The following is a 144,179-nucleotide window of genomic DNA, read 5'->3' as shown; positions in this document are numbered from 1 at the left end:
AGGCCAAATGGAAGGAATTTAGTGTTCAATTGCTGTAAATTAATGGCCATTTAAATCAGCTTTCGAGTGGGATCCTGTGGAACGCGCTGGTTTAGAACGTTCACATTGCGGTAGATTTGTGCCCCAAATGCCCAGAAAAATACTGCGAGATTTAATGGGGCCCCAAATTAGCTACTCGCAACATTAAACTTTGTATAAAGGGATCTTAAGAAGCCCTTTTTAATGTAAAAATAAACAACCTACCTTCCGTTGTGCCCTGTATGAGATCCTGCCCGTTGTCGGCGGTCGCGAGTTTAGAGGTTCATTTTTAACTTACTATAATAATTAAATAAACCCGTAAAATGTAAAAATAGCCCCAGGTTCATACAGAGCTATAGCCCTCTTAAATACTGATCAGAAAATATTAACTAAGATTCTATCTAATAGATTGAGCTTAGTGATCAGCAAATTAATACATCCCGACCAAACAGGGTTTATCCCCAAACGGTATTCATTTTATAATCTGAGAAGATTATTTAATATTATATACTCCAAAGAATACCTAACGCAGAGCTAGCAATTATCTCGTTAGATGCTGAAAAAGCATTTGACCAGGTAGAATGGCCATATTTATTTTCGGTGATGGAAAAATTTCAACTAGGAGAGAAGTACTGTACATGGGTTAAATTGTTATATTCTAATCCAACAGGTAGAATATTAACAAACAAAATGTTATCAACTAAATTTAATCTCTCTAGAGGCTGTAGACAAGGATGCTCACTATCCCCACTATTATTTGCTCTTGCAATCGAACCCCTAGCAGAAAGCGTTAGAAACCATCCAGGAATATTTGGATACAATACTAGAGACACAAGGAATAAAATCTCCTTATATGCAGATGATATACTAATATATATTACAAAATTAGAAACTAGTATTCCAAACTTATTAAATCTAATAACTCAATTTGGTCAGTTTTCGGGATATAGAATTAATTGGAATAAAAGCGAAATTATGCCAATAACAAAATTCAATTTACATACAATACAACAATCCCCTTTTAAAATAGTTAAAGATAAATTTAAATACTTAGGAATCTATGTAACTAAGACATATACCTCTTTATTTAAACTAAATTTCCCACCCTTACTGAATAAACTACATAAGAATATTCAATACTGGAAAACACTCCCCATTTCTATGCTTGGGAGAATTAATGCTATAAAAATGATTTTTTTTACCGCAACTGCTGTACCTACTTCAATTAATTCCGATATATATCCCAAAAACATTTTTCAAAAAAGTCGATTCCATTGTTACAAGTTTTGTCTGGGATTATAAGAATCATAGAATAAGTAAAAAACATTTATGTAAATCAAAGATAAATGGAGGTCTGGCTTTGCCAAATTTCTTATTTTATTTTTGGGCAGTCCATATTAAAAACATGAATTTCTGGCTGGAAGAAATGGATCAACAACCAGATTGGCTAATGATGGAAAAGGAAGACTGTCTACATTTTGAAATTGGACCGATCATATTTGCCCCCACAAAACTGCACAAAAAAACCTATAAAGAAAACCCCATAATACATAGTGGAATACGAATTTGGAAACAAATAAAAAAAGATTTAAAATTGAATAATATACCACTCTGCCTTCCCATTGTAAATAATCCTTTATTCAAATCATCCTTTATGGACAAAGGTTTCACACAATGGAAAAATTATGGAATCAAAAATATAGGACATCTTTATGGGAAAGGTACTTTTCTTTCATTTCAAGAGTTACAACAGAATTATGGACTGCACTCAAATAATTTCTTCAGATATCTACAAATTAGAGATTATGTTAAATCTAATACACAAGTCTACAGGAATAGGGAATCAGAAATTCTTGATGAATGTCTGAACAAGCATCCTAATACTGAAAAACTAATAGCTTATATTTATAACACCCTACTAAACAACGAGGTACCACCGACCGAACCATATAGATACAAATGGGGAAATGAAATAGGTCATCCTATCACGAAAGATATGTGGGACGAAAGTTTACAACAAATACATCAATGTTCATTAAATGCCAGACATACTTTAATACAATTCAAGGTCTTACATAGACTACACTTCTCTAAAATAAAACTAAATAGAATCTTCCCACAAATCTCTCCTATTTGTGATAAATGTCTACATTTAGAGGCTAATTTAACACATACGTTTGCAAACTGTATAAAACTTAAACATTTCTGGACTGATATTTTTGAAATAACTTCAGAAGTTATTAATACAAAACTGGACCCAGACACAAAATTAATAATACTTGGAATATCAGAACAAAGCTTAACACTCACAACAAACCAAAGAAATTTCTTCAACTACAGTATAATAACCGGAAAAAAATTAATATTAAAATTTTGGAAAGGCCCTACAACCCCCACAATTAAAATGTGTATTACGGAAATGTCGGAGACCCTATACTTAGAAAGAATTAGACTTGTCTTAATGGACAAACAAGATATTTTCCATAAAATTTGGGCTCCATTCATTAACTATCTGAAGGGATAGATTGGCACAGCACGAGGACCCAACTGAAACTTGAACTCAGGAATAGATGAAAAGCTATACTTTATAACCTACGAACCTATCTCCATTGATGTATTACAGGTAACCCATTCCACCTCCCTTGTTTTTCTGTTGTGTTTTTTTTTTTTTTTTTTTTTCTTTCTTTTTTATTTGTAACTTTCTACCCTCTCTTTTTCCCTCTTTCTATAAAAAATAAAAACACTAGAAGCAGAAGTAATTGATAATGGAAAATTTTAATAATGTATGACTGATGTATATGAAAAGTTTTTTTACTATAATATGTAACTACATTTTATAATATGTCTACTTCTAATAAATAATTTTTTTTTAAAATTTGGACTCGAAGCGATTTTTCGTCAGCAACTTAGTAGGCTGAACAAGCTCGATTTGAACAGCCTAGGGAAAATCGCGTTTTAAACCCGCCCCCCTCAAACGGCGCCATAATCGCACACACGGGCTTGGACAGATCTTCAGCGACGCTTAAGGTAGGTTTTGCAACATACCTACCTTAAATCTAGGCACTCTGGTTCTTGATTCCCCAACCCTGGGTAACATACTCTGCATTCACCCTTTCTAAAATCTGCTAAATATGTTGGACAACTATAATACATTGCAACATACTCAAAATTCGCATGGTTTTTCCAGCTGATTAAAAGGACAGATGAATGTCGAAATGATGTGTCCCAGATTATAGTGACAGTCCAGATGGCCTACAGCAGGAGCACTGTGTCAATACAATACCACTGTGTCAATTTCTCGAACTCTCGTTCATGTGGAACCCTGTCCAGGAAACCTGTCAATATTGACCGAGCAATGTGGTTCAATTGTCAGGCCAAACTCCTATTCGGAAGAGAAAGGCGATACGATCAAATCTCTGGCCATTGTAATTTCTCAATCCGATATAGATGAGCGCAGAACAGAGCTCCCCAATTGGAAGATTCTGCAAGGGAGACTGGACGGGCACCCTGAGCCGGTCAGAGGCCTTCTGCTTTTTCACCACTTAACACGCAGCGGCCGACCGTGCCACTATTGTGCAGCCAAACATAGCAATGGTTGAATCCGGATAGATGGTCGATCGCCAGATGAGATTTGCAGGCAAAGCTCGGCGGCAACCTGTTCATTCCAAAATTACCTCTGCACAACCGACAGCCAAACTCCTTGTTACTTCGTGCACCTCCTACTGCATCCGCGCATGCGTGTTAGTGCGCTCCAGTTATCACCCGGATAGGACAAAGACCATCTAAGGTCAACTCTGTGATGCAATCTTTTCCCTGGACCTTATCTCTGTGTTATCTTATCCCATGTACCTCACTCAATACTTGGGATTTTCGGAGTCTTCTAATTAAAAAAAACTAAACTTTTCGAAATAGTTTAAATTAAAAAACAGATTAAAATGCTATTCTCAGATCAATCCCTGCTTTGTATTTTATTGGTATTGGTTTACTATTGTCATCAGTACTGAGAAACAGTGAAAATATTTGTTTGATTGCTATCCAGTCAAATCAAATCATATTATTGTACACGAGTACAATCATGTCATACACAAATACAACAGGTAGTGCGAAAATAAAAGAAGGTCATAGTACAGAATATAGGATATAACATTATAGTTACAGAGAAAAAAAGTCCAATGTCTACAAAAGGGTAGGTTGGAAGATTGCTACCACACCCTAGCTATGGGAGACCCATTCAGTACTCTGGTAATAGCAGAGACCTGTACTCTGGTAATATTCTGGTAATCTGGTAACAGGTCGGTGGGGGCGCTGTGAGATGGCTACCCTGCCAGCAGCATGTTCGTCATTTCTACTTTTTTTGTTTTTTTCGTGTGTCTAGTGTCAGTTTGGGTGTCTCTTGGCATGTCTTATGTGGGGGGTGGAGGGGAGGGGAAAGGAAACTGCTTTTGACCACCTCCTCCACAGAGAGGCGACTTTTTCCATGTCACCTCCCTCGCGGCCCAACAGCATGGATTGGAGGGGCCTTTCCCGGAGTTGGGCCCGGAGCATCGGCAGCAGGTGCAGTGTGGATTTTGCATCGTGGAGCGGGCGAACTCTTGCTGGGGGTTGCCAGAGAGGAGTGCTCCGATCGCTGGCCTGGTGTCGTTGACATCATGGGACAGTGGTCTGCGGAGATTCTAGCCGTGGACGAGGCATGGACTTACCATCCGGAACCTGGGATCCCTCGCTAGGGATTGCCGGAGAAGAGCTCCAATCGCCGGCCCACGGCCTATTACATCCTGAAGGCGCGGAGTCCGGTAGGAAAGTACCGATTCGGGACCTCCAAGCCGCGGAGTGTGTTTCACCGTCCCGACGTCGGAGTTAAGATCATCCTGACGAGAGGGCCTGTACATTGAGTGCCGACTGTAGTGGCAACCACGGGGGATCTATGGCCCTGACCACGGGTGAAAAAGGGAGGAGGACTGGCTGAACTTTGTTGCCTTCCACCACAGTTAAGAATGCTGTGGTGGATGTTTGTGTTAAATTTTACTTCGGAGTCACGTGAGTGACTACGTGAAGAACCCCGCCAGGACGCATGCGTGTCATATCGCTACACGCATTGCAACAAGTCACAGCAAGGGGGAACGACGTTCCCCTAGCGGCAAAATTTGAAAACCAGGAACAGCAGGGAAGAAGACTCTGCGTTCCAGAATTGGAAAGTCGGGAACAGCAGGTAAGAAGACTCTGCGTTCCTTCCACTCACCTTTAGGTGGAAACATGGACCGGATCCATGAAGTAGGTATGTTGCAAAGCCTACCTGAAGCGTCTTTGAAAATCTGCCGGTGCGGGTGTGCGCGATTTTGGCGCCGTTTAGAGGGGGCGGGTTTAAAACGCGATTTTCTCTAGGCTGTTCAAATCGAAGATGTTCAGCCTAGTTAATTATTAACGAAAAATCGCTGGAAGACCCCGTCGCAAAAGCTATTATTAGGTTTAAAGGCCTCGTATAATAGTTATAGTAGTTTAAAAATCAGTCTCTAAACCCGCGACCGCCAGCAACCGCAGGGTCTCATAAAGCAGGCAGCTGAAGGTAGGTTGTATATTTTTACATTAAAAAGAGCTTCTAAAGATCCCTTTATACAAAGTTTAATATTGCGAGTAGCTCATTTTGGGCCCATTATATCGCGCAGTATTTTTCTGGGCATTTGGGGCACAAATCTACCGCAATGTGAACGTTCTAAACCAGCACGTTCCACAGGGACCCACTGGAAAGCTGATTTAAATGGGCATTTATTTACAGCAATTGAACACTGAATTCCTTCCATTTGGTCTATAAATTAATGTAAATGAGATTTAAAAATCATGTTTTATTGTGAATTATTTGTGAATATTATTTGGACATTTAGGCTATTTAAAAATGTTAATCATTTATTAAGAAATGGATATATGTTTAGATCTAGTAATTGAAGTCTGAAATTAGCTACAATTAGGTAACTAACTAATTATATGCTTTAATTTCAGGTCATCCAAGTAAGATTATTTTATATTTGTTTCAGAATGCTTCAATCTATGATAACTGAACATTTCATTCAGTTCTCTTAATTTTTAAGAAAGTTATGGGCTTTTGACTGTTCACGATCACAACTTTTTTGTTATGTCCATAGAAAATCAATAGGGAACAAGATGCTCATTTCCGAGTATGAAAATGGCCATAACTTTTTAAATACTTGAGATATGAAAGTGAATTAGGTGTCAAATTAAACTTATTTTTATGCTTTATCTGATGGGATAAATTACAGACTTGATTTTTAAAATCTCAAAATTTTGTAACATTGCTACATGAAGGCTGCGGGAAAGCTGGCGGGGGAGAACCACGGAGTCGCGGGCAACGGCAGCAGCAGCCTAAAGGCACGCTAAACTCCCGTAATGGGAACAGCTGTGCCCGACTTTCGCTCCCGACTCGCTCCCGCACCGGGCCCGGCCGGGCGGGAGAGGGAAGCAAAAAAATAATGTTTCCCCACGCTGGGTTTTTTCCACAGGAGGGGAAGCTGGACAAAGTGGTGTCCACAAATGCTGCTAGTGAAGCTGGCTGGGGAGGACCGCGGCGTCGCGGGCAGCCGGCAGCAGCAACCAAAGGCACGCTAATCTCCCGTAATGGGAACAGCTGTGCCCGACTTTCACTCCCGACTCGCTCCCGCACCGGTCCGGGCGGGAGAGGGAGCAAAACTAATGTTTCCCCGTGCTGGGGTTTTTCCACAGGAGAGAAAGCTGGACAAAGGAGTGTCCACAAGTGCTGCTAGTGAAGCTGGCTGGGGAAGACAGCAGAGTCGCAGGCAGCCGGCAGCAGCTGAAGGCACGTTTATCTCCCGTAATAGGAAGAGCAGTGCCGACTTTTGGTCCCGCGCCGGCCAGAACACCACGGCCGGGCGGGAGACCATTCAAATGGGGCCGTTGACTTTTGACCAGTCAATAACGGCAGCAGACGGGGTGGAACGACGCTCACCCGTAGCAACGATTTTAACTTGGACCTGCAGGGAAGAGCTGCGGTCTTTTTTGTATTTCCATGCTGATTGCAGATGCAGAAACAACGGGCTGCGACAAAGCTGGTGGGCTAGATGGAATCAGCTGTGCCAGATGTCCTCCACACCGGCCATATCCACTCCACGGAAGGACAGTAAGGACAAAGCTGGAGAAGGAGGACCGTGGAGCAGCGGGCAGCCAGCGGCACTTGGATCACCCGTAGTGGGATCAGCTGTGCCCGATGTCGCCTCCTCACCGGCCAGATCCACGCGGCCGGGCGGAAAGGCTAGACACAAAACAAACAAGGTCGTGGACTCAGAGGAGTCCGACTTTGAATAACCGCCGGCGGCCAGCGCCGGAGAGCGCTGGAGCGGGAAGAAGCGGTGTATGGAGCTTTGCTCCAACGTGACAGACTCCGGGAGATGGAGTCGGGTCACTGTGGGCCCTATGATAAACCCACAGCAGTACCTCTTTGAGGGCTGCACAGTGCTTCTACCCCATCAGAGGGGAGCACTGCGGGTCAGTTCTGGGCTGACCTGGAAGAGGGGTCCGCAGAAGAAAAGACAAGTATGCAGGAGGCCATGGCCCAGGCCGGCCTTCTTGGAAGATGCGGGACCTCCAACCCAACCAAACCGAAAATCCAGACCCCAGTGCTACAACAACAGCGAAGAACCTACAAAAAGTAAACCTGCCACTGCTAACTATGGAGGTAGGTGGGTCTGGTTCCCTACAATATACAATGGGCACGGAGATTGGGTGGAGATTACACTCTTTTCTGAATGCATGGAGCATGATAACAAACGATATCTACATCTTAAGCAGTATCCAGGGATATACAACAGAGTTTATACACAAGTACAGCCCTCCAGTTCAACATATACTGAACCGAATGTTCGTGCTTTCTGATAAAGGGAAATCAAAAGCGCAAGCTGAACTGAAGCGGCTTCACATAAAAGGTGTAATTGAGAAAACTCAACACGAACCATTAGAATTCGTGTCCAATATATTTATCAAAAACAAAAAGATGATGGTCATCGCATCATCATAGATCTGACAAAATAGATACCTTTGTTACTGCTTAACAATTAATTCCCAAAGGTTACTTCAATGGCCAGCATCAATTTAAAAGATGCCTACTATTCAGTGCCTATACGAGGTGACCACAGATGTGACTTAAAATTCAACTGGATGGGACAACTCTGACAGTATCATCAGCCCAGGCTGTTCACAAAAAATTTGAAACCAGCCCTAGCGTTTCTACGGAAACGTATACACATGGTCATGGCATATTTAGATGACATACTCATTATGGGCAAAACTTTGGAATTGGCCAAACAAACTGTAACAGCCACAAAAAAGTTATTTGGAAAACTGGGATTCATTTTTCATCCAGTTAAATCTAAATTAACGTCTTCCACTACTATGGACTACCTGGGGTTTCACCATTGACTCAGTTCACATGTCGATGACTCTGCCTAAGGGAAAGGCTAGAGATTTAATAGAGGCTTGCAATAACCTCACTGACATCAGCAAACCATCCATCAGATTGGTAGCTAAAGTAATTGGCATAATGATGGCTGCCTTCCAGCCACACAATTTGGACCTCTACATTACCAAAACATACAGAGAGCAAAATACAAGCACTCTAAATTATGCAGGTCACTTTGACAGATCTGTGAAACTACCAACCAAGCTAAAATGGAACTAAAATGGTGGATAGATAACATCTGGCCTTGTTCCTATCCAAGCATTGTCAGTAACCTTTCCATGGTACTACAAACTGATGCCAGTGCACTTGGGTGCGGAGCCACCAATACCATACCACCGTGGTAGCATACATTAACCACAGGGTGGAAACAAATCGACATCATGTGACAATCTGGCTATACAAATTGGCAATGGTGTATCCAGAGAGATATTTGGATATCAACCACTTACCTACCAGGAAGACTAAATTCAGTGGCAGACACCAGGTCACGCAAATTTAATGAAAACACCAAATGGATGTAGAATAAAATAGTATTTGCTGATATCACAGCAAAATATGGAACACCAGATATCGATTTATTCGCATCCAGACTTAACCACCAGTTATCAAGTTATGTTACACAGGAACCAGACCCTGGGGCAGCGGCGACAGATGCATTTTCGCTGCATTGGGGGGGGGGGGGGGAATTGTTTATTTACGCATTCCCTCCTTTCCTGCCTCATCAGTCGGGTATTAAGGAAATACAACAAGACTCTGCATCTGGTATTGGTAGCACCCGATTGGCCTACACAACCATGGTTCCCAGTGGTATCAAACATGGAATCAGAGACATGAACATCCCATCTGTTCTGGAATATCTGGCAGGCCTCCACTATGATGAGGGGCTCAGTTACAGAGCCATCAACTGCGCCAGAAGTGCCCTATCGACTTGCCTATGGCAGGGGACAGACCATTACACTGTTGGGACTCACCCACTGGTACAAAACCTATGAGGGGAACCAGATACTCCCAAATATGGGATGTGAGAATAACCCTGAAGATGCTCAGGAATTGGTCTCCAGCAACAGTTCTGTCCCTACACAGACTGACATTAAAACAGCCATGCTAATGGTATTGGTCACGGCACAGAGGATACAGTCACTGCAAAAATTAGACTGGACAACATGACTTTCTCAACAGAAAATATTACGTTTCATATTTATGAGATAGTAAGCAGAACAGAAAAGGGATCAGCAGGCCTCAATATACAATTAGGTCATACCCAACAGATGACCGTCTGTGTATAATAAGACATCTGTTGTTATACATGGAGAAAACGAATATCCTAAGAGGCAATGAAAAGGCACATTTTGGTCAACCACTAGCAACCACACCAAGAGTGACGGTCCAGACCATCTCAAGATGGCTGAAACAGTTGCTAACACAGGCTGGGGTGGATACTAAACTTTAAAAATCTCTTTCCACCAGGGCTGCAGCTACATCGGCAGCGATACAGTTGGATGTACCAATGGACCAAATCCTCAAGGCAGCAGGATGGTCTGGAGGGGAAAACATTCCAATTATTTTGTAATAAACCAGTAATGAAACCTGGAACGTTTGCAGAAACAATTTAAGTTCTGTAAATTAATTTAAACCCATAAAAGGGGTTATAAACTTGTGTTAAAAATTTTTATGATTACAATGCCGAATCATGTCCAAATTATGTTAACACAATTCCTCCCACAGTCAAGGCAGACGTGATGCATGGACTCGTTTCCACGGCATGAAATCACAGAGCTTTAAAATCTTCACGTAGTCACTCACATGACTCCGAAGTAAAATAGTAAGATTAAACGAGAACTTACCAGTTTGAAGTTTGATCTGTATTTTATGAGGAGTTACGATGAGGGATTACGTGCCTCCGCTCCCACCCTGATCATATACTTAACTGGTACCTCTTCTCTAATCTTACTATGTTTAGTCATTACAGTTATCTGTGATTTCATACCGCTGCTTTGAAGAATGACACGCATGCGTCCTGGCGGGGTTCTTCACGTAATCCCTCATCGTAACTCCTCATAAAATACAGATCAAACTTCAAACTAGTAAGTTCTCGTTTAATCTTACTATTTTATTGTGTACTAGACCAAGGGAGACCCGTTGGGTCCCGTCCCCTCAACGTGAGGTTGTGTCGGCATCGCACACACACACACACTAACCACCCCCCACACACTAACCCCCCCCCACCTGATATTATATTAATATTATTCATTCGCTGCTTTTACCCCCATCCCCCGCCCCATCCACTCATGCATTACCCCCAACTGCACAGGCACGGCTACAGAGGTGGGGGAGGGTATAGTGGGAGGTAGAGAGGGAGAGGGAGGGGGGTAGAGATTGAGGTTTGGGGGGGGGGGGGGTGGGCGTGGCATCACAGGGGAGGGCTGGTTCCCGAATGCAATACTTCACTACTCACTCATAGGTCCCAATATTCACCACTCCCCAGAGAGGGAGGGGGGGCAGAGAGGGGGGGGGGGAGTGAGGGAGGGGCAGAGAGGAAAAGGGTGGCAGAGAGGAAGGGGGGCAGAGGAGGGGGGGCAGAGAGGGGGGGGCAGTGAGGGAAGGCTCCCCTCTCTCCCCCCCTCTCGCTCTTTCTCTGCCCCAGGGAGTGGGTAGAGAGGGAGGGAGAGGGGGTAGAGGCAGCACCTACCCAGGTCGTAGAGCAGAAGCCTCCCCACCAGGCACCGGGCCCGAGCTAGGCTGCGGCCAATGTGGACCAGACCGAGGCCCGGAGCGATCTGAGGACGGTCAAAAGCAGCGGAGGGCCTGCCGATCGTGGCTTCCGCGAGGGTAAGCCCACCCAACAACATGATAGACGATCGGGCGGGGGAGACGGAGAGGTCATCCCCTGTGACGGCCACCACGGCCACTTTTCCACTGCGCGTGACCGCACCCGCGCTGCGATAACGACCGCTGCCTCCATGTTGGTCTGGTGGTATATGATTTTATATACCTCATTAAGATTATCCCTAACCCTCCTTTCCCATTGCGGACATTGGACAGTTCCTATGGAACTGAAACACTACAATGCTGAGAACGATATTCTGCACTCTGTATCTTGTAGTTTGCTCTTTTTCTTATACTTGAGTTTGACTATTGTATTTATGTACAGTATTATATGATGTTCAGCAGCTGACAGAGCAGCTCTCCAGAGGGTGATAAAAACTGCCCAGGGTATCATTGGACTCCCCCTGCCCCCTCTGGAGGACATTTACCACTCCAGATGCCACAGCAGGACCTGTAATATCGTGAAAGACATTACACATCCTTGTCACAACGTTTTCACACTGCTGCCCTCAGGAAAAAGGTACAGGTCGCTAAAGTCACACACTGCCAGACTCAAGAACAGCTTTTACCCATCAGCAATTTTGGAACTGAACTCTGTCTCGGGAGCGGGTTATGGGGAAGGAGGGGGGGGGTGGGAGAGAGTGTTAATTTATGTAAATGTGAATCCATGGGTGGGTTTGGGGAGGGAGGGAGTGTAAAAAGTATATGTGAATGTTTGAAGTTCTTTTAAATGGAGAGACACAGTAATCTCGTTGTATGTGACACATGCAATGACAATAAAGCATTCTGATTCTGATTCTGATATGATTGTATAGCATGCAAAACAAACGTTTCACTGGTAGTTTATCACATGTACCTTGGTGCACGTGATAATAATAAACCCAAACTGACACCTAAAGAAGCGATGGCATTAAATTAAATGTAACCAAGTTAAAATAGAGAGAAAGAATAACTTCTTAAGACAGTTGTCAGGTGGATAAACTTACTTTTAGAATAATCCCATTCCTTCTCTCCAGAGATGCTGCCTGTCCCGTTGAGTTACTCCAGCATTTTGTGTCTACCTTCGATTTAAACCAGCATCTGCAGTTCTTTCCTACACATTACTTTTAGAATAAACCAGATCAAGTGGGAGCCATTGGGCCCCGTTCCCCCAATGCAATATTCCACCACTCATCCATAGCCCCCAACAGCGCAGGAGCGGCTGACGGGTTCCTTTTGTGACGCCAGAGCTCCCCATTGTGACGCGAGTCACGGCAACCCTCCCCCAACTGCGCCTCCCCATCCCTCTTCCTACCCCTATCCTCCTCCATTCCCCCTCACCTCCAGCACACCCTCCCCCTCCTCTTCACCCTCCCTCTTCTTTTCCCTCCTCCCCTCCCCTACACCCTCGCTCACCTATCCCTCCCTCTCCTTTCTTCTACCCGTCACTCCCTCCCTCCCTCCATAACCCCTCTCCCCTCCCTACCCCCCTCCTCTCCCTCTATCCCCCTCCCCCCCCACTCCTCACCTCCCCCTATCCCACCCCCACTCTCCTGACCTCCCCAACTGTCCTCCTCCCTCTATCCCCCACTCACTACCTCCCCCACTCCCCCCTCCTCCACTACTATCCCCCTTCCTCCCCATTCTCCCATCTCACCTCCCCCACTTTCTCCTCCCTCTTCCTCCCTGCCCCCTCCTCTCCCTCTATCCCCTGCTCCCCCACTCTTCACCTCCACCCAATCCCACCCACCCCCCCCCCCCACAATGAAAATTGCCATGTTTTTGTTTAATGAAACCTCTCCCCTGCCACCCCCCCACAATGAAAATTTCAATGTTTTATTTTAAATGAGTCACGGCAACCCTCCCCCAACTGCGCCTCGCCATCCCTCTTCCCACCCCTATCCTCCTCCATTCGCCCTCATCCCCCAGCACTCCCCTCCTCTTCACCCTCCTTCTTTCCACTCTCCTCCTCCCGTCCCCCTCTCTCACCTCTCCCTCCCTCTCCTTTCCCCTACTCTCATTCACTCCCTCCAAAACCCCTCTCCCCTCCATACCCCAACCTCTCCTTCTATCCCCCTCCACCCCCACTCTTCACCTCCCCCATATCCCATCCCCCCAATCCCTCCTCACCTCCCCCTCTGCCCTCCTCTCCCTCTATACCCCACTCCCTATATCCCCCACTCCCCCCTCCTCTCCCTCTATTCCCCTCCTCCCCCACTCTCCATTATCACCTCCCCCACTTTCCCCTCCCTACCCCCTCCTCTCCCTCTATCCCCCTGCTCCCCCACTCCTCACCTCCCCCTATCTCACACACCCCCCCCCCCCCCCCACCACAATGAAAACCACATTTTTTTTTTAATGAAACCTCCCCCAATTCCACCCTCCCACAATGAAAATCGCACTGCTTTATTTTAATTGAAACCTCCCCCTATCACATCCTAGTGATGTTACAATACCTACCTTCAGCGGCGCTGCAGTTCTGTCTCTGGCCGTGTGCGCGACTTTGGCGCCTTTGAGGGGCAGGGGGGGGCGGGATTAAAATCCAGGTTTGTACTGCTTGTCGGAGGCGGATTTCTTTGGGCTGCTAGCCGATGAAGAAAAATTGATCGGACTTCTGTTCCCAGTTTGTTTGTTATTTTAATTCGCTGGACAATTTAATAATTGGATTAAAATAAAAGGCGACTACTAACGCCCTCAACGCCTACAACATGACGGATCGCAAGAATGGGACAAAACAAAGGGTAAGTCATCTATTTTACATATAATCTTGCGTCTGGGGATGGCTTTAATCTAATTTTACGTTGCGAAAATGTGATTTGAGCCCCATATGAACCGGCAGTGTTTTTCCTGCCAATATGGGGTTCAAATTCACCGCAAATGCAACATTCCAATCGATCGCGTTCAAGAAACATCCATTCGCAAGATGATTAAAATGCTCATTTTTTTTGGACAATCATGTCATAAGCCGTCTAAATTGTCTATATTTTGTGTTATTCTCTCTCCATGATCATTATTTTTAAACTAAATATTCACAACAGTTTGAGCAAAATATGTATTGTGCAAAAAAAAATAATTTAAATTATATTTTGAGTGGATGCTTCTGGATTAATTTATGGGAATAAAACATTAAATTCCTTCCATCTGGCAAATAAATTAATGACAGCGAGATTTAAAAATCATGTTATATTGTGAATTCTTGTGTGAATGGGATTAATTTGTTATTTGGATATGTAGGCGATTTAAGAAAAATATCCTTTTCTTAAGAAATGGAATCTATAGGACATTCTTAATGGGAAAGTAGTGGGCAGAAAAGCATGTCATGCGAGAGCAAAAACTTGTAGTTTACAATGCCAAAATTGAAAAGTTGAGGAAAAACAAGGTGTACAGTGTTGCCTATTGGTTCCAATCTGAGGAGTAGAATGATGCTACTGATTATATGCCAATGTACCAGCTAGCAACTGATGTTCTTCATAAAGACTTTGTCTATTGCTAGAAATTGTAATTTATTTACCTATCTGTTACGGACTTACAGCATATAATACAATAATATTAAAGTTCTGATCTTGAGAATATCACATTTTTGAATTTTCAAGGCAGTCTGGGTGTTTATTACTATTTCCGTCACAACGGTCAATTTTGTAATTAACTACAATTAAGTAATTAACTAATTATATGCTTTAAGTTCAGGTCATCCAAGTAAGATGTTTTATATTTGTTTCAGAATGCTTCAAACTATAATAACTGAAAATTTCATTCAGTTCTTTTAATTTTTAAGAAAGTTATGGGCTTTTGACTGTCCTCGATCACAGCTTTTGTGTAAAGTCAATGGAAAAGCAATAGGGAACAAGATGCTAATTTCCGAGTATGAAAATGGCCATAACTGTTTTATACTGAAGATATGAAAGTGAATTAGGTGTCAAATTAAACTTCTTTTTATGCTTTATCTGATGGGATAAATTGCAGACTTGATTTTTAAAATTTTCTAACATTGCTACACATCCCCCCAAAATGTAAATCACGATGGGTTTTTTTTAAACTGAGTATATTTTTTATGAAAATGAAATTCGGGATCCCATTGTGACGACATTGTGAGGTGGAACGCTGCTGACGGGCAGGATAAGTGGAATTTTTTTTTTTTTAAGTGTTTTTTGTAAAGTTTAAAATGTCAATAACTTATAAAATAAATCATCAATGTGAACAAAACTTGTTTCATTTACATCACAGGACAATGGTGTGATAAACATCATCCCGTCACATTTCCACCTATATTTCCGAAGTTATTAATCGCTGAAATTTAAAAACAGCCCGATTTCTTCAAGCTCACACATTTTGGGAAAAAGAAAATCAGAGTGACATCACAATGCACTCGCAAGGCAGGATGGGCCACTCCGGGATGGAGGGGCACTCCAGCACTCTAACGGTAGATCACAAGGCAGGACGGGCCACTCCGGGCGGGAGGGACACACCAGCGCTCCAACGGCAGATTCCAGATATTAAAACATTTGCATTTTTAAAATAACTTCACCATTGGTCACTCTTTCACTCTGTAACTTCGCCATTGGTCACTCTTCCAAACGTTCTTCCAGAACGTTCTTTAAATCCTCTCCCAAGACAGTCGGGTGAAGATCCAGTTCAGAGCTGACTGTTTCATTCTGACTTCGCTGACTTCGCTCTCTTTAACAATAACCTTTTATATATTTTAACATTGAGACTTGTATTTCTTTATTTATTTCATTTTTAATATTGCGCGATTCTTTCAACAATTCTTGCATTTAAAAAAATAATTCGCCCGCCCGTGTCCTCCCTCCCTCCCACAGCGTGGTGCTCCCTCCTCACCGCCCCTCCCTCCCACAGCGCCGTGCTCCCTCCTCACCCCCCATCCCTCCCTCCCACAGTGCAGTGCATCCACCTCACTGCCCCTCCCTCCCTCCCACAGCGCATTGTGTCCTCCTCATCGCCCCTCCCTCCCACACAATTCCCATCATGGACCAAATATAATTTGAACGTAATACGGCCAACTCTCAACACCGTGGTAAAGGAATTCAATCCCACTTACAGACCAACTTCTAACGTTATTCAAGGTAATTCTCCAACTTCACATTCCTGACAACAGCTCAGAAACTATTGAGACTTCATTTCACATAGTTCTGAAATTTGGTCTGAGCAAGAGAAGGACCAAAATTGCAAAGCTATAAATTGTCCCTAGTGTGTAGGATAGTGCTAGTGTACGGGGAGATCACTGATCGGCACGCACTCATGGCACGTAGGGCCTGTTTCCTTGCTGTATCTCTAAAGTCTAACAGGTCTAAAGTCTACAGCCTGACGTAAGAGTTATCCGCCAGAAGTTCCTCTTTGTTCCCACAGTCATAACCGGGTTACCAAACCTATTATGTATTTTCCAGAATCATTTTTTGTACCTCCTGTACTAAAGAATTTTTTAAGAAGTCCATTATTTTCCTGAAGCACTAATATTGGGACCTCTTTTGGGGAAGGTGTGACCTGTACAAAAAGGACGGGTTGCAATTGAACCCGAGGGGAACCAATATCCTGGTGGGGAGATTTGCAAAGGCTACTGGGGAGACTTTAAACTAGAATGGTTGGGGGGAGGGACTCAAATAGAGAAAGCTAGTAGACAGTGTGTGAGGCAGGAGGCAGAGAAGGGAAGTACTCAGGCCCAACATGTAGTGGAGAAAGAAGAAAAATATAATAAACAGAAAATAAGAGGTGGTGGGTTTCTTAAATGTGTATATTTTAATGCTAGGAGCATTGTAAGAAAGGTGGATGAGCTTAGAGCCTGGATTGACACCTGGAAGTATGATGTTATGGCGATCAGTGAAACATGGTTGCAGGATGGCTGAGATTGGAAACTAAATATTCCAGGATTTTGTTGCTTCAGGTGTGATAGAATTGGAGGGGCAAGAGGTGGAGTTGTTGCATTGCTTGTCAGGGAAGATATTACAGCAGTGCTTTGGCAGGATAGATTAGAGGGCTCGTCTAGGGAGGCTATTTGGGTGGAACTGAGAAATGGGAAAGGTGTAGCAACACTTATAGGGGTGTATTATAGACCGCCTAATGGGGAGCGAGAATTGGAAGAGTAAATATGTAAGGAGATAGCAGATATTAGTAGTAAGCACAAGATAGTGATTGTGGGAGATTTCAATTTTCCACACATAGACTGGGAAACACATTCTGTAAAATGGCTGGATGGTTTGGAGTTTGCAGGATAGTTTTTTGCAGCAATACATAGATGTATCTACTAGAGAAGGGGCAGTGCTGGACCTGTTAGGAAATGAGAGGTCAGGTGACAGAGGTATGTGTTGGGGAGCACTTTGGGTCCAGTGATCACAATGCCATTAGTTTCAATATAATTATGGAGAAGGTCAGAACTGGACCAAGGGTTGAGATTTTTGATTGGAGAAAGGTTAACTTTGAGGAGATGCGAAAGGATTTAAAAGGAGTGAATTGGGACATTTTGTTTTATGGGAAGGATGTAGTAGAGAAATGGAGGACATTTAAAGGTGAAATTTTAAGAGTACAGAATCTTTATGTCCCTGTTCGGTTGAAAGGAAAGAGTAATAATTGGAAAGAGCCATGGATTTCAAGGGAAATTGGACACTTGGTTCGGAAAAAGAGAGAGATCTACAATAAATATAGGCAGCATGGAGTAAATGGGGTGCTTGAGGTGTATAAAGAATGTAAAAAGAATCTTAAGAAAGAAATTAGAAAAGCTAAAAGATATGAGGTTGCTTTGGCAAGTAAGGTGAAAGTAAATCCAAAGGGTTTCTACAGCTATATTAATAGCAAAAAGATAACGAGGGATAAAATTGGTCCATTAGAGAGTCAGAGTGGACAGCTATGTGCAGAGCCAAAAGAGATGGGGGAGATATTGAACAATTTCTTTTCTTCGGTATTTACCAAGGAGAAGGATATTGAATTATGTGAGGTAAGGGAAACAAGTAGGGTAGCTATGGAAACTATGAGGATCAAAGAAGAGGAAGTACTGACACTCTTGAAAAATATAAAAGTGGATAAGTCTCCAGGTCCTGACAGGATATTCCCTAGGGCATTGAGGGAAGTTAGTGTAGAAATAGCAGGGGCTATGACAGAAATGTTTCAAATGTCATTAGAAACGGGAATGGAGCCGGAGGATTGGCGTACTGCGCATGTTGTTCCATTGTTTAAAAGGGGTTCTAAGAGTAAACCTAGCAATTATAAACCTGTTAGTTTGACGTCAGTGGTGGGTAAATTAATGGAAAGGATACTTAGAGATAATATATATAATCAACTGGATAAACAGCGTCTGATTAGGAACAGTCAACATGTATTTGTGCCTGGAAGGTCATGTTTGACTAATCTTCTTGAATTTTTTGAAGAGGGAAATTGATGAGGGTAAAGCGATGGATGTTGTCTATATGGACGTCAGTAAGGTCTTTGACAAGTTTCCACATGGAAGGTTGGTTATGAAGGTTCAATTGTTGGGTATTAATAGTGGAGTAGCAAGATGGATTCAGCAGTGGCTGAATGAGAGATACCAGAGAGTAATGGTGGATGACTGTTGGTCAGGTTGGAGGCCGGTGACTAGTGGGGTGCCTCAGGGATCTGTGTTGGGTCCACTGTTGTTTGTCATATACATCAATGATCTGGATGATGGTGTGGTAAATTGGATTAGTAAGTATGCAGATGATACTAATTGTTGTGTATTTGGATGTTTGGAGCAGACTTCAATAAGGCTCGAACATGGGAGTAATCTTACAAGCTTCTTTATTCCAGGACGCCACCTTGAGTCTCCCCGTGCACATGCGTACTTGCACAAGACATCACAAGACACTAATTACATATGCTAAATTGGATTAGTAAGTATGCAGATTATACTAATTGTTGTGTATTTGGATGCGTGGAGCAAACTTCAATAAGGCTCGAACACGGGAGTAATCTTACAAGCTTCTTTATTCCAGAACGCCATCTTGAGTCTCCCCGTGCACATGCGTACTTGCACAAGACATCACAAGACATTAATTACATATGCAAATTATCACATACCTAACACTCCTCCCCCTTTAACTTGGAGGCAGGTAACACCATTTCTATTACATACACCGCACTCCTCCCCTTTTAAGTCATTTTCACTTGTACGGTATATGCTCTTTTCCTTCATATCATTGTTTAATACATTGTTGCACAATGGTATTATTACTTAAATCAAATACATTACCCCTTGCTTTATGTGTTATCATTTTCTGGTTCATGTATTTGATTTGTTTTCCTCTTTGTAGGTGGGATCTGACCCATGGCTGCATTCATTTTTCATTTTCTAGCAGCTTCCTCTGTTGTTCAATTTCCATTCTCTGCTTATTGTTGTTTCATGAGATTCTGCAATGCATAACCCTTTGTCCATTGCTCAGTGAAGGAGGCTCCATGCTGGACTATACTAAAGTGTCCTAATCGCAATCGGTCCTGCATACTTTTGTCTTGACCGACAAGCATCTCTTCTTTAGACTTTTCTATGAGCAGCTTTCTACTCATAGTCACACATTTATTCAACTTTTCCTTGCGTCGTTCAAGCCTTTTCTGTTGTTCATCTACTCGTCTTCTTAAGTCACCTTTCTGGTTCTTTATCAAGAAGTAGGATCTATATTGTCTTTGCAATACAACACTGGCTTTCCTATATCGTTTAAGCCTTTTGTATAGTTTAAGCTTTTTCTGTTGTTCAGCTACTTGTCCACTTAAGTCACATCTCTGGTTCTTCATCAAGTAAGATCTATATTGTCTTTGCAATACAACACTGGCTTTGATCTGTGCTCTGCTTAGTTTTCTTGCTTCATAAGCAAGGTAATGAGTGCACTACAATTATTGTATATTTCAGTTTGAGGAAGTCTTTCCTATATCGTTTAAGCATTCTGTACCATTTCATCCTTTTCTGTTGTGCCTCTATTTGTCTTCTTAAGTCTTTCCAATATCAACTCCTACCGAGTACTGACTGCACTTTTACAGTAGCTCTCTTTTGCTTAACCCACTGCCTAACCACCATACTCTTGCAGGCAGCCTGAATGGTAATAGTTGCATCCCTCATTGACTGATATTGCACTAACTGGGAATGCCCTATTTTGCATGCTTTGTACCATCTCTGGATCGAAATGACTGCTTGACGCACAGCTCTGTAGCGTACCCTTGCTCGGTAACCATGGTGTACAGCTTGCAGAGTGACTACAGCCGCCTTTTGCATCAAGAAATGCTTTCTTGTAATACACATCCTTATGAATGACTTAATACGGCGTGCTGCCTTGATTTTCTCAACCAATACTCTGGCTTTGATCCCGCGGTATAAGGCCTGAATACAAACCACTGCTTTTCTCAAACTATTATAATGTCTCACTTGGACATTTCTTATCTGGCATGCTCTGTATCGTTGCTGTACCGCAATGGCAGACCAGCGCAGTTTCTTAAAATACTGTTGCTGTTTATGCATCCGATAATAAGTCTGTATGACCTTGGCAGATTTGTGCATGCACTGCAATTGCTTTCGAACAAGCATTCCTCGGTAGGCAGCCTGAAGCAGCACAACGCTGCTGCGTACCTTCATGTAAGTTTAGCGATCACTTTCCATTTGAAGGTGTGCCCTAAAATGGTTTTGTACCATTATAGCTGCCAATCTCATTGCCTGGTGTTGACGGCATACTCTGTGCATTCTAAATGCTGCTTGTATTACCGTGGCTGCCTTCTGTTTGTTCCGGTTCTCTCTCCGTACCTTCATACCCCTGAATGCAGCTTGATTAGCTAGGGTTGCCCTTTGGATGGAAATTTACCTTTGCCTTTGACTTTTGTCCCTTTGCACTTGACCTTGGTCCCTTTACACTTGACCTTTGTCCTTTTGCTCTTGACTTCTGTCCTTTTGCACTTGACCTTGGTCCCTTTGCACTTGACCTTTGTCCCTTTGCATTTGACCTTTGTCCTTTTGCACTTGACCTTTGTTCTTTTGCACGACCTTTGTCCGTTTGCACTTGACTTTGGTCCCTTTGCACTTGACCTTGGTCCCTTTGCACTTGACCTTTGTCCATTCGCACTTGACCTTTGTCCTTTTGCGCTTGACCTTTGTCCTTTTGCATTTGACTTTTGGCCCTTTGTCTTTCCCATCCTCGTCGCCAATTGTTGTGTATTTGGATGCTTGGAACAGACTTCAATAAGGCTCGAACACGGGAGTAATCTTACAAGCTTCTTTATTCCAGGACGCCACTTTGAGTCTCCCCGTGCACATGTATACTTGCACAAGACATCACAAGACACTAATTACATATGCTAATTATCACATACCTAACACTAAGATAGGTGGTGTTGTGGATAATGAAGTAGATTTTCAAAGTCTACCGAGAGATTTAGGCCATTTGGAAGAGTGGGCTGAAAGATGGCAGATGGAGTTTAATGCTGATAAGTGTGAGGTGCTACATCTTGGTAGGACAAATCAAAATAGGACGTACCTGGTAAATGGCAGCGAATTGAGGAATTCAGTAGAACAGAGGGATCTAGGAATAACTGTGCATAGTTCCCTGAAGGTGGAATCTCATGTAGATAGGGTGTTAAAGAAAGCTTTTGGTGTGCTGGCCTTTATAAATCAGAGCATTGAGTATTAAAGTTGGGATGTAATGTTAAAATTGTACAAGGCATTGGTGAGGCCAATTCTGGAATATGGTGTACAATTCTGGTCGCCACATTATAGGAAAGATGTCAACAAAATAGAGAGAGCACAGAGGAGATTTACTAGAATGTTGCTTGGGTTTCAGCACCTAAGTTACAGAGAAAGGTTGAACAAGATAGGTCTTTATTCTTAAGGTTAAGGACAAAGGTTAAGGGGGGACTTGATAGAGGTCTTTAAAATTATGAGAGGGATAGACAGAGTTGACGTGGATAAACTTTTTCCATTGAGAGTAGGGAAGATTCAAACACGAGGACATGATTTGAGAATTAAGGGACAAAGGTTTAGGGGTAACATGAGAGGGAACTTCATTACTCAGAGAGTGGTAGCTGTGTGGAATGAGCTTCCAGTGGAAGTGGTGGAGGCAGGTTCGATTTTATAATTTAAAAATAAATTGGATAGGTATATCAAGTATATCAAGTTATATCAAGGTTGAACAAGTTAGGGCTTTATTCTTTGGAGCGCAGAAGGTTGGGGGGGGACTTGATAGAGGTCTTTGGAATGGTGAGAGGGATGGACAGAGTTGACGTGGATAAGCTTTTCCCACAGAGTAGGGAAGATTCAGACAGGGGGACATGACATGAGAATTGGGGGAAAGAGGTTTGGGGGTAACATGAGGGGAAATTCTTTACTCAGAGAGTGGTGCCTGTGTGGAATGAGCTTCCAGTGAAGGTGGTGGAGGCAGGTTCGTTTTTATCATTTAAAAATAAATTGGATGGTTATATGGACGGGAAAGGAATGGAGGGTTATGGTCTGAACGCAGGTGTATGGGACTAGGGGAGAATACGTGTTCGGCACGGACTAGAAGGGTCGAGATGGCCTGTTTCCGTGCTGTAATTGTTATATGGTTATATGGTTATATATGGTAAATGGACAGGAAAGGAATGGGGGGTTATGGTCTGAGTGCAGGTAGATGGGACTAGGTGAGAGTAAGTGTTCGGCACGGACTAGAAGGGCCGAGATATCCTGTTTCCGTGCTCTAATTGTTATATGGTTAGATAGATAGATAGATAGATAGATAGATAGATAGATAGATAGATAGATAGATAGATAGATAGATAGATAGATAGATAGATGGCTGAGGTAAAAAGATTGCAAAAAAATAATTTGAACATGTAATGCCTTCTTTAATTTCATGAACACTCCAAAGTGCTTCATGGTTAAATATTTTTCTAAGATTAGATACTGTATTAGTGAGATGCATCAATTACTTTGCATTCAATTTGATTCAATAGAAATAACTAATTAGTTTCATTTCTGATGAAATGTCTTTGACCCAAGACATTGACTCCTGTTTCTCTCCCCGCAGATGGTGCCCGTTCTGTTTAGTATTTCCAGTTTTATTTCAGTTCCAGCTATGTTATTTGAGGAATGAATTTGAACCAGGATATTGGAACAATTTCCCATTGTTTGATTGGGTGAATGTCCTCGTTATGTGTTATATTGCTCAATTATTTTAAAATCCCCTAACTCTCTGACATACTGGTCATATGAAGGTTTACTTCTGCTTGTATCATATGAAGATTCTGTTCGTTGAAGGGTATATCTCTACTTCTATGTGAGATACCAGCATTTATTGTCTGTATCTAATTGCTAATGAGAGGCTGTATGGACTTGAACAACTGCATTTGGTATGGATAATAAAGTTAGGAAATACATTTTATTATTTAGTCCCAGCAAATCTGAAGGAACAGTAATATATTTCCAAACTAAGATGGTGCATAACTTCCAGGGGAACTTACAGGCAGTGGTTTAGTTTAGTTTAGTTTAGAGATTCAGTGCGGAAACAGGCCCTTTCGGCCCACCAGGTCTGCACCGACCAGTGATCCCCACACATTAACCCGATCCTATACCCATGAGGGACAATTTTTACATTTACCAAGCCAATTAACCTACATACCTGTACGTCTTTGGAATGTGGGAGGAAACCGAAGATCTTGGAGAAAACCCATTCAGGTCACAGGGAAAATGTACCAACTTCGTACAGACAGCACCCATAGTCAGGATCGAACCCGGGTCTCCGGCGCTGCATTCGCTGTAAGGCAGAAACTCTACCGCTGCGCCACTGTGCAATATTTTATTATACTTGCTGTGCTTATCCCTTTAGATTTGAGGGATACAGTTAAAGAGGCCTTTGTGATCTTGTTGCTGCTACACACTACTCTCATAGTGCAATGGTGCTGAAGGGTGTTAATATTAAAATAGGAAGAATGGATGTGAAATTAAGTGAGCTGCATAGTTCTTGACTGATGTCAGGCTTCTTGAGTGTGCTAGTGCCACACTTATCCAGGCAAGTGAAGAGTTTTCCAAAACATACCTAATATGGTTTTATAGATATGGAAAAGCTTGGTGAATCAGAGATGACTCACTTGTTGCAGGAAATCTAAACTCAGACCTGCTCTTGCAGGTTCTGAATGTATGTCATTGGTCCAATGAGCTCTTCGAGCAATGCCATCAATCTTGAGAGATTGATGGCATTGGAGTTGACAATAGTAATCTCACTGAACATGAAGAGTAGGTGACTAGACTCTCGCTTGTTGGAGATGGTCATTACATTTAAATGTCACAAATGTTACTTATCAAACACTAAACGTTATCAAATGACTAAATGTTAACAGAAAATGTTAGAAAGTGCTGGAGAGTGGATTAACGGGGCATTATTTAACTGAATTTACTGTTTTTCTATGACTAGGCCAATACCTGGACAATTTTGGATGTTGTTGGGTAGATGGGACTAACATACAGATCAGATAGGTCGTTAAAAAGTCAGATCATGCTTGAGGGGTTGAATGACATGTTCAGAAACTTCAGCCAAAATAACTGAATTTAATGACACTCTCTGATTAATGGTTAAATCATACAGCAGTATGGTAACAAAGAAAAAAATCTTTTTTTTGTAAGTGTTGGATGATTTTCATTTCTTTTCTATTAATTCTGCAGACACCTTATACTTACTTTGGATTGAAAATATTCACTTTGATTCCTGAGATGAATGAATTGTCCTAAAAGAAGGTTAAGCAGGTTGGGATGGTACTCTTTGGAGAATGATCGTATTGAAAAATACACGTTTCTGAAGGAGCTTCATAGAACCAGGGGCCACAGTTTAAGAATAAGGGGTAAACCATTTAGAACGGAGATGAGGAAACACCTTTTCGCACAGAGAGTTGTGAGTCTGTGGAATTCTCTGCCTCAGAGGGAGGTGGAGGCCGTTTCTCTGGATACTTTCAAGAGAGAACTAGATAGGGCTCTTGAAGATAGCAGTCAGGGGATATGGGGAGAAGGCAGGAACGGGGTACTGATTGTGGATGATCAGCCATGATCACATTGAATGGCGGTGCTGGCTCGAAGGGCCGAATGGCTTACTCCTGCATCGATTGTCTATTGTCTAATACTTCCTAAGAGGATGGGGGAATTGTGGGTACTTATTTTCAGGATAAAGAGGCATCTAAGATGGAGACAAGGAGGAAGTTATTTTCTCAGCGGATCTCAAATCGTAATAAATCTCCAAACCAGTGAGGGATATGGGCCAAACAAAGGCAAATGGGACTAGCTTGGACATACATTTTGGTTGGCAAGGGCAAGTTGGTCCACAGGGGCTGTTTCTATGCTGTAAAACCCAAGATGTGGAGGATGAATCATTAAGTATACTTAACACTGAGATGTATAGACTTTTGGTCAGCAGGAGAGTTGAGGATTACATGGAAAATGTGGATAGGTGAAGCTGAAGGCAAGGTCGTGTCATTATTGGGTGGCAGAGCAGATTCAGCTAATCATTTAGTTTACCCCTGCTCGTTTTTGTTATGTTAGCTCACCATAAGTCTCCAAGCAAAGTTCAAAATATTGCTATCTTTTCATATTGCACTCACACCACCAATGCTGAAAAAGAGTGCAATTACTTTATTTCATGCCTTACTATTGAAAAGATTTATTCGTACAAACCTATTCAACCTGACTCAAATGGGAACAATTAAAGCAGGAGTTTCAGGCATTTGACCGAGAGATTTTTAAAATGTTTTTAAATAAATAAGTTTATACTTTTTCTACGTCTTTTCTCTCTCTGTTGGTTCTCATTCTACACAAAATTTTACTTTTATTTATTCTCTTTCCATCTGTCATTCAATTTTTCTTCAATCCTTAAATTTTATTGGTCAAGGTAAACCATCAATTCTATTTGATCTTGCCATGCTGTTACCATTCATACATATTGTGAGCTCAGGGGTAAGTGGTAGAAGCCCCATATAAATGAGATATGCAGCAAGGTGCTACAATATAACAAATTGTGTGCTAATTGTAGAAAGACTCAAAGAACTGGAGTATTTGTTTAAGAAAGAACTACAGATGCTAGAAAAATTAAAGGTAGACAAAAAGTGATCGGCAAGTCTGTGCTTGGTCTCACCAATGTAAAGAAGTTACATCGAAAGTCGAAGGTAGACACAAATGCTGGAGTAACTCAGCAGGTCAAGCAGCATCTCTGCAGAACATTGATAGGTGATGTTTCAGCTGGGACCCTTCATCAGACTGATTCTATGTTGTCCTATCCATGTTCTCCAGAGATGCTGCCTGACAGGCTGAGTTACTCCAGTATTTTGTGTCTTTCTTTGGTATAAACCAGCATCTGCAGCTTTTTGTTATTACATATGTACTAATTATGTTAATTCTGCTCCAAGACTTGAAGCTCAGTATTGCATAAATGACCATAGTATGATACTAAGTATCCCCCTTCAATGTTTCTTCTCTGGGATCCAACTGTACAGGGACTATACTTCAGATGGGTCGACTCAATTCCACCCAGTCATGCAGTCAGAGAATTGCCAGTCTCTTCCCATCTGACCAGAAGTTATTAGCTCCTCAATGTCTTGAAGAATAATGTGAATATCTGATTTTTTTAAAATGATCCATTGGGTGAGCTTCTATTGTGTAATGGAAATTAAAAAAATCTACCTAACTCGCATGTTACTCCAACGCTTTGTGTTTTACTCAAGATTCCAGCATCTGCAGTTCCTTGTGTTTCCAAGTGTCGTTGGTCACAAGATACCTCCTCTCCTGTCTTTCCAGTGTGCTGCTCGCTGTGCAGCAGGGTTCCCGCTGCATCATCACCCCTGGGGTCACTGGCGCTCAAAGATACTAGAGCAGAGTATCTTTGCCGGCGCTCTCGACGACCCCCTCTCCTCTATAGCCAGCGCACGTGCTTATTTTTTGTCACGTGAGCTGCGAGCGGCAGTTGGTGGCAGTATCTTTAGTTGGTGGTACCGGCGCGAGGTGACCATGAAGGTGCGGGAGTGAGGGGCGGGCGCGCGTGCGTGCACGCGAGGGGGTTGGGGGAGAGAGTGATTCAGTGCGCGCGCTCGCTCACTCACTCACTCGCTGGCGTTCGCGCGAACCCGCCCGGGCCGGCGGCCTGGCAGCCGCGGAGCAGAGCGGCGGTCGGCGTGAGCGGGGGCCGCAGCGCCCAGGCGCGCCATATCATGACAGCGTTAGCCGCCGCCTCCTTCTTCTCCAACATCTGCAATTTCGGCGGATGCGGCCTCGCCTTCAACACCTTGGCAGAGCTCATCGAGCACATCGAAGACATCCACATAGGTAGGTGGGAAAGCGACGCTGGTTGGCACTGCATCCTGCACTTGAGCTGTCAGAGCGGAGCGGCCGAGGCCTGGCCTGGCCTGTGATGGACTTGCTCCCGGGAGGCTGAGCTCACTCCAGTGACACTTCATGCCTGGTTACATGTACCGACAAAAGCTGCAGCTGTCAGCGGGTAGCGCAGGGAGGGAACATTGTCTCTGGGTGGCCTCAGGGCGCGGAAGTGAAAAATACGCTATAGTGGGGGGGAAAACTGTCTCTGCCTATTCTCTGTACAGTATCTCAAAGCGTGATACCTTTCTCACTTGATGCAGGGCAATAGTAGGAGTGGAAGTAAGATGATGCTTTTTAGGAAGGGGCCAGGGCAATGGGTATACTCAGAAAATGTGTTAAACGTCCAGTTTGTTAACGTTCCCTTTCCTCGTAAATTGCTAGTGTGATTATTGCACATATATATTATAAAACACCAGGTTAGATTTTCTCGCTTCTTTAAATGGTTGTATTTAGTAGCGACTGCAGTATTGTTTTGATAAATTGAGATTTCCGTTACGTCTTATTTTTAGAACTATGACAAAATAAGTGTTTTCATGTTATTCAAATGGATTTGTTTAATGCAAAAATAGTTGTTAATTTTGCTGGTATATTTAAGAATGTACCATTCTTATCTGAAATTTGTTTGATATATTTTAAAGTTTGAGCATGCATCTTATTTTTAATCTGCTTCTTGCCTTAATGTCACTTCAACATCAAAAGGTTATTCAGACACTTTGCCATGGGTATCTGTAAAACGATGATGAACTAGGTGTAGACAGTGATGTGATCAATGCGTTTTGTAAAGAAAGACTAATTAATCCTTCTGCGTTCTTTGATGACCTGATGAATATCTTTACAGGATGAATAAAGATTTTGAAAATGTTTATTCCTGGGCTTCCTTTGAAAGTTCTTGAACAATTATCTTTGTGGTGGTGTAAGAGTGCCATTTCTTGTGGACTGAAGCTTCTTTCCAGTTGGTCAATACAGAAGTTTCTTGCCAGTTTGTCAATTTATCTTCTGGATTTTTCAAAAGTAGTATTTGTTACTTCGATAAAAAGTGTGATAATTTGTACAGACTGCATAGTATGTTAATTTTCAACTACAAAGTACTTCAGCTGTTTGGTTACAATGTTACCTGCAATCTGGTGTTGGATTCTTTCAGCTCAGGATGAATGAATATGTCCTTTGCTGTTAAGGTACAGTGTACAATGAGATGTTTAGTTTCTTTTTAACTTGGGTGCAACCCTAGAGCACAGTTTGAAGTTAAATTGTAAACTAATTTAGAATTGCAGAGCCCACACTGACTATCATTACCCATTCACACTAATTCTAGATTAATCAAATTTATTCTCCACACATCCATTTCAATTTCTTCCAGATTCTAGCATTCCCCAACACACAAGTAGCAATTTAGAACGGCCAATCAACCTACCAATCAGCAGGTGTTTGGGACACTCAAAGGGAGAAGGACTCCATACAGAGAGCACCCCTAGTCAGATTGAACTGGTGTCTCTGGCATACAGGCACGGAAATCGCTATCAAAATATGGGGGGGGACAGGGGGACACACAATTTTTTGGCGGCCGCGCGCGTGCACACACACACGCGCACACACACACGCGCATACACGCACACACGCACGCGCGCGGCTTCGGAGGCTCAATCCAGCGCTAAATGCAGCTCAACTCTGCCCGGCTTGCCGGGTTAACCTACAGCCCTGCCTGGACTGAAGGGGCACCAGCGCTGCTTCTCCGCGCTGGCTGTACACCTGGGCCATATTTCCCGCAAGTCCAGGCAGGGCTGTAGGTTGACCTGGCGGGACAGGCAGAGTTGAGCTGGGTTTAGCGCTGCTTCTCTGCGCTGGCTTTGGGCCTGGGGGTACAGCTCCCGTCTGACTCCCGACGTCTCTGGCCACCACCGGGGGTGGGGGGGGAGCACTCGAGTGGGGGCGGGACACGCCGGAGAGCTGGGATTGATCCTGGCTGCGGATGAGGCGCAGGTCTGTGCCGAGAGTGTTTAGGCATTCTCCCTCCTCCAATCACCGCGCTGAATTATCATGTCCCGCCCCCATTGCCTGCTGACCTACGTCTCTCTCGTCCAATCGGCGCCCTCGATCAGCAGTCCCACCCCCACTGTCTCGCGGAAAGCGGAGATTTCACCGGGTTTTAAAATACGAATTACAAAAAATGGGGGGGGGGGAGAGACTGTCCCCCACCTCTCAAAACGGGGGGGGGGGGGGACGTGTCCCACCTGTCCCCCCCGGGATTTCCACCCCTGTAATAAGTGTGGCTGTATCTTTAACAGCTGTACAACTGAGCTGCCTGTAAAATTAACAGTTGAATATGGTAAGTTTGCACTGGTATGGTCCTTTCAGAAGCTAGAAAGAGGGGGATGGCGATATGTCCATCTTTAACCACCAGAACTCACAGAGGGTTCAACAATATTAGTTTATAGTGCAAGCAACATTAATCAATTTCCTTTGCTCTGTCTTTTCTAAACCTATCATTCTGCTGAAACATCTGCCTCCCTTGTGGTTGAATAGCCTTTCATTGCAACTCTTTATCAATATTTACGGTACTGGAGAGAGACACAAAAAGCTGGAGTAACTTGGCGGGTAAACTTGACTTGACATCCATGGAGGAAAGAAATAGGTGATGTTTTGGGTTGAGACCCTTCAGACCTGAACTGTAGTCACTGTCAGTGAAGGAATGGATATTTGGAGTGATGAATGTACGTTCATTTACGATCAAGTATGTTACTTTGTCCTACCTAGATGGTGTGTAGTTTCTTGGAGGTTTTGGAGGCAAGTGAAAAGTATGCCATCACATTCCTGATGTGTGCCATGTAGTTGGTGGAATTACTTTGGGGTATCAGGAGATGAGCCCAGTTTATGTAGCTGAGCTTATCAATGGTCACCTCTAGAATGTTCATTGTGGTGAGTCGGCTAATGTAATTGAGTGTCAAGTGTAATTGGTTGGTTTCTCTTGTTAAAGATAATTTGCCTTTTGGTGGTATGAATGTTTCTTGAAATGTTGTTAATGGAACTTCACATTGTTCAATCATCATGAATGCCAACCTTTTGGTCGAAGCTCATTGGTAAAGCACCTGCAGATGATTGGGCCCAGAGCACTGCCCTGAGCAGCTCCTGCAGTGTTGTTCTGAGGTTGGGATGGTTGACCTTCCAAAAACAATAGCAGTATTATTTTCTATGAAGTACGACTTCATATAGAAACATAGAAAATAGGTGCAGGAGTATGCCATTCGGCCCTATGATCATGGCTGATGATCCAAAATCAGTACCCCATTCCGGCATTTTCCCCATATCCCTTGATTCCCTTAGCTCTAAGAGCTAAATTTAACTCTCTCTTGAAAACATCCAGTGAATTGGCCTCCACTGCCTTCTGTGGCAGAGAATTCCACAGATTCACAACTCTCTGGGTGAAAATGTTTATCCTCATCTCAGCCATAAATGGCCTACCCCTTATTCTTAAACTGTGACCCCTGGTTCTGGACTTCCCCCAACATTGGGAACATTTTTCCTGCATTTACCAATCCTCTAATAATTTTATATGTTTCTATAAGATCCCTTCTCATCCTTCTATGAGAGTGATTTGTCTTTGTTGCTCATTGACTTCAGTTTTACCTAGCAAAAACCAAGCTAGGCATCGGTGAACAGTTTATGATTAAGTAAGTGCCGCTTGATATCATTGTGGGTGACGCCCTCCATAAATTAGCTGGTTAAAACTAGACTGATTGCATTGCAATTAGCTACATTTTGTGAACAGAAGTTAATGGGCCATTTTTCACATTGCCAAGTTGTTGCAAGTGTTGTAAGTGTATTGGAAGATGTTGACTAGAGGCATGACTAATTCTGGGCTATATTGTCTGGCTCCATGGGTTTTGCTGTGTTCAATGCCCTCAGCTGTTTCTTGATGCCCATATGAATTACATTTTCTAAACACATGATTCTGTGATGGTGGGGATCTTGAGGGGGAATCATCCACATGGCTGCTCTGGTTGCATTTGGTAGGAGAACGATTGGAAAAAATCTTTTTTTTTTCCATGATGAGGGACAGGATTAACATACGGAAAGGAAGGGATTAATCAAACATTATTAGGGTTATGGACTTGGTTCCCAGGATCTCTCTGTACATCAATGTTGTTAAGGGCCTCGCCATTAACTCTTCCGCTGCATTCATCCTCCCAAAATACTAACTTCACAATGCTCAGATTACACTACAACTGCCATTTCTCCACCCATATCCGTAAGTAATTTACATCCCCCTGTATCCTTTGACGGCCTTCCTCGCTGTCCGCATCTCCTCCAAGTTTGGTGTTGCCTGCAAACTTACTCACCAACGTTGTGTCTAATGTGCCAGGAAAGCTGCCACAGGTAAGAATTTTATTGTTCCGGTTCATATGACAAATAAACACTCTTGATTCTTGGAATAGAACATTGCCTTACATTTTGAAGTGAGAATATTATGAAGTTATCATCGCTTAAGATTAAAAAGTAAATTAATAAGCACCTTTTGCATGCACTCTTTCGTTGTGGAAATATGCAGAAATCAGCAAGTTAATGTTTTGAGTTGTCCTGCTATTTAAGAAATTGGAAAATGCTGCAATCATACCAAAAGTCTGCATTTATATTTAAGATATATGGTAGATAATGGCAAGGAGCGTCAGAAATTTTTTTGTTCTATTTTCTTTAAACAACATGGTAAGTGTGTAACCTAAAATAACTTTTACAAATGTGATATTAAAAACACACATGGAAGTTCTGGATAATGTTACTGAGGAGATTGGCTGTAGAATTAGCTACAAAAAAGCTATTGAAGATTATCTAATTTGCCTTTGGGCATTGGAGAACCCTGTACTCTAGAATGAATCTCTGTGTCTTGCATGTACTCCTCTGGTGTTACTGAATGTTGATAAGGTGAAATTTATTATTTACGACATAGTAGACAAACTACACACATAGTAGTTTGAAGAAGGGTCTTGACCCGAGACTTCACCCATTTCTTCTCTCCAGAGATGCTGCCTGTCCCGCTGAGTTACTCCAGCTTTTTGTGTGTATCTACATAACATAGGAAAGCTCCTTTAATATAGTCAGAGGTAGACAAAAATGCTGGAGAAATTCAGCGGGTGAGGCAGCATCTATGGAGCGAAGGAATAGGCGACGTTTCTGGTCGAGACCCTTCTTCAGACTCAGGAGGAGAACTTCCTCAAAGTAGACATACCTTGAAGAGATTTCATAGTGGAGTAGACGAAATGTTTAAGAAAGAACTGCAGATGCTGGAAAAATCAAAGGTAGACAAAAATGCTGGAGAAACTCAGCGGGTGAGGCAGCATCTATGGAGCGAAGGAATAGGTGGCGTTTTGGGTCGAGACCCTTCTTCAGACCAATATAGTCAGTGCAATTTTTGTTTGTATGTGAACGCATAATTGCACGGGATAAACCACCGCTCTGTACTTAAACTTGGGACAATCATTTTTTTTGCAATCTTTCTGCTGTTTTACTAACTTTATTGTATTGAAGTTTTAATGTCTATTAACTTTTCTGATAGAATAGCAGATGTCAATGATTTAATGTTGGTCATTCTACAGTGGTTTCTTAATCTTGCTTGCAAGTTATGTGCTTTATTGAAATTGGCGTATATTGATTGAACTCGTGGTCTTAGAGACTGCTGTTTTGACCTGTAAATATCAATTCATGTGTCTACTATTACATTGACTGATAAGTCTCTTAATAAATGAGACATAGTTCTTGGGTTTGTAAAACACAGGGATAGAAGTCCTGTGATTTTTGTATTATAAATCCTAGGCAATTGTATATAAATAAAAACTTCTGGTAGGTCTGAAGTAAATGGAATTATGCAAGATTTTTAATTGTCAGATTTATTTTGAAAGTGTTAGATTTGTAATGGGTTTCGGGGAATTTTGGTTACAGCTGGAACGATGAAATTGAAGATATTGTGCTGGCACTCTGACTCGCTTAACAATATTTACCTGACTTGTACCATTAGCATCAGCAAAGTATGTTGCAGTATAACTGACATTGTCAAGAATCTTGCTGTCAAAATTATGATATAAATATGTATTCATTTTCTAATTATTCTTCTCTAGGTTGGTAACATGCAGCCAATCTTTTAACAATTTAAAAAAGAATAAAACTGCAGATGTTGGAAACTTAAAGTAAAAATAGAAAATGCTGGAAATAGTCAACATATCAAGTAGCGAGCGTGGGGAGAGAAATAGAATCTATGCATTGGTATTGATTTATTATCAGCATGTGTATTGACATATAGTTAAAATCTTTACATTGTGTATCATGCAGGCAAATCGTACATGAGTATACCAAAGTAATGCAAAAGAGAAAACTTAGTGTTACTGGGACAGAGTAGATGCCAATTAAATACAAGTGCAAGTGCCGCAAAGAGGTAGATTTGGGCAATCGGGAATATGTCTAAGCATAGGAGAGGCCCATTTAAGGGTCTGGTAACAATGGCAAAAAACTGTTCTTGCATCTGCTTTCAAAGCATTTGTGTGTCCTGCCCAGTCGGAGAGGGGAGAAGAGAGAATGACGGTAATGAGTAGTCCTTGATTATGTTGGTTACTTTCCCCAGGCATTGTAAAGTGTAGATGGAGTCAATGTTGGGGGAGGCTGGTTTGAGTAATGCACTGGGCTGCATGCACAACTCTCTACAATTTCTTGCAGTCTATGGCAGAGTAATTGCCTTATCAAGCTGTGATGCAGCATAATAGGATGATTTCTAACCCCCTTTTCCCCACATTTACACAGTTATTTACACAGTTCTCTACTCTTAAACCAGAACTAGCTACTTCTCTTACGGGTGTTAGCTGTTTTTTCTCACTATGGGTGGTTTCTGGTCATTTAATTGGGTTTGTCCTAGTTTTGAGAATGGCATATACCTGGCCAAATTTTCATAATGTCAGGTGCATGCCAATTTAGTTACGATACTGGGATACGATACTTTGGTTTGAGGTGCTATATCTAGAGTTAGTCTTCTAATACCAGAGATGGGATGTTGTATGGTCCCATAACCTTTGCAATGTTCAATATTCTTGGCCATTTCTTGATTGCACATTGAATGAATCAATTTGGTTAATGATGGATCTTGGGAGAAAGTGGTAATGAAATTTCCTATGGACCACTTTGGCTGAACTTTGTTATGTTCTTCTACCTTGTATTAGCACTCGCATGCTGGGCCTAACTATAAAGATAGGGATATTCTTAGAGACTCCTTAGTCTTTTACCTCTCACTGTTGCCACCATTCATGATATGTGTGACAGAATGAAACGGCTTTGATCTAATTTGTTGGTGTTGTGATGATTGTCTGTTGCATGGCGTTGCATTTTTCCTGTTTGTCTTAAATCTTGCTGCAGTTTCACTGGATTGCCCTTTTTCTTTGGTTACATTTATTGGTGTTCCCAGCATGCTTTTCCCCGCTCATTGAATTATATTGGTGTATTTCACTGCTGTTGTTGCCAACGCATGACCTGCAGTTTTGACATGGCAGATCTGTCTTGATCCATCTACAAACCTACCCATGTTCCTGGCATACTGAACCCGGCCTATGTCCACACAACTGGCCAATACTGCACTCTAAACCCATAACTTTGGATGCGCACCCCACTTGCACTCTGGATACTTAGCTCGTTCTCGACTAAAGATTCGGTCAAATCATGATTGAGCCAGATTTTGGATTATCTGAATGTTATTTATCCTGAAACATGTCAAACTAGCATACTACTACAGATATCATGAAACAGGCCTAACAGACATATGAAGGTTAGTTGAAGGTTTTGATGAATTATTTCTTAAGGCCTCATGGAGAGATACTGGATACCTACATGTCCAAATAAGTTCAAATCTCTGAAATTAATAGAACACCAAAAGACTGCAAACATGGGTGGACAACAATTAAAGTTCAGTTTAATAAAATTTGCAATTTTAAAAACCTAGTGTTTGTCAAAAAAGACAATTTCAAATGAGCTGGGGCTGAATTGAGGATGGTTCAGCAATTCAGAAGATGGAATAAGAACCATCATACATCAACAATTGTGGTAAGTTCTTACTTGAATTTCATACTTTAAAAAACTATTCATGCAGTGCAACCCTAGAAATGTTGGTGTTTATTTCATACAGATTGAAATTGTATGCAAGTGAATGTGATTGGTTACATTTAACATCAGCTACTATCATTCAAGACTCTTTAAAAGTGTAATTTTATCTTGTTTATGTGAATTACATAACTAAGCAATCTTTCTCTTGCTTCAACAGCCAAATTAGCCAAATCTTGCTTGGGAGCCGAAATCAGCAGCAAAGTATTTGGAGGTAAAAACCTGTTGTGTCTGAAAAAGCCTGTATGACTAAAATGTTCAAAATAAAGCGAGGGAAGGGCATAGACATAGAAGGGATTACCAAGATGTGGCTACAGACAAATCAAGACTCGATAAATTAAACATTGCAGAGTATAAAAGATTTAAGACAATTAAAAAAAATAATAATATGTACAATTTAGGAAATTGGGATAATACAGTACTAGTGAGAAACACTGCTATAAAGAAAATAAAACAGAAAGCTTTTGAATTGATATAAAAAAAGTAATAATGAATAAATGGCATTAATAGATGTCATCTTTCAACCGTATCGTAATGGAAGAGGCAGAGGTAAAAGAAATGTAGACAAATTAGGGAAATGAATGGAAAAAGCATAGCATTCTGGTCATGTGGGAATTGTAATGACTCTGAAAGATTGAACAGGTCAGTCAAATGAATGAGGCAATGGAATTTTTACAAGGATTTGTGTTTAATTCACATGTAAAGAAAAAGGACCAGAACAGTGAAGGAAAGAAAAATTCAAGGAACATCCTGGCAATCATGTCATAATGTTGTGTGCTCTAAGATAACAATGGTAGAAACCTGGTTAATTGAAAAGAGTTCAAGAAAAATCTGGTTAATTGATCTGAGAAGTTGATTTTTGAAGGAGTGTCTGAGAATAGAACGTGTGGATGACCTGTTTAACCATACTTATGAAAAACAATGGGAAACACTCTAAATGGTTCTGCAGCCTGCATTAAATGTATCTCTTACCGTAAGAACAAATCAAACACTATGGATGAATAAAGATATAAGCAAGGATAGGGGAAAAGCCATATATTAAATACAAAGACCATCATGAGAAAGAGAATACCAAGGGATTAGGTTTTTGTTCAAAACAATCATAGGGGGAAAGGCAGCATTAAATTATACATAATTTGGGGAAAAATAAATAAAATATATTGCAGACACATCAAAACAACATTGGACTAAGGAATAGGGCGATTGAGGGATAGAAGAGAGCCCCATGAGTAATGGCATGGAAGTAGCAGGAATATTAAAGCATGATTTCACATTGGCATTTGAGGAAGATGGAACAGGTGGACATTTGGATGATAAGATGAGGATTGAGATAAATGCATTCAAAAGAGGAATGGGATTATTAAATAAAAGAGTATATGAAGTAAATCAAATTCAAGTTGGATAGAATTTTTGGGCTGAATGAATTGCTTCCTTGCATTTAAAGGGGACGTGGAAGAAATAGCAAAGCATTATTATACACATTTAATAATCCTTTGAAAAAGGATGCTGTGTCAGAGTTGACAGGTTCGGTAATGTAACACTTGGACTGGCCAGTTTAATATTGGTGTTGAGAAAAATAACAATGATTTTTACAAAATGAAAGAATAAAGAAACATTACTATAGAATAGAGAATAGAGAAATACTAGGGGACTGGATCTAGCATGAGGGAGGAACTGAAGGAAATTCACATTTGTCAGGAAATGGTGTTAGGTAAACTGTTGGGACTGAAGGCAAATAAATCCCCAGAGCCTGATGGTCGACATCGCAGGGTGCTCAAGGAGGAAGCCCTAGAAATCGTGGATGCATTGGTGGTCATTTTCCAATGTTCTATAGACTCTGGATCAGTTCCTGTGGACTGGAGGGTAGCGAATGTAACCCCCCATTTCAAGAAAGGAGGGAGAGAGAAGTATAGAGAAGTATTATAGACCAGATAGCCTGACATTGGTAGTGGGTAAGATGCTTAAGTCGATTATTAAAGATGTAATAGCAGCACATTTGGAAGGCAATGACAGGATTGGTCAAAGTCAGCATGGATATATGAAGGGGAAATCATGCTTGACTAATCCTCTGGAATTGGGGGTAGGGTATTGACATGGATATAGAACTGGTTGGCAAACAGGAAGCAAAGAGTAGGAATTAACAGGTCCTTTTCAGAATGGCAGGCAGTGACTAATGGGGTGCCTTAAGGCTCAGTGCTGGGACCACAGTTATTTACAATATATATTAACGATTTAGACAAAATAATTAAATGTAACACCTCCAAGTTTGCGGATGACACAAAGCTGGGTGGCAGTGTGAGCTGCGAGGAGAAATGCAACCCGGAGTGCAGAATAAAGTTCTTCATTCGGGTGGAGTGAGAATTTTTAACTGGATGCATGAATTCTGGTAAAAGTATATGATGTAAAACATTAAGGTGAGGCTGGACAACATGAGGGAAAAGACAAGAGAAAATAATGCTGACAGATTAGAAAGAGGAAAGATGGAAACCAGGCTTGATTGGAGCATACCGACAGACAGATGGCCTCTTTCTATGCCTTATCCTATGTAATCCATTGAAATCATGGGTATTCAATAAAGTGATTTGGGGGAACAAATGTCTGAATTCTTTGGAAGGGTGGGAAGTTATTTTCAGTCTCATCATGGAGTCATGTTCCAAGTTACCCCTGCAATTGAAGATTAGATACAAAAATAAATTTTATTTGTGTACAGGGTCATACAGCATTGAAACTGGCCATTTGGTCGAATTCATCCATGCTGACAAATGTCCATCTAAACTACACTTATTTGCCCTTGTTTAGCTCATCTCAACCTTTACTTATCCATGTACCTGTCCACATTTATTTTCAATGTTATTATAACTTAACTACTTCTGGCAGTTCATTCACCTTATGTACCATCACCTGTGTGGGGAAAAAGTTGACCCTTCTTCAATAAAATCTTTCCCTTGTGCTTTCTAGTTTTTGATTCTCTGATCCTGGACAAAAGATTGCAAGCATTCACTATCTTGTCCCCTCATTATTTTATACATCACTATAAGATCATCTCTCATTCTCTGATGCTCAAAATAATAAACACTTAACCTGCTTGACCTCTCCCTGTAATTCAGTCCCTTCGAGTCCTGGCAACATCCTCATCTTTCCAGCTTAGTGGCATCTTTCCTACAGCAGGGTGACCAAAATTGAACTCCAAAGTGCAGCCTCACCAACGTCTTATACAATTAACATAACATCGCAACCTATGCTCAATGGTGGCCCGCGTCCCAAAAGACATCGCCACCCTGTCTACCTGTGGTGCCACCTTCAGCAATCTATGTACTTGTACTCCCTGGTCCCACTTATACAATACTCCCCAGTGCCCTATAATTTACTATAATTGATGGTAATAAGCAGAGGGTGACGGTGGCGGGTTGTTTTTCGGACTGGAGGACAATAACTAGGAGTGTACCATGGGTCGGTGCTGGGTCCATTGTTTGCCATCTAGTCAAGAGTCAAGAGAGTTTTATTGTCATGTGATAGGACAATGACATTCTTACTTGCTGCAGCACAACTGAATATGTAAACATAATACAGAACGGGAGATAAATGTTCAGTGTGTCTATAGACCATATATACACAATAAAGTGCAAATAGACTGTTATTGTTCAGAGCTTATTTGATATTGTGCTTAATAGCCTGATGGCTGTGGGGAAGAAGCTGTTCCTGAACCTGGATGTTACAGATTTCAGGCTCCTGTACCTTCTTCCCGATGGCGACGGAGAGATGAGTATGTGACCAGGATGGTGTGGGCCTTTGATGATGTTGGCAGCCTTTTTGAGGCAGCGACTGCGATAGATCCCCTCGATGGTGGGGAGGTCAGAGCCGGTGATGGACTGGGCAGTGGTCACAACTTTCTGCATTCTTTTCCGCTCCTGAACGTTCAAGTTGCTGTACCAGGCCACGATGCAGCCAGTCAGTATGCTCTCTACTGTGCACCTGTAGAAGTTTGAGAGAGTCCTCCTTGATATACCGGATCTCCGTAATCTTCTCAGGAAGTAGAGGCACTGATGTGCCTTCTTTATAATTGCATCAGTATGCTGGGACCAGGAAAGATATTCGAAAATATGCACGCCCAGGAATTTGACGTTTTTGACCCTTTCCACCATGATATGATATAAACGGGATTGTGGGACCCTATCCTACCCCTTCCAGTCCACAATCAGTTCCTTGGTTTTGCTGGTGTTGAGAGCCAGGTTATTGTGCTGGCACATTTGGTCAATCGGTTGATCTCACTTCTGTACTCTGACTCATCACCATCTGTGATTCGTCCCACAACCGTGGTGTCGTCGGCGAACTTGATGATGGAGTTCGCACTATGTCCAGAGTACAGAGTGAGTACAGCAGGGGGATGAGCACACAGCCTTGAGGTGCTCCCGTGCTGATTGTTATCGAGGATGACATATTTCCACCAAAACGGACAGACTGGTCTGTGGATGAGGAAGTCGAGGATCCAATTGCAGAGGGATATCAACAATTATATATCAACAATGATATATCTATATCAACAATTTGGATGAGAATGTATAAGGCATGGTTTGTAAGTCTGCAAACGACACTGATTTGAAATCCTAAACACTTTGTTGAAATTAAAACCCATTTGCCATTTATCCACTCAGTTGATCAAGATCTCACTGTAATTTTGGATAATCTTCACTGTGTATGATATCACTTTCCTTACCATCAAGCTAATAATACAGCATAGTGATGTATCTACAGATGCTGTTCTGATTTGCTGAGTTTCTCCAGCACTGATTTTTGCTCATGTATCCAATTAGGTTGCTCTTCCTGGGTCCCATATAATCTAACCTTCCAAAACAGCCTATCATGTGAAACCTTATCAAAGGCCTTGATGAAGTTCATATGGACGACTTCTATTGCCTTGCCCTCATTGCCATTCTTGGTTATTCTTTAAAAAAATTATCAAATTCACGAGACATGATCTCCCACAGAAAGCCAAGCTTTTCCACTAATCAACCCTTGTCTCTCCAAATGCATGCATATCTTATCCCTCAGAATCCCTCCCACAACTACGAACTAATCTACCACAGATGCACAGATGTTAGGCATTGGTTTATAGTTATCAGGATTTTATTTGCAGCCTTTCTTAAATACAGACACAACTTTTGCCACTTTCTCATTGTCTACCACCTCTCATGTCACTAACAGTGATGCAACTATCTCATCTAGGGCTCCTGCAATGTATTCTCCAGCTTTGCAGTGTCCTTGGATACACCTGATCAGACCCAGGAGATTTAACTTCCTTCATATGTTTCAGGACATCCAGCATCTCTTGAAGTTTGCAATGCAACACACCACAAGGCATCCCCATTAACTTTCTCTCATCTTCATGTCTTTCTCCATGGCAAAAATGGGAGAAATATTCATTTGGCTCCATACAGAGATGTCCACTTTGGTTTCCACAATTCAACCATTCTCTCACTTCTCCCTCTAGTTACCCATTTTCCCTTAATATACATAAAATATATGTTTGGATTCTTCTTAACCCTAGCTGCCAAAGAAATCTCCTGCACTCTTGAATTCCTTCATAAGTATGCTTTTGCATCTCCGGGGGGAGGGGAGGTCAGCTCGCCTGCCTCAGGACTGGCTGTAGCGTCCAGGTCGGCTGGCAGGTCTGGCTGTAGCGTCCAGGTCACCTGCGTGCCCCGGGAATGGCTGCAGTTCCCAGGTCGCCTGTGTGTCCCGGGACTGGCTGCACAGGTCACGAAAACGAATTGAAAAAAAATACGCCTGTGGGCCAGATGATTTCGGCTTACGGGCCGGATCTGGCCCGTGGGCCATAGTTTGCCGACCCCTGTCCTAGATGTTAGGCCTCATTGTGTCCTCCCCATGTTTTAAAAGCGATTTCCGCCCATGCCTGTACCAGTCCAGCCGTCCATCTCCTGTACCTGACCCATGCTGCCTTTTTTCTTCTCACCAATGCCTCAATATCTCTTGATATCCAGAGTTCCCTACTCCTGCCAGCTTTGCTCTTCACTCCCAACAATTTCTAGAATTAACTGGACTTGACTTTTGTCGCTGGCTGGATATACTGATTGTCAATATAATTTGTCCTTGGTCAATTAAATATGTATAGCATTGTATATCTATTGTACTGTAGAACCTAGTTTGTCAACGACCTAATACAATGACAAATGAAGAATTGTGTAACCATTCAAATTTGGAATCAAACATAAATTATCAGTTAAATACTTGGGAGAAGTATGCCAAATGTGCTAAAACATATTGGCGATTCTAAGAGTTTTTTTCTCAGCATTTCTTTTTGAGCTCCTCATCTAATATGAAGCAGCAGTGATTATATAAACAACATCAGTCAACAGACTTCTAATAAATAGCCTACTTGGAAAGTTTACTGCATTTTTTTAACTTCAATTTCCATCTTGAACTAGACTAAGTGGGGTCACACAGGAGGCTTGGTCCCCCAACGCAATATTCCACCACTCACCCATAGCCCCCAACTGCACAGGCCCAGCTCATTTCCCCTCATCCCTAGCACTCTCTCCCTCTCCTCTTCACCCTCCCTCTTCTTTCCCCTCCTCCTCCCCTCCCGAATCCCCCCTCACATCTCTCTACAACTCCTTTCCCCTACTCTGTCACTCCCTCCCTCCCTCCATCACGCCCTCCCTCCCTCCATAACACCCCTCCCTACCCCCTCCTATCCCTCTATCCCCCACCCCCCCCATTCCTCACCTCCCCAATCCCCCCCCCACTATCCCTCACCTCCCCCACTGCCCTCCCTCTATTCCCCACTCACTACCTCCCCCACTACCCCCTCCTCTCCCTCTATTCCCCCTCCTCCCCAACTCTCCCTCCTCACCTCCTCCCTCTTCTTTTCCGTCTCCAACCCTCAGTCACTCCCTCCATAACTCCTCTCCCTTCCCTACTCCTCTCCTCCCCCACTCTCCCTCCCCAGGATCTCGAGGTTGCCGCTTCTCTCCCTTCTTGCTTGCCCCGGAGGAGCATCAGCCGTCGGCGCCCTTAGAGCCAGGCCTTGGATCCTCGGCTCGGCCCCGAAGCACTAGTAGCTACGGCTGCGCCGGCGGGGGGTGAAGAGCTCGGAAAAAAGACCAGGGAAGAGCCATGGGGGAGAGGGGAGTATCACGGGGGAGGGGGGCATGAGCCAGCGAGGGGGACCAGAGGGGAAGGGGTTGGACCTGCGGGGCATTACGATGGGGGTGCGTTTGGGACCCACAGCGGGCGCTGCACGCTCTCCTCTGCTGGGATCAGACTCCACTTTCCGTTTGGTGACATCTCCGACTCCGGACAGGGCCGCTTCCGGTCCCTCCGAAAATTGTGTCCGGTTGGAGACCTCCGCCGGCCACCCGCAGTGTCCCTCAGCTCCAGTAAAGACGTGATGGTGCAGGAAGGGGCGGACAGTCCTGGGGAGTGACAGGAGAAAAAGAGACCAATTCGCGCGGCGCTGACTGGCAGGAGAGGAGATCGATCTGCGCACGCGCGGTTTTTACGATTTTTAAACCTCGCTAACTTTTACAATATACTACCGATCGGAACAAAACTTGTTACACTCGCAGCACAGGAGAGCGGTGAGTGAGCTGACGAAAAATTGCAGCGCTATCGCGTACAGTTTTTGCGCGAATAAAAAAAACCCACAAACAGGAAGAGCACAAGAACACAGTTTTAGTTATGTATAGATAGATTGCATCGGCATTGTAATACATATTATGGACTGGCATTTTTCTGATTTTTTTAATCACCTTTTGAAATTTTTGAACGCAAATTCAATTTACTAACATAACTCAAAGCACAAAAATATACATGATTTGTCAACAAGGTATAAAATTGGCTAATTTGTACATGATACATGCGGATGGGGATTTAAAGTCTGTTTGATAGGGGAGGTCTTCTAAAGATTTGAGCTATTATTGACTTGCAATAACTCTATAATCTACTATTGATGTTCTTTGGATCTGCATTAGTAAATAATATACAGTTCTTAATCTAATGTGCATGGGTTTCCATGGAATCCAAGAGGTGGAGCTGTTGAGTACTTTGAGAAAAGGATAACAGAAGGCCATCTTTAGGTAGGAACACCTGGCTAGATATGAACATCCCTACATAAGAATGTTAAATTTAAAACTCTGATGTCCGTTCATCCTCTTTCTGTCCCAATTCTAATTTTTGTTCCTTCTCCAATGTTCTTTTGATGCCATTCATTCTAAATTTGTGGTAGTATGGTTATCATATCAAGTTTTTTTTTTTGTGGATTTTCTGATTCCTGGACAGAATGGACTTATGGAAGTCTGTAAAAATGTCCCTGCCGAGAAGGTCTGTATTTTGCAGGTTATATGATGTGACTTTTTTTAAATAAGGATAACACATTTTTTTTTGTCATTCATGGTAAGATTTACATAATTGACATTGTTTTGTGTGCGAGATATACAGGGTTGCAGTGTTTCGCATGTCAGCTAACCAATGACGGCAGTTCTTTGACAAGTACTCCATAGTTCGGTGTAGGAGATCTTGTCGACGAGTATTCTGGTCCCACTGTCGACATCTTTCATTTTTAGTGGGGAACCTGAAGAAAGAAACATTGGCGATTCGAGCAATTCATAGCAGAACAGTACGCTACGCTTGTAGATGTGGACAAAATCCGGTTCCGAAAATTAGTGGAAGTTTCGGTTTCTGTCGAGTTGGCTATTAGCCAGTTACACAATTAGCACACTACCACCTCATTACCAACCATCAACTGCACCGGGTGGGGGTACTAAAAATGGTCTCTGCCAGTACCAATGAATGAGTTTGAATAGGTTTATCAAAAAATTGGATTTTTCATTGGAAGGTATTGATAGTTTAAGCTAAATGCGATCTACATATATTTGGTACAATAAGTAAAAATCTCCTTTTATTATTCCACCCCTGTGGCTGCAGTGAGAGTTTCAAACCAGTGAGCAAAGTTCGACCAATCAGTCGTACTTTAATATTAATCAAACATATGCTTTAACATACATAATTGTTAAAACAACTTCAAGGCAATTTAAATTGGCTCCAAATCCTTCAGCTTTGCTGGGGCTGTTACTATTGTTACTTTTATTTCCATGACTCTTTATTAACACCTTGAAGAGTGGTTTTCAGCTTCCACCACAGTACACGGTATTGGACTGTGGTGCTCTGGCCCTGTGCAACCTACCAGAACAGAACACCCAGTCAACTGTTACTAACAAAATGCCTAGTGTGAGGAAAGTAATCAAGATCAAAAATATGTAATTTGTGTCATGGATAAACCATTTAAAAAAAAATTTCCCTTTTTAATTTGTAGTTAGACTTTAGACTTTAGGAATATAGCGTGGAAACAGGCTCTTCGGCCAACCGAGACTGCGCCGACCAGCAATCACCCATACACTAGCACATTCCTACACACTGGGGACAATTTACAGAAGCCAATTAACCTACAAACCTGTGTAAGAAGGATCTGCAGATGCTGGTTTAAACCGAAGATAAATCCAGAGATGCTGCCTGTCCTGTTGAATCTTCACTTTAACCTACAAACCTGTACGTCTTTGGAGTGTGGGAGAAAACCGGATCACCCAGAGAAAACCCACATGGTCACAGAGAACATACAAACTCGGTACAGACAGCACCTGTAGTTGGGACCAAACCCAAGTCTCTGTCGCTGCAGGGCAGCAACTCTACCACTGCACTACTGTGGCACCCTCTGTTGTCATCATCACCTCTTTGCAAGTATTAACACTTCATAGCTATTTTATCTTATCCAAGTAAAGGGAGCATCAGAATACCTGAAGCACATGGTTGGAATATTTAATATTGGACCACCGGAATTATAGAATGGTTATTAATCATAGAATAGAATCACAGAAGGAAATCATTTATCCTGTTGTGCCTGTGCCACGTCTGTACTTGAATGATTCATTCAACCCCCGACCTGCTCTCTGTAACCCTATAATTTTTTTGTCACCATATATTTATTAAACTCCCATTTGAAATCCATAATGGAGTAACCCCTCTTCATATCTGCTGGCAGTGCATTCCATATTTCAATCACACTTTCAGCCTTTCTGCCTGTGTGCTTTCTTCTTTGACCAGTTCCATCACAAAGAACAGCCCTCCGTAACCCAGACACCCCCCCCCCCCCACCATTATTTTCTATGTTTCTATCCAATGTACCACCAGATATATGCTTCACGCTGCCTGGGAAAACAGGCAACATACTCAAGGACCACTTGCGTCCCATTCTTTCTCTTTTCTCCCCCCCCCCCCCCCCCCCCCTTCCGTCAGGCAGAAGATATAAAAACATGAAGCATGTATCACCAGATTTAAGAGCAGCTATGTCCATGCTGTTCTCAGACTCTTGAAATGACCTATCATGCTTAGGATATATTCCCGTTCTCCCAATCTATTTACCTCATTGTTGCCCTTGCACTTAATTGCACTTTCTCTGTAACTGTAATGCTGTATTCTCTTTTGCATTATCTGATGTATTCGTGTCTGGTGTGATTTGCCTGGATACCATGCAAAACAAAGTTTTTCACTGTTCCTCAGTACAGATGATAGTAAACCAATACCAATAACAGCCTCATCTGACATTTTGCTTCATGATGACAAGCAACCCATGATCCTAACCAATGCCACATTATCAAACATTGCCCCAATATTGTTTTCCAGTCTTTCTCAATGCAATGCTGCAATTAGCCTCTGACAATGGCAGTGGAGCTCACGTTCAGAATCAATGGAAAATTGTTCAACCTTCAGCAAACGAACACCCAAACAAAGGTCATCCTTACTTTAGTCGTTGAACAGCAGCATGCAGTCAATGCTTGCAGTTGTGTGTGTTTAGAGACTAAGTTCCCAACCATTATCAGCTCATTTATTGAAGCATATAGAGCCAATATCTGCAAAGTATATTTTCTCCATCAACAAGCACCCACTGCACAACATCATCCTCTGATAATCATGGTGAAACTGTGGAAAACAAGAAACATTCCGTGTATCTCAGGAGTCACCTCTTATTGAAGAGCCTTGTTTTGCAGGCTATCAGATCAGATATATTGTACATAAATATAATCAGTTCAAACTCATGCACAATAGATAGAGCAAAGGGGAAGATACGGAGTGCAGAATGTAGTTCATAGCATTGTAGCACTTACTTAAGTTTCATTTCTTCAATGGGATAGAGGTGTATTGAACTGTACCCTAGCTTATGGAAGGACCATTCAGAAGCCGGCTAACTGAGGGAAAGAAGCTGTTCCTCAGCATGGCCGTGTACCTTCTTCTCCCTGTTCCCGTCCAACAGAAGGAATAACTGGGGTGGGATGTCTTTCCAATTATTGGCTGCTTTTCTGAGGCAGTGTGAAGTTGGATGGTGTCGATAGTAGAAAGTGTGGTCTGTGTGATGAACTGGGCTACATCTACAAATCTGCAATTTCTTGCTGTCTTGGGCAGAGCTGTACTCAAACCAAGATATGCTGCAACCCAACAATATGGTTTCTATGATGCATCTGTAGAGGTTTGTAAGAGTCACTGGACACATGCCTATATCCAGCAGCCACCTCAAGACATTGGAAAGATACCACCCAAGCTGTGCCTACATTCACTGTAAGAGTAAGTGAGTTCTCCCAGGCCCACATCATAGAACATAGAAACATAGACCAGCACTGAGGCCCCAATTAGTTTAGTTTATTGTCACATGTACACAGATGCACTGAAAAGCTTATACCACGTATTGTTCAGTCAAATAATATTATAGATACAATAAATCTTGTGAAAGTTGGCACGATCTGGCAAAATTGTGCAATTTCCAAATCTCTGAAAAGTCCATTCTTGTCCTAAGGAGATATGTAATTTATTTTATTCTCACTTGACCCGTTTCCTGACAGCACTGGATCGATTACGTAGAGGTTGGCCTGGCCCAATGTGATGCCCTCAGCTCCTTCCATTGCCGATTCACACAGCTACCGCTGGCTGTGCACCATCTACCCGCTCACCCGACTACTGTAGGTCCACCTCTGCCAACACCATGACACATGACCACCGCAAACCCGCTGTCTGTCGCCTCCAGCAGCTGCTTCTCCACTTCGGTGCACCATGGCAGCACAGGCTCTGCTCTGGTGGCAGGTTACATCAATTATTGGGTACCCACAATGGTGGAAGTCTATAATGCAAACAACATTTGATGTGATTAACACAACATTTACAAAATGGTGTTCAGAATTAAATTTAAGTCATTCATGTGTGAATAAAATTATGTTCTTGTTGCAAGAAGTTTGTGGATGATATGAAGATAGAATGAGAGACAGGTAGTGTAGAGGAAGTGGTGAGTCTGCAGAAGGACTTGGAGAGGTTGGGAGAGTGGGCAATGAAGTGGCAGATGGAATGCAGTGTCGCAAATTGTACAGTTATGCACTTTGGTAGTAGGAATAAAGGCAGAATATTTTCCAAATGGGGAGAGATTTTAGAAATTGGTAGTGCAAAGGGACATGGGAGTGCTGGTGCAGGATACCCAAACGGTTAGTTTGCAAGTTAAATCGATAGTAAGGAAGGCAAATTGAATGTTGGCATTTATTTCAAGAGGGCTAGAATATAAAAGCAGCGATGTAATGTTTATAAGGCACAGGTCAGACCACATTTGGAGTATTGTGTGCAGGTTTGGGCCCCATATCTGAGGAGGGATGTGCTGCTCTTGGAGAGGGTCCAGAAGAGGTTCACGAGAATGATCCTGGGGATGATTGAGTTAACATAAGATTAGTGTTTAACAACTTTGGGCTTGTACTCGCTGGAGTTTAGAAAGATGTGGGGGGCGGGTCCTCATTGAAACCTATCGAATGGTGAAAGGCCTGGAGAATGGATGTGGAGAGAATGTTTCCACTTGCACGAGAGCCGAGAACCAGAGGGCACAGCTTCAGAATGAAAGGACGTACCTTTAGGAAAGAGATTAGGAGGAATTGCTTCAGTCAGAAGGTGGTGAATCTGTGGAATTCATTGCCTCAGATAGCTGTGGAGGCAAAGTCATTGGGTATCTTTAAAGCAAAGATGGATTGGTTCTTGATTAGTAAGGGCATCAGGGGTTATGGGGAGCATGGAGCTGGATCTCCCAACGGCAGAAGACCTATAATTTGCAGAATATGTTCTATAATGGCGGTTTTTACAACGTTCTCAAAATCTAATTTCGATAGCCATTCATCATTGGAGATTTGAAAGTATAGCCTAACACACTCACGACACACATTAGACAGCAAAGTTGAATCTTCCAGGCATCGTTTCTTGATTAATTAGTCGTTAATTGAAGTAATACAAAACAAAGAAGTAACTCATAACTTTCCGTTCTTAATCGCTGTTCCATTCACGTCATATAGATAATAATAATAATAATAATAATATATTTTATTGTCATTGCACGTCAGTGCAACGAGATTTAGTATGCAGCTTCCAACCGATGTAAAAGAAAAGTAAAATAAATAAATAAGCTGTGTGACGTGACCATCCGAGGGAGACAGTCCAGGGGGGGTGGTGGGCACTCAGCAGGGCCGGTTCAGAGCCGCTATAGCTCTAGGAATAAAGCTGTTTCTGAGTCTGGAGGTTCGGGCGTAGAAGGCCTTGTAACGTCTGCCGGAGGGAAGTAGTTCAAACAGTCCGTTACAAGGGTGTGAGGAGTCCTTATGGATGCTGACGGCCTTCCTGAGGCACCGTGTGTGGTAGATGCCCTCCAAGGCTGGTAGCTCTGTCCCAATGATCCTCTGCGCTCTGTGGACGACGCGCTGAAGAGCTCTCCTCTCCGCCTCCGTGCAGCTGAGATACCACACAGAGATGCCATACGTTAATATGCTCTCTGTGGTGCAGCGGTAGAACGTTGTCAGCAGCTGTTGGGGCAGACCAGATCACGTAAAAGCTTCTTCTTATAAAGGTATGTCGTCTCGTAACATATGTGTGTCATGATCATGGTAGAAAACTATCTCCCCTCATAATCCGACACACACTACACTTTCTAATCTGCGAGTCTGCACGAGACTCCTCAAACCAAAGAGCACACCACCTACAAAAATACAGACAGATAAAGACTAAAATATTAAAAATGTTAGACATGGCTATAATATACTGACAAGCTTAATGGCTCCTATACGATGGTATTGAGATAGTACCTACAAAATTCCATTGTCTTCTGTCATTTCTGGTGATGTATCTCTCAAAAAACCATCAAATGTACAATGGGTTCATCTGACTCTGGATCATGACATTTGTTAAAGAGGATCGACTTGGTTCAAAGCTGCTGTTGCTGGGGAACTTAAAGTCAGTGTATCTCATTTTTGGCTTTGAAGTTGCCAACCAGTTCATTTGATGTGGATAGCTTTGCACTAAGGATGTCATCTAACCAGCATTTTACTTTGGTATACTAGTATATTCACTGCATGGACTAATAGTTATGGCCCCTGTTCAATAAAGAATGAACAACTACTTAAGGTATCTGATAATTGATTCAAATAGATGTAATTTTTAAATAATTGAACTATTTAAACATATTTAATTAAAATCAATAAAATACTGCTGTAACTAAAAATAAATTACTTGAGCACCAATCTAGACATGAATTTCCACAAGGTCAGCAAGTAGGGTGGTTGTTGGTCGAAGGCCAGTCCTTCTTGCCATCAAGCTAAGGGTTTGGATGTGGTGCATCAGTCTCCCTCTTAGTTCTTTGCCACATTGAACATTTGACTGTCAGCTGGATCAATTTGGCTCAGTATGTGCCAAATTCTTAGCTTCTGTTGGGACAAGAAGAGAATTGATTAAGATAAATTGACACAATGTTGGAGTAACTCAGTGAATAAGACAGCATCCCTGGAGAACATGGATAGGTGGGGTCTCGGATCGGAACCCTTTTTAAGTCTGAAGAAGGATCCCGACCCGAAACGTCACTAATCCATATTCTCCAGGGATGCTGCCTGACCCGTTGAGTTATTCCAGCATTTTGTTTATTTCCTTGGTAAAGCAGCATCTGCAGTTCCTTTTTTCTACAAATGAAAGTATTACTTGATTCTCTTTCAAACCAGCTTCAAAGAATATTTTGAAAAAAATGTCTATTGTTGCGGTATTGGGGAAAGTTTCTGTATTTATCAAAGCAGAAGTAGTTATGGAATTTTATTTTATCATATGAAAAATTTGTACTAAAACTAGGTGCTGTAATTAATTTTTTGTCATTTTTTTGAAAAGGTGTAACCACTTAATTCCTTCAAGTTCAATAATTTTGAAATTGCTGAACTCGAGAATACTGAGGGTCTTGAACCCTTTAATATCATTTGGCATCTTTACAGTAAAGGCTAATGGTCATAAAGATGAAATTGCATTAGAACATGCCATGGTTAGGAGTGGCACACTTCCTTGAGTCTGTGTACTATTGGCTCAAGCCTTGATCCATGATGTCAACATACAATCTTGGCTGATGCTTCAGTATGTACTGAGGAAGACTTTGTGGCCATTTTTGGATAGATTTTTTTTTAAAGATACTGTTTGGAAAAGAACAAAATAATTTGCCCACATATTAGTTTAACCAATCCTGGCAAAATAAGATCCATTTTCATTCATCTCATTGCTGATGGTAATAAAAACTTCCTATACTCATATTGGCTGCCATGAGGGTAAGAGCATGAGGGTAAGAGCAACAATTCATTAGCTATTTGTGTATTTTGGAACCTGCTTTATGGAAAGTGCTACATAAATTCAAGTTCATTTCCTAGATTATTTTCATCCTTGTTGAACTTTATATTAAGCAAACCAGCATGATTCTGTGATTTGATTTATGACTAAAATTTCAAAACAAACTTTATGAAGTTGTCTCTCAATGGCTTTTAAATAAATGCAGGTGCTAGAAAATAAAGCACAAAAAAATAGATTTTCTTGTAGTGTATGTTAATGTTTGTGAAAACCTGGGGCTTTTTATTACCATAATAAATGTAATTGTTTCAATGCTTGTGATCCCTGCTATTGTAAGTTAATATTGTCAACACATTCTACTATAAAATGGATTGTAGCATCAAACTATGTGCAATACAAGTATAGTATGACTAAATGTGAATGCATTTAGCTAAAAGGAATACTCCATAATGAGGCATTTTCGGAATGAAAAATAATTTGAAGCTGATGTTTTGAGTTTTTGATTTGAAATATTTAATAATATTGGAGAACACATTTTCAAGACTGTTAAGTTGCTTCACTGTAACACTTTAATTCCCTGCTGCTTGCTGTCTTCTGGAATATAATTACCTAGATCAGTTTGCTGTATTCACTTATTTTGGGAACATATCTGAAATGAGATGCAAGTATACAATTTTGTATCGTGCACCATTATTTATATGATCTACTTTTTCTGAATCTTTGAAAATATCTTCATTTGGTAAACAACCATTGTATATGTTAAGACTATGTTAAGTTAATTAGTTTTAACAAGGTAAGATTGACGTTGGTGCTATGCACACTGTTTGTTAACAGGGCAAAGTTCAACTGTGATGGCTTTTCTTTTGTTTTTTGTGTTATATTTGCACTAAGACAGGAAAAACGACTGGGATTTCCTTTCAGTTTGCTAGTTTTTTAAATTCCTTCTGATCATTGTTATAAGCTGCAATTTTTTATTTTGTTTTACTAAAATTAATGTGGATGAAAAATTGGTTGTAGCTGAAAAATATTTGCCCAGTATTAATGTTTAACCAAATAATGACTGTGCGAGATATTTTAATTTTCCTTTTCCTTTTCCAACAAATACTTTTTAGGTTTCCATCTTGATCATTCTTTGTAGAATAACATTCACTTTCACATCCTCATGTTTTAAAGGATTTGTGTTTGATTTATATATGGCTTTGCAATCCACTTTTCGATCTGTTTACATTACATTAAACTTGGCTGGATCTGTATTTATTCTCCTCTAAGTGGTTCACTAATCAAGAATCATCTTTAGAAAGCAAAGTAGCCTCCAATTTCTCTTTATGAATTATTTTGTTTTAAATTACTCCTTTATCTCTTAAATGCAACAATAAGTGTAAGAAGCTTACGGACTGACTTTGTCACCAAGATTTAGATTGTGCGTCCAGTTTATCGTCAGCATTCCCTTCCTCTTCCGCCAAATACACCAACCACCATTTTATTTGTCATCCCCTGTAAGAGTTAAAGCCCAATGTGTTTGTATAAGGATGAAAGGAAAGAAGTGCAGGTCCAGGGAACTATGGATGTCAAGGAATATTGAGCATTTGTTAAATTTCAGAAAGGTTGTAAATTCGAACAACTCATCTGAAAGCATGGTGGGAGTATATTCAGGAAAAAAAGCAGTTGTGGTTCAAGGAAACAGCATGCCACTACTTCAAGGGCATTTAGTGATGTGCATTAAATGCTGACCTTCAGTTACATCCATATACTGTGCATGAATAATAATTTTATAAAATGAAATCGGTGAAGAATTCCAGTTTTGATGATTGGAATATTGCTACCTTTTGTAGGCGTGGAAGGTGTAGGCCTTCTCAGGTCAATTTAAATTTTGAAACCGAAAACACAAATGCAAGTAATTTGTGCACAATTGTAAGTGCATGATGTATTATTTTTTGCATTAATTTGCCTATTTGTAGCTGAATTACACTGACAGTACTCGTATGTACATGAGAGAACTTGATCCATTACTCTTATGTTTATGCATTTATTCCTGACCATAGGAAAATAAAACTTTCTGATTAAACTATGTTGGAGGTATTTCCACATATATTCGTAATTGGTGGTTTGACTTTAGTTTCTGAAGAACTTTTGTCTCTTATTAATGTACCGAACCTGCAAGATCAACATTCCTGAGTATAGCAGTTTGCTGATATCAGTCACTTAAACATAAGTTTACTATCTAATCTATTAGACAATTCTGAAACGCTTATTGGTTGACAGTTCATAAAAACCAAATATTGGATATACAAATGTATAAGTAGATTTAGCCATTCTTAATTCAACAAAACTGAATTTAAAACCTTTTTTTTTTCACATTGAATGCAAATATTACCTTGAGCAGATCAGTCTTTGTACATCATATATTTTCTGCTTAATTTAGGACTTATTTAGTGCATAAATGTTTCTTTCAATTAACAAATGTGCCCAGTTGCTAATTGGGCTGTTGATTCAGCTAATCCGGCAGTGTTGTTATATGATGTGGCCTCTTTTGTTGAAAAGTGTTCAGTTTATACATAAATGTGTGCACTGGTTGACAATTGTTTACAGCTGCCAACTAAGTATAAAAAAAGAAAGTTCAAGATATTCCCTTGTGCCATTGACTTCAACTTGCATGGCAGCCTACTGTTACATGAATTGCAGTTCTCAATGACTCATAATATTTAGCTTTAAAAATAAATAGTTGGCAAAACTTAAACGGAATTTTATGTAACATCACTTTTGGGAATTGTGGTTTAGACTTGCTCATGATGCTCCTGGTTTTGTGTCGGATAAATTCTATTTGTTGCCAGCAGATGGAGCTGATGGAAAGTTGTCTCTACTGTTTTCATGACAGCAGCAATAATCTTGATTTTAGGAGGTAAAAACAGAGCTCCAATAATTAGAGCTCTGTTTTTACCTCCTAAAATCAATATTATTGCAGATACAAGCTTTTTATTTATAATGCAATTAAATATTGCAATCTGACAAAAATAATTGTGATATGAAAATTAGTTATCAAAGTAGTAGCATTTAATAACCCAGTCTGAAGAAGGGTCTTGACCCGAAACGTTGCCTATTTCCTTCGCTCCATAGATGCTGCCTCACCCGCTGAGTTTCTCCAGCATTTTTGTCTACCTAGCATTTAATAACAGTGTTTAATGGAGTTCTTGTTTCAATGGGAATTAAGGAAGAAAAACTATCGGATGGGATCACATCTGTCACAAAGTAGGTTGTGGTTGATAAATGTCAATTATTTCAGTCCCAGGATGTTGCTGCACCGTTCCACAGGATACTATCATGGGCTTCATCAATGGCCTTGCCTCTCTGATAGGGTTAGCAATTAGGGTTGCCAACTTTCCCACTCCCAAATAAGGGACAAAAGGTCAATATAAGGGACAAATTCCCGACAGCAATTCATTGATCAGCTCAGCCGTGGCTGGGTGAATAATGAGTTGCCCGGGTGCTGGACTGCACACAAAGCCCAGCCGGCGGGCCAACTGAGGAGTTTTGGCCCGGGCGCCGGACTTTGTGCGCGACGTTGCATGCAAAGTCCAGCACCCCATCCAACTCATGAACCGATGATCGGTCATGAGAAGGAGGGGTGGTGGTGTCGGCGGTAACCGAAGGTCGGACAGCTGGCAGGGCTTCCGACCGATGGGGCCACGGCTGAGGCGGTGCTGCTGCACTACGTCCTGACAGTCCCCTCGACCCGAGTAGTCACAGTCAAATACGGGACAAGGGCGAACCCGTATGGGACAAACCAATTCAGCCCGATATACGGGATGTCCCAGCTAATACGGGACAGTTGGCAACCCTATTAGCAATGGACATAAACATTAATTTCATTCACAGCTTTTCAGCATGTCTATTTAAGCAGCATATGGTAACAATCAAATACGGTTATGTGGCAGGTCACACAAGTGGCAGGCAATGACCAGTTCTATCAAAAAGGGAGTCTAACCGTAATCATGACATTCAACACCAACGTTTTGGGAGTCCGCTTTGATTAGCAACACAACAGGACTAACCACTTAAATACTGTGGTAACAAGGGCAACAAAGAGGTGCGGTATACTCTAACAAGTGACACCTTCTGACTCCTCAAAGCATCTTCAAGGCACACGAGGACTTATTGGGTGAGTGCAGTTTAAATAGTACTTAAGAGGTTCTACATCATTCAGACAAAATGGCTAACTTGATTGGCACCCTACTGGTGCAACGTGTACTGTCTGCAGCATGCTCTGTGGAAAATTAATCAACGAACCCTAGATAGCAAGTTCTTACTTCCCTAAAAGGAAAAGGGCCGGAGTTTTCTGTTCATCCACACTGGATTGAAATCCTGTAATTTCATACCCAATAACAACATGAGAATGTATTCAATAAACTACTGTAGTAATTTAGAAGAGGGATAACCTTCTTGGACAATTAGAAATGGTGACTTTGTCAGCATTATCAACATCCTCTATTTTTAAAGATGTTCACTGATTAATTGTTATTGGTAAATCCTGATCACCAATGTTTATTATTAATCTAAACACATATTTTGATTGCTCTACAGTTGATTGGAAAACATTGCACCAAATAAATGTTTCTGGCATTGATATCGATTTAATATTTTCTTAGTGACAAAGAACACAATTTTAAACACGGGATATGAATGGAGTCTCTTCCTTTTCACTCTGTCAGAGGCATTATAGCAGTATAATAGTTCCCTATTGTAGTCCTGTGCAGTTCAATAGTCATCAGAGTATTTTTCTCTTTACTTTGCAGTCATAATTAATGACTTGCATTTGACTTTTTTTTGTCTATAACATATGACTGTTTCCAAAACTTGAAATGAGCTTCAAAAGCCATCTTGAGTCATTTGAAAATTTGACAATTGATTTTCATTTTCATACCTTCCCACAAGTGGTTTATTCTCCAATGACATGAATGGAGAATCAGGTCGGTGAGGGCGCTGCAAGCCAGCGGCCCTGCCAGCAGCGTGTCAGTTTTTTCTACTTAAACATTTTTTTTAGTGTGTTTTCATGTATGTTTTTAATGTTTCTCTGGGTGTTTTGTGTGGGGGGGTGGTGGGGGGGGTAGGGGGGAAACCGCTTCGGTCGCCTCCACGGAGAGGAGACTTTTTCCATGTCGCCACCCCCGTGGCCTAACGTCGAGGATCGGTGCGGCCTTTCCCGGAGACGCGCCCGGGGCTTCAGCGGCGGGCGCAGCGTGGACTCTCGGCGTGGCGTGATCGAGCCCTCGCCAGGGGTCGCCAGAGGGGAGCGCTCCATTCGTTGGCCCGCGGCAGCCTGAAGCCGCGGTCTGCAGAGCTCCAGCCGGCGCAGCATCCGCAGCCTGGGATCCCTCGTTGGGGACCCGGGAGAAGAAGAAGCTCCCACCGCCGGCCCGCGGCCTACTTCTACCACGGGCGCGGCATGGACTTACCATCAGGAGCGGGGTCCCTCGCCGGGGATCCCTGAAGGGGAGCTTCGACTGCCGGCCCTGCGGTCTGCGGTGCTTCTAGCTGCGGTGCGGCGGGAACTTTAAATCTTAGACCACCGGCCTGTGGCCTACACCAACCTGAAGCCGCTTTCTCCGGTGGGGGAGGCACTGATTCAAGACTTACCTTGACTTTTACTCATCTGGACGCCCGCAGTGGTGGCTGCGGAGGATTGAGGTCCCGACCACGGGGGAAAATGGAGGAGGACTGGCCAAATTTTGTGCCTTCCACCACAGTGATGAATGCTGTGGTGGATGTTTGTGTTACATTTTTATTGTGTTTTTGTGTGTTCTTTTTCATTGTACCGCTGCTGGCAAATTCATTTCACTTGCACTTTACGTGCAAGTGACGAATAAAACTGTTTGATTGATTGATTGATTGAACATCATTCAAGCCAACGTTTTGTGGCACATCCAAATTCCACTGATGTTGCCTCAATACAATTTTAGCTAAACTAAATAGGATACATTGGAGTGTTAATAGAATGTATAGTGCCCTCCATAATGTTTGGGACAAAGACCCATCATTTATTTATTTGCCTCTGTACTCCACAATTTGAGATTTGTAATAGAAAAAATCACATGTGGTTAAAGTGCACATATTCAGATTTTATTAAAGGATATTTTTATAAATTTTGGTTTTACCATGTAGAAATTTCAGCGATGTTTATACATAGTGGTCCCCCCCCCCCCCCCCCCCCCCCCCCATTTCAGGGCACCATAATGTTTGGGACACATGGCTTCACAGTTGGTTGTAATTGCTCAGGTGTGTTTAACTGCCTCCTTAATGTAGGTATAAGAGAGCTCTCAGCACCTAGTCTTTCCTCCAGTCTTTCCATCACCGTTGGAAACTTTTATTGCTGTTTATCCACATGAGAACCAAAGTTGTGCCAATGAAAGTCAAAGAAGCCATTATGAGACTGAGAAACATGAATAAAACTGTTGGTCATCAGCCAACCTTAGGCTTACCAAAATCAACTGTTTGGAACATCATTAAGAAGAAAGAGAGCACTGGTGAGCTTACTAATCGCAAAGGGACTGGCAGGCCAAGGAAGACCTCCACAGCTGATAACAGAAGAATTCTCTCTATAATAAAGAAAAACCCCCAAATAGCTGTCCGACAAATCAGAAACACTCTCCAGGAGTCGGGTGTGGATTTGTCAATGACCACTGTGCGCAGAAGACTTCATGAACAGAAATACAGAGGCTACACTGCAAGAAGCAATCCACTGGTTAGCCGCAAAAATAGGATGGCTTGGTTACAGTTTGGCAAGACTTAAAAGAATAACCACAGTTCAGAGTATCATGTGTAATAACTTGCAGTTATTTGGTACCTGTTACAAATTTCGAAGCCGCTCATAAATGCTTCAGTGAGATATGGATTGTTATGGTGTCAAAGTAAATAAAATACAATGAAAGGCTTACCAAAAGTATGAGATTTTTGAATATAATTATTTCAGAAATTTGGGTGCCACTGGCAAAGCCAACATTTATTCCCCATCCCAAATTGCCCTTGAAGATGATGATGAGCTGCTCCTGAACAGCTACAGTCTGGTGAAGGTACTTGCGCAGTAATTGGGCAGAGAGTTATAATATTTAAGCAAAACCAGAGGCAATGAAGATCATATCACCACAGTTGCTTCTTATTGTAAGGATAAGGCTTCTTGTTTATTCCGACTGCTCAAAAACAAAATCTAATGGAATTCTGAGCCCATTTTTTCTGTAGCTTCTTGTGATCCAAGAATTGACTTTTTAAGGCTACTGATATTAGTCTGAACTTGGGCATCTTGAAGAAGAACCTGCAGGAGGTAGTGTTTCCATGCCGTTGTCCTCCTTGATGGTAAAGGTTACTGGTTTGAGAGGAGCTGTTGGAGTCACCTGGGCAAGTGTCTGAAGAATAGTTTGCTGGAGTTTCTGCTTTGCTTACAATCTGCAGTGATATCCTATGGCTAGCACAATTAAACTCTGACAATCACACCATTTTCCATTGTGTGAAGTTCAACTCTAGCCATTGGAGCTGGTGACTTTGTGCATCATTTTCCTTTGATGCCCATTGATATCACTTTTACTTAGGTGCTTTGATGATGTCAGTCATTCTTACCTTACCTCTAGAATTTAGCTGTTTGATCCAAACGCTTTGATAAGATCTTGAGCCGAGTGGTTCTAACAAAACCTAAATTGAGCATCAATGGTAGCTTATTGGGTAGTAAATGCTACTTGACATGTCACATTGTCAATGACAGGTTCCATCACTTTGCTGATACGAGAGGATTTTGTGAAACACAAGTCAAGTAGGAAATTAAGGAAATCGGAAAGAAATTTCAGAGTCTGAGGTCTTGGCAGCTATAGACATGCCACAATGGATTAGGTTGATGGTAACAGGAGGTAAGAGAAAAAGGAATGTAAAAGTTTACCAAAGGTTGGAGGAGACTCCATGGATTTCAATAGGTGGATTGCAGCCCATATAATGATAGTTCCCACCTCAGCCACCTTTCTAGGTAATGAGTTATGGAACTCTGTGCGAACATTTTTCCTCTCTTCTTTCCAATCCAATTAATTTGGCTAAATTAGGGAAAAGAATGGGTGGATGAAATTAACAAATCATAATTACAAAACAGTCCGAAATAGAATGAGTTAATCATGGTTGTGCTGTTTTTATGCATAGCTAATGTTGTGATTCTTGTAGCTAGTGTTAGCTTTAACTAAACAGAATCAATTATTACTGCCAAACTCCCATTGCATATTGTCCTCCCAGGGAGAAAGCTGTGTAAATGCTGTTGCTTCTTTGCACAAATATTTTGTGTTTGAGAAGTTAAACATTAAATGTTCTGAAAATTCGAGGAAACTCCTGAGCATTTATTTATACTGGGCTTGAGACCTCGATGATATTAAGCTTTGAGTGCAGTTAAACTGAAAACTGAGAATACCTCCTCTGAGACTTTCAAAGTCTTCAAATGTGACCCCATTGTAACGTTGCAGCTTTGAAATAAAATACCAATATCATAAAGTATCCTAAGTACTGGACTGTGTTTTATAAAGTGGAGAAATATATATAAAAATGAAATAATCTTGAAGGTATATTTTAATAGTCAACTATTTCACACTTTAATATTAGTTTTGCAAATACAGTGAATTGAATGGATACATTTAAACATCAAATAAATTGTAGGAATCATTAATTAGGTATTATTTGTCGTGTCCGAATACAGCTAATCACTTTGACCTCAACTACAAGAAGTTACACACTTTTATTTAACCATTCAGAAAATAAGTGGAATTGGGTAAAGCTTTCACTGTCTTAACTTCTACTTTTATCTCTGAAATATAACATGGAATGTGAAAACTTATTCTAGATAATCTTGATTATTTTCTGCTTTTTGCAGCAGTTTGGCAAATCGGAGGGCTGCCACTGTTCGAAGTACAACTGAAAAGCAAGTGATATTTGTTGACTTTCATTGTATTCCTTTTACATCACACACAATTGATGCCACGTTTAACAATGACCACTGTGTAAATTATATGGAAGGGCAAGTTAATTAATTAAATAATTGTGCTCAACTGATTATAAATATGGAAATAAAAGCAGGGGAAATACCTGTGGAGAAGCATTCTATTATGCCAGAGTTTTGAATTTTTGGACAAACTAACCACAGAACTATGTAGGCGTGCAAATGCTTTGGTTTAACGACTTGTAAGTGTTCCCTCAATCCCAAGTGCTTCCTCCCAACTACTGAAATTCTTTTGGATTCATGGGTATGGGAGCCTGTCATGAAACATGACCACACACCATGCTTTGTGTAACTGCAGATTTCATCAACTTTATCTGGCAGGAAATGTTCTCTCCTACTGGAAAATTGCAAGCCTGAAGTATATGATCTAATCCAAAATGATGAAGGGTGTTGACACCCTTTAAAGAGGGGTGGTTGCGGGGCATTTATTCCTAGGTTCATTTATGCAAGTGATATGAAATAAACTAGTGTAGTAAATAATAGTTTGTTGTACACTTTTTACTTACGATGCATATTATATATATATATTTTAAATTGTCATAACCATCCAAGATTGCAACAATGCAATATTAAAAATAAAGTCAGTGAACTACTCAAATACATTTTGGTCAGTTCCAGTAATATCTGTATTTTTTTTAATCAATTCTGGAGAGCACCTGCAAAAACGTGTGGTTGACTGGCATGGCAACATGGTGATTGTTTTACAGCCCCGTGCTTCCTTTATAGTCTTCAAGGTCATGCAGATTTGCAATAAAATCAATTATAGTTCCTTAGTAGGATGCGTTAGAGCAGATTTTTTTCTTAAATGTTTAGATATTTGTTAATAAAGCATGTCTGACTTTTACAACAATGTAGCATTGATGTAATAGACTTAAAAAATTGGCTTTCATTTATGGTTTCTAAATATTTAAAATACATACTGCCTTTGAATCCCTTTGTGTTGCGAAGTTTCTTTCTATATTTGTCACAAGCACTGCCAACTATGTCTGCAATTTTTCTGCTTTGGCCTTGATGGCCTGACCTCCATTTTAGTTCAAATGGCTAATAAAAATGGCTTTCTAAGTCCTGTAGCTGCTCAATGTCAATAGCAACTAATTAAATAAAGCTTAACAGATCTTGGAATGTACTGGAACTGTTACTGAATAATTCAATTTGTATTTAGAAACACTAAACAGAACATACAACTTATAATTTTCCACGGTCAAAATTTGCACTTGTATAACCTTTTGTATCCCCCACAATTTTTTTTCAAAACTTCATCAACTAATAATATGCATCACAGCCTCACAAAAACAAAAAAATTATGCAGATTGCCCATATTTGACTGATTGTCTTGTAATTAAAGAATAACCCAATTTATCCCTAATTTATTTTTACTTTGCTGTATTTGCATAGTGCAATTAATTTATATTAGATGACTAGCTTAAAGTTGCATTGCCTCTGCAGGGAAAAATAAACTATTTGGCTATCCTTTTTGGGAATCAGTGACACACAGTTTACCATTTTGTGTTTTATGGATTAAATGCTTTATTCCATTTACTTATGAATGTACAGGTTTGATGAACAACAATTTATAAAAGTTAGAGTTCTTTATGAATTACAAAATGTAAGTCATTACCAGGATAAATATAGGCGTCAAAAGCAATTTTTTGACGTGTTAGGTTTTATAAATACTATGCTGGAAATAGGGACACCACTGTCTTCATTTCCTAGTTTAATATTGTGCTTAACCTTTGCAAATCTTTAATTCAACAATATATTTCCACAAATATCTAGACTTGCAAGATTACCCAATGAAGCATAGACTCCATTTCCTGCTCTTTAGTTTATAAATGAGTAAAACTGAAGACTTGTACTTGAAATGTACAAATTGCATTGTGCAGATAGAAAATAACTAGTTAGCCTTTCAAATGGTGAGAAATATCAATTGTAATTCAGCTGTTCATTCGAAAAAATATCTTTGACTGCTGTTTCAAAATGAACTTGCATGAAGTTTCCATTTTACCATCCTCAGCAATAATAGTTCTAAAATACTGTTATGCAACACTTTGGTAAATGTGAGTTCTGAGTCAAGAAATGTTGATCTGTACTCTTTTGAAAAGAGGCACATTGTTCAAAGCTATTTGTTACTTTTGAAGTACATTGTTCAGAGCAATTTATTACTCTTGAGAAGAGGTGCATTGTTCAGAGCTACATATTACTCTCTTGAGAAGAGATAAATAGTTCAGAGCTATTTTTAAGTGAAAATTTTAAAACATTCATTTAGTCACTAATTTGCAAATTTGCATGTCTATTGTATGGCCAACTGCCCATGTTTTATTGTTCGTATAAGGTATGTTGGATATAACACCAAAGATCAGAATGAATTCAATCAAAGCAAATCAGATATTGTCGACTGCAACATAGATTTTTAACAAGTTAATTAAGTTGCATTAAGAATGATGCTTCCAATAACTGGAGAGTCCAGTCAGGCATCATAAATTTCAAAATAAGGATCAGCTAGATTAGATGAAATATATCTTATTCCAGAAAGTAGTTAATCTTAGGAATCTTCTGGCCAAGGAGGCTGCATAGAAATTCATTGTTGAGTACATCTAAAACAGAGCCCAATGGGTTTTTGGATTTTAAGAGAATCATGGGGTATGGGGTTAGTGCAGGAACATGGTGCTGAGATGAAGGATCAGTCATGAATTTACTGAATGGGGAGCAGGCAAGGTGAACGACATTTCGTTCAGACCGAAAGGTCTGAATGACAAATAAAGGATTCAATTCAATTCAATGGGCTAGTGGCCTGTTCCTGGTTCTATCTATCATGATATTTAGGATATTGTATAGAGTTCTGGTCTCCCAAAAATATATATTATATATATTTTTTTAAACTGCAGATTTTTGGGGAGTGGCGATGGGGGGGGGGGGGAGGGGGGGGGGCTGGAAATACTCAGCAGGGGTCAGATAACATCCCAAGAAGATAAAAAGTATTTTATTGAAAGTTTTATTGAACTGTCTCTTCATCAAAACTGAGAAAGAGAAATGTTAGAAAATGACATTTTAAATCTTGTTTAGTTCTAAATGCAGTATCTTACCTGATTTCTGTTTCTATGCACAGATGCTTCTCGACCTGCAAAGTCAGTGATGGTACGCAGGGGGGGGGGGGCGGCGTTCCCCTAGTTTCCATCCGGTGCGTGAATTTGCAGCTTTATCCTGCGCTACTTAATCCAAGGGAGAGCGAACTAGCGGACAGACGGACGAAAGCAACGATCATAGAGCTGAATAGATGACATTTCGGGTCGAGACCCTTCTTCAGTTCTTCAGACTGAGTCGGGGGAAAGAGGAACAAGAGATATAGAAGGTACTAAGGACAAATGAATGGAAGATATGCCAATATCTCCCCTTTCCCTTGACTGCCAGTCTGAAGAAGGGTCTCCGTCCGAAATGTCACCTATTCTGCTCTATGATCGTTGCTTTCGACCGTCTGTCCGCTCGTTCACTCTCTCTTGGTTCCGGCGCTTCTCCCCTTAGACTCCGACACACACACAGACACAGACACACCTAGGGTGCCGCCTAGCCCGCTGAGTTCCTCCAGCACTCTGTGTTTTTTGTTTGGCTCTGGAGTTGAAAGTGGACACGGAGGGGGGTTGGGGTGGCTCAGCGGGATGGGCGGCGGCTCTAGGGAGTGGATGGCGTTTCGGATCGAGACCCTTCTGCAGACAATCACAAGTACTCTCACCCCCAAGTTCAGTACAGTCTGAAGAAGGGTCTTCTCTCCAGAGTCGCTGCCTGTCCCACTGAGTTACTCCAGCTTTATGTCTAACTTCAATTTCAAGAGTTAAATAAAAAACAAAGTGCTGGAGGAACTCAGCGGATTAGGCGGCATCTGTGGAGGGAATGGATTAGGAGTTGTTTCGCGCCAGGGTTCTTCTTCAATAGGAAGGAACTGCAGATCAAAGATACTAGTATCTTTGCTGCAGATCAGGCATGATATTCTTCCGATTTAAATCGTAATTCCGATTTTATTGTTTTCCTATTTTCATTTTTTTGTGCCCGATTATTTGGCGGCCAATCAACCGCTGTCTCTAAGGGGGTTGCGTCCAATCACCGACCAGATTCCCTTACAATTCCCGTCCAATCAACAAATCGGTCTCCTCCCGTCCAATCACCCGCCGTCTCCAAGGGCATTGTGTCCAATCACATAATGCGCTGGTCACTCGGCGGCCAATCAGACAGTCTCCTAGGGGCCTTTTGATCGAACACCGACCTGCTTCCCTCACGGAAGCAGACGATGGCTGCAGCAAACAGAGAGAGAGAGAGAGAGAGATGCAAGAAAGCAGCTATGACATATAATACACAATAAACTATATTATAAATACACAATAAACAATGACTGCACATTAAAAAAATCTCCCCCTCCTCCCTCCCTTCCTACTCAGCCTCACTGACCTGAGAGTACCCCTCGTTCCTAAAACCCATTTCCATCACACTGCAAAGTGCTTCCAGAATTTTTTGCTTTGGTTCGTAGTATAACTGCATAAGGAGCGGGTGAGACTATAAAACACGACATTATAAATTATAGACTGATAAACAATGAGGGCTAATCAAATTGAAGCACATAAAATTCATACAGGACTTGATAGGGTTTCCATTTGGAACTAAATTAAGGAAAACCTCTTGAGGCTGGTGGATCTTTAGAACTCCTTACCTCAGAGGGTTGTTGAGAGTCAATTAGAGTCAAATGGAGATCAATAGATCTCTGGTTATTAAGGGAGACATGGGAGCTGAGAAGAGTGCAGGAAAATGGAGCTAAGGGAGAAGATCAGCCATGATCCAGATGAATTGTGGAACAGGGTCTTATGGCCAGATGGCCTACTTCTGCCCCTATTTTTTTTCTCTTTGTTTTTTATGTTGCTGTAATCACCCAATATGTCAAAAGAAGCACTCATTCAGGTAATATTTTTTTGTCATGAGTTTTGTGCAAGCAAGGTTAATTTCTAAAGATTGACCTATTTTGAACAGATATGCTGGTTGCATGTCAGTTTCATGCTGCATAATGAATAATTTTGCCATATGGTTGAATTTAATCTATATTCTTAAGCATTTGTGGCCTCCAATGCATATCTGAAGGCAGAATTTAAGCTTAATTCTGCTCATGTTCCACCAAAACTGGAATTAGACCAACCTCTCACTGGAAGTGAAATTTCCCATTTTTTAAAATAACTCAAAATCTATTAACATTGAAAACAGAGGGATATTCATTTATTGCTGTATAAAATTAATTTAAAAAATAAAATATTTAATTTCTAAAGAGCTTCTTATTACTTAAGACAAACAATAAATGTGTTATGGCATATGCTATTATTGGTCTTAGAATGTACTTTTACTGTTAGTTAATGAGGCACTTGATTACTTAGTTTGATACTTTAAAAGCACTAAACAGTTATTTAGATTTTGCTCTGAAAAATATTAATTTAGTGAATAATATTTCTGTTCAATTATTGCTCATGATTTTCATTACATCTGACCAACAAATAGAATCAGCTCATATTAGTAATGAAGCTACAGATTATTTTTAATTTTGGATAGCCTTCAACTAAAAAAGCCACTTCAAAGACTTTAATGTACATAACGTTGAGAAATTGGTGACATGCATCATTTAAAAAAATCAGCAATTTTTTTTTCCTATCTTTTTTAAGAAGTATCAACTTCCTTCGAACTACTTGAGTATTTGAAAAAGGTATAATAAGTGGAACCTGTGGAACAAGGCTCTAATAATATACATCTTCTCTGTATTGATCTGAAATTAACATTTTGATAACTGGAAGATAGACACAAAATGCGGGAGTAACTCAGTGGGACACGCAGCATCTCTGGAGAGAAGGAATGGGTGATGTTTCGGGTAGAGACCCTTCTTCAGAATGATGCCAGGGACACTGAAGTATATAGATAATGAGGTGTAATGTATGAAAACAGTTCAAAGGGAATTAACATTAACTTTACTACTAATTTACATCCTGCACTCAAATTCCCTTGGTCCATCTCCGACATCTCCCTACCGTTTCTTGATCTCAACGTCCCCATCACAGGAGACAAATTATCAATTGACATTTTCATAAACCCACCAACTCCCATAGCCACCTAGCTAACACTTCGTCCAAGGAACCCCGACAGTCTTTTCAGGTGAGGCAGAGATTCACTCGCACCTCCTCCAACCTCATCTACTGTACCTGCTGTTCCAGGTGTGGACGCCTGTATATATCGGCGAGACCAAGTGCAGGCTCGGCGATTGTTTCACTGAACATCTCCGCTCAGTCTGCCTAAACCTACCTGATTTCCAGGTTGCTAAACACATTAACTACCCCTACCATTCCCACACTGACCTTTCTGTCCTGGGTCTCCTCCATAGTCAGAGTGAGGCCCAGCGCAAATTGGAGGAACAGCACTCCTATTTCACCTGGGCAGCTTACACCCGAGTGGTATGAACATTGACTTCTCTAACTTCAAGTAACCCGTGCTTTCCCTCTCTTGGAGGCAAAAGAGACTGCAGATGCTGGAATCTGGAGCAAAAACAAATGGCTGGAGGAACTCAGCAGGTTGAGCAGCTTCTGTATACAAAATCAAGAGAGGAATAGATCGGGTAGATGCACATAATCTCTTGCCCAGAGTAAGGGATTCGAGGACCAGAGGACATAGGTTCAAGGTGAAGAGGAAAAGATTTAATAGGAATCTGAGGAGTAACTTTTTCACACAAAGGGTGGTTGGTGTATGGAACAAGCTGCCAGAGGAGGTAGTTGAGGCTGGGAATATCTCAACATTTAAGAAACAGTTAGACAGGTGCATGGATAGGACAGGTTTGGAGGGATATGGACCAAACGCTGACAGGTGAGACTAGTGTAGCTGGGACATGTTGGCGGGTGTGAGCAGGTTGGGCCTGTATCACTCTATGGCTCTATCTGTAGAGGCAAATGGGTAGTCGATGTTTCAGGTCCAGAGCCTGCATCAGGACTCAGAGTATAGAGGGAAGATGGCTACTATAGAAGGGTGGGAGGAAGCAGTGAGTCAGTAGCTGGTGGGTGATGGGTGGAACCAGGTGAGATGGGGACAATGGACTATGCAGCGAAGAGGAAGAGTTTTGAGGGACTATTGGATGATAGGTGGAAGTAGATAATGGAAAAAAAGGGCAGAAGGACCTATGTGGGTCAGGTAAGATAATCTAAGTAACAAGGGATGGGTGGTAAATGGAAGAGGTGAACCAAGGGAAAGAGAATCTAGATGTTCCGGCAGGAGTGGCAAAATAATACAGGGGATGTGGGTTATCTGAAGTCGGAAAATTCAATCTTCATACCATTTCGGTTACCCAAGAAAAAAATAAGGTGTTGGGCTACATCACAACACTGTATTGGACCACTTCTTCCACTTCCTGTGCAGAACTTGTCAATTTCATCTGATGCAGGATCTTGACCTGAAACGTCATTGATTCTTGCTCCCCGTCCCACGGTGTTACGTGTCGGCTGGGGGGGGTGGTTGAGGGGGGATGTGGGGGGAGGCTGTTTTGCATGATGGACTGAGCTATGTTCACAAGTCTGCAATTTCTTGCAATCTTGTCCAGAACAGTTACCACACCAAGTTGTGCTGCATTCAAATATGATACTTTCTTTGGTGCATTTGTAGAAACTGTGTGAGAAGGCTCCTCCCCTCCCCAGACAAAACAGAGGTAGAGTTTTTCTGGTCTTTCCTTTCACCCCACTCGTCACTGCATCCAGCGTATCATCCTTTGCCATCTACGCCAGTTACAGTGGGTTCCACTGCCAGTAGCAACTTCCCTCTCCCACCTTTACTTTCTATTGGGATCACTTTAGCTGTGACTCCCTGATCTACTCATTCCCCCATACCCATCCCTCCCTGCCCCCTGGCACTTTCACCCACGGCCAGAAGCTGTGCAATATTCATCTCTGTACTAACCCACTCACCACATCCAGGAATAATCAACCCTTTCAGGTGAGGTAGAAATTCACATGCACCTCCTCCTACTTCGTCTATTGCATTTGGCGTTCTCAGTGTGGCCTCTTATCAAGTAAGACCAGGTGATGTTTTGCAGAGCAGCTGTGTTCTGTCCACAACAGCAATGTTGTATTTCTAGTGGCTTGTCATTTCCATAATTGTACCCATTCCCACAATGACCTGTATGTCCATGGTCTGCACTGCCATGTTGAGGCCAAACTCAAACTAGAGGAATAGCACCTCGTATTCCACATGGGCAACCCACAACCCAATGGTATGAACATTACATTTTCCAATTTTGGGTAAGACACATCCCTGTTTCCTTTTTCATTCCTGCCAGACCCGCCCATGTTTTCCATTCCCATTCTTTCTTCTCGTAATGAAGATTTATTATCCTGATTTACCTGATTTCCTCCCCCATCACCCTCACATCTATCCACTTGGCTTTCTTCTCACTTGGTCTACATTTCCTATCTCCTTCCCCATCTAGTTTAGTCTGCCCATCATCTTTCTCTTACCACCTATCACCTACTAGCTTCTGTCTCGCTCCTCCCTTTCATCTCTGGCTATCTTCCCTCTACACTCCGAATCCTATTGCAGGGTGTCTTCCTGAAACATTGATCATCCTTTTGCCTCCACAGATGCAGCTTGGCTCTAAGTTTTGATGTTATTCGCTGGTTCTTGTTAATAAGTTATTTCATGTCAATATTTAAGAAAGAACTGTAGATGCTGGAAAAGTCGAAGGTGGACAAAAATGCTGGAGGAATTCAGCGAGTGAGGCAGCACCTATGGAGAGAAGGATAGGCAACGCTTCGGGTTGAGACTCTTCTTCAGACTGAAGAAGGGTCTCGACCTGAAACATCGCCTATTCCTTCTCTCCATAGATGCTTCCTCACCGCCTGAGTTCCTCCAGCATTTTTGTCTACCTTCATGTCAATATTGTTCTTTTAGATTGTGGTCAAGAGTTATTGTTCTGGAACAAAGCCCTATGGAAATTTATTTTTCATTTTATTTTTTAACTCTCGTGAAGATTTCAAATATAATCCACTTTATTTCTTATATTTGGTGGGATTGAAATGGCCCATGGGGACGGTCAAAATGTGCTCAGTTTAAATGTGTTTTATGTGTAAATAAAACTCACTTTTATTGATGTTTTGTACAGTAGAGTTAATAAACATTTTCAGTATCAGTCTTTAATGTAGAATATATTTATCTTATTTTATACAACCTGCTCCACCAGTTATTTTAATGTCCTTTATCAGCTAATACTTTTTTACCAAAGGTAACATCAATGGGTTAGAATATTAATATTGCTTTGTGATTTCAATTCAGAATCAGTGGATTATATTATGATGAATTGCTGAATGGTTCATTTCCTCAAACAATTTCTCACTAAGCTTGTCTGACAGCTTCTGTATTGCTGTACCCAGTAATTTGTAGTACAATAATGGCTGCTGTGAGATGTCTCTGTACCAATCCTATGACCTTTAATAAGGAATAACACCCTCTGTAGGTGACAAAATGCAATTACAAACAGGCAACATCCCAAAGAGAAATAAGTAACAGCTGCAGCCAGTTCATTACTTCCTAACCACTGCAGTTAAAAATGATAAATACAAAGATGCAGACAAGCTCTCAGAAAAATCTCTAACATCTGAATTTTTAATTGCATGATATGAATCCATTTTAATGATTAAAATAACAATAATTATATTGCTCTGATGCACTTTAATTAGTCTTTGTCCATCCTTGGAGATCATTAATTTATGTTTTAAGGTTTATTGATAGTGTTACTTAATGAATCCAAATATTATTCTATTTGATCTAGTTGTTGCAGCAATTTGTGTCCTTAGCTGCAATCTTCTAAAAGAGCAGCTGTTGCATTTTCAGATCTTGTCTTCCATAGGGAAAACATGTTTGCAGTTGTCATGGGTATACAGCAAATGGCTGGTGCAATAAAGCACAGGCTAAAGCTTTTGCATCTTTAAAACTATATGAATTTTATTGCTCATGATAAGTGCTTTGATCTCTGTTCTGTACTTAAGCCTGTAATTATGTAGTGTAATTGCTAAGTGCATTTTTCACTATAAATCCTTTTTGTGATTTGTAACTGAGTTCAATAGCAGGTCTGTCCTTTTAATTAGATTGAATTATTAGCTTTAAGGTGGTTCTGCAATTAACATCCTGTAATCCTATTATCATTTGTAGATTTCAACAATATCATTCAATTCTCCTGACTCCCAAAAATTGCACTTTAGGGGTAAAATGAATAATAATGGTATGCCATCTTTTTAACGAAAGTTATAGGGTATCCAGCACTAATCATTTTTAGTCTCAACCTAGAATTGTCATCATATCTGGCATTCTGCACATTATGCTGCAGATATCTTTGTTCAATCCTACTCTCTGAACCAAAAAATAATAGTCACTTAACGAGTTAGGCCTTTTTACAGGCTTGGAAGATTCCATAATCTTGCCTGACCCTGAAATGTATGCAAGTTATTTTTATTGGAGAAATTTGAGGCAAAAATACAGGGTTTATTACAAACACTTTATAAGGTTTTCAGCCAACTGCTGTCACACAATGTTCATTCTGTACAGAGGTCTTTTGGAAAAAAAATCATCCATATTTATAAAGCACAAGTTATGAATTTCAGAAAGATCAGAGAAGGCACTTGTATTGGGAAAAATAAAACTGATGTGTGCTTTGTGGCTTATCGTATCAATGGTAGAAAGAAACCAGTGAATTCCTGTACATTTGAGGATGTTAGTGTTATGCATAACATAATTTATTTTCTTCTTTGCATGTGATAATTCATGCTTAGACACGGTTTCATTGGGATAAATAGCTGACAAATATTAAATGTTGGTGTGAATTTGGAATGAGTTAGTGGTAGAAGTGGATCTATAAATGTTTCCAGTCAGCTGGCTGGGAATGGAGGGCAAAGCATGTGATATCTGTAAAGTTACTATATAAGAGATGCTGCCAAATGGTAATAATCAGTGTAGGAAAGCTGTTATTATTTTCTACAATCTTCACTCGCCGTCCCATCACCACCACCACTACTGGCATCCTGTCCCATCATACCCCATTTTCTAACCTCATCATCCTCATCCCCAAGTATCTTCTGCCCTAAGCTTCAGGGTCATAGAGACCTGCACAATTGCTTCAGCTGAGGAAAGTTAGAAAGTCGAATCAGAGATATGGTGTTTACGAGGGCAGATCAGATGTTGTTTATTTTTGGTAAGTGAGGGGGCCACCACCTAATTCCCCAAACCCTTTTACCAAGACCTTGGAAGGTTATTACATAGCAAGCTGGCCATGATCTTTGGGATCCAAGAGAGAGTGACAAAGTGGCTTGGGTCAGAAACCAAAGGATAATAGATGATTTTATTGATTTTATTTTGTGACTGGGTTTTTATTACTCATGGATTCTACAATGCTCAGCACTTCATTCTGTGATTTAGTATTGTATATTAATGATTTAGGCTTCAATCTTAAGAGATATGATAAATAAGATTGCAGATGATTGTGTGGCTGACAGTAAGGAGGAAAGCATTGAACTACAAGAATATATATATATATAGATATAGATATAGATATAGATATAGATATAGATATAGATATAGATATAGATATAGATATAGATATATAGATATAGATATAGATATATAGATATAGATATAGATATATATATATAGATATATATAGATATATATAGAGATATATATATATATAGATATAGATATAGATATAGATATAGATATAGATATAGATATAGATATAGATATATATATATATAGAAGGTCCAGTTAGGCAAAAAAGTGGCAAACAGAATTCAGTCATGAGGAATGTTAATTAATGCTTTGGAGAGGTGCAATAAGGCATTGAAATACAGTATACACTAAATAGGAAGGTATTGGGTATTGTGAAGGGAGAGAAATTAGCATACAAAATACCGAAAGGCCAAGATGCAATGACATGGAAGGATGTATTTCCATTAACAGACAGATTAATAGCAAATAGATTTTGAGTAACTTGGAGCAGGGAAAAGGGGATTTTATTTTTGAGTAGATTAAATGGTAGGCTCTATCTGGAACTCACTGCCTGAAAGATTGGTGGATGCAGGTCCCTTAATCGCATCTCAAAACTACTTTAATGTGTACGTGAATATATACTTGAAGAGGGTTACAGGCGGAATGCAGGAGAGCTGTTGGAATTTCAACAGGGACACAATTTGTCAATAGGCACCCATTGTACTGTGAATTTTCAATGTTGTTAAGATGTACTATTCCCAACAAAGTTCAGTGTTAGCTTGAGAAACAGTATCCCCTCTGATTGTAGCACATTCAGCCTTCAGCTGGCATCCTCCATGCCCTCCAGCTCTGCTGCTGAACTCCACATCAGCCACAGCATGACTATGCTGAGCTGAGAGACCACATGCACACATTCCGTGGTCTCCAGCTATGTTGGCATATCCAGCACTGCCCCATTCGTTGGAATTAGGTTGCTGACCTGGATAGAGAATGTTAGTGAGATAATTGTTCTTTACTTATTTATTTTCATGTGTATTCATAATTTTAGTTATTTTACAAATATTAAATGATTTATGATTTTAATTATTTTATTAATTTTTCATCATTTGATTTTAATGAATAATATCTATTTGGGCTGTTTTTAATCTGAGTTAAAAAAAGCATTTGAAGATAAGCTCGAAGCCAATCCTTCCTGATGTCATTCAAAATAAAATAAAAAAGTGCAATCTACTATTCCTACACTCTTGTACTTGAATATGGTTGTGCCAATGTATTGTACGATTTTTACTGAACTATATGCAAAAAAGGAATTTCACTGTACCTAGGTGAAACGGACTATCAGGGTAGTTTGATGATGAGTACTTGGACTCCACAGCCTGAGGCCTAGTTGCTGCACATGCACTGGGGATTGGTTCAGTTCATTGGAAGGTAATTAAAGCAAGGCTTCAAGCTTGATTAGACAAATGTAGTTGCAAAAGATTAGTGAATGTGCAGGAATGAAATGGGAAGTGTGAACTGACTCAAGCCTTTTTTCATTGGCAGCTGCATGTTTAAAATACAGGATCATAGAATTGTACAGCATGGAAGGAAAGTTACTGGGCCATCAGATCTGTGCCAGATCTTTCAAATATGTTGTATTCATTCAAATTATGTCATCTAAAATCAAATTGCTCTTATTTAAAACATATAGTTATATATAAACTGAGATGTAGTGCCAGTGCCTAATGCTTGATTACAGTTAAAATTTGGACAAAAGCAGGCAAAAGAATAGAAGATAGAAATACTTTCTAGTGCTTTAAAAGAATCACTTTAATTATTCACCAGTATGTTTCTGTCAAGCTTCTGCAGCACACTAGGACTCAAAACCAAAAGTGACTCCAACTATTATACATAATTCAGCTCCTTAATTGGCAAGAATGAGGTGAGAAGTGGGATAGGGGAAATCCACAGAGACTAATGGGGCACATATCAGTGAATTCATCTGTACAGAAGTCCCTTAGGTGATTGAAGTCAGCAAATATTTCATCAAGCGAGATATCAATGAGCTTCATTCGCAAAACCCTGCCTGCATGATTATTGAGCAACTTATTTTAGGTGTTTTACATAAACCATATATTTATAGATAAGAGAAGGAAATGATTGATGCTAATGCTACAGAATTATGCAGCTGAATGCTACACACGTAATAAAGTAAAGCATTTGAAGATAAGGTCAAAAAGACAATCCTTTCTGATGTAATTCCAAATAAGAACAAAAAATGTATTCTACTATTCTTACACTTGCATTTGAGTATGATTATGCCCATGATTTTTACTGAATTGTATGCACAAAAGGAATTTCGCTGTACCTATGTACATGTGACAAAGTACAATTGAAAAGGCTGCCATTTCTTTGATTAAATATCAGATGTTGAATGTGTACAATTTCGTTCTGCCGTTTGGCAAATATTAGGTTTTCAATGTTTATTAATTTGAATAGATACTTAAAATAAAAATATTATGAATAAATGAGAAGAATGCACCATTTCTGATTTTGCTGAATCAAATGGCAGTTAGTTAATTAATTCTGAAACGGATGTAAAAACATCTGCAAAAGGATATAGACTGTAAGTGAGGGAAAAAACAAAATGGTAGATGTATAAGGTGGCAACATTAATGTTATCAGGTTTAATGTGAAGAATCCGATAGGAAGAGCATTTTGATAGGAAAAGAATTAGATGGCACTAGACTAAGTTGGACCTGTTGGGTCCCTGTCACACGGGAGGCTAGGTCCCCCAACGCAATATTCCACCACTCGCCTAAACCCCTCCCATCAAATCCACCCATCCCTGTCCCCCTCTCCCCCCCTCCCCCCCTCTATCCCACCTAGCTCATCACCCCAGACCCCTTCTACCCCTCCTCACTACCCCCCTGCACTCCACCACCCCTCTACCTCACTCCAGGGCTCTCACTTAACTTTTTTTCCCTGTTGCCAGCCGGCCAACCGAGGCAATTTTTTAGGTTGCCAAATGACAGTTTAGGTGGTCATTTAAGACGGCTTGCATGACGCGTGCGATAATGTGCTCGGACGAAGTGCATAGTTACCAGTCGGAATTATGCTCAATGGAACATTCACAGATTATTTCTGCTTCAAATAAAGTCACAAACTAAACATATTCACCAATCAAGATATGATATATACCACAATGACATGCAGCAAAATTATAATACAGTATCTCAACTCTTTTTACACGTTGCAATTAATGCAATTTCTATTATTTCTTTCCACTTCCAAACAAAAATGTGGTTGGATTATTCAGCGCATGATCAACCTGTGTCAATAAATCCTGGACCATGGTAACATATATGCTTAACCATGCACACTACAGGTTGATGCAAGCATGTTCTCTGAAGGACCGAAAATTATCATGACATGGCCATAGCATGGGTCGTTATTGCTATTGGTACAGAAACACTCTCGCTTCCCACATAATTTATCCACAACAAAATATACAGGTTGCAAGGAAATATCAAAACTACATTTTATGATAATAGCTGTTAAAACCGACTATACCCATCTGACAGGTTAAACATCACACTAACTGACAAGAGATGGTCAAAGGACATAACTGCAGCAAATGTTCTTTTGGTAATATGTTTAAAGGTGTCAAAACGTCACATTACCGGACATTCAGATTAGATGTGTTCAAGAAGGAACTGCAGATGCTGGAAGATCGAAGGTACACAAAAATGCTGGAGAAACTCAGCGGGTGCAGCAGCATCTATGGAGCGAAGGAAATAATCTGAAGAATGAGTATTCAGTCTGAAGAAGGGTTTCGGCCCGAAACGTCGCCTATTTCCTTCGCTCCATAGATGCTGCTGCACTCGCTGAGTTTCTCCAGCATTTTTGTGTACATTCAGATTAGATGTATGTGTTATGAATAGCAATGAAGATACCCAGCGGAGGTGTTCGGCGAAACGGTCGCCCAACCTACGCTTGGTCTCACCGATGTAAATTAGCTGACATCTAGAGCAGCGGATGCAGTAGATGAGGTTGGAGGAGATACAGGTGAACCTTTGTCGCACCTGGAACGACTGCTTGGGACCTTGAATGGAGTCGAGGGGGGAGGTGAAGGGACAGGTGTTGCATTTCTTGCGGTTGCAACGGAAAGTGCCCGGGGAGGGGGTGGTGCGGGAGGGAAGGGAAGAATTGACGAGGGAGTTGCGGAGGGTTTGTACGCACCAGATTTTAAAAAAGTTCTTGATAAATGGTGTTTCCATCATTCCCACTTCAGAATTATAATGTTAAAATTTTAACTGAAATATCTCCTGACCAAATTTGTGATGTATATGACTGACTATAAAAGTAAAATCTGGATAAATCCAACGTATAGTTGTGAATGTTTTCATTAAATAACTACTGTACTGATACTCCATATTAAAAGCATTGATTTGCCGGTAAAATGAATTCTGTAATAATGTGTCAACGGTAGCAGTGACAATCGAACACTGCGGTTTTAATGTTTCACGTGTTCACTATTTTATTAATCCATCTTTATAGATTAAAAACGGAATTAAAACACATTTGGGTGGGGGGGTGGGGTTGAGAAGGCAATCGTTGCGGAATGGATGGATTGAGGCTGGAGAATTAGTGCGTGTTGATTGGAGTAGATAAAATTGTGAGGGGAGAGCGCGGGGGATGTTAGTGGGGTTGAATGGGGGGGATCAGTATGGGATGGACGGGGGGATCTGTGCAGGATGGATGGGAGGGAATCAGTGCAGGGTGGATGGGGGGGCGTCAGTACAGGATGAATGGGGGGTGCAGTACAGGATGAATGGGGTAGACAAAAATGCTGGAGAAACTCAGCGGGTGAGGCAGCATCTATGGAGCGAAGGAAATAGGCAACGTTTCGGGTCGAGACCCTTCTTCAGACTGATCCCCCCCCCATTCTTCCTGAATGGGGGGGATCAGTACAGGATGAATGGGGCAGGTCAGTATAGTGTGGATCGGAGGGTCTGTGCAGGATGAATGGGGGGATCACTACAGGATGAATGGGTGGATCACTACAGGATGGATGGGGGATCGGTGCAGGAGAAATGGAGTGAGGGTCAGTACGGGATGAATGGGTGAGAGCAGTGCAGGATGAATGGGGGGTGTAGTGAAAGATGGATGGGGGTGGCAGGAGAATCAATGTGAGGTGGATAGGGAGATCAGTGCAGGATGAATAGATGGGAGGGGGGTAGATGGGGATGGGAGCACAGGGGATGTCAGTGAGGACTGAATAGAAGCAGAAATGGGGATCAGTGTGGGATTGAGATGAGGGGTCCCAGGATAAAGGGAGGGGGGGAGAGAGAGAGAGAGAGAGCGACTGACAGAGAGAGAGAGAGAGAGAGAGACAGACAGACAGAGACAGACAGAGAGAGAAAGAAAGACAGAGAGAGAGAGAGAGAGAGAGAGAGAAAGACAGACAGACAGAGAGAGAGACAGGGAGATACACAGACGGAGGGAGAGGGACAGACGGAGAGAGGGAGACAGAGGAGGTGGGAAGGAAGGTCAGCGCTCCTCAGACAACACTGGCATCTGCCAACCAATAGCAAGGTGCGGGGCCTAGCGGTGCAGACGCTTCAGACGGGGGCCTCCCGCTCTCCCGCAGTCGCTCGCTCCCTCCCTCGGCGCGCGAGAGGGTTTGTTTTGAAAGCGCCGTTGGCGGAGTGGCAGGCAGCGGCTGCGATCAGGCCGGGCGGAGTGTGTGAGGAGGAGGAGATGGAGCCTCCGCCGCTGCTGCTGTGCGGGGCCCATCATTCGCTCCGACCCTCCGTCAAGCCACACTTAGCATCTTTCCCACGCATTACAGCCGTCGTTGACACAAAACATCACGTTCCTTTTCTCCAGAGATGCTGCCTGACCCGCTGAGTTACTCCAGTTTTTTGTGTCTATCTTTGGTATAAACCAGTATCTGCGTGCCAAGCCGGGCAAAATGACTCGGCGTTTAGGTTGTCCGGCGGCACTTTGGGTGGCCATTGGCACCCGGGCAACCGTTAATTTAGAGCCCTGGAGTCACTCCCTCCCTCTCTTTCCCCCCCCTCACTCCCTCCCTCATCCCTCCCTCCCTTCCTCCCTCGTCCCTCCCTCCCTCATCCCTCCCTCCCTCCCTCATCCCTCCCTCCCCTCTCCCCTCACCCCTCTTCCCCCCCCCCTCCACTCCCCGTCCCTCATACGCCCTCCCTTCCTCCCTCATCCCTCTCTCCCCCCCTCCCTCATCTTTCTCTCCCCTCTCCCTCCATCTTCTTTCCCCCCCCCCCCACGCCGTGCTGTGGGCAGGGCTGCAGCGCTCCCTCTCTCTGTGTAGCGGTGTGTTAGGGCCGCTCCAGGTGTCCGCGCCCGCGGGCAGGAGCCGTTGGAGGGCTGCTTGTCCCGGGACCCGTGGTGTCCCTCGCCAGCGGGTAGACAGTGGGGCTCGGCGCTGCCCGCTCCCCCCCCCCCCATCTCCCTCTAGCACACCATCTCCCTCCTCCCCATTTCCCTCATCCTCCTCCCCTCACTCACATTTCCTGCCCCAACACCTACCCAGGTCATAGAGCAGCGGCAGGGCATGATTCCTGTACTCGGCCCGGCCCTGGCTGTAGGCGGCCGAATCACTCGCGGACCTGGGCCTCGACAGAGCCGGGCTCACTGTGCTGGGGGCGAGGTGAGGATGGCGGGCGGCCGGGCCAGAGCTACCCGCAGAGCAGAAAGCGGAGGCTGTGCTGCAGGATGGCGGCAGCCGGGCGGCCCCTGAAGCGCTAGTACACCTTGACCCAGGCCCAGACTTCATCACCATGCTGGTCCCTGACCCCGGTCCCAGGCTCGTTCTTGGTTCCAGCCCAGGCTCAGTCCCCGGGTTCGTCCTTGGCTCCAGTCTGGTCCCAGTCCCCGGGCTCTGCCTGCGGTACCACCTTCCCCACCAGGTACTGCACAGCTGCAGCTCCTCGGGTGGCAGCGCCATTCCTTCACCATGGTGACCTCCAGCCGATTGACAGTGGACGCGACCAATCAGTGCGCTGATGGTGCCAGGAGAGGAGACCAATGTGCGTCAGCGACTGACAGCAATCTGCGCATGCGTGTTTTTCACGATTTTTAAACCTTAATAACTTTTACAATATACCATCGATCGGAATGAAACTTGTTCAACTCACAGGACAGGAGAATGGTGAGTAAGCTGGCGAAAAATCGTGGCGCTGTCGGGTACTGTTTTTGCGCAAATAGAAAAACCACGCAAACTGGAAGAGCACAAGATCAGAGTTTTAGTTATGAATAGAATAGATAGATTACTTTTAAACTGAGAAACTAGTGTACAGTGAGATTTTGGTGAACTGACTCATGAAATGCAATAAGTAAGAATTTCTATATAGCAATCATTCGATTACTAGGTGTTACATTGGCCTTTATTGTAGGGGGGTTGGAATACAAAAATAAGTAAATTTTGATTAGATTGTACAACACATGTTCGAAAACTGAAATGAAAGATTGTACTGGAAATATCGAAATGATTAAGCCCTGATAATATGACTAGCCAGAAGATGAGATCCAGTCTGAAGAAGGGTGCCAATGTGAAATGTCACCTGTCCATGTTCTCCAGAGATGCTGGGTTACTCCAGCACTTTGTTATTTTTTTTTATAAACCAGCATTTGCAGTTCTTTGTTTCTATACTGTTTATTGTGCTTACATTGAACTTCATCGGAGTAGTGTAAGAGAACAAAACAGAGCCCAGTGCTCATGGCAGAGAGAGTTATTGTATTTGGGCATTCTCAATGGTTTATGACCAATTTTTAAGCTCTTGTGCTTTTGAGCTCCTGTTGACGAGTCCTCGGTATGATTAACTTTTAAAATTGCACGCTGTCATCAACTATAAGCAAATAAATGTGGTGCTTAAAGACTAACTGAGGTGTCTGTTGTATTTCTTTTGCAGAAATGTAGTGTTTGCGGCAGAATAAAATCACAGTATTGTAGGGGACGTTCCTTGAAGATTAAAAATAAAACTGGCAGAAGTAATTAGGTAATTTTCATGTAAATGAAACACAAACATTCCGTAGGAGGAGGCAAAACTGGAAACTAGCAATTATCATGTCCATTTTACGTGGGTTGGAAATAAGAGTGATCACAATTGATTACCCACTAAAGCAATAAAAGGCCTTATTGACAGACTTTATATCCTTTTAAAATATGATTTGCATAAACTATTTAGTAGAGAAATTCAAAAAATAAGCCGATTAAAAAAAGGCAACACTTGAATAACTAATTTAGCAGCTGTGGAACAACTGAATGGAAAATTAAACAAGAAATAACATAATGCTGCTATCAAGTGAAAAATTATTTCTAGTACAGGAAGTCTTCCTTATCTCAGGGACATTATTACATATGTGTGGCTTTCATATAGTGTTTTGGGAATTATTTGGATTCAGAGAGAAGAAATAATGTGGAAATACTGTTTCATTTTCTCCACCGCCAAAGCCACTGAACAGAGCATTTCTCTTTGCAGAGTAAGCTGACACATAGTTTGTAATTCATAAGATTTATTTATTTTGTAAAATGATACTAAATTGTACAAAAATGTGGAGTTTATATACTTTAGGTGAAAATCTGTCACCATAATTATATACAGGAATTTTGAAATTTTAATTCTGCATGATTTATGTTAAACGGATGAAGACGCTTCTTTTGGCAGAAATGTAATCGCACATTTCTTCATCTGTCATAGAGTCAGAGAGTGATACAGTGTGGAAACAGGCCCCTCGGCCCAAAAATGTCCCAGCTACACTAGTCCCACTTGCCTGTGCTTGGTCCATATCCCTCCAAACCTATCTTATCCATGTACCTGTCTAACTGTTTCTTAAACGATGGGATAGCCCCAGCCTCAACTACCTCTTCTGGCAGCTTGTTCCATACACCCACCACCCTTTGTGAAAAAAATTACCCCTCGGATTCCTATTAAATCTTTTCCCCTTCACCTTGAACCTATGTCCTTTAGTCCTCAATTTCCCTGCTCTGGGGAAGAGACTCTATGCATCTACCTGATCTATTCCTCTCATGATTTTGTACACCTCTATAAGAAGACCCTCATCCTCCCGCGCTCCATGGAATAGAGACCCAGCCTATTCAACTTCTCCCTATAGCTCACACCCTCTAGTCCTGGCACCATCCTCGTGAATCTTTTCTGAACCCTTTCAAGCTACTAACATTATTATATATAGGTTTTGAACTGAAAGGCTAACGGGTCAAAGTATAGTTTCAACTATATGCATGTTGCTGTAACTGTATTTAATTTTATAATCTAGTATTCAATGCACTGTTTCCTTTCTGTTTTTGTGCTACCTGTTGAACAATGGTTTGCTTGTATTCATTTATTCTAGATAGCATGCAATAATATACTGAAAGCAAGTTGAGTGTACTGCACAGATTTCCTCATTTTGCAGATGTGCTTTATTCCCTCTACCCAGCCAACAGTGAGAAGGTTCAGCTGCCATATTTGCTGACATGCATTTTCAACTAATAACAAATGCAATATATTAAATATTTGATCACATAATGTGTAAATTATTCTTATTAATCCTATTCTTGAAATAGCTGTCTATTTATTCATCCCATTTATATCACTTCTGTTTGCCTGTAGAGTTTATAAATAAATTATTCTGTGGTTATTTTAAAACACTTGAGCCAGTAACTTTTCTGTAGAACTTGCTTTAAATGCAAAATTCATGTAGTGTATTAATATTATTGGGACGCATGCCTATAGTTTCAGTCATGGGAAAAAGATGCATGTTTACATACTATAAAGGGTAAGAAGCAAAATTGGACAGAATCGCTGACAACGACACATCCCTCCCTGACTAGGTCGCTGTATTCAATGCACATTATGAAGATAAGGTCAGTGTAAACGTGTCGCCCATCCTGACAGCCTTGGTTGCATCTGTACCCATGGTCATTGTTGCTAGACATCACAATGACCTTCCTGAGATTGAAGCCACAAAAGTGACTGGCCTGGAGGAACTGTGCAGACCAGCTGGCAAGGCGGTTTAACCACTCCCTACTGCTAATCTTAGATTCACACCTGTTTCAAGAAGATCAGTATCATTCCGGTGCCAAAGAAAAATAATGACGACTACCATGAAGTGCTTCAAGAGACTGCTCATGCCGCATAGCAACTCCAGCCTCACGGCAGCCTTGATCCACTGCGATTTGCCTACTGGCACAACAGACCGATAGGCCCTACGTTCATCCCTGGAACATTGGGATAACAAGGACACCTATGTCAGACTCCTGTTCATTGACTGCAGCTCTGCCTTCAACACCATAATTCCATTCCCACTTGCCTCCAAACATCTGGACCTAGGACTTAGCACCCTTGTCTGCAACTGGATCCTCAGAGTCAAGAATGTTTAATCATCTTTTGTACTGACAATGGAATAATTAAATTCTTACATGCAGCATCAAAACAGTCCTGTTGTATGACAATATGTAATAAACAAAAATTCAATAAATTAATAACCACAATACCCTGTACTAGTGCAAAAAAAACAAAGTCCTTAGCGCAACCAAAGATAGTACATAGGGCTTCTCTACATTCTACATTCTTCTCAATGGTAGAAGTGAAATTAGAGCATGGCCAGGGTGATACAGGTCTCTGATGATAGTGGCTTTTTGAGGCAGTACCTCCTTCAATGCAGGTGTCATGGACTTCCTGACCCACAAACTGCAGTCAGTAGGAAAACATGACAACATCACCTCCACGGTAATTCTCAACATGGTGCCGCAGCGGTAGAGTTGATGCCTTGCAGCGAAAGCCGTGCCGGAGACCCGGGTTCGATCCTGATACGGGTGCTGTCTGTACGGAGTTTGTACGTTCTCCCCGTGACCTGTGTGGGTTTTCTCCGAGATCTTTGGTTTCCTCCCACACTCCAGACATACAGGTTTGTAGGTTAATTAGCTTGGTAAATGTAAAAATTCTCCCTAGTGGGTGTAGGATAGTGTTAATTTGCGGGGATCGGTGGTCGACGCGGATGCGTGGGGTCAAAGGGCCTTCCACGCTGTATCTCTAAACTAAACGTGTGCCCAGAGTATTCAGCAACTTACTACACTTCCCAGTACACTCACGAGTATGTGGTAAAATTTTGCTCAAACTTAATTTACAAGTTTGCAGTTGACACCACCAAAGCGGACGACATCTCAAACAATGATGAGTACAGGAAGGAAAGTGAGAGCTCAGCAGCATGTTGTCATGACAACACCTCTTCCATTACTTCAGGATTATTGAAGAGGACTGTTGAAGTAGCCGTTGATGTATATGCCAACTGCTTTCTGACATGGAGTGAGTCATTGTTGTCTTGCAACCATGCTACTATGCTCTCTACAGTATCTTCTTTATGTACTCCATTTTGTCATTATTTGAGATCCAGCCCACTGCAATGGTCGGATGCAGGAAGACAAGGCTCCAATTGCAATCGGAGGCGCTGAATCCTAGGTCCAATGGTTTGGAGATTTTTATTGGAATGATGATGTTGAAATCAGAACTGTGGGCAACGATTAGGAAGCTGACGTAGGTATCCTTGTTATCCAGATGTTTCAATGATGGGTGTAGGACCAGGGAGACTGCATCTGCTCGTTGCGGCAGTCAGAAAATTCTAATGGACTAAAACTGTTTGGAAGAGTTGAGTTGATGTGTACTACTGTGACCAGTCTCTCTTTATGATTGTGCCACTGGAAAGTACGCATCAATGCATACTACTTTGCTTTACAAAATCTTCATAGGAGACTTTAATCCCACAGTAATCGATGGGGCTTTCAAGATACAGACGAGAATGGAGAGCTGTTGGAAAACTGGATGGACTCACACAACCTCTATCACATCCATGACCCTAAGCTTCCATGGTCATTCAACAGTGGACGATGGGGAAGGGGATATAACCCAGACCTCATTTTCGTCAGTTCCAATCTAGCACCCATGAGCTCCAAACTTGTCCTAGATCCCATTCCCAAATCCCAACATTGCCCAATAGGGATTCAACTTCAAGCTGTTGTCCAACCTGAGATAACACCCCTACGAAGGCGTTTCAACCTCAAAAAGGCTGACTGGCAGGGCTTTGCTACGGATCTTGACCAGTCGATTGGGGATTTGGAGCCTACACCTGAAGAATATGATCAATTCGTGCTAAGAGTATGGAAGTCGTCGAGAAGACGTATCCCTCGAGGATGCCGAACGGAATATGTATCTTTCCTTTCCCCAGATTCTGCTGCCATATATGCCTTTTCCAAGGGGAAGTATGGCCGACCTCTTTTCTGCCAATTCTATAGCCACCGAGGAAGCTCTTACTGTAGCTATCGCATCTGATCGGCCAAGTCGTGGCAGGATCTGGATCTGACACACAGCAGCAAGAAGGCTTGGGACACTCTCAATCTGATTAACAAGGACCCAAAGAAGGCCAAGTCAATCCATACTGACCGGCCTACTGCTAATCAACCAACTCCTACTCAATGACAAAACCGAATCACCAGTGATAAAGCAGAAACCCCAGCAGTGCTATGAAAGTAACTCTGATAACCCACAACTATGTCAGCCTTTCACAATGAAAGAACTAGATGCTGCTATATGCACAGCCAAAATAGGTAAAGCTGCAAGTCTGGATAACATCATAGCTGAACAGATTAAGCACCTTGGACCAACTGCAAAACGGTGGTTGTTGGCCATGTTTAACACCTACATGGAGAGATGTCACATCCCAAAGATCTGGCGTCGTGCACGTGAAATAGCATTGCTGAAGCCAGACAAAGATCCTTCAGCAACAAAGAGCTCCAGGCCAATATCACTTCTTTGCCACACCTACAAGCTGTTTGAGCGACTCATCTTGACCCGCCCCAGCCCAGTGATAGAGCCATCCCTAATAAAGGAGCAGTCAGGGTTCTGGCCTGGGAAGTCCTGCACAAGTCAGCTTCTCAATCTCACCCAGCACATACAGGATGGCCGTCAGGAAGGTGCAATCACAGGCGCTGTTTTGGTAGACCTCTTAGACGCTTATGATACAGTAAACCATCGCCGACTGTTACACAAAGTACTTGATCTAACACACAACTTGCATCTAACCAATCTGGTGAAGACTCTGGTCGAAAACAGACGCTTCTTTGTCGAACTGTCACTAAAGAAAAGTCGCTGGCGCAGGCAGAAAAACGGCCTCCCTCAAGGAACTGTACTGGCACCCACCTTGTTCAATATCTATGTTAACGACCAGCCTATCCATCCCAACACCCGGAGCTTCATTTATGCAGATGACCTATGTATTACAACCCAAAGTGCTGACTTCCTCGAGGCAGAAGCTACTCTATGTGAGGCTTTAGTCAACCTGTCCTCATACTACAAAAAGAATCACCTGAGCCAATCCATCTAAAACCCAAGTCTGCGCCTTCCACTTGAAGAACAAGTGTGCAAATCGAAGGTTGAAGATCACATGGAATGGAGTCAGATTGGAGCACTCTGACATGGACTGGAGCTCTGTGACATTGTGAAAGGCTCCAGACTATGGAACATCTCCTGAGCTGTGACATGCTGCATGACACATGCACTGTAAAGGACCTTGCAGAGGCCAACGACATGGCACTAACATTTGTTCGCTATTGGCAAACAGTTGTGTGATGACACAAAATAATAAACTTTGCTTTTCTTTGACACTGTGCAGATAGTGGTCTTCTTCAGGTGGGAACCTCTGGATAGAATAGGGATAGGCTAAAGATGTCCAGACATTCTCCTGAGGACACAACTGAGGACTGCATCCGGACCAGTTGCTTTATGCAGGTTTACTCTGGGGAAGGCCAATTTGCAACGGTGACCATGAGTACAGGTGCAGCCAAGACTGTCAGAGGGGTGACATCATTCTATTGTTTTCTGAGGGAAATTATCATAAAATGCATTGAGGATGTCTTGGAGGGATGCGCTGTTACTAGCAACTCTGTCTGGCTTCACTTAGCAGTCCATTATAAGAAGTAAGCCTTGCCACAATCAGTGGGTGTATGTGTGTTTTTTCTTGTACTCTCACTTGGTCAGAATTTTTTTTTGGCATCCTGAAGGGTTTGAGAAAGTCGTATATGTATTTCTTGTACAATTCGGTGTCGCCTGACTTGAATGGCACAGACGTCAGCTTTACCAGGGGAGTGGATCTCGCGGTTCATCCATGGTTTCCAGTTGGAGAATACTTAGATTGTCATCTTTAGGCACGCTGTGCTTTACACATTTACTGATTAAGTCTGTGACAGCATCGTCGTATAGGCTGGACACAAAGTCCTTTAAATATGGACCTTGTAGGATCTCATCAGTTTTCGGGGCGGCGCAGTGGTAGAGTTGCTGTCAAACAGCACCAGAAACCCAGGATCAATTCTGATTACGGATGCCTTCTGTACAGAGGATGTACATTTTCCTCTGTGACCACATCTATTTTCTCCAGGTGCTCTGGTTTCCTCCCACACTCCGTTAGGCGTTCAGGTTTGTAGGTTAATTGTCTTCTATAAATTGTAAACTGTCCCTATTATGTAGGATAGTGATACTGTATGAGGTGATCACTGGTCGGTCTGAACGTGATGTATATATGAAGTCTAAAGTTCTCAGACCAGCATTGTACTACTTTTGGTAGTGGATCCTCACACTTCAGTTTCTGCTTGTGAGCAAGGAGTAGAAGCACAGCAAGGTAGTGAGTTTCCCAAAATGTGTGCAGGGGGTGTAGCATTAGGCATCTTTAGTTGTGTAACAGTGGTCGAGGGTGTTTGGGCCTCTGGTGGAACTTTCCAAACTGTATATCTAAACCACCCTAACAACACTACTAGTAAGTTTCTACATCTCAATCATGTTCCCTTTTAACCTCCTCCTACAGAGAAGGAGATTGGCCATGATTTCCGGTCCTGATCTATATGAGACCCCGGGCACACAGATGCGTTTTTCCTTGATTGAAACCGCTTGGAAAGCCAATTAGTTCAGAGAAAATTAGAGATGGCTAACAAATGTCGACCATATTAATTTGTTTTAAAAAAAAATAAAAACACATTGTAACCTCTTTTAATTTTAAAAGTTTCATTTAAAATATTAATTGGATGTAAAATGGAGCAATGTTACCTCCATCTTGATGAAGCTCATTCAAGACTCCTGTGTCCGGCTTTATTAGAATAATATTGGTGAACCACCTATGCTGAATGTCTGTCAATTGATGACTTTAGGACATTGGCACCATACGGCTGAACAGAATTGTTACGTTAAGGGCAAGGATGAGGCCATCCTGAATGGAAAGGAGTGCCAAAAGCCAACAGAAATTTTGAAGCCAAATTTTTTTTTTTTTAAATTCCAAAAATAATAGGTATGTTACAAAACTTACCTTCAGCGGTGCTGCAGTTCTGCCACTGCCCGTGTGCGCGACTTTGGCGCCTTTGAGAGGGGGTCGTTTAAAATGTGATTTTTCTGCTGCCTATTCAAATCGATCTCTGTCAGGCTGTTTAGTTGCTAAAGAAAAATCGCTTCGACTGCCATTTTATTATGTTTATTAAAATTAGCGCTGGATAATTTAATTGTTGGAGTAAATTTAAAATCATCTTCGAATGCCGTCAACGCTGACAATGGGACGGATCTCACGTAGGGGACAAGGGACGTATGCCGTTTATTTTTTCATATAAACTTGCTTCTTAGGATGCCTTTAATCAAAATTTCACGTTGCGAAAATGTCATTATGTAAATATACGAACCGGCAGTATTTTTCCTGCCAATATGGGGTTTAAATTCACTGCAACCGCAACGTTCCAAACCAGCGCGTTACACAAAATCCAACTCGCAAGATGATTTAAATGCCCATTAATTTACAGGAATTAAACATTAAATTCCTTACATTTGGCCTATAAATTCATGACAATGAGATTTAAAAATCATGTTATATTGTGAATTCTTGTGTGAATGTTATTTGGACACTTAGGCTTTTAAAAAATGTTAACCTTTTCTTCAGAAATGGATAGATGTTTCGATCTAGTAATTGAATTTTGTAATTAGCAACAATTGGGTACCAAACTAATTATATGCCTTAATTTCAGGTCATCCAAGTAAGATTGTTTCATATTTGTTTCAGAATGCTTCAATCTATAATAACTGAAAATTTTCATTCAGTTCTCTTAATTTTTAAGAAAGTTATGGGCTTTTGACTGTCCTTGATCACAGCTTTTGTCTTAAGTCAATGGAAAAGCAATAGGGAACAAGATGCTAATTTCCGAGTATAAAAATGGCCATAACATTTTTAATACTGAAGATATGAAAGTGAATTAGGTGTCAAATTAAACTTCTTTTTATGCTTTATCTGATGGGATAAATTGCAGACTTGATTTTTAAAATCTCAAAATTTTGTAACATTGCTAAAAATAAACTTTATTCAGAATTAAAACAAATATATACAAATCAAGAAAAGTGCAAAATCTCTTCTGACATTTTCAGTGTCTATACATTCATGGCCATCATACCTTTCCTGACCACATTAAAATCATTTGTAAAGTGAGTTGATGTTATCTGGTTGAGTTGCTCAGTACTCACTTTGATCAGGCACATGGTGCTCTTCATCCGATTGAAGAGCAGGGGAGCATCCCTGTCCTAATTATGATAAAGGACTGCGATTGGGGTATTTTAATGAGGCTGCTACCTACCTCACTGTGAATAACAGATGGTTATTTTAAGGTATGCTTAAAAAAGTATATTTGTGGAACTCAGTTGGGAAAAGTGTATTTTGTGTATTTTTGCTCCACTTTCTCCATTTATGCTTTAAACCTGGGTGTGATGATGTAAATCTCTAGTCACCTGCACTGTGTGAACGTATGTGAGAAAATTGAAGTCTTGTATCTCAATTCAAATCAATTATTTGTTAGCTGATTTTAAAATTATACAATTGGAAGATGCTTGTTAATAACTATTCTTAATGTGTTCTTTTAACAGAAAACGATCCCAAGGTTTTGGAAAGACAGGAACAACAGCAGCCATCTTATATCGCACTAAGTTATATCAACAGGTATAAATTTTGGATTTTACCTTTTAAAGATAATTTTGAATTTGTATTTAGCAGCACCCACTTGGAAGGTACAATGAAACTCTGATTATTCCCCAACCATTTAAAATCCTGATGCTTTGGCAGCTGGTTTATCAAGTAATGTATGCCACATTCCCCATCAACTCACTGGTGGCCTGGTTCCCCCACCCCTTTTCTACTCTCTACTACCCCAGTTCCTACGCTCCCTTTTCCACTCACTGATGCCCTATTTCCTACACTCCCTTTTCAATCACTGTCACCTTGGTTCCTGCACTCCCTTATCCACTCTCCGGGGTTCCAGACTTTCTTTAAAATCCTGATGGTTTGGCAGCTGTATGGTTTACCACTCTCCCCGAGGCCCCTGTCCCAGTGCTTCCATTAAACACCCTATTTTCAATGGGTAAAATTTATTATAGTACTGTCCAATAGCTTTAAAAAAGTAATTTAAAAGCAATTTGGTGTATTAATAGTTTAGAGAGATACAGCATGAAAACAGGCCCTTCGGCCCACTGAGTCCACACCGACCACTAATCACCCCCTCACATTAATTCTGTTATTCCACTTTCTCATGCACACCCTACGCAGCCACACACACACACACACACACACACACACACACACACACACACCCCCACACACACCCACACCCCCCCCCCCCCCCACCTTTGAATGCTTCAGCAGCAGGTCCTGTGGACGGTAACATTGAGAGATGACCTAGCTGATGACCGACTCCGAACTCCAGCAACAGCAGCTTCGTCCGTCCCGAATTGTGGGGCTTCAATCGGACCGTTTGCGGGGCCTTTCATCACAAGGCAGGAGCTTCACCATCGGGAGCCTCGATCGCCTTGATGCAGCAATTAGACCACGGGGAGGTGGAAGATCCCGCGGACGATTTTAAACCGCGCCGGGCTGGGCGATGAAAAGCCCCGCGAACGGGCCGGTTTAAGCTCTCTCTATGATCTTTGCTCCACCAGGACGTCTCCCTCCTCCAATCACCACGCTCTATCCTCAGTCCCTCCACCCCTACTTCCGCCTCTGACCGACAACTTCCTCCTCCAATCATCGCGCTGAATCATCTTGGTCCCCCCCCCCCCCAACTGTCTGCTGACCGACGTCTCTCTCGTCCAATCGGCGCCCTCGATCATCCCCCCCCCCCCCGGGATTTCCGCCCACGATGGGAGGAAAAGCATACGGTTACAGAGACCATGCAAACTCTACACAGACAGCACACAAGGTCAGGATCGAAACTGGGTCTTTGGTGCTGTGGGGCTGCAGTTAGAAATACCATCCAATAACTAGGAAAATGAGCTAGCCTGATTCCACTAATTTGTTAAATGAGTGCAATACCTCTGCAGTGCTGGTGTTATTTCATTTATGTATTATTTTCAAAGGATCAAACTGAAATTTTTTATAAGAGAGCAGGTGGTGTTGAGACCTAGGGTGGTCTTTATATCAATTGCAATGCAGAAGAAAAATGTAAAGTATATCTCAGTTACTTAGATGAAACAACAGCAGCCATTTACATTTTGGTACTGCCATTAACACAGCAAAAATGACCCTAACATGAGTATTATCAAAAGTGAAATGATCAGTCACAGTGCGACCTTTTAGGACAGATAACCAAAAAGCTCCACAATGAGCTGGCCTTTTAGGTGTATGTTAAAGGTGGAAAAAGAGGTGGAAATATAAAGAGGCTTAGAGTTTCGTCAATTAAAAGTAGGGCTGACAATCTTGGAGTAGAAAAATTGGAAATTAACAAAATTAGTATTGGTTTATTATTGTTCAGTATACTGAGATACAGTGAAAAACTTACTTTGTATGCTACCCAGATAAATCATCCTGTACACGAGTACAATCAAGCTGTACATCAAGTAGTGCAGAGAGAAAAATACCATTAGTGCAGAATAGACTACAATAACAGAATGATGTTACAGTTATGGAGAAAGTGTAGATTAAAAAATGTGCAAGGGCTGCAAGTCAGTAGGTGGGGAAATGGATTTTTCATCCTTAGTTTATGAGAGGAACATTCGGTAGTGAGGAAGAATCTGGTGGTAAGCACTTTTAAGGTTTTTGTATCTTCTGCCCACTGTAGAAGGTAGGAGTCGTAACTGGGGTGCAAATGGTCCTTGATTATGTTGGTTGCTTTTCCTAGGCAGCATGAAGTGTAGATAGAGTTGAGTGGTGGGGTGGGTTGGGGGGCTTCTTTGTGTAATGGACTAGGCTCATCCATGACTCTCTGTAATTCCTTGCAGTCTTGAGCAAAGCTAATGCTAACCAAGCTGTGATGTGACCCGAGAGGATGCTTTCAACTTTACATCCGTATAAGTTAGTAGAGTTGTTGGAGACATACCAAACTTCCTTAGTCTACTAAAGATGTAGGGGCATTGGTGTGCTTTCATGGCTATGACGCAATGTGGTTGGTCCAGGAAGGATTGTTTGTGAAATTTACACCTGGAAACATGAAGCTCCCACCCATCTCCACTTATGCACCATTGATACTGACTGGGGCATGTATACCACCTTGTTTCCTGAAGTCAATAATTAGCACCTTCGACTTGCTGACATTGAGGGAGAGGTTGTCTTGACCGTGTTATTAGGCTATCTAGCTCCTTCCGACACTCCATTTCATCTTTGTGCGAGATCTGGCCCGCTACGGTGGTATCCATCTGGTGGATTTAGAAGAATCACTTGGGATACGGAATTACTTGGAGTTTTATGCCGCTGTCCCACTTAGGAAACCTGAACGGAAACCTCTGGTGACCTTGCGCCCCACCCAAGGTTTCCATGAGTCGCCAGAGGTTTTGGTCACTCACCTGGAAAGCCTCGACCGAAGCGTGGTTGCATCTACCAACCAAATATCCTACACACACACACACACACACACACACACACACACACCACACACCACACACCACACACACACACTCTCCGAAGGTGGGGGCCAGGGACAGCGGAGGAGCGCTGTCTGCGCGATGAAGAGGAAGGTAAATGGCTTCCACAGAGTACGGTAAGTCCTTTAGAGAGCGCGGGAGGGGGGGGGGGAGGAGAAGGAGTGGAGACAGTTTTAAGAAGTTTAATAAAGTTAGCGAGCATTTTACCTTCCGGCGGATTTTCTAGGTCCTGAAAACTCCAATGAGCCAATAAAAAAGGCCGGTCAGCGAAGGAGATTGCCTTCGACTGCCTGTAAGTAAATAGCGACCCCATTCCACTGGCTTCGACCAAACGGCAACCTATTTTTAGTCGAGGCCGGTTTTGATTTTGTTGAAATAATCGAAGGAACATAGAAGAAGCCTCGACCACGCGGAAATCACTTTCGACCATTAGGGAGAGTGACCAAAACCTCCAGGAACCTCATGGAAACCTTGGGTGGGGCGCAAGGTCACCAGAGGTTTCCGTTCAGGTTTCCAAAGTGGGACAGGGGTATTACAAAACTGGAGAGGATTGCAGTAACATGGAATGTGATACCAGAAAGAGTTTTGAAAACCAAGATGAGAATTTTTCAAGCAGATGTGCTGTTAAACCAGAAGATCCCCTCAGTAATTAAGTGACAGATAAATGTAATTTAAATCCTAGTTTGCCACAAGCCGAAAAACTTTGGAATATCTCATGGTTAGCGCATGTGGCAAAAGGGAGATTGGCAAGTAGAGCACTGGAAAAATCAAATTGAGAACCAACTGAGCAATGGATGAGGGTTTTAGCTTGACAATATGAAAAGGGTACACAAAATTGCTGGGGAAACTCAGCGGGTGCAGCAGCATCTATGGAGCGAAGGAAATAGGCGACGTTTCGGGCCGAAACCCTTCTTCAGCCCGAAACGTCGCCTATTTCCTTCGCTCCATAGATGCTGCTGCACCCGCTGAGTTTCCCCAGCAATTTTGTGTACCTTCGATATTCCAGCATCTGCAGTTCCCTTTTGAACAATATGAAAAGGGTATGTTTTCTGATCAATTTATTCTTTGTAAACTAGTTGGCATAATATGGCCTTTTCATTTTCAGTTTTAGTGGGTTAATGAGTTACTTTGGATTGAAAGGAAAGCAGTTATGTTTCATGCATGCAATACAAAGATGTAACTTGATGTATCTATTTTATAATTCCAATTGTCTCTTTGGTATTTGAGTTCGGACTATTTTGGGTGTACACGCTTCTTGAGATCTCGTACCATTAATGATTGAGAATTAAAATCTGTGCAAGATTAATCGGCTATGATGTCTAATTTCCCTGTCATGACATTAATCTCAGTAAGCCATGCCACTTAGGTTACTAGCTCATTACCCTCTTATTTGTGTTGAACATTTTAGCAATGATAATTTTGTGGGGAAAGCATATATGCTGTTTCAAAAGTAAGGAATTGTTACACAAAAAGTGTGTGAAACTGGCAATTATGTAGTGGCTATTCCTTGTTTGTGCAGCAACTACGCAGCAATCTTCACTCATTGTTGGCAATAGATTGAGCCTAAACATTGTTCCTCTGCCAGTGGTGATATGCGGGTGTGTCGCAGGTAGGGGTTGGTTGAAAAGGGCTAGGGATTCAAATTCAGTGAACATCAATATCCTGATCCCAAAATTCCACCAGCTTTCCAGTTAAATTTCTTGAAGTAAGTATTATACATTGAAATATTATCCATTGAAATATACAAAAAAAAAAACATTCTAGGCCGTGTTGTCTGCGGCAAATAGCTCTGCGAGAGTAATTAATAGTGCTGATGTAGGGTCTTGACCTGGAACGTCGAACACATACCTTTTTGTCTCAACATATGCTATTAGACCAGCGTTCTGTTTTTTTGTAATTAATAGTTCATACTGAATGGCCTTGACACATTTTCAACAAGTAATATGAATTAAAATATTTAATAAATGAGTGGCACAATGGCGCAGCAGTAAAATTGTCTTGATGAAAAGTAGATAGTGGGCATATGTTCCTGTTGGAAAAAGGTCTAATTTTTGGAAGTTACAGAGACAAAATAAAGTGGAACAAAATTAAGAATAATACAAGGAGAAGATTTTTTTTTAATAGCATGTGATTAGAATTTGAATAAAAAAATGTTTTCCCTCATGTCACTTATTTCTTTCCTTTTAATTTATTTCTGTGAACACTAATCCTTGACGACTTCCACAATGGAAACATTTGTCCACTCTATTTTTCATCAATATCATGGCTGATCATTTACTTCAATGCCATTTTTTCTTCTATCACAGTAATATTCAGAAATGTATCATTCTCTGTTTTGAATGAGTTAATTGACTGAGCATCTCGGGCTAGAGAATACCAAAGATTTATTATTACTTGCGTGAAGAATTTTCTCCTCGTACCGAACCTTTATTCTGAGACATCAAGTACTAGACCCTGATGGGGGAAGCATACTCCCTACACCCAGCCTGCTGAACCCAGTGAGAATGAAGAAGGGTCCCGATCCGAAACGTCAGCTATCCCATTCCCTCCATAGATTTTTTTTCCAACCTGCTGAGTTCTCCTTGAACTCTGGTCTTTAGTGCGATGAGGCAACAGCTCCACCTGCTGTGCCACTGTACCACCCAAAGATTATCAATTAATCCTTTCTCATTGCATAAAATGAGATCTAATATAGCCTTTTACTTAAAAGAATTCCTTCACAAACCATCTTGTTTACATTCTGTTATTTTTTTTTTAAATTTACTTAAAAGCAAAACATAATTAAATTTTTACAAATCAAGAAAGCACAACCTCTTTTTCCAAGTCAAGATATCTATTTGAAATAAATAGGGCTTCCAGTTCTAAATTTTCAGTCCACACATAGGACTTGAGTGGCAAATGCATCAGGTGCGTGAGGATTCATGACAATGGCTTCATGTCAGTGGTTTTCCCTAATAGCTTTTATCAATAGTTAGCACAATTTGGCACCAAAACCTGGTGACTATTGCATACTGACTCAGTCGGCTGTTTCTATGTATTATGTACTTACTGTGCATGGTAATAATCTTCTGATCTGAATGCAAAAAAAAAATCACTGTACCTTGGTACATGTGTTAATAAAGGAATGATTGATTTCATCAAATTATCAACTCCATTTTATCACTAGCAATAAGAGGAACAGATTTAATTTTTCCAAATGTACTCTAAAATTTATAACTATTTTGTTGAAAAAAAACTGCCTCATTTTTATAAATCTATATATGCATTGTGACAAGATGTAAAATCAGGCTGTGGTAATTACTTTTTCTGTATTTGCTCCACAGAAAAACATTATGCTTTATATGCTTGTGCTCTTCAAACTGCAGGAGCCTTTCTTTCATCAGTTTAAACTGCAGTTGAACAGTGACAGCTTTCCAGGTGTATTTTGCAAATTGGGGTTTAAATGTGGAACACATCAAATTAAAATTCAATATGAATTATTTTGTCTTGTTGCAATTCTGTGTAGCTTAAAGCAGCAAGGGTAATCGTCTAATTCATTCTATGTGTTTTCAGTGAACTTAATCATTATGTCAGTTCCTTAATAAAAGGTTATTATAGAAACAAAGATCCCAATTTTACATATGGTAGACATGAGAGAATTGCAGACGCTGGTCTCTAAGGTAGACTTGAGCATTCTTGACAAATGATGCCCATGCTGTGATCAGATACTCAACAAGAAATCTCGTTATTAACTAGGGCTGTATAGATAATTAGCACTTGGGCTTCAAATTTTAAATCTGGCTTGAGATGTATAATTTATCAAAAACTGTAGCTTGCTGTCAGAACCCTATAATAAGTGCACATTATTGATGAAATAAGATTAAACCAAGATCGAAGAGAATTTGGGCCATAGGTTGGAATTTGAAAGATCTGATTTCAATGTTTACAGTGCTAATTTGGTTTTTGAAAATATATAGTTCCTAAAAGATGAGCAGCTGCAGAATGAAACCAATTTTAAGGTATTTAAAAAAAACTACTCTATTTTGTATATTTCCATTCTTTTTATCAATTTTCTGCAATTTTCAATCTTTACTTTTAAAATTAAAATTTATTTATACCACCTTTTGCTTTATTTGCTTTATACCACATTTTACCATCTTTATCGGTCTTTCGTTTAGATTTCAATGTAATTTTCCATGTTTTGAGAAGTTCTATGCCTGAAATTGCACTTGGATGTCATTTCTTTCACAGGTTCAAGATAAGGGGATATATTGGAATAAATGTTGCCCTCATTTTCCAGTTGAGTACATCAGTGAGGATGGGATCTGACTAGCATATGCATTTATCTGTGACATTTAAGTCGTGCAGGATGTGTTCAGATGTAGGTTGACTGGCAAAAATTCAGATGGTATCTTCATTGCATTTCTGCTGTTGCATCTAACCCTGTTAGTTTGCAGGTGTTTCCAGTACTGTCACTAGCTGTCCCTTGAGAATAACTATATTTTCCTATATACTATATTTTACTAAACACTTTTTAGTGGTACTTCATTGTCATATATAATGAGGTGCAGTGAAATTCATTTTTGTATACAGTTCATTACAATTATCACTCAGATACCTTAGATAAGCATCTCAGATACTGCACAGTGTATAGCAGTACACTGAGACAATATACAGAGTCGCCAAAATTGGTGCCTTTTTCAAGTCCCATTTATAGTCATAGAGTGATACATGTGGAAACAGGCCCTTTGGCCCAACTCACCCACACCGGCCAACAATGTCCCAGCTACACTAATCCCACTTGCCTGCGCTTGGTCCATATCCCTCCAAACCTGTCCTATCCATGTACCTGTCTAACTGTTTCTTAAACGATGCGATAGTCCCAGCCTCAACTACCTCTTCTGGCAGCTTGTTCCATATACCCACCACTCTTTGCAGGGCCGGATTTAGATGAAGAGAGGCCCTAAGCTGTTCCACTTGCGAGGCCCCCTCCGCATTGGTTTTCAGCGCTGGCAGCGACCGGACAGCCATGGCGGCCAAATCTCCCACAATTCAAAGCGAGGGAGAAAGTGCTCAGCGCCGACCAGTTGCCGTTGCAGTGCGCATGTGCAGGGCGGCTGATGATGTGCTGGCCGTGGTTGTGCGCATGTGCAGGGGGAGGACGTGCAGGCCGCAGCAATGCGCATGTGCAAGGCGGCGTGCCGGCGGATGAGGAGCGAGCAGAGCCCGGCGACCCGGACACGGATAGCTGGGGGAGATGGAGAGAGAGAGATAGAGAGGGGGGCCCGTCCAGAGTTGAACGGTAGGTGTCCTGCCTTGGCCGGAGGCCCCCCTAGACCTCGAGGCCCTAAGATTAAGCTTGTCTAGCTTATAGGTAAATCCAGCCCTGACTCTTTGTATGAAAAAGTTACCCCTCGGATTCCTATTAAATGTTTTCCCCTTCACCTTGAACCTATGCCCTCTGGTCCTTGATTCTCCTACTCTGGGCAAAAGACTCTATCTATCTGATCTATTCCTCTCATGATGCAGGGTTCTTGACCTGACCATGAAGGCCCGTTGTCCTGGCAGCGTTGTAGGGTTGGCCTGACTAAGCGTAGCCATGGTGTCCTCCACTGCTCCTCTGCCACTGTTTCACCACTGTAGGCCGTGTCCAGTCCACACGCACAACCTCTTGGAGCAGGGCCCAGTCCAGCTGAGGCCCAGGCAGTTGCAAGGCCCCCAGAGGCTCACTGCAGCGCCGAGGCAATGCACTCCACTCCCGCAGCCGGTCTGCTTACCAGTCCTCCGACCAGCTCCTTCCTCTCTGGGCGGGTCCGCGGTCCATGGCAGACCAATCGGGCCTACTGGATGGGTTCCCGGTCTGGTCCTTGGCGAGCGAGCCGAGCTTGCTGGTGGGTTGGTTTTATATTTGCCCTTGGGCTTCAAATTGTAAATCTGGCTTTAGACGTATAATTTATCAAAAGCTGTAGCTTGATGTCAGAACCCTATAATAAGTGCACATTATTGATGAAATAAGATTAAACCAAGCTCAAAGAGAATTTGAGCCACAGGTTGAAATATGAATTATCTGTTTTCAATGTTTTGTGCTAATTTGGTGTTTTGGAAATATAGTTCTTAAAAGATTGGTGGGTTCCCGGTGTGGGTCTTCAATCTGCGGTGGGCGAGTCCGGCCTTCTGGGTGGGTTCCTGGTCCGGTCCTCGGCAGGCGAACTGGGCCTGGTGGGTCTGGTTTTAAATTTGCCCCTGTGCCCAACTGCTGGGGAAGATTTGCACTGCACTTCACTTTTGGAATCTTACACACATCTTACATTGATACTTAAAGTGCATATTTTGTTGATTGTTAGTTTAGAAAAAAAATAGGAGGAAGAACTGATACCCAAGAAACGCACTGCACCAATTACTGTATAGGATTTGCAAAATTCTGTAACTAAAGTGCTTCTTTTTTTGTTTCATTTATGTAAAATAAGACCAATGTTGCTACATATTTGTACATATCTATCTAAAGATAAACCCTAAAAAAAAGTTAAATTTCTGGTGGCCTATTTGATAATATTATTCATAGCATTCCATTTAACAGAGTGGGCTGTGAGAAACAGTCAACTTCCACTCCTCAGAAAATTGGTAAAGCCATTTAGATGATAAACTCCAATCTTTGATGTTTGTGTTGGTTTATTATTGTCAAGTGTAGGGAGTTCCAATGAAAATCTTTGTTTTGTGTGCTATCCAGACAAATCAGACCATACACGAGTAGTGCAGTAGTGAAAATAAATGGAGTAGAATGCAGTGGTTCAGCTGCAAAATGCAGATTTTTTTTTTTTTAAGTGCAAAGGCCATATTGAGGTAGATTGGGAGGTCATCCTTAGTATATGGGAGGTCCATTCAAGAGTCTGATAACTGTGGGGGAGAAGCTGTTCCGGAATCCCACTGTAGTATGATGATTTAAAGAGGCCTTATTTTATAAAAGGTAAACTCAAGTCTTTGCTGTACCGTGCCATCAGGGGTGGGGACATGTTTGGTTGCCAGTATATCTGATGGGACCAATCATTTTTCACTCTGGTATAGTTGAGCGTACTCAACTACACCATAAAATTCTATTTTTGTGAACTTTTATGCTTTATTACACATTTCCTCTAGTCAAAGCTTTAACTTTTAAATGTAGATCGTTATTTCTAGTTTCTGTCTTTAATCATGATTCCATAATTATCCTATCATGGTATGATATGGAATGCAAAGCTGATTTCTACAAATCTAAAACTATTATTCATTAAACCATTTAATTGAACATTGATGCGGGCATCCTCTACATTCTTTGCATAACCTATAACCTTTTTCATGTGCAATCAATAGCTTCAAGTTTAACTTTGAGTTACCTTATTGGTACATCAAAGTAACTAAAACTCTTTCACCCATGTTCTGTCAAACCCGGTTTCAACTATCCATCACCAGTCACGTAACCAATAGAAATCGCCATTTTCTTTTTCCCAGATGCTGTTGTTAAAAGCTCCCATCCTTGTTTGCAACCCCTATTTTCTCTTGACTCATCTTATCTTTATAACCTGACAGAGTTCACTTTCACTTGGAAGCAAAGTATACTACATTTTAATTGGAAATAATTTATTTCTCCATTCTAAAGGGTCCTGTCCCGAAATGGCATCTGTCTATTTTCTTCCACAGATAAGATGCTGCCTGACCCTTGTATTTCTCCAGTTTTGTTTTTACTCAAGATTCCAGCATCTCTTGTGTCCACTTTTTAATTATCATCAAATGACAAAAGCATTATTAGCCCGTTATTATAATTTTACAAGAGGCTAGAAAAATAATTTGGATGGTTTGTCATTTTATTAATTGACCTGGTTAGGTTTGAAAAAATGGTTTTGAGACACTTGAACAGAAGCATCTTTATGAAGTTACTAGACTAAGCGGGACCCGTTGGGTCCCAGCATCACACGGGAGGTCTGGTCACCAACGTAATATTCCACCTCTCCACCAATTCCAATACTGCTCGCCAGTGGGGGGGGGGGGGGGCTGTCTGTTGCGCTAGTATGGGTGTTGTGGGCCGAAGGTACTGGTTTCCAGAGGGCTAGTATAGACATTGTGGGCCATATGGATGCTTGGGCAGGCATCCAACTGTTGCAACGATTTTAAAAGCCAAGGCAAACAATTGGGCTGCAGACATCCGACAACCAAAATTCATTTTGTGAAAACAAACTTTTTAAAAAGGCGAGGCAAACAATTCGGCTGCAGCCACCCGACAACCAAAATTCATTTTGTGAACACAAGCTTGTTATAAAGGCGAGGCAAACAATTGGGCTGCAGACACCCGACAACCAAAATTCATTTTGTAAACACAACTTGTTAAAAAGGCGAGGCAAACAATTGGGCTGCAGACACCCGACAACCAAAATTCATTTTGTGAACACAAACTTGTTGAAAAGGCGTGGCAAACAATTGGGCTGCAGACACCCGACAGCCAAAATTCATTTTGTGAACATAAACTTGTTAAAAAGGCGAGGCAAACAATTGGGCTGCAGACACCCGACAACCAAAATTCATTTTGTGAACACAAACCTTTTTAAAAGGGCTGCAGCCACTTTACAGCCGCATCGAGGGGACTCACCGTGGAGTAGACGTGCGTTCAGTGTTATTCGCAGCTCAGAGAGCCGTGACCCTCTCGCTTCCTGGGTCTGGCAGAGACTGAGTGAGGCACGACACTTCCTGGTTTTATAGTCCCTCCCCCTGCCGCCAGCGGGGGCAGCAGAGAGAATGGGGAATTTTGTAAAAACATTAATATCTCTCATTTTTCATCGACGGAAAAAATCCTCCATACTCATACGGCGGAAGGGGGCTCTGAGCGAGGTGGCCAAAAATAACGGCCGTAGGTGGCGGCGTTCTCTCGGAAATCGCAGCACAGTCGGCCAAAAGCAGTCAAGATCAAAGATTTAGTAATATAGATTCCTATGATGTTAGAGAGTTCCAGGATTTTGATTCAACGCAATTAAGGATTGTAGTAGTTAAATTGCAATGCTGGTAATTCAGAGGTCTCGACTAATGATTCAGAAGCACAAATTCAGATCAGGCTATGGCAGCTGGGGAATTTAGATTCAGTTAATTAAATAATCTGGAATAAAAACATCTACACATGAGTAAAGACGACTGTAAAACAGTAGAATTGTTGTAAAAACCCATCTGGATCATGAATGCCTTTAACGAAAGAAATCTGAATCCTTATCCAGTCTGGGCTTCTGACTCCACATTGAAACTTATGCCTTTACTCTGAAATATTGTGCATGCCACTCCGTTTTACTAAACTGCTACCACTGAATAACTTAATGGCATATTTGCATATTTGCTATTATTCACAAGAACCCTTCAGAGTCTCTGGTACATCGCTGATTAACGTTTGGTTTGTTTTTTTCATTGATGGCGTTCTGTAATTCAAATCCTTTTGTTTCTTTAAGTGTGTAATGGATAAGGGATCTCATCAAATAATAGTTGTCATCCTGTTTGGCATTTTTTTTAAATGAAGAACAAATCTTATCCTTATTGTAAATTTATCTTAGGAGATCGTGATATTCTCTATACCCTGGACATTGCTGTCCAAATATAGTGCATGACTGTGTACCAAGTTAGCTCTAGAGGCTTCTGAATTCTAATGATGTTGGAGATATTGTGTGTCCTTCAGCTTGTTAAACTGACATGGCCACTCCATAAATCATAATACCTGGGTATCATAAAATCAATACAAAAATGCCAACTCAGCGTAAACCCCTATGTATTTTTTTTATCTTGCAAGGATCTAACAGTTTAAACTTCCAATCAAAACAGACTAGTTGATTACATTGGATCAGAAAATATATTAAATGTTATTGTCAAAGAAACAAACATTTGCAGTCAAACTTCAGGAATAGATTGCATTTTAGTGCTTGCTTTTGTGATCCAGTTATCTATGGAGCAACATGAGTCAACCTTTTCCCCCTGACCTCCCCCTCTCTGATACCGAACGGTCAGTCCTCAGCAGAGGCCTTACCTTTGTCCCCCTCCGTCCCCACCTTAATGAGTTCCGCGCCCGCCGCGATGTGGAGCTCTTCTTCCGTCGCCTCCGCCTCAAAACGTTCTTCCATGGGAAGGTCCTCGGGATGATCCCTTTTCCCGTCTCCAACGGACCCCTTCCGGCTTTAGACCTTTTTATTTTAAACTGCCGGCGAGACATCAACCGCCTCAACTTCTCCACTCCTCTGTCTCACTCTAACCTGTCCCCCCCCCTGAACGTACAGCCCTCCACTCACTCTGCAACAACCCAGACCAGTGTCAAATCTGCCGACAAGGGAGGTGCCGTGATAGTCTGGCGCTCTGATCTCTACAAGGCAGAGGCCACGCGCCAACTCTCAGACACCTCCTCCTACTTATCCTTAGACCATGACCCCACAGATTAGCACCAGGGCACTATGTCTAGCACCATTCACCGACTTCATCAACTCCGGCTCCCTGCCCTCCCCCAAGCCTTCAACCTCATCGTTCCCCAGTCCCGCACGGCCCGATTTTACCTTCTCCCCAAAATCCACAAACCTGACTGTCCTGGTAGACCCATTGTCTCTGCCTGTTCGTGCCCCACCAAACTTATTTCCACATACCTCGACTCCATCCTATCTCCCCCCCCCCCCCAGTTAAATCCCTCCCTACCTATGTTCAAGACACCTCACACGCTCTCCGTCGTCTCCAGGAATTCCGTTCTCTACGCCCCCATCCCCTCATCTTCACCATGGACGTCCAGTCACTCTACACCTCCATCCCCCACCAGGAGGGTCTCAAAGCCCTCGTGGGGGATGGAGGTGTAGAGTGACTGGACGTCCATGGTCCTTACCCTTCATATCTTTTCGTTTGACTCCTCCCATTTCCTCCAAATACAAGGCGTAGCTATGGGCACATGCATGGGCCCTAGCTATGCCTGCCTCTTTGTAGATAACATCGAACATTCCTTGTTTGAGACGTACCAGGGCCCCATCCCTGACCTTTACCTCCGCTACATCGACGACTGCATTGGTGCTACCTCCTGCACCCACACACAACTCACTGACTTCATCCATTTCACCACTAACTTCCACCTGGCACTCAAATACACCTGGACCATTTCCGACACTTCCCTACCATTTCTTGACCTCACTCTCTCCATCGCAGGTGATAGACTTCTGACCGACATCCACTATAAACCTATTGACTCCCATGGCTATCTGGACTACACTTCTTCCCACCCTGCTTCCTGTAAGGACTCCATCCCCTACTCCCAATTCCTCCGTCTACGCAGCATCTGCTCCCGGGATGAGGTGTTCCACACCAGGGCATTGGAGATGTCCTCATTCTTCAGGGAATGGGGGTTCCCCTTTCCTACCATAGATGAGGCTCTCACCAGGGTTTCTTCGATACCACTGCTCTCTCCCCATCCCCCCCCCCCCACTCTTAACAAGGGCAGAGCCCCCCTAGTCCTCACCCCACCAGCCGTCACGTACAACAAATAATCCTACGTCATTTTCGCCACCTCCAACGTGACCCCACCACTTGCCACATCTTCCCATCTCCTCCCCTGTCTGCTTTCCGCAGAGACTGCTCCCTCCGTAACTCCCTGGTCAATTCGTCCCTTCCCAACCGTACCACCCCCTCTCCGGGCACATTCCCTTGCAACCGCAAGAAATGCTACACTTGTCGCTTTACCTCCCCCCTCGACTCTATCCAAGGACCCAAGCAGTCGTTCCAGGTGCGACAGAGATTCACCTGCACCTGCTCCAACCTCATCTATTGCATCCGCTACTCTAGATGTCAGCTGATTTACATTGGTGAGACCAAGCGTAGGCTTGGCGATCGCTTCGCCGAACACCTCCGCTCGGTTTACAATAACCAACCTGATCTCCCGGTGGCTCAGCACTTCAACTCCCCCTCCCATTCAGAATCCGACCTTTCTGTCTTGAGCCTCCTCCACGGCCAGAGTGAGGACCACTGGAAATTGGAGGAGCAGCACCTCATATTTCGCTTGGGCAGTTTGTACCCCAGCGGTATGAACATTGACTTCTCTAATTTCAGGTAGTCCCAACTGTCTCCTCCCCTTCTCAGCTCTCCCTCAGCCCTCTGGCTCCTCCTCTTCCTTTCTTCTTCCAGCCCCCCACCGTCACATCAGTCTGAAGAAGCGTTTCGACCCGAAACGTTGCCTATTTCCTTCACTCCACAGATGCTGCTGCACCCGCTGAGTTTCTCCAGCATTTTTGTCTACCAATGAGTTAAAACATGTGTGGTTTTGTCCTCAAGGGAACAAAAAGAGCGCATTTTAACAGTTAATTGCTAATCCATTGAAAATAATTGGTATTTTTTCTTTGATTTGAATGTGATAATTCCCAGAATTAGTAAATTAAGCTTGATTACACCTCCCTTTTAACATCTCCCCCCCCCCCCCATGTCTTCTATGAAACATCTTCGAATTTAACCTCTATTTTGCATGTGGTTAATTCTTTAGTGACCAGCAACAATTGGGATGGAAATATCTTTTAACAGTACATCTGCTCTCCAAGCCCAGTCACCATGTTGCCATTTTTATCCTTGTTTATATTCTAAAATTTATCAAGGTTTATGACTGAAGCCGCTCGCCGTGAACGGGAACAAATGAGAAAAAGACATCAGGCCAAATTAACGCCAGCTCTTTCCAGTCCTGTGGGAAGAGGAGGTACGCCTGCATCACCTCACCCAGGCAATGGGACCGCAGCTTTTCCAGGAACACCACCAGTTACACCATCCTCTTCTGCCTGCAGTGGAACTCCAACTGGTAGGTTTCATTAATCAAGTAAACGTGCAGTAGCTTGACAACAGTCTGCTTTTGATAATTTTGCAAGAGGCAATTCAACACAGCATGTGTGTACTTGCATTTTAAATTGTGTTTCTGGAATTTTTTTGTTAAGTGGGACTAAATGAAACAGCAAATATTTGAAAAAATAAATCACCAGAACATATATACAGTGCCAGACATCTTTTTGATTCCATTTAATCTAATTTAGCTGAATTCCGCAATAGGATGCAAGGCATCTATAACTTATTGTAAATTGAGGTGGGTATCTCCTCCATCCATGAGTGATAATGAGGAAGGTAGACAAAAGTGCTGGAGAAACTCAGCGGGTGCAGCAGCATCTATGGAGCGAAGGAAATAGGCAAAGTTTCGGGCCGAAACCCTTCTTCAGACTGTGATATTGAGGAATACTGGTAGAACACTTGTGATTATTTGAGATTTAAATTCAATGTAATTTAGATGGACTAAAGTGGTTTCATTCGTTTTAGAAGAGTGTTTGATTGGCATATGCGCTAGGAATGTAACCATTTTTTTTCTTGCTGCAGCTTAATAGGCACGTTAACACAACAAATAAATATACAATAATTAATAACACACATTTTAGGTAACCTGTTTATATTAGTACAAACTGAACTATGTAGTGTAACCAATACAAAGTCAATAATAATCTGTTGCTGAGGTAAGGTTGTGGTTAGGGTCGTGCAGACTGTTTCAAGAGCCTAACGGTCGATGGGTCTTGAACCTGGAGGTAACGGCTTTCAGGCTCCTGTACCTTCTTCCCAATATTAGAAGCGTGATGAGTGTGACCAAAGAAGTGTGAGCCATTGATTATATTAGATGCCTCCATGAGGCATGTGTTCCTGTAGATCCTTTCCATGTTGGGGAGATCAGTACCTGTAATCGACTTGTCTTTGTTCACACTTTCTGCAACCTCTTTAATTCTTGGGCATTTGAGTTACTCAACCAGGCGGTGTTGTAACCTATCGATGCCCTCTTCACAATACACCCATAAAAGTTCGATAAAGTATTCAGCGACATGCCAAATCTCAAACTTCTGAGAAAGTAGAGGTGTTGATGAGCTTCTTTGTGATTACATCACTGTGCTGTGCCCAGGTTAGATCATCAGAATTGAAAGCCTTTGACTCTCTTCTCTGCCTTGCTGCCAATGAAGACAGGTTCATGGTTCCTCAGCTTTTCCTTGGTGAAGTCAACAATCAACTCTTTGGTCTTGCTCATGTTAAGAGCAAGATTATTATTCTGACCCCATTAAATCAGATTTTCAATCTCCTTCCTGTACCCTGACTCATCGTTACCTGGTATTTGTCCAACAATGCTAGGATTGATGGTGAATTTAAAGATCACATTGAACTTGTGTCTGGCTACACAGCAATGGGTAAAGAGAATGCAGAACAATGGACTGAGCACACAGCCTTGAAGTGTTTCGATGTATTCGTGTCAACGGTGGTCATTTCAGAGTGGAGAGCCAGTGAAATGGCATCTGCTGTTGATCTGTGTAGCAGTAGGTGATTTGTAGTGGGCCCAGGACCTTACTAAGGTAGGAGTTGTTATGTGTTAACAAAGTTTTTGAAGCACTTCTTCAAAACTGATGTGGCTATCACCGGTCAGTGGTCATTCAGGCATGTCGCCTTGGTCACCTTGGGCAACAGTACTATGAATGTTCTTTTAAAACAGGTAGGGTCTTAGTTTAGACTCTAAGCTTTAGAGATACAGCGTGAAAACAGGCCCTTCAGCCAACCAAGTAAGTGCCAACCAATGATCACCTGTCCACTAGTTCTATGTTATCCCAGTTTTGCATCCTACACACTAGGGGCAATTTACAGAAGTCAATTAATCTACACAGCCTGCATGTCTTTGGAATGTGGGATGATGCCAGAGCACCTGGACACAATCACTGGGAGAACGTACAAATTCCGTACAGATAGCACTCTGGATCAAACACTGGTCTTCAGCGCTGTAAGGCAGCAACTCCACCACTGCATCACTGCCGGTCCTCAAATTATAGTAGAGGGAAGTTGTAGATGTCCACGAAAACTCCAGTTAGTTAGTCTGCACAAGTTTTAATAATGCGGCCATATGCACCGTTAGGGCTGAATGCTTTCCACGGGTTCACCCTCCTGAAAGATCTTCTGATGTAAGAAATTTAAACTAGTTGAGTTTGGACATGAATTTTGGAGCTGGCACAGATTTGGAGTTAGGGAGCAGGACAATTTAAGAATAATAATTTTATATGAGGGAGAATTATTATAGTGTGGTTAATTAACTGAGATATAAATTATGAAAGAAACTGACAAAAATGAAATAAATACTGATTTAGGATGTAGTTGTAGAATATTTTTTAAACGGAGTAATGCAACAAGAATGGGTTTATACGTGTTAGGATGTTACATTGGCACAATCAATCTAATTAGCATTATGGAAGTTTTACATATTGAGGGTTCTTGTTTATTGAACTTTTTGCTGAATAAATGATAATAGCGATTTCTTCATGTTAATTCACCATTTTGTAACATAAAAAAGAGCATTTCTTTGTATAACATATTTCTATACCGTTCATGGAGTTCTAATCAAGATTGCAGCTTTTATTTTGTGTTGCATTTTCTGATATAGAGTTGAGAAAAATGGTTGACATTTACTTGATCCACAATATTCTGTTTTTTAAATTTGCAAGTCATACATTTTGGGGAGAATCAATGCAAATTTAATCTTTATTTTTCCTCTATAAAATATACATCTGTGAATGTGCAGCTGGCTATTTGAAGACTGCAACATAAGCTTAAGATTTTAACCATCCAAGTAAAGTGCAACGCGTTCAGATTCTCAGCATACTTGGTAGATCCAGTGTGCCTTCCTTGATTGATCACAACAGCTAAAGCATGGAAGCAACATGTTGATAAACTGATTTTATACAATGTGATCCTTTAAAGCAGACCATTTTGATTTGTCACAATGGTGTGGTTAATATTTTCATAGAGGAAGGTGCATTGTGTAGGCAGATGGGAGCCTTGGGGGTGACCTGGAGCTGCTCCATAGTAGTTTAATAAGGTTGTAATCAGATCACCATGCCGAAAGCTGCAGCTTGAGTTGCTTGCACGCAAAGCTATGCACAAGTTGCTGTAAGTTTTACTTTTTCTGAATATTGACGTTTCTGAATACAATTTGTTAATCAACTAATTGGGTTTTTTTTAAGAACTATATTGCATTAAATATTCTAGTTGAAAATATAACATCAGTGTCACCTTATGGCCATAATTAAAATTAGAATTGGTTATTTTAAATCTCTTAGTTGAAAGAAGCCTTGTTTACACTCTCAATAGCTAGATTTTGCAAAGCAAATTCAAGCTGAAATATTTGCTTCAGTTTCATGTACAATTCATGGCATGTATCTTGTTGCACAGCTGTGCTGCACATTAGAGAAGGCAAATTAACATTTGAATGTCTTCTGAAGTGGATGCTAATTGCCGACTGTTAATTACTGTCATTAGATAGGCTGCTAAGAGGTGCAACAAAGCATCAGACTCATGATCTTGTTGTTTGAAAATGATCTCCATCCAATGAAAAACATGTCACTTACAGAAAATGTAAATGTGAAATTTGCTGATGCAGTTGAAAATTTTACCATCAGTCGCCTTCTTCTGATGGAAGCATTCTTGACGCTCTTTCAGTGTTTAGAGTCAGAAAATAATGAATATCAATGTTCTATCATCAGAATATGCAAAGCTGAAACAGCTACTACATATCTTTTAATTAAAGGAAATATAAGCAGACATTTTGCACAGTTATGTGACTGAACACGATGATTCAGTTTCATATTTGGTTGGTATTCAAAACAAGACTGCACCAGGCTGCCAGTTGGACTTTAATGACCATCTTCATAAATTTAAGTCAGAAATAGGCTGTTTGCAACAATAATGTTAATAGGCTGCATTATAATGTTAGAGATAATTTTTCCATTGTTTCTCTAGTTTCGATAAACCCTTTTACTCAAGCAATTATGTTGGTTGTTTTTGTTTACATGTTTCCAAATTATCAGGTTATGCAACCTAAAAGTAAGATCACCTCATCATTTTCTGATCGCTTAACTGTTGTTATTGTTTTACAAGATTTCACGAGATTGTGGTTTTCCATGAAAGAATAAATACTATTTTATGTTCCTTCTACAATTTGCTCCTGTTTTTCAGTCTAAAATGAAATGTATATTTTCTATTTGTTCATTGCAACTTTTACTGTTTTTCCCTCACTTCCCCTTTTTCCTGTACATCACGGTGGGTTTCTCTTCTGCGCATGTTGCTTGTTGAATGTTTAGTCTTGCTCCAGTTGCTTGGTTTAGTATGCTGCTAGTTGAAAATGATTCATTGCCCTGACAGATGTCTGGTACAGCTGGATGTGTCCTTGATCATCCCAAAAGTCTGGATGGCTCTGCCATTCAACATTGCCCAAATTATTTCTGTATTGACTGTAGAACCCTCAGTGACAGAACTGTAATGGCTAATTACCCAGGATACCTTTGGCAGCTCAAAGCATAAGTGGGTTTGCAATAAGTACTTGGAGAGTTGATGTGAATGTCATTTATTCATTATGGTTGCAAAGGGAAGATGATGTGCACAGTGGCGCAGCTGGTAGAGCTGCTGTTTCACAGCACCAGAGACCTGAGTTTGACCCTGACCTTGGGTGTTGTCTGTGTGGAGTTTGCACGTTCCCTCTGTGACCGTGTGGGTATCATCTGGGTGCTCTGATTTCCTCCCACATCCCAAAGACGAAGTTGCAAGTTTTGTTGGATAATTGGACTCTGTAAATTGCCCAGAGCGTGTAGGTGTATGTGAAAGTGGGATAACATAGAACTAGCATGCGATGGGTGTTCAATGGTCGGCAGAGGCATGATGGGCCGAGATGCCTATTTCTAAAAAAGAGAAGTTTATTTCAAGCGATTCATATAAATATAGATCCATTAAAATAATTAACCTTTTCCATGTGTTTTTCCTGAAACTTCAGGCAGTGAATTAGATGAAGAAGAAATTGAATGTGAAGATTCTGACAGTGATGAATCATGGACAACAGAAAGTGCTATTAGCTCCGAGACTATTCTAAGCTCAATGTGCTTGAATGGGGATGATGAGAAGCCATTTGCTTGCCCTGTACCTGGCTGTAAAAAGAGGTACAAGGTATGTATTGTGTCCAGTCAACAAGCTGTCCTTGAAGATGTCAATAAAAACGCACTTAAACAAAAGGTGGTGCATTTCTGTTTGCACTGCTTAACAACAAAGAGACAACAAGATCAATGATGTCATTACTCAAAAGTTTACAAATTAATAAGCTTTTGCTCATAGTGTTGCTATGAATCATAAATGTGTATTTGAATGAGGTTTTGGAGAGGGAATAGAGGGTACAAAATCCCATTCTGACTGTTAGTGAAGATGATGAGTTCCCCGGAGGCCAGACAAACCATAGTGGGAACAGCTTTTCACACAAAGAATACAGTAATTTGCCACATCCTGTCCAGGTCCTGTTTGAATGTCAGTCCTGTCTTAATTACCAGTATAACAAAGCTATTCAATGTTATTCTGAAATCTTTCTGGCTCCATGTCTGATGCACGAGAGCCGTCCAGCTGAATTGCTCAAACATCATTATTGAAAGAGCAAGCAGACTTGGCAGATTAATAGTCTTTGGAATGCCTGGTACGATGGAAGGAACAACAAATAAAGGATAATTGTTTAGACGGAAGCCTAAACCAGATCCTCAGTAGGGGAAAATGTAAGGCTAACCTGCCCTGTTTGATGAGCTGCTAATATATAGTGGAGTGGGACTAACTAATAATTGCAGAGTTTTTACATTAAACTGAAGTTTTGATTTTGGTAGACCAGAATAGCTGAAATAATGTTGTACATTTGTCAGTAATTAATTGTGCTGCTATATTTTCAAAAATCAAACTTTCTAATTTTCAGTTTGAATTATTGTCAGTAGAGTGAAGAATGAAATTTTGGGTAATTTATTACCTCTTTGAGTATACACATTGGAGGGAGATCCCCTGAAAAACCAGTGTTATCTTGAGATATTTTCCATCTTAATAACCTGTTCCCTACATCACAGCTTCACAGTTGTTTTTCTTTATTTAATGGACATCAGTGTCTGACCTTCAAGTAGTGGCAGTCATTACTAAAAGCGTAGATGCTCAATACTTTTCAGTTTGTGCTGTTAATGAGTTTGAATTACAGTTTTACAACTATCAAATTGAAAATATTTCTACTATTAAGAAAAGGTCCATGTGTCTATGATAACTGCTGGAGTTACATTAATTTACATAATTTGCTGCTAAACTAGATTTCTTTGCATTGATTTCTAAAGCATCAATGTAGCAACAATTTGTAACAATATATAAAACAAATATCCTCGTGAGCTTTTATGTCTGAAAAAATGAAGTACCAATATTTTCATTTAATTACTTGACAACCAGGTTTTTTTTAAAGTAAGGTGAAACTCTCACAAAAGGCTGCAAATATCATTTGCATTCATTTTCTATAATTAAAATTAATATGTTTTGTACTTTCATTTCCCTCCCAAATTTGCTTCTCAGTTGTCTGATAATAACTATGATTGCCGTACTAAAATTGTAGAATTGGTGTATTTCTACATAGTTAATGTATATTTGACTTTCGATGTCGATAAAGATGGTATAATCATTTGGAACCAAGATTTGTGTTAGAATGTGTTGATCCTGGAGTGTTCTGACATAATGACCGCAGTTTCAGTTTATTGGTAGTGAAGATTATTCTGTGGAGAGAAACAGTCTTAACAGTGAATTATATCAATTTAGCTCAAAACTTTTGCTCCTACTTAAAACTTAATTGCAACGGTATCTTCTATAAAGTCCTCCTCCAATTATTTTCAGCTACCGACCTCCACCATACATTTTGCAGTCCCTTAGTGGCAAAAAAATCATTTGATTTTTGCAACCTATTAGCTAAACAAGTAAAAATCTATTTTCCGAAGTTCAATCCATTATTGGACATTTTGGATCGTATTTTAATATATCACCATTTCATTTAATTTACTTGTATTTTGATGAGAAATATCTTGCCAATATGATGTCACTGGTTATAAATTGCACACATTTCTTGTCTATTGATAAATATATACTTAGTGGGAGGGGAGGAAGAAAAACAAAGCCATCACAATTTTTCATTAATTTGTTAATTGGAATGCCTTTTTCGACAGCAGAGAAATGTAATCCTTTCGTCTGGTTCCTGGACAATATAATTGTTAAAAGGTGCTTAGAATTCCAAGTATTTCATGGCCATTGGAGGCAGAACCTAGCCCACCCACAACTGAGAGCTAGATCTATTAGGAACCTGTGTTGCAGAGTTGAAAGGGTTTACTGCTTGTTAAACATATGAAACACAAAACATATCTGGGGAGGAAATGGGTGAAAGAGAACAAAATCTACTCAAGGAAAAAATGAATGAAAACCAAAAGTCAAAACTATTTAACATGAAAACCATTTTTTAAAAAGGTCAGTTTTTAGTATAATTGTCCTTTTTAACAATGTCTAACTTTTATTCCTGCAAATTTAGTTTTGCTGCTGGCTGTGAAATTGGAAATAATTACTGTATTGTGTGATGGGGTTGGAGGGCATTGATGGATATTTAGAGAAGGGAAATAAAGTATCACAAATATCAGTTTTGCATCCTTGATAATGCAGGTGTAGGGGAAGGTGTGTTTCTCAGTAACACAGTATTATAATTAATGCTAATTAAGTTTTTAAATATTTGTTGGATTGATTTTGTGGAGTTTATTTATTTTGTTTTGTAAATTGGATGTATTTGTTGTTGAGTTGACTGATCAAGAGTTCTCATTTTATTATGGTAGTATTAATAGGAATTTTCCGATATCAATATTTGGTAATATTATTAAATTATATTTAGAGGGGTATTTCAAACACAAGGCTAAAGCATAGCCAAGACAATACTGTGCAGAAGAGGTAACCACATTTTAAATAATCTCAGGTTTAGTGTAAAGGGAGTTCACTAACTGCAAGTTTTGGATATGGATTAAAAAAAAAACCAAATGTGTCAATGCCTATCAAATTCACCACTAAAATATGTGATTAAGCAAACTATGTTAGAAAATGTTTGCTTATTGTAATATCCAAATAATATTTTTGAAATAACGTTAACCATTCTTTATTTCTGTTAGAATGTTAATGGAATCAAGTACCATGCCAAGAATGGCCACCGCACTCAAACCCGTGTCCGGAAATGTTTCAAGTGCCGCTGTGGGAAAAGTTACAAGACTGCTCATGGGCTTCGTCACCACACCATCACCTTTCATCCACCGGTGTCAGTTGATATGCTTAGAAAGATGCAGTTGTGAGGCATTTCTTCTCCCCCTCCTCCCCCCATACCTGACAGAACTGCTAATTGCAAACTCTGTGCTCTGCTAAGAGGGGTGAGTGAAGAGATTGAATTTTCCCTCAAGACTAATTGTTACAAATCTTGAAAAAAATTGCTCTTTATTCTTTATTTTTAAATGAACTGTTTCTGTATAAAATCAACTTTTTTTTAGTTAGAAATTTGTATTCCCATAATGGCATCAAATGCTGCTAACAAATTAGATACAGTATTTTATATATTAATTTTGAATTCCAGGGGAAGTACTTTAATTGATTTGTGCTTCAGAAAGGATTTTTTTCATTATAAGCTACAACATGCAATTTTAGGTCACAACTTAAAATTGATGACAATAATTTTATTTTTTTATTGTAAAATGTTTTTAAGAATGTTATCTGTTGTATGGTAAGGTGCTGCTACACTTTAGACCCAGATGTTTAAAACCTGGGGTCTAAATAAAGGCTAGCTGCATTAATCATTATCATTTATAGAATAGCAGCCTATTTTGGTTGGGAGATCGCCTTGACCAATCCTTCCGTCATATACCACTGGAGTGAATGCCATGCAGTTGCCAGATTTGTGTTGGACGTGCGAAGTAGGGAAGCAATTCTCTTAATTCTAATAGAAAATTTTCTCAATCAATTCATGAATTCATTGACAGTTGTTTCAAAGTTATCCGCAGTCCAAACAAATCTTGAAGAAAAATCTATTTTAAATAACTGAAATGCTTGATTTAAAGCTGGAATCTAAGATTGGAAATTAGATTTACTTGATCTGGAATTCTGTCATAAGAAGTCATTTTGTCATGAGAATAGAAAAGGAACGACCACGCTAGTTTGGTGGTTCGTAAATATGTGTGAGACTAAATGCAGTGTCGCAAGTTAAAATATACTTAATTTCTTGAGACATATGTTGGCCTTTAGTCTGCTAAATCAGTGTGTGTGTGTTTAATTAAAGCAGCATGTGTACCATATGCTACTACATAAGGTTTGCCTGTTTACATCTAAATAATGTACTGTTGCATTAAAAGAAATTCTGTTGTCAGCAAGTTAAGTCATGGCAATTTGGTTACTTATTGGATGCCTGCCTAAAGTAAAATCCTGACCTAATTATGCTTTTAATATGCAGTATCAGCACTTTGGAAGTTTTAAAAGATTTGTTTCTGTGGTTTAGAAAATATGAATACTCCCTAATTTATTTTACAGAATTAATCATGACCTGGGCAATTTTTTTCCTTTATCTTTCTCCATTCCTTTAAATTAAAAGAACTGACCAACAGATTTTGCTTGGCAAAGCCACACACTTGGTTCTCTTTAGTGTAGTGTGGTTTTACAACTTATAACATCACATATCAATGCCCAACATTTGATCAATGGCAAGATTTCATTGGGGCATCTGAGAAGAGTCAAAATTGCTTCTTCACATTTGAAAACACTATGTACTACTATTGACAAAAGTCTTTTGCATGGTTTAATCACTGCCTAATTGCTGTTTTCCTTTCTCCTTTCTTTCATATTTTCCAACTGAGAAGAGTATAACCGTTTAGATTCAGTGCTTTTATGGATGCAATCAATGTGACTCTGTTTTAGTTAATAGGGACTATATTTATCTTCTGGCTTTCTTCCTATGCTGGGAATGGAATTCACAACTGCTGCAAAGTGCTCTAAAACAATGTTGCTGACATTTGTCAAAACTCACCCATAGGGGGTAGCAGAGGTCAAAAGACAGTCAGCTGGTTTTGAAGCAGCCTCTGGATGGGTTTTGGCTTCAACAGCGTCTTTTACCTAAAGCAGAAAGCCACACTTCATTCCCACTTCCTGTTTTTTTTCCAATATAGATCAACACAAGAATTGATATACTTCAAAAGGCAGCCAGTGCTTGCCATTTAATGTGCTGCAATTTATCATTTTTAATCAAAATGTGAAAAATGTTTAAAACTTGAAACCTATCATATATTAAATAGTGAGATCACTGTTATTTTAAAGCAATATTCACACTTATAATTCATAGTCGATCACTGAGAAGTTCTTATTGAAAAGAACTTGGCTTGGATCTGTTATTCAAATTATGCTAAAAGTACTCTTTTTTTCTATTTTGGAAGATATAGATCTTTAATAAAGGTTATACAGAAATTGAGGAAAGATGCAGTCAGGTGAAACACTTGAGCAAAAAGCTTATTAATTCAACCAGCTTTAAACATGTACATACCTTTGGCATCTACTTTTTTGTATAATTTTGCCCTGTTAAAATCTCAACTTTAATTCTCAGAACACAAATATATTCTCCAAGGAATAAAATGAGGTGAAGTGGCACAAATTACCTGCATAGAAGAGTATGCATGTACTGTATTGAGCAACAGATGGCTGATATGTGCAGCACTCCCAAATTTTTTAGCATCCAAAACCACTAAAACGTTGTCCAAATTGGCACCGTTGTAAAACCCCAAATTAATTTATAAATGAAGAGCAAAGATTTGAAAATTTTCAAAGAATTGGATTGATGACCTTTATATTATTTTTATCATATTTAAATTATACAGACACTTTTAGTGTTGTTTTGTTGTTCCATTGAATTGCCTACCAGCCTTGTATTTATTCTCGGACAATAATCCTAGTTAAATATAAAGAAATCAGCAGACCAACAAAAATGAGCAATACAAGTCATAATCAAGATAAACAATCTTAATTAATTATTAAGGTTCAGACTTGAAAACCCTCATTGTCAGGTTTTTCCATGAAAGGTCCTGTTTTATCTTGGAAGCTCCATAAAGTAGTTCCGTGTTCTTTGATTTTGAAATGTATTTTAGATGGTCTTTGCCTCTCTCACCTTGCTGACTTGTCTCCTTCACCTCACTTCACCTCACACTCTCATGTATCTCACTCTCCTGACTCACTCAACTCACCTATTTGCCTCACTTTACGCACATAGGAACCTCACCACTAAATTTCTGTTTATAGCACAATGTATGCCACTTTCCGGTGGTTAGAAATGAGTCCATTTTTAAAAAAAAATCAGAATTAAAATATAGTAGTCACAAAGGCTTTCTACATCTTCAATTACAATGGTGGCTTCCAGAATAATGACAATATAAATTTACTGATAGAATGGTTGCTTTGAGAGTAAATGTTCCTGTTTTTTGAAAAATAATCACTATATAGATTCATTATAGCACATTATAGCTATATAGCACATTATAGATTCTCAGTAATTAAACGTAGACAATATATAAGAAATGCATTGTGGCTATCTTATATTTGTGCAATTAAAAGAGAAATTGCAAGTCAACCGTCATCTGTCAAGAAATATAGTTGATATTTTACCTTGATGATCTTTCATCAGACTATTTAATTGGGATTTTGAGTTTTAAAATGACTAAAATAATTGTGCTTGATGCAGAAACTACCACATCTGGTTAAATGTGCAAAAAACTTTAATACATGTATTTTCCTTGGGTATTTGGATGCTCTTTGCAGTTTTCAAAGTATTTTTATTCACTTTGTTGTTTCCCAATTCTGATCAATAAGAAATAATAAAACTATACAGAACCACTGAATATTTATTTTGGGCAAAAAAATTAATCCAAGCTAGAGGATTTTGTATTATCGTTTTTATGTTGCTTGATGAGTAGCTAGGACTAATAATAGTAAGGAAGACCAGATGTCATTGTGACCGTTTGAGAAATTGGGTGAATAATAAATCTGAAACATACAAGTATCATGTAAAGTGATGAAGTCTTTGGGTTCTTGTAAAATTCACATCATCACTAATGCCCTTTTTGGGAAGGAAGTCTCCCACCGTCAACAAATTGTCCTTTTTAGTTTCAGTCCCCACACCAAGGTGGTTGACTTGGAACACTAAAATGAAATGGGAAATCACTGTTTTAAGTCGCCAGAAAGGAAAAACCAAAATGGAAAAACTATTTGATGGAGCATCTTTGCTACACAAACATTAGCAGATCAGGAAACAGTAGGGCACCAATCTGGGGCAAATATGACATGGCAACATATGACAGCTTTATCCACAATTATTGTTTTTTAAAGCCACTAAGATATTTAAAGATTGATTAAAATGACTCCTGTATTTTTGCAACATCTTTATTTCTATTGTGTATTTTTTTGCAATTCATTTAAACCATTACACTAATGTATAATGTACAACAGCAGCTTAATACAAACTACATATGCGCTAAAATATGTTTAGCTGTTAAATAAGTTTTCTACTTTTTGCTAGGTTGTTAGTTTCTATAAACTGGAATGATTTCACATTTTATTTCATCTTTCCTCATGGCAAAGAAGTAAGCCCATTCAACTCATCCATGCCAGCCTTGAGAGCCTTCACACTAGTCCTATTCCCCTATTTATTTCCATGTATCCTATTCTCCCTCACATGGCCATCGACTCCCCTGTCTAAGGGGTAATTTCTAATGTCAATTTCTGATCCTACATCTTTGGCTGGTGGGAGGAAACTAGAGCACCATGTATCAATAAGATGATTGAACTTGGAGTTTGTGTCAGCAGCTCCATTTGCTGTGGCACTGTGCCACCCATGCATTGTTAGGTCAATGGGCGCATCCATTTTTGAACATAAATAAATGAATTATCTAAATCTCGTTTTAACTGCAAATTAGACTTGCTCTCATTTAATGTAAATGCAATATATATATATATAATGCATTTTTTATGTTAAATGAGAGCAATAATTTTTGGGGAGCAGCATTGAACAGTCTGGCACAAATAACTAGGGTGGGATGGGGGTGGCATGAATTTATTTGTGTTTGGATCACGCCTTAAACTTTACAAGAAGAGCCATTGAAACACTGAAAGATTAGCATAAGTACTGCAGCTACATTGAGGGAAAATGTTACAGAAAGTTGTCACAGAGATACATGATCTTTTGCAATGTGTTGAACTTTATTTCATAGTGTTAGTTAACAGCCAAACAAACCCTACAACACAATGGGAATTTCCACGATATACTCAACCCCAGCGGGATCTAAAGTATTTTTACTGCTACAGCACCTGACATCCTGTGGAGGCAGGAATAGCTTAAAAGCATGCTGTACAGCAGACATCACCGAGATATGCTAAAAAATCTGGAGCATGCCCACATGACATATCACAGTCCTACAGATACCCAAAGAAAGTGGATGTGGAGACAAATATACAAGACGGGATGTATTTCAATATTTCAAAGTTCTATGACATCTTATTGGATTACTCATGCCTCATTTTAACCCTTGGTGCATGGACCAATAACAAGGGAAGCGCCTCCTGTCAAATATAGTTGTTTTTAATGACTTAGGCATATTGGACACACTTGAAAAGTGATTATAGTGGCAATTTCCATTTTCTACACAACACTAAATGGGTCACACCAAAAATAAGTAACCCCAATTCAAGTGCATTCTGATTTTCATGCACCAGAAAACAATCTTATAGTTGTAAAACTATAACATTAATGTGTTTAGTTCTTGATGACCATTTATTGTCTATACCAGCATCAGTTTGATTGCTTGTTAAAATGCAATTAGTTTCAATTTAGTATAGTGTTTGAATACCTTTTATTTTGTGGGTAGTTTGCTCTTGTAATCTTTGTGCATTTCATGGATGATATTTGGGTTAAGTCTAGTTCTGTCTAATTATGCTTTTACTGATACAAGCCAAAAAAATTCCAAACTAAATTTGATTACAGAAATAGCCAGTTATAATTTTGTTGTGAGTCCACAGCACAAAACTGCCAGTTAGTACCAATTTGTGCCAAAGTATGATCGATCCAACTCGGTGGATGCGAGGATGGTTGGCAAAATGAATCTTCAGTTGGTATCTGGCTCATGATGTACTTGACGTGACAATTGATGTTGATGAGTGCCTAGGGAGTTAAAAATGTCCATCCCATACCTTAAGGAGCAAAATCAAATCTAATACATTAATTAGAAGAATTTTTAAATTATTTTTTAATGATTGTACCTTTTGTCATGCTTTCTAAATCTGTGGAAAACATTCTACTTCTGTAAGGTAGAGATATTCTTTTATTTCCCTATCTAAATATCACAATTGAGTTTAAACGCTGTTTACGATCTATACTTTGGTTGATTTTGTGTATGAATGTTTCAGTTGTCTTTGGTATCTTGGCTGTTACTCATTTCCCTGTGACATTAGAAGGCCATGACGAATTACTGATTCACAATTAAAAGTTCCTTCCATTCTTGCCAAAGCACAAGTGAAGCTGGAAATTCTCATTGTATTGATGTCCACAGGAACAAACCTGCAATGTGCAATTATTAAAGATCATCGATTATGTCCAGATGGCTTTGCAGCAATTAGTGCATACAGTTAATTAGCCCCTTATGATCAAAGCTTGGGGAATACAATTCAATTTTTCAGGGGCTAAAATTCCATAATTAGACAACTTTAAATGTATAGTTAAATAGTCTGTATTGATGGTATCATCAGTGTTTTTCAGAGCTCTGTGATAGAAGGCAGCTATTTGCAGCCCAGCCTTCATTTTAAATTGGAAAAATTGTAATCTAAAATTGTAATTGCAAACTTTTGTCTGGTAATGTTTTAAAAATGGGTACTCCAAAGTATATTTTGTTATTAAATTATTAATATGATGCTGCCATATGATTTTGTAACTGCAGTGCATGAGTTTAAAAGATGCATGTTGGAATCTAGTGCATGTTTTTCCATTGACTGAAATAGAGGAAATATATTGTTGAGTAAGTTATCAGTAGCACCCTACTTGAATTACAGATATTGAAGATAATATCAGGCTTCTCCTGCAATGGGCTAATAATCTAATACATTAACCATGTACTTTAGAACATCACCAACTTTCCTGCAGTGTTACAACGAGATTTAATGAACCCAAAACTTGAGGAACATCGCCTCATCTTCCACCTGGACACTTGTAGCCTTGCAGAATTGTCTAATACTGGAGAATTATTAATTTATTTCTTCCTGTCTATATAAGAACCATTTTTACCTGTTAATCTTTCCTTTCCTTTTTTCTCTGTGTATACGGAGGCCTGCAGGGCATAGCGAGAATCACATTTGTAATAAATTACACTCATAGTAGCTTCATCCACCTGCCATATTACTTCATCCTACCAGAGAAATGTCCTTTTTCCTCCTCCTCCCTCCCCACATTTGCTGCTACTGAAGCTAACTTGTTTTCTTTCTTTCTCAGGTCTGATGAAGGACCCCTCATCTGAAACATTAGCTGTTTCTCTGGACATACTTTTACTTTTTTCAGAACTTTTCAATTTTTGTTTTTATATCATGTTGGTTTAGTCTACCCTATCCTATTTGTGTAAGTCTGGCTTCACGGGCAGGTACCACAAACTCATAATTAATAACCGAAAGACCAAGAAGCTTAATATTCTAGTATCTGCCCTCATTAAGCCATCTCAACTTGCCCTCACAAATATTCCCTTTGTTCTACACATCTGTCCTTTCTCTCTTTTCCAGTTCTGACCAAAGGTTGCAGTTCTAAAATATTAACTTTCATTCCACAGATGCTGCCTGACCGGCTGAATTTTCTCAGTATTTCCTGTTTTTATTTCAGATTTCCAGCACCTGCAGTTTAGTGTTTTGTTCTTGGGAGTTTGGTCTTGCTCTCGGCCTCTGCTGGATCTCGGGACTCAACCCTGCCCACTTTTGCAGTCTGTGTTCTTCATTCTAAACCTATCAGTTTCTGTTGCAGACCCCCCACAAAACCAATCCAATCATGTCTCTGGAAATAGGACTAAGGAATCATGTCAGGTACAGACTATTAAATCACATAATTTAAGTAGGTCATGTTTTATAACAACTTCTATCATTACAGACTTCTTTAATATATTTTTTAAAACTTGTACAGTGTACTCCAACTTAAATATTCCATTACAAATAAACTTGGAGTATAGTTGCAGGTCTACAATCAGTGGCAGATTTTCAGTTGTATGTGATGGGCGTTATTCAATTAGATTAAGAGATCAAGTCGGGAGTAGTTAGTTGAGTACCCGAGTATGTTTCCTTCATGATGTCTATGATAATACTGATGAATAATTTATGTACAGAATATCGATAGAAGCATAATCAACTAAAAGGGCAAGCCTTCAAATCATAATTCAGTTCCAGCTATGCTAAATATTTACTTACCACTTACACACAGCGGCCATTCAACCCATTTTGCCCCCCAGCAGAGCCATTCTATTCACACTTATTTTTTTGTAGACCTGCAACATTTTTCCCTCTCATCAGGCCATAAACTTCCTTCTTTCATTATTTTGCCATTTAGCTACATTAAAAGGTAATTTACAAATTAATCTGCCAACAAATCTTGGAGATGCAAGAAGAAACCAGGGTACTTAATTCAAACCCACGTGCTCACATCGGAGAACTTGCAAACTTTGTACAGACAGCACCCAAGGTCAAGATCAAACCTGGGTCCCTGGAGCTTTGAGGTAGCAGCTCTAACTGCTGCATCTCCATGCCACCCATATCCTGTTCTACTAACTAATTAAACATATTAAATTCCACAAAAATATTAACGTATTAAGTGCAAAATCCTGTGTATTATCATTTTATAGCTGTTACATTGACCAATAAAATTACAATAATATTTGTGTGAATTTAACACCCACATTTGCATACCATAAAACCATTCACCATGTTATCCCTATATTGAGTGATTAGGTTTTTTATGCACTACCTGTATTGACACATATTAGGAAAAATAACCAAACTATTTATTAGAGGCTAAATTCTTACTAGATTTTACTGACATGTTATTTTTCACAAAGTCTGTAGAATATAGATTCAATCTTGCTAAAGATCACTTTAGCAAAACCAACTTGGTTGGTTTTCATAAATAGGCATCCAAAAGTGCTTTAGTTCCTAGCTTTTTTTTTTAAAGAGTTACCAAATCATTCAGTGAGTGGCATCCATTTGTAAATTACATGCCAATATGATATGATCTGCACAGATTAAATTGGCTGTTAAAATGCGTTCATTTAATGTTGTTATATCTATTCCTAAGCAGTGAGACAACTGACTGGTATGCTAGGACCTGAACATAAAATCACAATCACCAAATAAAAATACCAGGCATGACCTGGAACATCTATGGTACCAAGTTCTTAAAAGCATAGAGGAAACATTCAAGCAGAACTGATCTTCCTTCAGTTGTTCTTGAAAATATGCCTTAACCATGAGTCTGTTTTGTGAGAGATGTACTAAAGTAATATTTGAATTTTAAGAATATAGCTGGCATTCGCACCTCGGTAATACAGCTCATTTATGCAATAATTGGTTGAACATTTATTTAAACTTTCCATCATGTTCTAGACTCGTTTATTTCATAGTGAGTTCCCTTGATATTTGTACAAATGCCAAACAAATGCAGAATATTTTTCAGAAACAAATCGAGGGCAAGCCAATGCACATTTCAGTAGTTGCCATAAGCTCTGGGAAAAAAAATCCCTGCCTGTATCCTTCAAGGTGTTGGAAGGAGTAAGAGAATTTAAGAAAATGATTGCAAAAACATGAGTAAAGATTGAATCTCATCTGATGCAGCTGTTGTGATTGTAAAGTTTATATTGGTATGGCGTAAAGCGATCAATCTGTCACTTGTGTTGCAGTCAACAAATAACCGTTGCATTCCTGCATGATGTTAGTCGTAGAGGCGTACCGCATGTAAACAGATTTTTTGGCACTGAGTCCATGCCAACTATCAACCACCTCTTTACACTAAACCTACGTTAATCCCTTGTTTTATAATCTCCCGACATTCTCACCATTCCACCACCCACCTACACACGAGGAGCAAATTGCAGTGGCCAGTTAACCTTCCAATCTACATGTCTAGAATGTGGCAGGAAATTGATTAGTACGGGTGTCAGGGGTTATATGGGGAGAAGGCAGGAGAATGGGGTTGAGAGGGGAAAATAGATCAGCCATGATTGAATGGCTGAGTAAACCTGATGTTCCGAATGGCCTAATTCTGCTCCTATAACGTATGAACTTACGAAATTGGAGCACCTGGAAAAATAATGTCAAACAGAAACATGTAGACTCCAAACAGCTCTGGTGGTCAGGATTGAACTTGGTATATTGGTGTTGTGCCACCCTAAGGACATTTACTGTCTAAGTATAATTTAGGTGACAACCAGTTGGTATCCTTTTAAATATTTACAGAAGCAGTGAATGAAAAATAATTGGGGAAGAACATGCAACAGTACAGCATAGGAAACAGGCCTTTCGGTCCACAATGTTTGTGCAGAACATGATGCCAAATTAAACTAATCTTTGCCAGCACATTATCTAAATTGCTTCATTTCCTGCATATTCATGTGCCTATCTCAATCCTCTTAAATGTCCCTATCATATCTGCCTCTACCCCTTGGCAGCGCATTCCAGGTACCCACCAATCTGTGGGGGGGGGGGGGGGGACTTGCCCTCACATCATCTTAAAATTTGCTCCTCTCCACTTAAAGCTGTGCCTTAAGTCTTTAACATTTCCACCCTGAGAAATAGGTTCTGGCTGTCTACTGTATCTATGTCTCTCATAATTTAATATACCTCTTATCAGTTCTCCCCTCGATGCACTAGAGAAAGCAATTCAAGTTTATCCCAGGTAGAAAAAAATGCTGGAGAAACTCAGCGGGTGAGCCTCACCTGCTGAGTTTCTCCAGCATTTTTGTCTACCTTCGATTTTCCAGCATCTGCAGTTCCTTCTTAAACATCAAGTTTATCCAACCTCTCCTTATAGCTTATACATTCTAATCCAGGCAACATTCTTGTAAACCTCTTCTGCACCCTCTCCAAAGCTTTCGCATCGTTCCTACACACAGGAGTCCAAATGCAGCCCAACAATTTTTTATAAAGCTGCAACATGACTTCCTGACTCTTATACCTAATGCCCTGACTAATGAAGACAAGCATACCATACACCTTCTTTATCACTGTGTTTACACATGTTGCCACTTTCAGGGAACTATGGACTTGGACCCCAAGATTCCTCTGTACATCAGTGCAGTTACGGATCTTGTCGCTTTGAAAATATTTACTATTGTGAAATGGGATAGAAAAGTCCCTGAATAAATTATTTGACAATGACCGGATACTTTTGTTTTGAAATGATGCAGGTTGCAGAGGAAAAAATATTTGCCAGAAAGATGGGAGGGTCTCATGGTCCGATGCATATTTAAAAATAGTGGATTAGATATAAAATCAAATGGGAATGATGACGATTGCACTCCTTTACTACCTCGCTGAGATATCAGCCTGCATTATAAATTTAAATCCCTGGAGTGGTTTTTGAATTCATAACCTCCTGATTCAAGTAAGAGTGCAACCCTCTAAACCTAGGCTGGCACCTAATTTATAAGCAATCCAGATTTTCCCATGGAATCTGTTTTGAAGGGTAAAGTGAGGATGTGCCGGAAAGGAAGTTTAGATGCTTAGTGAAAAGGTAAAGAAAGGACTTTTCAGCTTTTGTGTGTCCTCTGCACCTCATCTCAATACTATACTGCCAATACAATTCTGTTGAAATGCGTTAACTTACTTCATTGACGAATGCAGCATCCAATTAATGCATAACAAGATCTCTCAACAAGAATAAACAAATAATAAATCCATTATTGTTGATATTGGTTGGGACAAGATGAAAATGTCCTTATTTGTTATTTTTGAGATTATATATATTGGTCAAGGTATGTGCATCTGTTAACAATGAATACTGTGTGCATTTTTTCCAATTGTTCAGTTAATCATTAACTTTAAAGAGAATCAGAGCATATTTTTAGATAGTATTGACATCAATGGGCATTTTTCCAAGTAATAATGCCATTTAGCTTAAATTTCTGCCTGAAAGCATTGCTGTACTACATATTGTTCAAGGTACTGCAAGTCAATTTTAAATTTGTTTGAACTGATTTTCTTTAAGTAACTTTTCAAAAATAGTAATTTATGGATTCAGAGTGTGATACATGCATGCTGTCATTTTGGACAGTTTATTTGAACCATTTTTTACAGAGCTAAGTCATGCATTATGTTACTGCACAATTGTCTTCCAGTTACCGTATGTGTCTGAAATGTTTATTCAGGTATATAGGTGTACATGCATTTTCACTCCAAATACATCACCTAAATGTTAACTGCACTGAAATCTATAATGAAGATGGGACAATGCAATGGTTATGAAAATTGTGCATGTAAACCTAAAGCTGCTTTTTTGTATTTTTCTTTTTAATTTTGTTCCTTTTCAGTAAGTCAATAAGCTAGACTGAACATTTCTATTTGGCTTGCGTTGCTCCCATGAGTATTTTAGAGGAAGAAAATAGGGATATTGATTATAAACCTACTTTAGCTTTCCTTTCTAGACATACACAGAATGTTGTATAATATTTAGAAATTTTAAACTACATATCCACAATCAATCTAAATGTTGGCATTTTAATACAGCTAGTTACTTCTGTCAAATGAAGCATTGCATTTTTTTGATGATAGGCAAGGAAAGATACAGGCTAATATCCTGCTAAATTTCTATTACTGCACATCGATATTTCAAAAAAAAATCAGGGAAGCATGCAGATATTTATATACCAGTGTTAGTGAACTGTAATGTACCAAACAGAGTGTGTTTCACTTGTACAATTAATTGTTCAATATAGACCAAACTGAGTGAAATAACTTTGTATTGTTGCTGCTAAAAAATACCTTTTTGTTTGAATGCTGCTCTTGTGGTGTGATACAATTTCTTTATTGTAACTTTATAAAACTTTATAAGAACGTTTTGGTCAAGCCTTGTTACAGCTTTTTTACCTGTATCAAGAACTTGCTTCAAACAGATTTATTTCCCCCCAAAAAAAACAATTTACTAATGAAATGTAATTTGTGGCCAAATGAGACCTAGAAACACAAAGCCTTAAAGGATGCTTCTGTTTAAACATATTATACGTTGTCTGTGAATTGTTTTTACATGTGTAATAAAATTCTTAAGAGATTCTATAATTGTTAGGTGTTTTAATTTTCCAATTAGATATCAATGTTGTACCAATTTTTTATATAAGGTCCTATGTTCTAGTCAAGTATAGAAAATGTATTACCTATGACACAATAAAAAATGCCTTGATTTAAATTTTTTTTTAATTATATGTCGGAGTCATACTGCGTGGAAACAGGCTCTTCGGCCCAACTTGCCCACACCAACCAACATATCCTATCCACACTAGTCCCACCTGCTTGCATTTGGCCCACATCCCTCTAAACCTGTCAAAATCCATGTATCTGTCTAAATGTTTCTGAAACATTGCGATAGTTCCTGTCCCAACATCTCTAATAAGCAATTTTAATTTGCTTGGTAGTACTTTTTCTCTGCAGTGCTTTCAGTGCAAAATGTTAAAAGTGTTAAAATCTTATTTTATTCTTAAATCCTGCTGTCCTGTCAAATAATCTAATGGAACTAGTTTCAGGCTAGCCTAGCTAGGCCCATTTCTAGTATAAAACTGAGGCAGAAGAAATTTCTTCCCAGTAACATGCTCTAGTAGTCAACACTTATAGATAAATGGGGCTAGCAATTTGGATGCATGGAATGAAGTGTGAATGGTGAGTTGCGGTACAACTGGAATTAAGGAAAAGCCTTCACTTCGATTGAAAAGTAAGCTATAGAAAGCTTGACTGCAAAGTAGAAGGGTAGATTCATTCAATAGTGCCTGCAGTAGCAATTGGGTTAGTGGGGAGTTTAGGAGGGAACAAAATTTGGGTAGCAATGAACAGTGTCTACTTTTATTTAGAACACAGGACTGTTCCAACCAGATTCAAGCAGGTATATTTGAAAATGCTTTCCATTGAATGCAACCTGCAACAGGTGTTTGGGTCAAAAGGTAGGTATAAAGTGCTGGAGTAACTCAGCTACCCGGGCAGCATTTCTGAGGCAAATGAATAGGTGGCGTTTTGGTTCGGAACCCTTCTTCAGACTGAAATGGGGTGGGGGGGGGGGGGGGGTACGGAGGTCGAAGAAGGCCAAAACAGATCAGGGTCAGCAACAGATGACCACGGGTGGAGGCCATAATGGCCCATTGTTCCTAGGGAGATATGGTTTTTCTGATTGTAGCAGGAACTCGACATCTCAGGACAAGCTAACTATGCAGTGATGGCTTGAACCCTTGAGCCGTAAAGTGACACACACTTGCCTACATTGACATTGTATGCTGATCTTTATAAAACCTTTACCAGAAATTTTAATAATCAATATCTGCTTTACATGTTCTCCACGCTGCTGCCTGACCCGCCGAGTTACTCTAGCAATTTGTGTCTTTCCGCAGTTTCAAAATCTGTATTCTTCCTGCTGTTTCCGCTGTTCCTTGTTTCAAAACCTGTATTCTTCCTGCTGTATAGGTGATAGTTTAGCACCACAAAATGGATGTTGACGTTACTTCTGCATGTTTATATCTCTTCATAAATAATTTATTTCCAAGTTTAAATGCTTATTTTTATTTGATACACATTTAACCCACATTTATAATTTGAAATGTTATCATATCCCTCCAGCTGTATAGTATTCCTCACACGTGCAGTATATAGTACTTAATGGCACTGTCCTTATCCAAGCATAACATTTTCCAATTATTTAGATTTGCATTGCTCAGCACACCGAATATTGTCAAGCACATGCCAATCATCTTTTACACTCAACCATCTAAATGTACCCATTCTGTATCTATTAATAATTTTCCAGTTGCATTGTAAGTGATTCAATTGGGTAACAAGTGGTATAAATTTCATTTTGATTCAATTTGCTAAAATATTGGTCAATGCTAACCTTAAGTATATTGCCATGAAAACTAAAAAAAAATGTACATCAGCATTACATTGAAGAGAAGCAGACTACCTAGACATTGGGGGGAGGGGCAGGGTGGACATCTAGCTTTCACAAAAGTGCACGTGCAATGCCATTTATATATAGTTTCTGCCATTAAACGGTGATGCTTAGCTGACGAACAGCAGTCAGACGTCGGTATTTCAGGTTGGTTCACAATGTTGCGCTAATACAGCTGCATAAGGTGACTATTAGTGGAGCTTGTATGTGAATGAGATAATATGTTATGCTGCTGCTGTGGGCAGCTTACTGGCTTAACCCTTTGGCCTTGCCGTTTTAAGTGATGCTTTAAGCATAATCTACGTATTTTGTTTCTTTTTCTTTTTGTCCCTTCTGCCAATAAAACACTGGGGGAATTTTATTTCCCATGCAGGTTGTAATATATTAAGGGCAGTGACAGCACTCCTTTGTATTCTTGATTTAATAAAGTAATTTACCTTGACGTTTGAAGATATATTAACATGTTAAGGGTGGTATGTAAGTGCTGCAGGAGAAACAACTTCTCCAAGTATGTAAGTACTTCTATTTGGAACTTGGAATCATGAAAAACATCAAAAATGGATATCATAAATGAAAATTGCATGTTCATGTAAGCTGGGTAAACAAATCCTAATACTGGCTACTGCCTGATTCTACCAACAGGGGGCTCAGGGTGCCTAGGATGTTGATTCTGTTATATTGATGAATATTAATCTTCAAATAATTTAATGTGTTTAATTGAGCATGCATAATGTATTATAAACCAGATAAGGATATATTAAACCAGATATATTAAAATTCAGTGAAATTGCGAGCTGATGACAAATCTGCATTTTATTTAATCTAGGTTTTCCACTGTTTTCATTGAAGCCAAACTCTACAAAGAAATATTTTTAATTTGAATTTAAGTGCATTAATATATACCATGTGACAAACTTTTATATTTTGTCTCAAGAATCTCCTTTGGGCAAAAGCAAAGCTGAGTCACTAATCACAATTGACTAAAATGTAAAAGCAGCAATCAAAATCAAAACCTGTGACCATTTAAAAGGAAAACGGTGGCTATGAAATTCAGTTCCGTAATATCTGTTACTTGGCTGTTGTTGCTGTTGGGTTTCGTGCATTTTCTGCACAACGGGAGTCTGCATTGATCGCGTGGTTTGTGGCATCTGATGTATTGAGAAGGGCCATTTGTGAGAAAAATGCTCTTAACTCACTATTGGTGCCACCGAACTGAAATGGCCTAGTAAATCACTTGGTTATACATTAAACCATGTTGCTACCGATTGGGGTAAAACTAAACAGACAGCCACATTGACCTAGGCCAAATTCAGAGACTGCAAAGAATTTCCGGTCCAGTCAACCTAGTAAATATCTGTGAGGAGGTAATCAACTTGGAAGAACTGCCCATAGATTATTGATGTAATTAGTCCCATAGAATTCTAATTTGTAAACAAACTCATGGGAAGCACAACTCATTACAATCAAGCCATATAATCAATCCTGCCTGTGTGGAGTTTGCATGTTGTCCCTGTTTTCCTCCAGGTGCTCCAGTTACCTCCCACATCCAAAAGACATAGAAACATAGAAAATAGGTGCAGGAGTAGGCCATTCGGCCCTTCAAGCCTGCACCGCCATTCGATATGATCATGGCTGATCATCCAACTCAGTATCCCATCCCTGCCTTCTCTCCATACCCCTTGATCCCTTTAGCCACAAGGGCCACATCTAACTCCCTTTTAAATATAGCCAATGAACTGGCCTCAACTACCTTCTGTGGCAGAGAATTCCACAGATTCACCACTCTCTGTGTAAAAAATGATTTTCTCATCTCGGTCCTAAAAGACTTCCCTCTTATCCTTAAACTGTGACCCCTAGTTCTGGACTTCCCCAACATCGGGAATAATCTTCCTGCATCTAGCCTGTCCAACCCCTTAAGAATTTTGTAAGTTTCTATAAGATCCCCCCTCAATCTTCTGAATTCCAGCGTGTACAAGCCGAGTCTATCCAGTCTTTCTTCATATGAAAGTCCTGCCATCCCAGGAATCAATCTGGTGAACCTTCTCTGTACTCCCTCTATGGCAAGAATGTCTTTCCTCAGATTAGGAGACCAAAACTGTACGCAATACTCCAGGTGTGGTCTCACCAAGACCCTGTACAACTGCAGTAGAACCTCCCCGCTCTTATACTCAAATCCTTTTGCTATGAATGCTAACATACCATTTGCTTTCTTCACTGCCTGCTGCACCTGCATTCCTACTTTCAATGACTGGTGTACCATGACACCCAGGTCTCGTTGCCTCCCCTTTTCCTAATCGGCCACCATTCAGATAATAGTCTACTTTCCTGTTTTTGCCACCAAAGTGGATAACCTCACATTTATCCACATTATACTGCATCTGCCATGCATTTGCCCACTCACCCAACCTATCCAAGTCACCTTGCAGCCTCCTAGCATCCTCCTCACAGCTAACACTGCCCCCCAGCTTCGTGTCATCCGCAAACTTGGAGATGTTGCATTCAATCCCTCATCCAGATCATTAATATATATTGTAAATAGCTGGGGTCCCAACACTGAGCCTTGCGGTACCCCACTAGTCACTGCCTGCCATTCTGAAAAGGACCCGTTTACTCTTACCCTTTCCTTCCTGTCTGCCAGCCAGTTCTCTATCCACATCAATACTGAACCCCCAATACCGTGTGCTTTAAGTTTGTATACTAATCTCTTATGTGGGACCTTGTCGAAAGCCTTCTGAAAGTCCAGATATAACACATCCACTGGTTCTCCCTTATCCACTCTACTAGTAACATCCTGGAAAAATTCTATAAGATTCGTCAGACATGATTTACCTTTCATAAATCCATGCTGACTTTGTCCAATATCAGCTTGTGGGTTTGTAGCTTCTGGCCTCTGTAACAATTGCCCTGAATGTTTTCAAAGTGGATGTGAAAGTGGGATAACCTAATGTGGACAGGTGATCAGTGGTCAAAATGGACTTGGTGGGCTGAATGGCCTGCTTTCATTCTGTATCTCTAAACCAAAGCTCATTTGGAGAAGTTGTTTCTCCTGCAGCACCAGAGGATCAAATCCTCCTGACCACTACAACTTCCCCGTCAGTGGTCCATTGCTTCATTTCTGGCCATCACTTTGGAAAATTAAGCCTGGCTATGCTCCTTCTTCCTGCGTATAGACAGCAACAGTGGGTAGCACGGTGGCGCAGCAGTAGACCTGTTGCCTTACAGCGGCAGAGATCCGAGTTTGATCTGGACTACGGGCGCTGTCTGTATGGAGTTTGTATGTTCTCCCGTGACCGCGTGGGTTTTCTCCGGGTGCTCCAGTTTCCTCCCACACTCCAAAGACGTACAGGTTTGTAGGTCAAATGGCTTTGGTAAAATTGTAAATTGTCCGCAGTGCGTAGGATGTATTCCCCTACCCTACAGTCTTTCCTCAACGCCTTCCCACGGACCTAGCACAATGTTGGCTTCCCGACATTTCCAGGTGCTGTGAAACTGTTCGGTCACTGGTGGTCGGACCTGCTTAGTCCACTGGGTCCGTCAGCTGTTCATGAGTTTCCTAACGCATATAACTTGCTATAAGGCCTGTTTCCTGCTGCTGTCAATCTGGCTGCAGGTTTCAGCTTTAAAAGGTCACAATGTATGTATACAAGTGTTCACCTGCACGCTGCCTTCAAACTGTCACCTATTCCCTATGCCATTTTTTTTTTTTTTTAAAGAAACTATTTCATTAGTGACCTCCCTTCAATCCTTAGGGTCCAGAAATGGGGTGTATGCTCATGATTCTACAATATTCATTTGCAGTTGCAATCCTGAGCAAATTAAGCCGTCTCTGCCTGCACGTCTGCAAGAAACAAGACTTGGACAACGCTAAGATAATGACTAATAAATGCCAAATAACATTTGCATACCGTAAACTCGACAATTGTCATCTCTAACAAGAGAGAATTTAACATTTCTTGGCATTCAATGAAATTTTCATCTCGAAGTCCCCCACCATCAATATCCTGTAAAGAAAGACCCATAATGCTGTAGTAACTCAGATGGCCTGGCAGCATCACCGGCAAACTTAGATAGATGACGATTTGTGTCGGGACTTTTCAATATCCCGTTGCTCACTATTGACCAGGTCCGATAGCTGACTAGCCATATGATGGCTGGGTATCCTGAAGCAAGAGACTTGCCTTTTGGCAACTCCAAATCCATGTCACAATCTATAAAGCACTAGTCAGGACTGTGATGAAATATTTTCAATTTCCCTGCTACCTCCACTGATTGACTGCTTCAGTCTTTGCTATGGAAGATAAAAGTAACGGAATTAGGAACTGGAAGGGAAGAAGCAGCCTGGGAGTTCTGGTAAATTCCGAACACCAGGTAGTTGGTACTGAGCAAATTGTGGGAGCTGTGAGCTGATATGTGTCCAGGTCCTATGGGCTGCATTCTAGGATTATATTATGGGCGGCACAGTGGCGTAGAGGTATAGTTCTTATCTTCTACTGCCAGAGACCTGACTACGGGTGCTGCCTGCCCAGACTTTGTAGTTTCTCCCTATGACTTCGTAGTTTTCTCCGGGTGCCCCAGTTTCCCTCCCACGTCCCAAAGTCGTACAGGTTTGTAAATTAATTGGTTTCTGTAAATTGCCCCTAATGTGTAGGATACAAAAGTGGGATAACAGCTAATGTGAACGGGTGATCGCTGGTCAGCGTGGGTTTGGTGGGCCGAAGGGACTGTTTCCATGCTGCATCTTTAAACTAAAATTATAAAGGAACTGGTTAGTGAGAGAGCTGATTTTATTTTAACTCATAGTTCCTTAGGTTCAGGAAAGTGTTCATTAGATAAGAAAATGGTAAATGTAGCTCCGTTCTTTAAAAAGAAAGGATGACAGGAAGAAGGATACTACAGGTCTGTTAGTTTAACAACTGTCATAGAGAAAATGTTAGAAGCTGCTATTAAGGACACTATAACAGGGCACTTAGAAAAATGCAGGCAAATTTTACATGGCTCTGTGAAAGAAAAGTCCTGCTTGACCAATTTATTGGAGTTCTTTGAAGAAGCAACATGAACTGCGGATAAAGGAGAGCCAGTGGGTGTATATATGTAGACTCCCAGCACACATTTGATATGATGTGGCATCAAAGGACATTGTAGAAAATAAAAGCTCATGGTTTTGTAGGTAATATTTAGCATAGAAACAAGATTGGCTCACTGGAGCCAGAGTAAGCATAAATTAATCTATTTCTGACTGGAAAGATGTATTGTAGGAAGGAACTGCAGATGTGGGTTTAAACCGAAGATAGACACAAAAGGCTGGAATAACTCAGCGGGACAGGCAGCATCTCTGGATGGAAGGGATGGGTGACGTTTCAGGTCGAGATGTAAGATGTAATGACTGGTATGCCGCAATGATTGATACTGGGGCCTCAACGTATTGCAATTTAGATAAACAACTTGGGTGAAAAAAAGAGCTATGGTTGCTAAATTTGTTGATATGCCAGAAAGTCGTCAAGTGCATACCGACTGCCAAACAACTGATTTATGCCAATACTCTCCGAGATCCCATTTCACCCTTCACACATTCCCATTAACTCTTCCCAGATTCTGTCACTCTTTAGACTTTAGAGATACAGCACGGAAACAGGCCTGTGATCACCCCATACACTTGCACTATCCTATACATTAGGGACAATTTTCAATGTTACCGAAGCCAATTAACCTACAAACCTGGACGTCTTTGGAGTGTGGGAGGAAACCAGAGAAGCTTTTGCGCAAAATTTGCTGATGGGCTGCATAGTTCTTACCGTAGAACATAAAGCATAGAATAGTACAGTGGAGAAGTACATGTGCATCTCTTCTGCTGCATTTGGTGCTCCTGATGTGGCCTCCTTTCCTTGGGTAAGACCAAGCGTAGACTAGCTGACCGTTTTGCCAAACACTTTTGCTCGGGTTCGCTAAGTCGTGCTGGATTTCCTGGGTGCGAACTATTAACTCACCATCCCATTCCCATACTAACCTCCAATGCCAAAGTGGACCAAACACAAACTGGAGGAACAGCACCTCATATTCCGCTTGTGTAGCTTATATCCCAACTATATGAATATTTTCTTCAATTTTAGGCTACACAAGCGGAAATGCTTTTTTTCCATCCTCTCTTCCCAGTGCCATACCTGGATGCACTCTCTTTCCTCTTCCCCCTGTCTCTTTCTACCTATGTTCCTTCATCTGACTTCAGATGACATGCCTCTGTTATCTTTATCTCCTTATCTCACTCTTTGCCTTTTCATCTCTAGCTTTTGTCCAAACATTTGCCAATCAAAAACCACCATTGCCTGTTTCCACTTATCACTCACCAGGTTTTGGCCAGCCGCCGTATCTCTTCCAGCTTTCTTCCCCCACACTACAATCAGTCCAAAGAAGGGTCCTGACCCGAAACGTCACTTATCCATGTTCTCCTTCAGCCCACTGAGTCCATGGTAGCCATCGATAACCCATGCATGAATTCTATCTCCTACACATTAGGGAAATATACAAAGACTAAATAATCTACAAACCCACATATCTTTGGGATGTAGGAGGAAACGAGAGTACCCAGAGAAAACCCACATGGTCACGGGGAGAATGTACAAACTTCACGCAGACAGCATCCATGGTCAGGATCGAACCTGGATCTCTTTCGCTGTGAGGTAGTAGCTGCGCCACCCACTATGTTAATGACACTTTTCTTGAAAAATATATCGGTCCACCTGTAGCTCAGCAAATAGTCCTCCAAAACAGAGTGTGTGAATGGCAGCAATGTCCAGATGGGTATTTCTAAATGCTGGTTAGCGCCAAGGAATTTTTTTTTTTTTTAAATTAGCTGCTTCTTCAGTATATTGGACCCTGAGCTACAATAAGGTTACATTGTCTGACTTGATCCTTTTCTAATATAATGTTTGAACACACATTTTCCATCATGATTATTTAAAATAAACCTTTTACTAACACGCACACTCTAAGGGCAATTCCAATGCCTTGATTAGCCCTCCATAAAAATGTTCAAACCCTTGTTACTAAGGTAATATATTCTCTTAATGTATGTTCTAATTATCAAGATCAAGACAAATATTAACTAACCCAACACAACCCCTAGACATCCAGTAGATTCCCTCAAAGTATATTCATCTGCTAGATTACTACTTTTTTGGCTAGTATTATCTTTGGCTAAAAGGAACAGGCAGATTACCATGTTTCAAGATTGCTGCCAATGAAATGCTAAGTCACTCACCACTGACAAAGCTTATGCATACTGCTGGCACTGCCTGTAACATAGTAATGCAAAAGACGTTGCTAATTAACATCCCAAGTGGGATGATGAAAAAAAATCTGCAAGTACGATTGGCTTGCTCTTGCAGAGTACCATGTTTACATGTCTGTTGCGCTGCTGCAAGTAAGAATTTCATTGTTCCATTTCGAGACATAAGACAATAACAAGGTCTGGACTCTTGACTCTCTTGAGCTGGCTGCTCGGAGAGTAAGGGTCTTATAATGGAGACAGAAGAGACTACAGTTGCTGGCGTCTTTAGTGAAAACAAAGTGTTGGAGGAATTCAGCAGATCAGACGCAATCTATGGATGGACGACATTCTGGGTTGGATCTCTTCCTCAGACTGATGGAGTAAAGGAGGGATAGCTGGTCGAAAAAGTTGAGGAAAAGTGTGGAGCAAGATCTGACACGTGATAGATGAAATCAAGTACCACATCTGCAGTTGCATGGGAAAGTGCCTGGAAAGGGAGGGATGAGTGAACCAAGGATTTATGGAGAGAATGGTCTCTACATGAAGCCAAAAGGGTTGGGAATAGGAAGATATTGTGGCGGCTCCCAAGGGTCGGGCCATTTCCACTATCGAACCCCTCGGCACGGGAATGGATGAGTCCGGGGGCGGCCCTTAGCTACAGGGATAAAGGGCAAGGGTGTAGGTACAATCTCTCTCTTGCCGACTCGTCTGGTCAAGAGGACAGCGAATAAAATACCTCCCGAAACACCTGGCTCCTCGCCTTCATTTCAGGATTATCGTCGTGCTACAATATGACTGATAGTGGAAGCTAGCAGAAATAATGGAGAATGACATGTGGGATGCTGAGGCTGGTGGGCTGAAAGGTGAAGAACAGGAATCTCTACCACTGTTCTGTTCAACGTGAGAGAGGAGAGGGAGGGGGACAACTGAGTGGAAGAGACACAGGCTCGGACTCTATTCCTTGGAGTGTGGGAGGATGACGGGTGATCTTATTGAGGTATACAAAATCAGGAGAGGAATAGATCGGGTAAACTCACAGTCTATTGCCCAGAGGAGGGGAATTGAGAACCAGAGGACATAGGTTTAAAGTGAAGGGGAGAAGATTTAATAGGCGCTGAGGAGTAACTTTTTCACACAAAGGGTAGTTGGTGCATGGAACAAACTGCTGGAGGAGGTAGTTGAGGCGGGTACTATTGCAATGTTTAAGAGACATTTAGATAGGTACATGGATAGGACTGGTTTCGAGGGATATGGGCCAAATGCAGGCAGGCGGGACTAGTGTTGATGGGACATGTTGGTGGGTGTGGACAAGTTTGGCCATTGGGCCTGTTTCCACGCTGTATGACTGACTATATGAATGTCTAAACCTGTATCATTCATCTTTGTGCATTTTTCATGAATTGGGGCATTCTAAATATTTCTTCCTCCTTCTGTTTCTGTTTTCAGGAACAGTAATGTTTGCTCACATTTTTTTCCATCTGATAGCATCTCCGCATACAAACCGGCTTCTTTCAAAGTGACTGGTGGCCTTCATCCATTCCCTTAACCTCCAGGGATACGAAAAACAGCTACCTGGTGGCGCAGTGGTAGTGTTGCTGCCTTACAGGGCCAGACACCCAGTTTCGATCCTGACTATGGATGCTGTCTGAACAGTTTGTACGTTCTCTCCATGACCCGTGGGAGGTTTCTCCAGGTGCTCGGTTTCCTCCCACACTCAAAAGACGTACAGGTTTGTAAGTTGTTTGGCTTTGGTTAAATTGTCCCTAGTGTGTAGGATAGTGCTAGTGTATGGGGAGATCGCTGATCGGCACGGACTCATGGCACGACTGGCCTGTTTCCATGCTGTATCTCTAAAGTCTAAAGTCTACAGCCTGATGTAAGAGTTATCCGTCAGAAGCTCCTCTTTGTTCCCACAGTCATAACCGGGAACTATTATGTATTTTCCTGAATAATTTTTTGTACCTCCTGTACTAAAGAATTTTTTCAGAAGTCCATTATTTTCCTGAAGCACTAATATTGGGACCTCTTTTGGGGAAGGTGTGACCTGTACAAAAAGGACGGGTTGCACTTGAACCTGAGGGGAACCAATATCCTGGCGGGGAAATTTGCAAAGGCTACTGGGGAGACTTTAAACTAGAATGGTTGGGGGGAGGGACTCAAATAGAGAAAGCTAGTAGACAGTGTGTGAGGCAGGAGGCAGAGAAGGGAAGTACTCAGACCCAACATGTAGTGCAGAAAGAAGAAACACATAATAAACAGAGAATAAGAGGTGGTGGGTTTCTTAAATGTGTATATTTTAATGCTAGGAGCATTGTGAGAAAGGTGGATGAGCTTAGAGCCTGGATTGACACCTGGAAGTATGATGTTATGGCAATCAGTGAAACATGGTTGCAGGATGGCTGTGATTGGAAACTAAATATTCCAGGATTTTGTTGCTTCAGGTGTGATAGAATTTGAGGGGCAAGAGGTGGAGGTGTTGCATTGCTTGTCAGGGAAGATATTACAGCAGTGCTTTGGCAGGATAGATTAGAGGGCTCGTCTAGGGAGGCTATTTGGGTGGAACTGAGAAATGGGAAAGGTGTAGCAGCACTTATAGGGGTGTATTATAGACCGCCTAATGGGGAGAGAGAATTGGAAGAGCAAATATGTAAGGAGATAGCAGATATTAGTAGTAAGCACAAGATAGTGATTGTGGGAGATTTCAATTTTCCACACATAGACTGGGAAACACATTCTGTAAAAGGGCTGGATGGTTTGGAGTTTGTAAAATGTGTGCAGGATAGTTTTTTACAGCAATACATAGAGGTACCTACTAGAGAAGGGGCAGTGCTGGACCTCCTGTTAGGAAATGAGACAGGTCAGGTGGCGGAGGTATGTGTTGGGGAGCACTTCGGGTCCAGTGATCACAATACCATTAGTTTCAATATAATTATGGAGAAGGACAGAATTGGACCAAGGGTTGAGATTTTTGATTGGAGAAAGGCTAACTTTGAGGAGATGCGAAAGGATTTAAAAGGAGTGAATTGGGACATTTTGTTTTATGAGAAGGATGTTGTAGACATTTTGTTGTCTCTGTACTGTACATGACAATGACAATTAAAGTTGAATCTGAATCTGAATCTAGAGAAATTAGGCCATTTAAAGGTGACATTTTAAGAGTACAGAATCTTTATGTCCCTGTTCGGTTGAAAGGAAAGAGTAATAATTGAAAAGAGCCATGGTTTTCAAGGGAAATTGGACACTTGGTTCGGAAAAAGAGAGAGATCTACAATAATTAATGGAAGCATGGAGTAAAAGAGGTGCTTGAGGAGTATTAAGAATGTAAAAAGAATCTTAAAGAAATTAGAAAAGCTAAAAGAAGATATGAGGTTGCTTTGGCAAGTAAGGTGAAAGTAAATCCAAAGGATTTCTACAGCTATATTAATAGTAAAAGGATAACGAGGGATAAAATTGGTCCATTAGAGAGTCAGAGTGGACAGCTATCTGCAGAGCCAAAAGAGGTGGGGAGATATTGAAACATTTATTTTCTTCAGTATTCACCAAGGAGAAGGATATTGAATTGTGTGAGGTAAGTGAAACAAGTAGAGTAGCTATGGAAACTATGAGGATCATAGAAGAGGAAGTACTGACACCTTTGAAAAATGTAAACGTGGATAGGTCTCCAGGTCCTGACAGGATATTATCGAGGACATTGAGGGAAGTTAGTGTAGAAATAGCAGGTGCTATGACAGAAATATTTCAAATGTCATTAGAAACGGGAATGATGCCGGAGGATTGACGTACTGCGCATGTTATTCCATTGTTTAAAAAGGGTTCTAAGAGTAAACCCAGCAATTATAGACCTGTTAGTTTGACGTCAGTGGTGGGCAAATTAATGGAAAGGATACTTAGAGATAATATATATAATCATCTGGATAAACAGGGTCTGATTAGGAACAGTCAACATGGATTTGTGTCTGGAAGGTCATGTTTGACTAATCTTCCTGAATTTTTTCAAGAGGGTAAAGCGGTGGATGTTGCCTATATGAACTTCAGTAAGGCCTTTGACAAGGTTCGACATGGAAGGTTGATTAAGAAGGTTCAATTGTTGGGTATTAATGGTGGAGTAGCAAGGTGGATTCAACAGTGGCTGAATGGGAGATACCAGAGAGTAATGGTGGATAACTGTTTGTCAGGTTGGAGACTAGTGGGGTGCCTCAGGGATCTGTGTTGGGTCCACTGTTGTTTGTCATATACATCAATGATCTGGATGATGGTGTGGTAAATTGGATTAGTAAGTATGCAGATGATACTAAGATAGGTGATGTTGTGGATAATGAAGTAGATTTTCAAAGTCTAAAGAGAGATTTAGGCCATTTGGAAGAGTGGGCTGAAAGATGGCAGATGGAGTTTAATGCTGATAAGTGTGAGGTGCTACATCTTGGCAGGACAAATCAAAATAGGGCGTACATGGTAAATGGTAGCGAATTGAGGAATGCAGTTGAACAGAGGGATCTAGGAATAACTGTGCATAGTTCCCTGAAGGTGGAATCTCATGTAGATAGGGTGGTAAATAAAGCTTTTGGTGTGCTGGCCTTTATAAATCAGAGCATTGAGTATAGAAGTTGGGATGTAATGTTAAAATTGTACAAGGCATTGGTGAGGCCAATTCTGGAGTATGGTGTACAATTTTGGTCGCCAAATTATAGGAAAGATGTCAACAAAATAGAGAGAGTACAGAGGAGATTTACTAGAATGTTGCCTCGGTTTCAGCACCTAAGTTACAGAGAAAGGTTGAACAAGATAGGTCTTTATTCTTTGGAGCGCAGAAGGTTAAGGGGAGGACTTGATAGAGGTATTTAAAATTATGAGAGGGATAGACAGAGTTGACGTGGATAAGCTTTTTCCATTGAGAGTAGGGACGATTCAAACAAGAGGACATGACTTGAGAATTAAGAGACAACATTTTGGCGGTAACATGAGGGGGAACTTCTTTACTCAGAGAGTGGTAGCTGTGTGGAATGAGCTTCCAGTGGAAGTGGTGGAGGCAGGTTCGATTTTATAACTTAAAAATAAATTGGATAGGTGTATGGACGGGAAAGGAATGGAGGGTAATGGTCTGAGTGCAGGTAGATGGGACTAGGTGAGAGTAAGTGTTCGGCACGGACTAGAAGGGCCGAGATGGCCTGTTTCCGTGCTGTAATTGTTATATGGTAATATATTCATCTTCACTATCTCCTCTGGTGTTCTGTACCATAAGTCATTCACCTTCTGACAAAATGAAAACCTCCCTATATTTTCTTTGTTCCCAGTTATTTGCCACTGACATTTTGACCTGGACTAAAACAGGACAAAAGAACTTGCATCTTTCATGACCTCAGGAGGAGAAGGACGTCGAAGACGCCGGAGGCAGGACCTGCAAGAGCCTGGTGCTTACCTGGAGCCTGGGGATTACCTGTAGACCGAGTGAGCAGGCAGACCGGACTTTGGAAAATGAGCCAAACGTCTGCGTGTGTAAATATGCAAAAAAAGAATTTCACTGTGCAGTTGTACATGTGACAAATAAAGCACCATTGTACAGCACATTAAAGTCAGCAAAGTACTTTTGAAATACTTCCATAACATGGCAGCCAAGTAGCACTCATGAAACAGCATTGAAATTAATGACTAAATGTGTTTGATGTATTGGCTAAGGGATGAGTATTGGCCTACATACCAAGAAAAACTCCCCAGTTTCCTTCAAATAAGACCAAGATCCTTTTCATCCACTCGAGAGATCAAGTAGGTGGTTCATTTGATGCCTCATTTAAAAGACAGCAACTGAAACAACACAGTACCAATTACTACAGTGCAAGCCTTCATTATGTGTATCATTCAAATGGGTTTTGAACCCACAACCTTCTGCTACGATTGGAGTCAAAGATGACACTTCTGAATGGGAGTATGGTGAACTCTGAATCATAGCGTAGACTTTCTAATCATTGTTTCACTGACCATGGCTTTAATTAGGTCACATATTTTAAAATACTTGTGGCTGTGCAGTATTTGCATCTCAGAAGGGGTTTCTGGAAAACATTATTTTTCCTTCACTGGGATCCTGCTGGCAAGAAAAGTTGCAACAGATGGCACAGATGGAGATATTTGTAGACAGACCAAAAAGGATGATGTATGCGCACAGGAATACCTCTGATACCAGGGTGAAATGCACAAAAAATGATTTTTAACTATTATAATAATGTGTATTTTATAATTTGAGATAAAACCTATTCTTTTAATGCTTTTTTTAATAAAAGTACAAAACACAGGACATACTCAGTGGGTCAGGCAGCATCAGTGGAAAGAGAAAGTTAACATTTCATGTTGTTACTTTTCACTTTTTCCTCAATCTGAGAAAATGTCCTGTTAATGTCCTCTTGGATTTTCTTGTATCTTCAAACTTCTCTGCCATAATATTGAGTTTACCGCCATTCAAATATAAATGCTACGGTTATTAATCAAATATCATTACTTCATACATATCAATATTAAATTCTATTCGATTTTTATTTAGCTTTTTACTCAAATGTTATCAATAACTCATCACAGATTCATTTTGAAGATGCTAAGGAGAATAGTCAACAGTAGAATTGTATTTCAATGCAATCCTTAATTTCATAGCTTGTCATTAACATCAAACTAGGGGACATACTTGCATCAAAGATGAATGCCAAGTGACGTTAAGATTTGCCTACTGTGAAGTTATCAATTCTTTAGTCCCACCACATCCAGTTTTAGGAATAGGTCACATGAAAAATCCTATCCATATTGATGGCGCTCTCGAGTACAAAAGGAAAGGTTGAATCATTTCTAACCATTTTCATCCAAATTGCTGAGTTAATTGTCTCCTCTGTGTGAACTGTAGTGATTTAGTTTGCTGTTTCTGGGAGCCCAAGGAGCTGATGGTGAGAATCTTTGATTTAGTAAACACTCATCTGCTTTATTCAAGCATGCTAAAAATATTGTCGGCTGAGGAGCGGCAGTTGAAGGAACGAGTGCGGGATTGGCTGCAAAATCTAAATTAGTTAATTGGTTAGTTAATTAGTAAATTAGTTAATTGATCAGCAAATAAAAATAGGGCTTGGTCTAGGGGAGTGCCCTTGGGAGGTAATGTACCTTGCGAGGTAAAGTGTGAGTCTTTGGCTTATTGCCGTGCAGAAGGAGGTTATCAGCAGCAGAGAAGGGAATAGGTTTCACTTAACTCTGAGTGTGTCTCATTTGTAATTTGTGATTTTGTCTCCTGAGGTAATGGCAGGCAAGTTGTTACAGTGCCTCTCCTGCAAGATGTGGGAAGTCAGGGACACTGCTGGTGCTTCTGACAACTACACCTGCAGAAATTGCATCCAGGTGAAGCTCCTGAATGAACGTGTTAGGGAACTGGAGCAGCAGCTGCATGACCTCAGGATCATCCGGAAAGCGAGAGTTTCCTGGACAAGACCTACAGTGAGGTTGTCACACCGAGGATACAGGAAGAGCGAAGGAGGGTGACAATGAGAAAGAGAAGCAAACATGGAGTGCAGGAGCCCCCGGTGGCTGTACCTATTGAAAACACGTATGCCCTCTTGGGAGCTGTCGGAGCGGACGACACGACAAGATTGAGTGGCAGCCAGGGCTGTGATCCAACCCTGGTGCTGAGACTCAATGGGGTAGAGTGACGTCAGGCAGAGCCGTAGTGGTGGGGGACTCGATAGTCAGAGGTGCGGCAGGAGATTCTGCGGCACCAGGCGAGACTCCAGGATGCTGTGTTGCCTTTCTGGTGCCAGGTTCCAGGAAGTCTCGGATCAGCTGCATGGTATCCTCAAGAGTGAGGGGGAGCAGCCGGAGGTTGTTGTGCATGTTGGCACAAATGATATAGGTAGGAAGAGGAAGGAGGTTCTGCAACACAAGTTTATGGAATTGGGTAGAAGACTGAAAAGCAGGGCCTGCAGGGTAGTGATCTCAGGATTGCTTCCAGTACCTCGTGCTAGTGAAGGTAAGAACAGGAAGATCGGGGAAATGAATGTGTGGCTGAGGAGTTGGTGCAGGGGGCAGGGCTTTACATTTCTGGATCATTGGGATCTCTTCTGGGGCAGGGGTGACCTGTACAAAAGGGACGTGTTGCACCTTAACTGGAGGGGGACCAACATCCTAGCAGGCAAGTTTGCTAATACTAAACTGGAGGGTGATGTGGGAAAGGTTAGTGCACTGAATACGAAGGTGAAAGGCAAAGAGCGAGGAAGGAGGGTTGGTGCAAACTGCACGTATTTTAATGCAAGGGGCCTTACGGGTAAGGCAGATGAGCTTAGGGCATGGATAGGTATGAGCGACTGGGACGTTGTAGGCCTGACTGAAACCTGGTTAAGGGAGGGGCAGAACTGGCAGCTCAATGTTCCGGGGTACAGGAGCTTCAGGAGAGACAGGTGAGGGAAAAAGAGGAGGGGGGGGGTTGCGTTGTTTGTAAAGGAGGATGTCATAGAAGTGATCAGAGGTGACATTACGGACGGTTCGTCTAGCGAGGCTATATTGGTGGAGCAGAGGAATAAAAAAGGGGTGATCTCACCTTGCTGGGAGGGCCCCCGAATAGTCAACGGGAATTAGAAGAAGAACATGTGCCAGGAGACTGCAGACAGCTGCAGGTCAAATAAGGTTGTTGTAGTAGGGGATTTTAACGTTCCCAATATAGACTGGAAAATCATAGTGTGAAGGGTTTAAATTCCTCAAAAGTGTTCAGGAGAGTTTTTTAAAGCAGTATGTAGAGGCCCCCACACGTAACAGGGCAATGCTGGATCTAGTATTGGGAAGGGCAAGTTAATGAAGTGTTTGTGGAGGAGCCTTTTGGGACCAGTGACCATAGCTCAATTAGGTTTAAGATAGCTATGGATAGGGACGGAGAGGGTCCACGTGTTAAAATGCTCAATTGGAGTAAGGCCAACTTTGAGGGTATGAGAGAAGGTCTCGC

General features: G+C 41.0%; 1 protein-coding gene and 1 long non-coding RNA gene across 3 annotated transcripts; one reads left to right on the top strand and one right to left on the bottom strand.

The window, feature by feature from the left end:
• The first annotated feature begins 27,205 nt into the window (after positions 1-27,205).
• LOC116975163 (juxtaposed with another zinc finger protein 1-like) lies at positions 27,206-114,153 on the top strand. Of its 2 annotated transcripts, XM_033023905.1 has the most exons (6): positions 27,206-27,572; positions 35,908-35,961; positions 88,914-88,986; positions 104,483-104,679; positions 109,708-109,877; positions 112,907-114,153. In XM_033023905.1, the coding sequence occupies exons 1-6, from the start codon at positions 27,458-27,460 to the stop codon at positions 113,081-113,083; spliced, it is 786 nt and encodes a 261-aa protein (XP_032879796.1). In that variant the 5' UTR covers positions 27,206-27,457; the 3' UTR covers positions 113,084-114,153. The 2 variants fall into 2 exon arrangements, with proteins under 2 accessions (XP_032879796.1, XP_032879797.1); XM_033023906.1 differs by lacking the exon at positions 35,908-35,961 and having other exon boundaries at positions 27,208-27,572.
• On the bottom strand, positions 49,575-63,690 carry LOC116975164. The gene is made up of 3 exons (XR_004412559.1): positions 63,516-63,690; positions 50,337-50,530; positions 49,575-49,633 (listed from the first exon to the last, which is right to left on the bottom strand). It is a non-coding gene; the product is annotated as an uncharacterized LOC116975164 (long non-coding RNA).
• Positions 114,154-144,179: the final 30,026 nt, after the last annotated feature.

The sequence above is a fragment of the Amblyraja radiata genome, chromosome 7 (assembly GCF_010909765.2).
Source record: "Amblyraja radiata isolate CabotCenter1 chromosome 7, sAmbRad1.1.pri, whole genome shotgun sequence".
In the NCBI taxonomy this organism is placed as follows: Eukaryota; Metazoa; Chordata; class Chondrichthyes; order Rajiformes; family Rajidae; genus Amblyraja; species Amblyraja radiata.
Note: the sequence above shows the minus strand (reverse complement) of the source record. Positions and strands in the feature narration are given on the sequence as shown.

What these genes read in the sequence shown, in the direction of transcription:
- LOC116975163 (XM_033023905.1), top strand. Translation starts at nt 27,458, where the DNA reads ATGACAGCGTTAGCCGCCGCCTCCTTCTTCTCCAACATCTGCAATTTC. An exon ending in CAGCAGCAAAGTATTTGGAG is followed by an intron (nt 35,962 to 88,913) that starts GTAAAAACCTGT and finishes TTCTTTTAACAG; the next exon opens with AAAACGATCCCAAGGTTTTG. An exon ending in CTGCAGTGGAACTCCAACTG is followed by an intron (nt 104,680 to 109,707) that starts GTAGGTTTCATT and finishes CTGAAACTTCAG; the next exon opens with GCAGTGAATTAGATGAAGAA.